Source organism: Dendrobates tinctorius, unplaced genomic scaffold (genome assembly GCF_039654945.1).
Source record: "Dendrobates tinctorius isolate UK_male_01 unplaced genomic scaffold, ASM3965494v1 ptg000192l, whole genome shotgun sequence".
Classification (NCBI taxonomy): domain Eukaryota; kingdom Metazoa; phylum Chordata; class Amphibia; order Anura; family Dendrobatidae; genus Dendrobates; species Dendrobates tinctorius.
Window position 1 is genome coordinate 14,043,333 of NW_027361859.1, and position 121,896 is coordinate 14,165,228.

Genomic DNA, 121,896 nt, shown 5'->3' on the forward strand with positions numbered 1-121,896 from the left:
CCCCCTGCTCCTCGCTCCGGTCTCTCCTGTACAGTGAGGCCTCATTATACTCCTGTATAAGGATCTAGTGACTCAGTGTAGACTGTTATTCAGCATTGCTGTTTCCTCAGATTGTCAGCTCTTGTGATCAGGCCCCTGCTCCTCGCTCCGGTCTCTCCTGTACAGTGAGGCCTCATTATACTCCTGTATAAGGATCTAGTGACTCAGTGTAGACTGTTATTCAGCATTGCTGTGTCCTCAGATTGTCAACTCTTGTGATCAGCCCCCTGCTCCTCGCTCCGGTTTCTCTAGTACAGTGAGGCCTCATTATACTCCTGTATAAGGATCTAGTGACTCAGTGTAGACTGTTATTCAGCATTGCTGTTTCCTCAGATTGTCAGCTCTTGTGATCAGGCCCCTGCTCCTCGCTCTGGTCTCTCCTGTACAGTGAGGGCCTCATTCTCCACCTGTATAAGGATCTAGTGACGCAGTGTAGACTGTTGTTCAGCATTGCTGTCTCCTCAGATTGTCAGCTCTTGTGATCAGGCCCCTGCTCCTCGCTCCGGTCTCTCCTGTACAGTGAGGCCTCATTATACTCCTGTATAAGGATCTAGTGACGCAGTGTAGACTGTTATTCAGCATTGCTGTCTCCTCAGATTGTCAGCTCTTGTGATCAGGCCCCTGCTCCTCACTCCTGTCTCTTCTGTACAGTGAGGCCTCGTTATACCCCTGTATAAGGATCTAGTGACGCAGTGTAGACTGTTATTCAGCATTGCTGTGTCCTCAGATTGTCAGCTCTTGTGATCAGGCCCCTGCTCCTCGCTCCAATCTCTCCTGTACAGTGCGGCCTCGTTATACCCCTGTATAAGGATCAAGTGACGCAGTGTAGACTGTTATTCAGCATTGCTGTGTCCTCAGATTGTCAGCTCTTGTGATCAGGCCCCTGCTCCTCACTCCGGTCTCTCCTGTACAGTGAGGCCTCATTATACTTCTGTATAAGGCTCTAGTGACGCAGTGTAGACTGTTATTCAGCATTGCTGTCTCCTCAGATTGTCAGCTCTTGTGATCAGGCCCCTGCTCCTCGCTCCGCTCTCTCCTGTACAGTGAGGCCTCATTATACCCCTGTATACGGATCTAGTGACGCAGTGTAGACTGTTATTCAGCATTGCTGTTTCCTCAGATTGTCAGCTCTTGTGATCAGGCCCCTGCTCCTCGCTCCGGTCTCTCCTGTACAGTGAGGCCTCATTATACTCCTGTATAAGGATCTAGTGACGCAGTGTAGACTTTTACTCAGCATTGCTGTTTCCTCAGATTGTCAGCTTCTGTGATCAGGCCCCTGCTCCTCGCTCCGGTCTCTCCTGTACAGTGAGGCCTCATTATACACCTGTATAAGGATCTAGTGACGCAGTGTAGACTGTTATTCAGCATTGCTGTGTCCTCAGATTGTCAGCTCTTGTGATCAGGCCCCTGCTCCTCGCTCCGGTCTCTCCTGTACAGTGAGGCCTCGTTATACCCCTGTATAAGGATCTAGTGACGCAGTGTAGACTGTTATTCAGCATTGCTGTCTCCTCAGATTGTCAGCTCTTGTGATCAGGCCCCTGCTCCTCGCTCCGATCTCTCCTGTACAGTGAGGCCTCATTATACCCCTGTATAAGGATCTAGTGACGCAGTGTAGACTGTTATTCAGCATTGCTGTTTCCTCAGATTGTCAGCTCTTGTGATCAGGCCCCTGCTCCTCGCTCCGGTCTCTCCAGTACAGTGAGGCCTCATTATACTCCTGTATAAGGATCTAGTGACGCAGTGTAGACTGTTATTCAGCATTGCTGTCTCCTCAGATTGTCAGCTCTTGTGATCAGGCCCCTGCTCCTCGCTCCGGTCTCTCCTGTACAGTGAGGCCTCATTATACTCCTGTATAAGGCTCTAGTGACGCAGTGTAGACTGTTATTCAGCATTGCTGTGTCCTCAGATTGTCATCTCTTGTGATCAGGCCCCTGCTCCTCGCTCCGGTCTCTCCTGTACATTGAGGCCTCATTATACACCTGTATAAGGATCTAGTGACGCAGTGTAGACTGTTATTCAGCATTGCTGTCTCCTCAGATTGTCAGCTCTTGTGATCAGGCCCCTGCTCCTCGCTCCGCTCTCTCCTGTACAGTGAGGCCTCATTATACACCTGTATAAGGATCTAGTGACGCAGTGTAGACTGTTAGTCAGCATTGCTGTTTCCTCAGATTGTCAGCTCTTGTGATCAGGCCCCTGCTCCTCGCTCCGGTTTCTCTAGTACAGTGAGGCCTCATTATACTCCTGTATAAGGATCTAGTGACGCAGTGTAGACTGTTAGTCAGCATTGCTGTTTCCTCAGATTGTCAGCTCTTGTGATCAGGCCCCTGCTCCTCGCTCCGGTCTCTCCTGTACAGTGAGGCCTCATTATACTCCTGTATAAGGATCTAGTGACTCAGTGTAGACTGTTATTCAGCATTGCTGTGTCCTCAGATTGTCAGCTCTTGTGATCAGGCCCCTGCTCCTCGCTCTGGTCTCTCCTGTACAGTGAGGGCCTCATTCTCCACCTGTATAAGGATCTAGTGACGCAGTGTAGACTGTTGTTCAGCATTGCTGTCTCCTCAGATTGTCAGCTCTTGTGATCAGGCCCCTGCTCCTCGCTCCGGTCTCTCCTGTACAGTGAGGCCTCATTATACTCCTGTATAAGGATCTAGTGACGCAGTGTAGACTGTTATTCAGCATTGCTGTCTCCTCAGATTGTCAGCTCTTGTGATCAGGCCCCTGCTCCTCGCTCCAATCTCTCCTGTACAGTGCGGCCTCGTTATACCCCTGTATAAGGATCAAGTGACGCAGTGTAGACTGTTATTCAGCATTGCTGTGTCCTCAGATTGTCAGCTCTTGTGATCAGGCCCCTGCTCCTCGCTCCAATCTCTCCTATACAGTGCGGCCTCGTTATATCCCTGTATAAGGATCAAGTGACGCAGTGTAGACTGTTATTCAGCATTGCTGTGTCCTCAGATTGTCAGCTCTTGTGATCAGGCCCCTGCTCCTCGCTCCAATCTCTCCTGTACAGTGCGGCCTCGTTATACCCCTGTATAAGGATCAAGTGACGCAGTGTAGACTGTTATTCAGCATTGCTGTTTCCTCAGATTGTCAGCTCTTGTGATCAGGCCCCTGCTCCTCGCTCCAATCTCTCCTGTACAGTGCGGCCTCGTTATATCCCTGTATAAGGGTCAAGTGACGCAGTGTAGACTGTTATTCAGCATTGCTGTGTCCTCAGATTGTCAGCTCTTGTGATCAGGCCCCTGCTCCTCGCTCTGGTCTCTCCTGTACAGTGAGGCCTCATTATACACCTGTATAAGGCTCTCGTGACGCAGTGTAGACTGTTATTCAGCATTGCTGTTTCCTCAGATTGTCAGCTCCTGTGATCAGGCCCCTGCTCCTCGCTCCGGTCTCTCCTGTACAGTGAGGCCTCATTATACCCCTGTATAAGGATCTAGTGACGCAGTGTAGACTGTTATTCAGCATTGCTGTTTCCTCAGATTGTCAGCTCCTGTGATCAGGCCCCTGCTCCTCGCTCCGGTCTCTCCTGTACAGTGAGGCCTCATTATACCCCTGTATAAGGATCTAGTGATTCAGTGTACACTGTTATTCAGCATTGCTGTTTCCTCAGATTGTCAGCTCTTGTGATCAGGCCCCGGCTCCTCACTCCCGTCTCTCCTGTACAGTGAGGCCTCATTATACCCCTGTATAAGGATCTAGTGACGCAGTGTAGACTGTTATTCAGCATTGCTGTTTCCTCAGATTGTCAGCTCTTGTGATCAGGCCCCTGCTCCTCGCTCCGGTCTCTCCTGTACAGTGAGGCCTCATTATACCCCTGTATAAGGATCTAGTGACGCAGTGTAGACTGTTATTCAGCATTGCTGTGTCCTCAGATTGTCAGCTCTTGTGATCAGGCCCCTGCTCCTCGCTCCGCTCTCTCCTGTACAGTGAGGCCTCATTATACCCCTGTATAAGGATCTAGTGACGCAGTGTAGACTGTTATTCAGCATTACTGTTTCCTCAGATTGTCAGCTCTTCTGATCAGGCCCCGGCTCCTCGCTCCGGTCTCTCCTGTACAGTGAGGCCTCATTATACACCTGTATAAGGATCTAGTGACGCAGTGTAGACTGTTATTCAGTATTGCTGTTTCCTCAGATTGTCAGCTCCTGTGATCAGGCCCCTGCTCCTCGCTCCGGTCTCTCCTGTACAGTGAGGCCTCATTATACTCCTGTATAAGGATCTAGTGACGCAGTGTAGACTTTTACTCAGCATTGCTGTTTCCTCAGATTGTCAGCTCCTGTGATCAGGCCCCTGCTCCTCGCTCCGGTCTCTCCTGTACAGTGAGGCCTCATTATACACCTGTATAAGGATCTAGTGACGCAGTGTAGACTGTTAGTCAGCATTGCTGTGTCCTCAGATTGTCAGCTCTTGTGATCAGGCCCCTGCTCCTCGCTCCGGTGTCTCCTGTACAGTGAGGCCTCGTTATACCCCTGTATAAGGATCTAGTGACGCAGTGTAGACTGTTATTCAGCATTGCTGTCTCCTCAGATTGTCAGCTCTTGTGATCAGGCCCCTGCTCCTCGCTCCGGTTTCTCTAGTACAGTGAGGCCTCATTATACTCCTGTATAAGGATCTAGTGACTCAGTGTAGACTGTTATTCAGCATTGCTGTGTCCTCAGATTGTCAGCTCTTGTGATCAGGCCCCTGCTCCTCGCTCCGGTTTCTCTAGTACAGTGAGGCCTCATTATACTCCTGTATAAGGATCTAGTGACTCAGTGTAGACTGTTATTCAGCATTGCTGTTTCCTCAGATTGTCAGCTCTTGTGATCAGGCCCCTGCTCCTCGCTCCGGTCTCTCCTGTACAGTGAGGCCTCATTATACTCCTGTATAAGGATCTAGTGACTCAGTGTAGACTGTTATTCAGCATTGCTGTGTCCTCAGATTGTCAGCTCTTGTGATCAGGCCCCTGCTCCTCGCTCCGTTCTCTCCTGTACAGTGAGGCCTCATTATACCCCTGTATAAGGATTTAGTGACGCAGTGTAGACTGTTATTCAGCATTGCTGTCTCCTCAGATTGTCAGTTCTTGTGATCAGGCCCCTGCTCCTCGCTCTGGTCTCTCCTGTACAGTGAGGCCTCATTATACCCCTGTATAAGGATCTAGTGACGCAGTGTAGACTGTTATTCAGCATTGCTGTTTCCTCAGATTGTCAGCTCTTGTGATCAGGCTCCGGCTCCTCGCTCCGATCTCTCCTGTACAGTGAGGCCTCATTATACACCTGTATAAGGATCTAGTGACGCAGTGTAGACTGTTATTCAGCATTGCTGTTTCCTCAGATTGTCAGCTCTTGTGATCAGTCCCCTGCTCCTCTCTCTGGTCTCTCCTGTACAGTGAGGCCTCATTATACCCCTGTATAAGGATCTAGTGACGCAGTGTAGACTGTTATTCAGCATTGCTGTTTCCTCAGATTGTCAGTTCTTGTGATCAGTCCCCTGCTCCTCTCTCCGGTCTCTCCTGTACAGTGAGGCCTCATTATACTCCTGCATAAGGATCTAGTGACGCAGTGTAGACTGTTATTCAGCATTGCTGTTTCCTCAGATTGTCAGCTCTTGTGATCAGGCCCCTGCTCCTCGCTCCGGTCTCTCCTGTACAGTGAGGCCTCATTATACCCCTGTATAAGGATTTAGTGACGCAGTGTAGACTGTTATTCAGCATTGCTGTCTCCTCAGATTGTCAGTTCTTGTGATCAGGCCCCTGCTCCTCGCTCTGGTCTCTCCTGTACAGTGAGGCCTCATTATACTCCTGTATAAGGATCTAGTGACGCAGTGTAGACTGTTATTCAGCATTGCTGTTTCCTCAGATTGTCAGCTCTTGTGATCAGGCTCCGGCTCCTCGCTCCGGTCTCTCCTGTACCGTGAGGCCTCATTATACACCTGTATAAGGATCTAGTGACGCAGTGTAGACTGTTATTCAGCATTGCTGTCTCCTCAGATTGTCAGCTCTTGTGATCAGGCCCCTGCTCCTCGCTCTGGTCTCTCCTGTACAGTGAGGCCTCATTATACCCCTGTATAAGGATCTAGTGACGCAGTGTAGACTGTTATTCAGCATTGCTGTTTCCTCAGATTGTCAGCTCTTGTGATCAGGCCGCTGCTCCTCGCTCTGGTCTCTCCTGTACAGTGAGGCCTCATTATACCCCTGTATAAGGATCTAGTGACGCAGTGTAGACTGTTATTCAGCATTGCTGTCTCCTCAGATTGTCAGCTCTTGTGATCAGGCCCCTGCTCCTCGCTCTGGTCTCTCCTGTACAGTGAGGCCTCATTATACCCCTGTATAAGGATCTAGTGACGCAGTGTAGACTTTTATTCAGCATTGCTGTTTCCTCAGATTGTCAGCTCTTGTGATCAGGCCCTTGCTCCTCGCTCTGGTCTCTCCTGTACAGTGAGGCCTCATTATACTCCTGTATAAGGATCTAGTGACTCAGTGTAGACTGTTATTCAGCATTGCTGTTTCCTCAGATTGTCAGCTCTTGTGATCAGGCCCCGGCTCCTCGCTCTGGTCTCTCCTGTACAATGAGGACTCATTATACCCCTGTATAAGGATCTAGTGACGCAGTGTAGACTGTTATTCAGCATTGCTGTCTCCTCAGATTGTCAGCTCTTGTGATCAGGCCCCTGCTCCTCGCTCCGATCTCTCCTGTACAGTGAGGCCTCATTATACCCCTGTATAAGGATCTAGTGACGCAGTGTAGACTGTTATTCAGCATTGCTGTTTCCTCAGATTGTCAGCTCTTGTGATCAGGCCGCTGCTCCTCGCTCCGGTCTCTCCTGTACAGTGAGGCCTCATTATACCCCTGTATAAGGATCTAGTGACGCAGTGTAGACTGTTATTCAGCATTGCTGTGTCCTCAGATTGTCAGCTCTTGTGATCAGGCCTCTGCTCCTCGCTCCGGTCTCTCCTGTACAGTGAGGCCTCATTATACCCCTGCATAAGGATCTAGTGACGCAGTGTAGACTGTTATTCAGCATTGCTGTTTCCTCAGATTGTCAGCTCTTGTGATCAGGCTCCGGCTCCTCGCTCCGGTCTCTCCTGTACAGTGAGGCCCCATTATACACCTGTATAAGGATCTAGTGACGCAGTGTAGACTGTTATTCAGCATTGCTGTTTCCTCAGATTGTCAGCTCTTGTGATCAGTCCCCTGCTCCTCTCTCCGGTCTCTCCTGTACAGTGAGGCCTCATTATACCCCTGTATAAGGATCTAGTGACGCAGTGTAGACTGTTATTCAGCATTGCTGTTTCCTCAGATTGTCAGCTCTTGTGATCAGTCCCCTGCTCCTCTCTCCGGTCTCTCCTGTACAGTGAGGCCTCATTATACTCCTGTATAAGGATCTAGTGACGCAGTGTAGACTGTTATTCAGCATTGCTGTTTCCTCAGATTGTCAGCTCTTGTGATCAGGCCCCTGCTCCTCGCTCCGGTCTCTCCTGTACAGTGAGGCCTCATTATACCCCTGTATAAGGATTTAGTGACGCAGTGTAGACTGTTATTCAGCATTGCTGTCTCCTCAGATTGTCAGTTCTTGTGATCAGGCCCCTGCTCCTCGCTCTGGTCTCTCCTGTACAGTGAGGCCTCATTATACTCCTGTATAAGGATCTAGTGACGCAGTGTAGACTGTTATTCAGCATTGCTGTTTCCTCAGATTGTCAGCTCTTGTGATCAGGCTCCGGCTCCTCGCTCCGGTCTCTCCTGTACAGTGAGGCCTCATTATACACCTGTATAAGGATCTAGTGACGCAGTGTAGACTGTTATTCAGCATTGCTGTTTCCTCAGATTGTCAGCTCTTGTGATCAGTCCCCTGCTCCTCTCTCCGGTCTCTCCTGTACAGTGAGGCCTCATTATACTCCTGTATAAGGATCTAGTGACTCAGTGTAGACTGTTATTCAGCATTGCTGTCTCCTCAGATTGTCAGCTCTTGTGATCAGGCCCCTGCTCCTCGCTCCGGTCTCTCCTGTACAGTGAGGCCTCGTTATACCCCTGTATAAGGATCTAGTGACGCAGTGTAGACTGTTATTCAGCATTGCTGTCTCCTCAGATTGTCAGCTCTTGTGATCAGGCCCCTGCTCCTCGCTCCGATCTCTCCTGTACAGTGAGGCCTCATTATACCCCTGTATAAGGATCTAGTGACGCAGTGTAGACTGTTATTTAGCATTGCTGTTTCCTCAGATTGTCAGCTCTTGTGATCAGGCCCCTGCTCCTCGCTCCGGTCTCTCCAGTACAGTGAGGACTCATTATACTCCTGTATAAGGATCTAGTGACGCAGTGTAGACTGTTATTCAGCATTGCTGTCTCCTCAGATTGTCAGCTCTTGTGATCAGGCCCCTGCTCCTCACTCCGGTCTCTCCTGTACAGTGAGGCCTCATTATACTTCTGTATAAGGCTCTAGTGACGCAGTGTAGACTGTTATTCAGCATTGCTGTCTCCTCAGATTGTCAGCTCTTGTGATCAGGCCCCTGCTCCTCGCTCCGCTCTCTCCTGTACAGTGAGGCCTCATTATACACCTGTATAAGGATCTAGTGACGCAGTGTAGACTGTTAGTCAGCATTGCTGTTTCCTCAGATTGTCAGCTCTTGTGATCAGGCCCCTACTCCTCGCTCCGGTCTCTCCTGTACAGTGAGGCCTCATTATACTCCTGTATAAGGATCTAGTGACGCAGTGTAGACTGTTACTCAGCATTGCTGTTTCCTCAGATTGTCAGCTCCTGTGATCAGGCCCCTGCTCCTCTCTCCGGTCTCTCCTGTACAGTGAGGCCTCATTATACACCTGTATAAGGATCTAGTGACGCAGTGTAGACTGTTATTCAGCATTGCTGTGTCCTCAGATTGTCAGCTCTTGTGATCAGCCCCCTGCTCCTCGCTCCGGTCTCTCCTGTACAGTGAGGCCTCGTTATACCCCTGTATAAGGATCTAGTGACGCAGTGTAGACTGTTATTCAGCATTGCTGTCTCCTCAGATTGTCAGCTCTTGTGATCAGGCCCCTGCTCCTCGCTCCGATCTCTCCTGTACAGTGAGGCCTCATTATACCCCTGTATAAGGATCTAGTGACGCAGTGTAGACTGTTATTCAGCATTGCTGTTTCCTCAGATTGTCAGCTCTTGTGATCAGGCCCCTGCTCCTCGCTCCGGTCTCTCCAGTACAGTGAGGCCTCATTATACTCCTGTATAAGGATCTAGTGACGCAGTGTAGACTGTTATTCAGCATTGCTGTCTCCTCAGATTGTCAGCTCTTGTGATCAGGCCCCTGCTCCTCGCTCCGGTCTCTCCTGTACAGTGAGGCCTCATTATACTCCTTTATAAGGCTCTAGTGACGCAGTGTAGACTGTTATTCAGCATTGCTGTGTCCTCAGATTGTCATCTCTTGTGATCAGGCCCCTGCTCCTCGCTCCGGTCTCTCCTGTACATTGAGGCCTCATTATACACCTGTATAAGGATCTAGTGACGCAGTGTAGACTGTTATTCAGCATTGCTGTTTCCTCAGATTGTCAGCTCTTGTGATCAGGCCCCTGCTCCTCGCTCCGCTCTCTCCTGTACAGTGAGGCCTCATTATACACCTGTATAAGGATCTAGTGACGCAGTGTAGACTGTTATTCAGCATTGCTGTTTCCTCAGATTGTCAGCTCTTGTGATCAGGCCCCTGCTCCTCGCTCCGGTCTCTCCAGTACAGTGAGGCCTCATTATACTCCTGTATAAGGATCTAGTGACGCAGTGTAGACTGTTATTCAGCATTGCTGTCTCCTCAGATTGTCAGCTCTTGTGATCAGGCCCCTGCTCCTCGCTCCGCTCTCTCCTGTACAGTGAGGCCTCATTATACACCTGTATAAGGATCTAGTGACGCAGTGTAGACTGTTAGTCAGCATTGCTGTTTCCTCAGATTGTCAGCTCTTGTGATCAGCCCCCTGCTCCTCGCTCCGGTTTCTCTAGTACAGTGAGGCCTCATTATACTCCTGTATAAGGATCTAGTGACTCAGTGTAGACTGTTATTCAGCATTGCTGTTTCCTCAGATTGTCAGCTCTTGTGATCAGGCCCCTGCTCCTCGCTCCGGTCTCTCCTGTACAGTGAGGCCTCATTATACTCCTGTATAAGGATCTAGTGACTCAGTGTAGACTGTTATTCAGCATTGCTGTGTCCTCAGATTGTCAGCTCTTGTGATCAGGCCCCTGCTCCTCGCTCTGGTCTCTCCTGTACAGTGAGGGCCTCATTCTCCACCTGTATAAGGATCTAGTGACGCAGTGTAGACTGTTGTTCAGCATTGCTGTCTCCTCAGATTGTCAGCTCTTGTGATCAGGCCCCTGCTCCTCGCTCCGGTCTCTCCTGTACAGTGAGGCCTCATTATACTCCTGTATAAGGATCTAGTGACGCAGTGTAGACTGTTATTCAGCATTGCTGTCTCCTCAGATTGTCAGCTCTTGTGATCAGGCCCCTGCTCCTCACTCCTGTCTCTTCTGTACAGTGAGGCCTCGTTATACCCCTGTATAAGGATCTAGTGACGCAGTGTAGACTGTTATTCAGCATTGCTGTGTCCTCAGATTGTCAGCTCTTGTGATCAGGCCCCTGCTCCTCGCTCCAATCTCTCCTGTACAGTGCGGCCTCGTTATACCCCTGTATAAGGATCAAGTGACGCAGTGTAGACTGTTATTCAGCATTGCTGTGTCCTCAGATTGTCAGCTCTTGTGATCAGGCCCCTGCTCCTCACTCCGGTCTCTCCTGTACAGTGAGGCCTCATTATACTTCTGTATAAGGCTCTAGTGATGCAGTGTAGACTGTTATTCAGCATTGCTGTCTCCTCAGATTGTCAGCTCTTGTGATCAGGCCCCTGCTCCTCGCTCCGCTCTCTCCTGTACAGTGAGGCCTCATTATACCCCTGTATACGGATCTAGTGACGCAGTGTAGACTGTTATTCAGCATTGCTGTTTCCTCAGATTGTCAGCTCTTGTGATCAGGCCCCTGCTCCTCGCTCCGGTCTCTCCTGTACAGTGAGGCCTCATTATACTCCTGTATAAGGATCTAGTGACGCAGTGTAGACTTTTACTCAGCATTGCTGTTTCCTCAGATTGTCAGCTTCTGTGATCAGGCCCCTGCTCCTCGCTCCGGTCTCTCCTGTACAGTGAGGCCTCATTATACACCTGTATAAGGATCTAGTGACGCAGTGTAGACTGTTATTCAGCATTGCTGTGTCCTCAGATTGTCAGCTCTTGTGATCAGGCCCCTGCTCCTCGCTCCGGTCTCTCCTGTACAGTGAGGCCTCGTTATACCCCTGTATAAGGATCTAGTGACGCAGTGTAGACTGTTATTCAGCATTGCTGTCTCCTCAGATTGTCAGCTCTTGTGATCAGGCCCCTGCTCCTCGCTCCGATCTCTCCTGTACAGTGAGGCCTCATTATACCCCTGTATAAGGATCTAGTGACGCAGTGTAGACTGTTATTCAGCATTGCTGTTTTCTCAGATTGTCAGCTCTTGTGATCAGGCCCCTGCTCCTCGCTCCGGTCTCTCCAGTACAGTGAGGCCTCATTATACTCCTGTATAAGGATCTAGTGACGCAGTGTAGACTGTTATTCAGCATTGCTGTCTCCTCAGATTGTCAGCTCTTGTGATCAGGCCCCTGCTCCTCGCTCCGGTCTCTCCTGTACAGTGAGGCCTCATTATACTCCTGTATAAGGCTCTAGTGACGCAGTGTAGACTGTTATTCAGCATTGCTGTGTCCTCAGATTGTCATCTCTTGTGATCAGGCCCCTGCTCCTCGCTCCGGTCTCTCCTGTACATTGAGGCCTCATTATACACCTGTATAAGGATCTAGTGACGCAGTGTAGACTGTTATTCAGCATTGCTGTCTCCTCAGATTGTCAGCTCTTGTGATCAGGCCCCTGCTCCTCGCTCCGCTCTCTCCTGTACAGTGAGGCCTCATTATACACCTGTATAAGGATCTAGTGACGCAGTGTAGACTGTTAGTCAGCATTGCTGTTTCCTCAGATTGTCAGCTCTTGTGATCAGGCCCCTGCTCCTCGCTCCGGTTTCTCTAGTACAGTGAGGCCTCATTATACTCCTGTATAAGGATCTAGTGACGCAGTGTAGACTGTTAGTCAGCATTGCTGTTTCCTCAGATTGTCAGCTCTTGTGATCAGGCCCCTGCTCCTCGCTCCGGTCTCTCCTGTACAGTGAGGCCTCATTATACTCCTGTATAAGGATCTAGTGACTCAGTGTAGACTGTTATTCAGCATTGCTGTGTCCTCAGATTGTCAGCTCTTGTGATCAGGCCCCTGCTCCTCGCTCTGGTCTCTCCTGTACAGTGAGGGCCTCATTCTCCACCTGTATAAGGATCTAGTGACGCAGTGTAGACTGTTGTTCAGCATTGCTGTCTCCTCAGATTGTCAGCTCTTGTGATCAGGCCCCTGCTCCTCGCTCCGGTCTCTCCTGTACAGTGAGGCCTCATTATACTCCTGTATAAGGATCTAGTGACGCAGTGTAGACTGTTATTCAGCATTGCTGTCTCCTCAGATTGTCAGCTCTTGTGATCAGGCCCCTGCTCCTCGCTCCAATCTCTCCTGTACAGTGCGGCCTCGTTATACCCCTGTATAAGGATCAAGTGACGCAGTGTAGACTGTTATTCAGCATTGCTGTTTCCTCAGATTGTCAGCTCTTGTGATCAGGCCCCTGCTCCTCGCTCCAATCTCTCCTGTACAGTGCGGCCTCGTTATATCCCTGTATAAGGATCAAGTGACGCAGTGTAGACTGTTATTCAGCATTGCTGTGTCCTCAGATTGTCAGCTCTTGTGATCAGGCCCCTGCTCCTCGCTCCTATCTCTCCTGTACAGTGCGGCCTCGTTATACCCCTGTATAAGGATCAAGTGACGCAGTGTAGACTGTTATTCAGCATTGCTGTTTCCTCAGATTGTCAGCTCTTGTGATCAGGCCCCTGCTCCTCGCTCCAATCTCTCCTGTACAGTGCGGCCTCGTTAGATCCCTGTATAAGGATCAAGTGACGCAGTGTAGACTGTTATTCAGCATTGCTGTGTCCTCAGATTGTCAGCTCTTGTGATCAGGCCCCTGCTCCTCGCTCCAATCTCTCCTGTACAGTGCGGCCTCGTTATACCCCTGTATAAGGATCAAGTGACGCAGTGTAGACTGTTATTCAGCGTTGCTGTTTCCTCAGATTGTCAGCTCTTGTGATCAGGCCCCTGCTCCTCGCTCCAATCTCTCCTGTACAGTGCGGCCTCGTTATATCCCTGTATAAGGATCAAGTGACGCAGTGTAGACTGTTATTCAGCATTGCTGTGTCCTCAGATTGTCAGCTCTTGTGATCAGGCCCCTGCTCCTCGCTCTGGTCTCTCCTGTACAGTGAGGCCTCATTATACACCTGTATAAGGCTCTCGTGACGCAGTGTAGACTGTTATTCAGCATTGCTGTTTCCTCAGATTGTCAGCTCCTGTGATCAGGCCCCTGCTCCTCGCTCCGGTCTCTCCTGTACAGTGAGGCCTCATTATACCCCTGTATAAGGATCTAGTGACGCAGTGTAGACTGTTATTCAGCATTGCTGTTTCCTCAGATTGTCAGCTCCTGTGATCAGGCCCCTGCTCCTCGCTCCGGTCTCTCCTGTACAGTGAGGCCTCATTATACCCCTGTATAAGGATCTAGTGATTCAGTGTACACTGTTATTCAGCATTGCTGTTTCCTCAGATTGTCAGCTCTTGTGATCAGGCCCCGGCTCCTCACTCCCGTCTCTCCTGTACAGTGAGGCCTCATTATACCCCTGTATAAGGATCTAGTGACGCAGTGTAGACTGTTATTCAGCATTGCTGTTTCCTCAGATTGTCAGCTCTTGTGATCAGGCCCCTGCTCATCGCTCCGGTCTCTCCTGTACAGTGAGGCCTCATTATACCCCTGTATAAGGATCTAGTGACGCAGTGTAGACTGTTATTCAGCATTGCTGTGTCCTCAGATTGTCAGCTCTTGTGATCAGGCCCCTGCTCCTCGCTCCGCTCTCTCCTGTACAGTGAGGCCTCATTATACCCCTGTATAAGGATCTAGTGACGCAGTGTAGACTGTTATTCAGCATTACTGTTTCCTCAGATTGTCAGCTCTTCTGATCAGGCCCCGGCTCCTCGCTCCGGTCTCTCCTGTACAGTGAGGCCTCATTATACACCTGTATAAGGATCTAGTGACGCAGTGTAGACTGTTATTCAGTATTGCTGTTTCCTCAGATTGTCAGCTCCTGTGATCAGGCCCCTGCTCCTCGCTCCGGTCTCTCCTGTACAGTGAGGCCTCATTATACTCCTGTATAAGGATCTAGTGACGCAGTGTAGACTTTTACTCAGCATTGCTGTTTCCTCAGATTGTCAGCTCCTGTGATCAGGCCCCTGCTCCTCGCTCCGGTCTCTCCTGTACAGTGAGGCCTCATTATACACCTGTATAAGGATCTAGTGACGCAGTGTAGACTGTTAGTCAGCATTGCTGTGTCCTCAGATTGTCAGCTCTTGTGATCAGTCCCCTGCTCCTCGCTCCGGTGTCTCCTGTACAGTTAGGCCTCGTTATACCCCTGTATAAGGATCTAGTGACGCAGTGTAGACTGTTATTCAGCATTGCTGTCTCCTCAGATTGTCAGCTCTTGTGATCAGGCCCCTGCTCCTCGCTCCGGTTTCTCTAGTACAGTGAGGCCTCATTATACTCCTGTATAAGGATCTAGTGACTCAGTGTAGACTGTTATTCAGCATTGCTGTGTCCTCAGATTGTCAGCTCTTGTGATCAGGCCCCTGCTCCTCGCTCCGGTTTCTCTAGTACAGTGAGGCCTCATTATACTCCTGTATAAGGATCTAGTGACTCAGTGTAGACTGTTATTCAGCATTGCTGTTTCCTCAGATTGTCAGCTCTTGTGATCAGGCCCCTGCTCCTCGCTCCGGTCTCTCCTGTACAGTGAGGCCTCATTATACTCCTGTATAAGGATCTAGTGACTCAGTGTAGACTGTTATTCAGCATTGCTGTGTCCTCAGATTGTCAGCTCTTGTGATCAGGCCCCTGCTCCTCGCTCCATTCTCTCCTGTACAGTGAGGCCTCATTATACCCCTGTATAAGGATTTAGTGACGCAGTGTAGACTGTTATTCAGCATTGCTGTCTCCTCAGATTGTCAGTTCTTGTGATCAGGCCCCTGCTCCTCGCTCTGGTCTCTCCTGTACAGTGAGGCCTCATTATACCCCTGTATAAGGATCTAGTGACGCAGTGTAGACTGTTATTCAGCATTGCTGTTTCCTCAGATTGTCAGCTCTTGTGATCAGGCTCCGGCTCCTCGCTCCGATCTCTCCTGTACAGTGAGGCCTCATTATACACCTGTATAAGGATCTAGTGACGCAGTGTAGACTGTTATTCAGCATTGCTGTTTCCTCAGATTGTCAGCTCTTGTGATCAGTCCCCTGCTCCTCTCTCTGGTCTCTCCTGTACAGTGAGGCCTCATTATACCCCTGTATAAGGATCTAGTGACGCAGTGTAGACTGTTATTCAGCATTGCTGTTTCCTCAGATTGTCAGTTCTTGTGATCAGTCCCCTGCTCCTCTCTCCGGTCTCTCCTGTACAGTGAGGCCTCATTATACTCCTGTATAAGGATCTAGTGACGCAGTGTAGACTGTTATTCAGCATTGCTGTCTCCTCAGATTGTCAGTTCTTGTGATCAGGCCCCTGCTCCTCGCTCTGGTCTCTCCTGTACAGTGAGGCCTCATTATACTCCTGTATAAGGATCTAGTGACGCAGTGTAGACTGTTATTCAGCATTGCTGTTTCCTCAGATTGTCAGCTCTTGTGATCAGGCTCCGGCTCCTCGCTCCGGTCTCTCCTGTACCGTGAGGCCTCATTATACACCTGTATAAGGATCTAGTGACGCAGTGTAGACTGTTATTCAGCATTGCTGTCTCCTCAGATTGTCAGCTCTTGTGATCAGGCCCCTGCTCCTCGCTCTGGTCTCTCCTGTACAGTGAGGCCTCATTATACCCCTGTATAAGGATCTAGTGACGCAGTGTAGACTGTTATTCAGCATTGCTGTTTCCTCAGATTGTCAGCTCTTGTGATCAGGCCGCTGCTCCTCGCTCTGGTCTCTCCTGTACAGTGAGGCCTCATTATACCCCTGTATAAGGATCTAGTGACGCAGTGTAGACTGTTATTCAGCATTGCTGTCTCCTCAGATTGTCAGCTCTTGTGATCAGGCCCCTGCTCCTCGCTCTGGTCTCTCCTGTACAGTGAGGCCTCATTATACCCCTGTATAAGGATCTAGTGACGCAGTGTAGACTTTTATTCAGCATTGCTGTTTCCTCAGATTGTCAGCTCTTGTGATCAGGCCCCTGCTCCTCGCTCTGGTCTCTCCTGTACAGTGAGGCCTCATTATACTCCTGTATAAGGATCTAGTGACTCAGTGTAGACTGTTATTCAGCATTGCTGTTTCCTCAGATTGTCAGCTCTTGTGATCAGGCCCCGGCTCCTCGCTCTGGTCTCTCCTGTACAATGAGGACTCATTATACCCCTGTATAAGGATCTAGTGACGCAGTGTAGACTGTTATTCAGCATTGCTGTCTCCTCAGATTGTCAGCTCTTGTGATCAGGCCCCTGCTCCTCTCTCCGATCTCTCCTGTACAGTGAGGCCTCATTATACCCCTGTATAAGGATCTAGTGACGCAGTGTAGACTGTTATTCAGCATTGCTGTTTCCTCAGATTGTCAGCTCTTGTGAGCAGGCCGCTGCTCCTCGCTCCGGTCTCTCCTGTACAGTGAGGCCTCATTATACCCCTGTATAAGGATCTAGTGACGCAGTGTAGACTGTTATTCAGCATTGCTGTGTCCTCAGATTGTCAGCTCTTGTGATCAGGCCTCTGCTCCTCGCTCCGGTCTCTCCTGTACAGTGAGGCCTCATTATACCCCTGCATAAGGATCTAGTGACGCAGTGTAGACTGTTATTCAGCATTGCTGTTTTCTCAGATTGTCAGCTCTTGTGATCAGGCTCCGGCTCCTCGCTCCGGTCTCTCCTGTACAGTGAGGCCTCATTATACACCTGTATAAGGATCTAGTGACGCAGTGTAGACTGTTATTCAGCATTGCTGTTTCCTCAGATTGTCAGCTCTTGTGATCAGTCCCCTGCTCCTCTCTCCGGTCTCTCCTGTACAGTGAGGCCTCATTATACCCCTGTATAAGGATCTAGTGACGCAGTGTAGACTGTTATTCAGCATTGCTGTTTCCTCAGATTGTCAGCTCTTGTGATCAGTCCCCTGCTCCTCTCTCCGGTCTCTCCTGTACAGTGAGGCCTCATTATACTCCTGTATAAGGATCTAGTGACGCAGTGTAGACTGTTATTCAGCATTGCTGTTTCCTCAGATTGTCAGCTCTTGTGATCAGGCCCCTGCTCCTCGCTCCGGTCTCTCCTGTACAGTGAGGCCTCATTATACCCCTGTATAAGGATTTAGTGACGCAGTGTAGACTGTTATTCAGCATTGCTGTCTCCTCAGATTGTCAGTTCTTGTGATCAGGCCCCTGCTCCTCGCTCTGGTCTCTCCTGTACAGTGAGGCCTCATTATACTCCTGTATAAGGATCTAGTGACGCAGTGTAGACTGTTATTCAGCATTGCTGTTTCCTCAGATTGTCAGCTCTTGTGATCAGGCTCCGGCTCCTCGCTCCGGTCTCTCCTGTACAGTGAGGCCTCATTATACACCTGTATAAGGATCTAGTGACGCAGTGTAGACTGTTATTCAGCATTGCTGTTTCCTCAGATTGTCAGCTCTTGTGATCAGTCCCCTGCTCCTCTCTCCGGTCTCTCCTGTACAGTGAGGCCTCATTATACTCCTGTATAAGGATCTAGTGACTCAGTGTAGACTGTTATTCAGCATTGCTGTCTCCTCAGATTGTCAGCTCTTGTGATCAGGCCCCTGCTCCTCGCTCCGGTCTCTCCTGTACAGTGAGGCGTCATTATACCCCTGCATAAGGATCTAGTGACACAGTGTAGACTGTTATTCAGCATTGCTGTCTCCTCAGATTGTCAGCTCTTGTGATCAGGCCCCTGCTCCTCGCTCTGGTCTCTCCTGTACAGTGAGGCCTCATTATACCCCTGTATAAGGATCTAGTGACGCAGTGTAGACTGTTATTCAGCATTGCTGTTTCCTCAGATTGTCAGCTCTTGTGATCAGGCCGCTGCTCCTCGCTCTGGTCTCTCCTGTACAGTGAGGCCTCATTATACCCCTGTATAAGGATCTAGTGACGCAGTGTAGACTGTTATTCAGCATTGCTGTCTCCTCAGATTGTCAGCTCTTGTGATCAGGCCCCTGCTCCTCGCTCTGGTCTCTCCTGTACAGTGAGGCCTCATTATACCCCTGTATAAGGATCTAGTGACGCAGTGTAGACTGTTATTCAGCATTGCTGTTTCCTCAGATTGTCAGCTCTTGTGATCAGGCCCCTGCTCCTCGCTCTGGTCTCTCCTGTACAGTGAGGCCTCATTATACTCCTGTATAAGGATCTAGTGACTCAGTGTAGACTGTTATTCAGCATTGCTGTTTCCTCAGATTGTCAGCTCTTGTGATCAGGCCGCTGCTCCTCGCTCCGGTCTCTCCTGTACAGTGAGGCCTCATTATACCCCTGTATAAGGATCTAGTGACGCAGTGTAGACTGTTATTCAGCATTGCTGTGTCCTCAGATTGTCAGCTCTTGTGATCAGGCCTCTGCTCCTCGCTCCGGTCTCTCCTGTACAGTGAGGCCTCATTATACCCCTGCATAAGGATCTAGTGACACAGTGTAGACTGTTATTCAGCATTGCTGCTTCCTCAGATTGTCAGCTCTTGTGATCAGGCCCCTGCTCCTCGCTCCGGTCTCTCCTGTACAGTGAGGCCTCATTATACCCCTGTATAAGGATCTAGTGACGCAGTGTAGACTGTTATTCAGCATTGCTGTTTCCTCAGATTGTCAGCTCTTGTGATCAGGCCGCTGCTCCTCGCTCCGGTCTCTCCTGTACAGTGAGGCCTCATTATACCCCTGTATAAGGATCTAGTGACGCAGTGTAGACTGTTATTCAGCATTGCTGTGTCCTCAGATTGTCAGCTCTTGTGATCAGGCCTCTGCTCCTCGCTCCGGTCTCTCCTGTACAGTGAGGCCTCATTCCCCACCTGTATAAGGATCTAGTGACGCAGTGTAGACTGTTATTCAGCATTGCTGTCTCCTCAGATTGTCAGCTCTTGTGGTCAGGCTCCGGCTCCTCGCTCCGGTCTCTCCTGTACAGTGAGGCCTCATTCCCCACCTGTATAAGGATCTAGTGACACAGTGTAGACTGTTATTCAGCATTGCTGCTTCCTCAGATTGTCAGCTCTTGTGATCAGGCCCCTGCTCCTCGCTCCGGTCTCTCCTGTACAGTGAGGCCTCATTATACCCCTGTATAAGGATCTAGTGACGCAGTGTAGACTGTTATTCAGCATTGCTGTTTCCTCAGATTGTCAGCTCTTGTGATCAGGCCGCTGCTCCTCGCTCCGGTCTCTCCTGTACAGTGAGGCCTCATTATACCCCTGTATAAGGATCTAGTGACGCAGTGTAGACTGTTATTCAGCATTGCTGTGTCCTCAGATTGTCAGCTCTTGTGATCAGGCCCCGGCTCCTCGCTCCGGTCTCTCCTGTACAGTGAGGCCTCATTATACCCCTGTATAAGGATCTAGTGACGCAGTGTAGACTGTTATTCAGCATTGCTGTGTCCTCAGATTGTCAGCTCTTGTGATCAGGCCCCGGCTCCTCGCTCCGCTCTCTCCTGTACAGTGAGGCCTCATTATACCCCTGTATAAGGATCTAGTGACGCAGTGTAGACTGTTATTCAGCATTGCTGTGTCCTCAGATTGTCAGCTCTTGTGATCAGGCCCCGGCTCCTCGCTCCGCTCTCTCCTGTACAGTGAGGCCTCATTATACCCCTGTATAAGGATCTAGTGACGCAGTGTAGACTGTTATTCAGCATTGCTGTGTCCTCAGATTGTCAGCTCTTGTGATCAGGCCTCTGCTCCTCGCTCCGGTCTCTCCTGTACAGTGAGGCCTCATTATACCCCTGTATAAGGATCTAGTGACGCAGTGTAGACTGTTATTCAGCATTGCTGTGTCCTCAGATTGTCAGCTCTTGTGATCAGGCCCCAGCTCCTCGCTCCGGTCTCTCCTGTACAGTGAGGCCTCATTCCCCACCTGTATAAGGATCTAGTGACGCAGTGTAGACTGTTATTCAGCATTGCTGTCTCCTCAGATTGTCAGCTCTTGTGGTCAGGCTCCGGCTCCTTGGTTGCAGTCTTACCGTGTATTCCTTTCTAATCTGTGGCGTTTTTTGTACATGTCCTGTCTGGATTAGTAAGTGCTGCAATCTGTGTTGGCGCTGTATAAGAGTATAATCCGTGAAAGGTATGTTGGAAGCACTGCACCAACACACACTCCAAAATATGTCAGCAAAGCATGCTGAATGGTAAAATCAGACACTAAGAGCAGCTGCCTGGCCGGGGTGCTCGGTGTCGCCCCCTCACTGATCAGACATTGCTGACCTATTCTAAGGTCAGCCAGCATTAAAGTCATGGACGACCTCCCAGGTGTACTTATTTGAAGCCTGCAAAATGATTTGGACTAGGCCCAGTTTTGTTTCCATATTACACTGAAAAGATCCTTTCTGTTCCCCACTGGCCCCTTCCTCCTGACTCCCCTATTCCTGCATTGTAATAACGTCATGTGCAGTGAGAATAGTTTCATATCGGCACTGGTGATCTGATAATGAACCAGCAGTAGCCCAGCGGGGCGTCTATTCCCCCAGACTAGTAGTCCGCACCTTCATTGCTGGAGTCATTCCCTCTTGGACCCGATTTATTCGCATCCGTGTTTTTTCTGCAAATGGATGAAAACGCATGGAACTGCAGCCTGATCAGGATTTGGTTGGAAATGTGAAATTCTGACTTCTGGGGCAGAGGATAGGGGGAGAGGGAGGAGAGAGAGAGAGAAAAAAAGAAAACGGGGCTCGGAGCCTGCGCGGTATGGAATCCACATGCAGATTGTGCGCAGGCATCCTGATTCAGGTGCGTCTACACTGACAATCATATGTTTTTGCTGACACATATCAGGATGTCTGCAGATTTTTTTTAACACCCAAAATTTGCAACAAGCTGCGTTTTGGGAGAACATGGAAAACCCTGATGCATCCTGATCCTGATGCAAACGCAGGTCCGTGCCTCCTTATATTAAGTATAGGGATGTAATCTGGATCAGGATTGCTACGCTTCACAACGCACCGTACCACAACACTAGTGTGAGCGCAGCCCCACTCGTGCAGCCCCTAACCAGGAGCCCCCATGTCATATACATGCTCCCAATACATGTTATTATCATTACCACACTATAACACAGGCCACCAGCCCTTCTAGTGAGGCGGGAAAGATCACTGTATGACAGAGCAGCATGCGGACATAGTCTATATTATGTCTGCAGACTGGTCCCATACAGCACATCCCTCGCTTCTGAGCATGCTCAGTGCCGCAACACGGATTCCTGCACACGGAAGCACATGGATCCATGTTGTCCTGGATCCGTGCTCCATAGAGCTCCATGTTAATTCCAGACGTGTAGCCGCGGATCCGTGCGTCTCCCTGCGCCTTGTGTTTTTCAGATGACACAAAACTGCAACAAGTTGCATTTTTGTGCATCTGATAAAATATGCAGACACAGCGATCCATGGAAAAACGGTGACACCTGGATGCACAGTGCCATCCGTCACCACTGAAAGTCAATGGAGACGAAAACGGATCCGTGTGCAGCCAAAATATGCAACTGTGACACCAGCTTAACCCCATAAGGCCATGTGCACACGGCGCGGATTCTGCTGCGGATCGGCAGCGTTTCAGGCTCTGCAGCAGATTTAGGTGCCTTGTACAGTATCATTGTTTTCAATGGTAAACTGAAAAACGCTGTGCACATGCTGCAGATTTTTCCACGCGGATTTGCTGCAGGTTCAAATCCACAGCATGTCAGTTCTTTGTGCGGAATCCGCTGCGGTTTCAAACCTCCACTGTAGAGGTGTGAAACCGCAGGCTAATCCGCAGGTCTTTTTTACCTGCGGATTTTTCCAAATCCGCAGCACCAAAAATTATGTGTGCACATGGCCTAATTATTGGGGCTGGACCTAGATCTCTGCACAGTCTTGCCTGAAATCACTTTATTATATTGCTTACCCTTAAGAGGGAGTCACACATAGCAATCTCGGTAGCGAGATCGCTGCTGTCACAACTTTTGTGACGTAACAGCGATCTCACCAGCGAGATCGCTGTGTGTGACCGATCAGCGAGCGGCCCCCCTGCCGGTATCGCTGATCGCTGGAAGAAATCTCTGGACATTTCTTTGGTCGCTGGTCTCCCGCTGGCCAGCACGCATCGCTGCGTGTGACAGGCGGGAGACCAGCGATCAGGTGTAAAAAATAATAAAAAAAATAAAAAATATAGTTATTCTCACCTTCCGACGTCCCGCGCAGCATTCCCGCCTCTCTCCACGCTTCGGTCCCAGTGATCCTTTGCGAGAATGACCGCGAGACTTTGTTATCCCTCGAGACCGTGACGTCTCGTGGTCATTCGTGCAAAGGATCACTGGGACCGAAGCGTGGAGAGAGGCGGGATGGCTGAACAGGACGTCGGAAGGTGAGAATAACTATATTTTTTATTTAAATTCTAATTTTTACAGCGATGGCAAGTGACGCCGGGCGCTCGGCATCGCTGTGCTGATCGCTGGTGAAGCTGTCTGTGTGACAGCTCACCAGCGATCCTGACACCTTGATATCGGTGTCGGTATCGCTAGTAAGTCGCTATGTGTGACTCCAGCTTTACCCTACCCTCCGCAAGAACTGTAGGGTTCCTGTCCTGAATCCTCCTCACTCACTCAGTGCTGCACTGCTGCTGATGCTGAGCTGAGTCGGCTGACTTTAACTAATAGTATGCTATACTATAGTATATGTGAGAGTCTACATGAGACCAATTTGCTGTCACTTGAGCTTAACCCCTCTACAGTCACATGCCATATACTGTATGCCATGCATGCATGTCTGAAGCTAGGAGGAGTATATCACTTTAAATATTTCCACTCACTCCAGCACAGACAGCTCCGCCTCCTCCCAGATAAATCACTGCCACTGCCTGGCGCCAGAAAAAGAAAAAAAGTAAAAAAGAAAAAAGAACCGGCTCGTTCACAGTGCAGAGCCGGCTCATTTCGTTCCCAGCGGGGAGCCGGCTCTTTGAATCGGTTCGTTCATGAACGACACATCACTAGTGTACGGAGCAGAGCCGCATGTGTACGAGGTGTATGGAGCAGAGCCGTGTGTGTACGAGGTGTACGGAGCAGAGCCGTGTGTGTACAAGGTGTACGGAGCAGAGCCGTGTGTGTATGAGGTGTACGGAGCAGAGCCGCGTGTGTACGAGGTGTATGGAGCAGAGCCGCGTGTGTACGAGGTGTACGGAGCGGAGCCGCGTGTGTACGAGGTGTACGGAGCGGAGCCGCGTGTTTACGAGGTGTACGGAGCGGAGCCGCGTGTGTACGAGGTGTACGGAGCCGCGCGTGTACGAGGTGTACGGAGCGGAGCCGTGTGTGTACGAGGTGTACGGAGCGGAGCCGCGTGTGTACGAGGTGTACGGAGCGGAGCCGCGTGTTTACGAGGTGTACGGAGCGGAGCCGCGTGTGTACGAGGTGTACGGAGCCGCGCGTGTACGAGGTGTACGGAGCGGAGCCGTGTGTGTACGAGGTGTGCGGAGAGGAGCCGCGTGTGTACGAGGTGTACGGAGCGGAGCCGCGTGTTTACGAGGTGTACGGAGCGGAGCCGCGTGTGTACGAGGTGTACGAAGCGGAGCCGCGTGTTTACGAAGTGTACGGAGCAGAGCCACGTGTGTACGAGGTGTACGGAGCGGAGCCGCGTGTGTACGAGGTGTACGGAGCAGAGCCGCGTGTGTACGAGGTGTACGGAGCAGAGCCGTGTGTGTACGAGCTGTATGGAGCGGAGCCGGATGTGTACGAGGTGTACGGAGCGGAGCCGCGTGTTTACGAAGTGTACGGAGCGGAGCCGCGTGTGTACGAGGTGTACGGAGCGGAGCCGCGTGTGTACGAGGTGTACGGAGCAGAGCCGTGTGTGTACGAGGTGTACGGAGCAGAGCCGTGTGTGTACGATGTGTACGGAGCGGAGCCGGATGTGTACGAGGTGTATGGAGCGGAGCCGTGTGTGTACGAGGTTTACGGAGCGGAGCCGTGTGTGTACGAGGTTTATGGAGCGGAGCCGTGTGTGTACAAGGTTTACGGAGCGGCGCCGTGTGTGTACGAGGTGTATGGAGCGGAGCCGTGTGTGTACGAGGTGTATGGAGCGGAGCCGTGTGTGTACGAGGTTTACGGAGCGGAGCCATGTGTGTACGAGGTGTACGGAGCTAAGCCATGCGTGTACGAGGTGTACGGAGCGGAGCCGCGTGTGTACGAGGTGTACGGAGCAGAGCCGCGTGTGTACGAGGTGTACGGAGCAGAGCCGTGTGTGTACGAGGTGTATGGAGCGGAGCCGTGTGTGTACAAGGTGCACGGAGCGGAGCCGTGTGTGTACGGAGTGGAGCCGTGTGTGTACGAGGTGTATGGAGCAGAGCCGTGTGTGTACGAGGTGTATGGAGCGGAGCTGTATGTGTACGAGGTATACAAAGCGGAGCTATGTGTGTACGAGGTGTAAAGAACGGAGCCGTGTGTGTATGAGGTGTGCGGCGCCGAGCCGTGTGTATATGACATATATACGTGTAACTATAATCAGCCTTTGGAGGTAAATGGTTTTCTGACCTTGCCCTTAGAGTGTCTTACAATTTGATATGCATCTAGAAAGGTGATAATGAGGGAAACAGCATTTTAACATCTGAGGATTATTTGGAAATCTTGTCCGGCCATTAGGATTCTCCAATGCATCAATAGGATCTCACAACTTTCTGAATGATATTTTCTCTGATTACATTGGGAGATTTCTTGTGATTTACCTTGATGATCTGTAATTTTCTCTCCTGATTTGGATTCTCACCAGGACTATGTCTGTGTCGTATTACAAAGATAAAGGGAAATTTGAGCATATTTAGCACATAAATTGGCCAAATCATGTGTCCCCAGCAACCATAATATTGTGACTCTCGTTGCTGGGAACCTGCCTAGTGTGAATCCTCTCCTAGGTTGAAGTCTACATTTATATGGGAAGGTAGGATCCTTCTCTAATTAGAAATGTAGGATTCTGCCTAAGAGAGCGTTCACATTAGGCAGCTTCCTAGCAATGAGAATCACCTTATCGTCTCTGCCAGGTACCCATGAATTGGCCAATTTATGCACTAAGTATTCTCAACTTTTCCAGTTTTCTAGAGCAGTATCCTTGTTCGGTGTTCCTCTTTTTTGGTTAGCGCAGTATTGCAGTTCAAATTTCCTATATTTCATGTATACATGCTATAGCGCTACCGAGTGTTACTGTATTTGTTGGTTATTTTTGGAAATGTCTACTCATAGTAAGCACCTGTATACACCTGTTTTCTGTTTACGAAGTGTCAGTCAGACTTTTTTTTCCCAACAATAGATTTTTATTAAAGAATTATTCAGATAACAAACAGATGCATTGCAGTGATCAAAAAGAAAATGAACATTTAGTTGGATGGAGTACAAGGGGTGGGGCTAACAAAACTGAAGGAAAGGAGTAGAGAGTAAAGAAGAGGGAAAAGGAGCCCGAGAGGGAATAGTCGAGTCTAAATTTAATATAAAGAGTTAGGATGAATCTGTGGAGTCAGGAGCATGTTAATGAAGTGAAGTTGTGGTGAAGGGAGTGTGGTTGGTGTATTCCACCCAGGGAAGCTAAATCTTCTCAAATTTTTGGACTTTATCCATAAGTATGGCAAATAATTTTTTTTTGATCACATACTAAGAAAGGCATCTCTTGACTTCTGATAGATCTAAAACTAACTTTTTCAAGGTCAATGTTATAGTTTGTTTGGCCGCTAGGAATATAACTGAGATGAGAATTTGGGTATGTTTAGGGATGGTAGGGCTACTTTTGTTAAGTAAGGCTTCCCAAAGTTTTTTTTAAGGTTAGTGTTTGTGACTGAGTGTGAGGGACGAAGTAAAAGTCTCACCCCTCCTGAAATGTGCCCCCACCCTTGAGATTCCACAGGATCAATGTTTTCTTTTAATTAAAAGAGGTAGGAAGAAACCCTTTGAATCTCTTAACACAAGGGTGTCAGCTTTTTTTGCAGCTGCAGCCAGCTGGCTCTTTTGTCTGACTGAAGCACATGGAGACCCCGTGGTACAACAAGTCACAGCAGGCTCTCAGGTATTGAATCTGGAAAATGACCTATAATAGCAGAATGCAATATCTTTAAGACTAGCCGAGCACATAATCGGAATCGACATTCCTTTCCCCACGCCCCCATATTATTTAGCCATCCCCAGAACCCTGCATTATAGAGTTATAAAGCATAGCTAACAGGAATTACATACGGTAGACATATTTGGTCTCTATGCACAGATAAAATCCAGCGGAACCCAGTGGGGGCACAACCAACCCATTCAGAGCTTTAGATGCAAAGTTATGGGCAATCCACAATTCTGGACAGAAAATCTTATTCTCAGACATGGGAGGAGGGAGGCAGCCCAGCCCATTGGTGGCAGCAGAGTGTGGGAAGGAACAGCCTAGGATGTATAAGGCAGTCCCTCATTTTGGAGTTAGTTTTCTAATGGCAGGATATTGTTCTTATAAATATATATCTGTATATTTCTAGTGCACCTTTTTGGCAATTAAATATAAAATTAATCTTGGGCTGCTCTTTTATCTCGATTCACATATCCCCACATCCGTATGCTCGGTTGGTCAATTGTACGCTACCCGAGTTGGTTTCTGACCCGATATAAGTCTGTTGTCAGACGGGGCTTATGTCGAACGAGGAACTGGTGGCAGAATACCGTATTGTTTTAGTGAGGAACTCTTACCTATGACAGCCGGGAGGCTTAAATATATATCCCCAGCCTGGACTAGTGACATATATCCCCCCTCACTGGGAGCACCTCAGTAACTCGTACCTATAATGGAAGCCTTTCCGGCAACTATTTGCCCTCGGTTTAGTTCCCTGAGTGACCTGGAGCAAGTGGTGGTGCCAGAGAGCCGATCCCTGCGGGTCCTTGTCTCCCCTCCCCTGAGGTGAGCGAAGTTGACACCCCCTTCCCATGTGAGATACCTCACACTGAGAGAATAATATGATATACTCTTGTCCAAAATCTGCGCCCCATGGGCACATCCACCAAATATGGTACAAATCCCGTTCAGAATCACAACCTCTAAAACAGTGATGGTCAGTCTTTAGATATCTGGGGCAAACAGCTTGGTTAAGTAGCTCTGTCATCACTAGGAACAGAGAACATCTGAAGGAAACGGCCAGTCCCAGATTGGATGGCCGAGCTGTCACTCAAAATGCTGACAGCTTAGCATGCTCCTTCATTAGATTGGACAATTCAGTTATCAGTCGCTGTGTCCAAGACACACTGAGAGGTGGAATTGTGACAAAAACAAGAGACGTTGAAGGCCTCACATTTAGATGATGTTATCGTTATAATCAGGAGCGACACCATTGATGCACAGAACAGTAATAAAAAAAACGAACTGCAGTCAACATGATGCCGTGTACAAGAGAGAATTCAGGGGGAACGTCTCATATGATTTCTGGACTTTATAAATATGAGCGGCATAAACATGTGGAAAACTATACTGTTATTATTATGGGAAATGGACATTGGGCTCATTACTGACGACCAAAGGACAAACATCCTTGAAGTGGTCAGATCTATATCCCTAGTGGAACATTATAAATACATAACTGAAGACATGGATTAGTTAAAATACCATAATTATGGTTTGAGAAACTCTTCATAAGATCTAAGTGACATCAAAGGAAAATTTTGGGAGCTTAAACATCTACAAATTAGTAGTTTTGTGGTAACAAAGTATGTAAGAGTCCAATTATAGTCAAAATACAAAAATCTTTATTAAATAGTAAACAGACAGGACATAATAAGGTAATTAGTACCACAAGTTACAAAAAAATAAATAACAACAGTATAAAACCTAGCAGGCAGTGATACAACCGTGTAGCAGCACAGTGGTCATATCATAACAAGAGCAGGAGACTTTCGTAAAGAAGAGAGCCAATCTGTGAATAACAGATTAGCAAAGATAAAGGGGTGAGTCCATAAAATACAAAAAGGTGCATGTGAAAACCACCAACGTAATGGTGATAATAATCTAATAATATATTTTAGCCACAATGCACAAAAGTCCCATATATAAATCACCCCTAGACCATAATAGTCCCTAAACGTATCCAAAGTCCAGACTGGCCAAAATAATCACAAGATCTCCTTACCAGGCCCGGATTGGTAATCTGCCCAACCGAGCATTTTCCCGGTGGGCCGCTATTTATTAGCCCGTTGTGAGCCGCAGGCTAATGCGGCAGCCACCGGCCTCTTTTACCCGCTGCCGGCCCTTTAAATTTGCGGGCACGGCGGCGGTGTCAAAGGTGCGCGGCTGGCGCTGCAGATTTTGGGGTGGCACTGGCACCTTAGGGGTTAAGAACGCGTGGCGACGTGAAATTGCACGTCGCAGCGCATTCTTTGAGGGCGGAGCCGGAGAGAGTGCGCTGTGCCATCAATGGTTGCCTGCAGGGCAGGCAGCGCCTACTCACGTCACACTGTCGTGTCCTATCATCGGCGACGGCGTCCAGGGCGGCAGCAGGAATCCAGGAGCGGCTGCTGCGGCGAGTCTCCTACCCCCGCGCGCTGGTTCAGGGCAGGCTTCAGGACAGGTCCAGACTCCAGTAAGTTGGCCGGGGCGGGGGTGAGTTTAGTTATAAAGAGGGCCTAGGGCTGGGGAGGTCGGGCGTTGGGCGCCATCTGCCTGAGGTTGAGCTGAGGCTGGCTGGGGGGGCCGCAATCTGCCTGAGGCCCTGAGCTGAGGCTGGCTGAGGGGCCGCAATCTGCCTGAGGCCCTGAGCTGAGGCTGGCTGGGGGGCCGCAATCTGCCTGAGGCCCTGAGCTGAGGCTGGCTGGGGGGCCACAATCTGCCTGGGGCCCTGAGCTGAGACTGGCTGGGGGGCCGCAATCTGCCTGAGGCCCTGAGCTGAGGCTGGCTGGGGGGCCACAATCTGCCTGAGGCCCTGAGCTGAGGCTGGCTGGGGGGCCGCAATCTGCCTGAGGCCCTGAGCTGAGGCTGGCTGGGGGGCCACAATCTGCCTGGGGCCCTGAGCTGAGACTGGCTGGGGGGCCGCAATCTGCCTGAGGCCCTGAGCTGAGGCTGGCTGGGGGGCCGCAATCTGCCTGAGGCCCTGAGCTGAGGCTGGCTGGGGGGGCCGCAATCTGCCTGAGGCCCTGAGCTGAGGCTGGCTGGGGGGCCGCAATGTGCCTGATATGTGTGGGGTCAGGAGGGGTTTGCAGGATAGATGTAGCAGAGCTGTGTGTGCATGAGGTGTACGGAGCGGAGCCACGTGTGTACGAGGTGTACGGAGCAGAGCCGTGTGTGTATGAGGTGTACGGAGAGGAGCCGTGTGTGTACGGAGTGGAGCCATATGTGTACGGGATGTACGGAGCGGAGCCAAGTGTGTACGAAGCATGGAAAGCAGGCTTTTCCCACGGACACAGGAGTACACGGCGGAGCCCCGAGGAGCATTTTAAAACTCACACATGATGTTCCACCAGAAGTGATATGCTGGAAGCTGACCGGAAATGAGATAATTTCATGAGGAGATTGTGACGGAACTAGGAATGCTTCAGTTCCATCACCATGTCCTCCTCCGACAGCGCAGACAGCAGGATCGCCTTGGAATCGGGGATGCCAGCCATGTGAGCGGATCATGATATGTCCTGCACCAGGAGGCTCAGGTGGGCACTACAATGGGAGCCGGGTTGTTATAGTATCTTTATAGAATCTTTCTTTATTTCTTTCTCTCTTTTTCTTTCTTTCTCTGTTATTTCTTTCTCATTCTCTGTTCTGTCTTTCCCTCATTTTCTTTCTCTCTCTGTTCTTTCTTTCTCTAATCTTTCCTTTTTCTCTCTCTCTCTGTTCTTTCTTTCCCCTCTTTCTTTTTCTTTCCTCTCTTTCTTTCTCTCTGTTCTTTCTTTTCTTTACTTCTTTCTCTCTCTCTGTTTTTTCTTTCTTTCTTTCCCCTCTTTCTTTTTCTCTCTCTTCTTTCTTTCTCTGTCTTCTTTTTTCTCTCTCTGTTTTCTCTCTTCCTTAGTGCCAGTCAGTGTGCCCATAATGCCAGCCACTGTGCCCTCAGTACCAGTCAGTGTGATCAGCAGTGCTAAATGGGTGCGGTTGGGCATGGACATGGGTGTGACTAGTTGCAAAATGGATGTGGCTGGAGAGTGGCCTAAAATTTGCAGCGGCGCGCTGCGCTCGCCGCTGTCTTTCTCCCCTTTTCCCTTCTTCAAAAGTTGGGAGGTATGATAGGGGCGGCTGTGACCAGGGGGTCTGGTTGCCCAATGGATAGCAGTTCTTCCAGGAATTCTGTCACCGTGCGTACAAAAGGGGACAGAGCTTTGGGAGGAGTACTGTACCTAAAAGCAATAAATAGGACTGAGCTGAAATACTAGGCACAGCTGTGACTACATGTTATATAGTCGTGTTAATCTCCACTCACTTCTTGTAACCTATAAGTGTACAAAGATATTATATAGTCACCATGTGACTAGTGGGCCTGTGTAACTTCAAATGCCAGGGCTGAATTTCAGTCCCAGTCTGGCCCTGCTCCTTACCCATAGTAGTCGTGCAAAGAAGTGGAATGTTCTGCAATGGCGGAGTCATCACCAGATCTCAACCACATCGAGCCGAATTTCACAGGCTGAAGACAAACCGTAAAGGAGAAAGACCCACAAACAAGGAACTGAAGTCAGCTGCAGTAAAGGCGGCAAGGCTTCGCAAAGGAGGAAACCCAGCGTTTGGTGATGTCAGATATCTATTAAATATTAATTATGGTTATTGATTTTTACTCTCAGCCTTGTACTGGGTATATTTGCTGACATGACGTTTAGGTTATTTCTGTACACTTAGCTCAGAGTAGATGGTAGCGCCATACATACAGTAGATACAGGTGCTATGTGAGACATATATATAACCATGTGACACGGGGTGGTGGCTCTTCTCTCACTTTTATTCATTAGAGGGTCTGTATGCGGAGCTGACATGTTCTTCTAAAGGCCCAATCAACGTACCCCCATTCCTGCTTGGTCATGATATTGGCACAGATAGATGCAGACTACCTTTCAGAGTCCAGGAAAAGGTGGCTAAAGGCTTGACACGTGTTAATGTCCATATGGCATTTTGGTCTTAAACACACACAGAGACATGTGCTCCTGAAGTTTACTATATCATGGGTAAAGCAGCTGAGACATGTTACTACAGCCTACTGCAACTTGAACAGACACTCATGGACTAGCAACGAATCTAATGAGCTAAATATGGACAAATACACAATCTCTTCCAATTTTCATATATTTAGTGTTTACATACTGTAGCTTTCAGAGTGCCACTTTAATTTGTTAGTTACATACAGAGTGGCACTCTTACGGTCCCATCACATTTAGCGATGCACCAGCAATCCCGACAACGATACGACCCGGTCAGGATCGCAGGTGCATCGCTAAATGGTCGCTAGTGAGCTGCCACACAGGCAGATCTCACCAGCGACATAGCAGCGGTCGGCGGTCGTTACTTACCTGTCAGACGTGGCGATGAAGACGTCCTCCTGCCCGCGTCCATGCGTCACTTGTCGGCACCAGCAGGAAGCCGCCGACGAGAAATGGCCCAGGACGTTCTCGCGCGATCAGCGATAGCCAGCGGGGGAGCCAGTCGGAGGTAAGTCACATATAGCGATATCGCTGGTGCGTAACAAAATCGGTGACTTTACAGCGATATTGCTAGCGATATCGCTATGTGTGAAGCCCCCTTTAGTTTGCACCTGTTTGCATTTGTCTTTCTGTTTGGAAGTGACGGTCAGTATTTTAACAATCTTCCGCACAAACACTCTTCAAATCCTGATGGTCCCATGGGCTCTTTTGATGAATTCTAAGCTTTAGATCCTTCCATATATTTTCTATTGAATTCAGGTCAGGTGATCGGCTGGGTCATTTTAGCAGCTTTATTTTTTTATCTGAAACCAACTGAGAATTTTCTTGACTGTGTGTTTGGAATCCTTGTTTTTTGAAATGTAAACTCTCATTTCATCTTCATCATCATTGTGTTATCTTTGGCGCAATGCATTCAAGATAGGTGTTCAAAGAGGCCATTGTGCCTTTACCCCATATGCCTGTATATGCATTACTTATTGTATTTCTAATGGTACCTTCCCTGCATCTGCACTTTATATACTGAGTGTTATGTTCTAGCCCTTTTCTTAACAGTGACACTTCACAAATACTGGTGTATCCTAATTATTGATTTGTAAACTGTTCTTGCATTTGCACTTTAATTATTGCATCAATATTTTTTGTGAATTGGTCTATTTACACCTGGTCATTGCTTTTTAGATATTCTAATTTAAATTTTTCAGCACTTTGGCACTTTATTAATATAGTTATATTTGCACATTTTTTCATTGATTGATCCTTTTTGATTGTAATCATTTATTACATTCAATTGCTATATTGTGGTGCTATACAGATTCCTAGTTTTTGCCCTTTCCATTTGGTATTTGTTCTCCCACCATTTTTTGTATGTTATTAAATTTTGTGAATAAAATATTTATTTTATTTTAATTATTGGACATTTGTTGTTCGGATTTTTTGCTGTTGTATGATTCAAATCTCCGATTTGTCCTTTCCCTGATTTTGTCCAATTGTGCACCAATCTGATATTGTGGATTATACAGTAGAATAAAACTATGTATACTTCAAATTGATATGCACGCGTGCCTTGGATTTTTGTTGAACTACCCCTCCTGCAGTGTGGACTATCAGCCCGTTGAGGGTCCGCAGGCATGTCCCGTAACAATGAATGGGTACTGGTGTCAGGACTCTTGGAATCGAGGAGTTTGATAACCCTGGTAAGGGCCACATTCCCCCACCATTTGATCCCCTAGAAACACATGGGCATCCGCTGTATTCACTGGGACGCCAAGGACTACCCAGTTGCCAGAGTATCTATAAAAACTAACTGTGGGACTGAGACCCATGAGGTCAGGGTGGTTAAGGACCTACTACACCCGGTGATAATAGGGTGGGACTTTATCTTGTTTTGAGACTTATCGTGGAAGGCATATGTATGTAAGTACCTGGATAAGAATACAGTAATTAGCTAGAGACAGCATGGGTTTGTAGCAAACAAGTCATGTCAGACTAATCTAATTTCCTTCTGTGATGGAATCACTGACTGGGTGGATCAGGGAAATGCGGTAGATATAGTATTTCACGACTTTATCAATGCATTTGATAAAGTATCTCATACTATCCTTATTAAAAAAAATGACCAAGTATGGGATTGACAAGGCTACGGTTACGTGGATTCATAACTGGGTCAGTGATTGTACTTAAAGAGTAGCAATAAATGATTGCACATCCAATTGGAAGTGTTTCAAGTGGGATATCACAAGGCTCTGTCACGGCCCAAATGATGTTCAACATTTTTATAAATGATCTAGATAAGGGAACTGAAGGTAAACTAATCAAATTAGCAGATGATGCAAAGCTAGATGGGAAAGCTAACACTAGCCAAGACAGAGAAAGGATTCAGAAGGATCTAGATAAGCTTGAACAATGGGCAGTGACTAATAGAATGGTATTTAACGGGGAGAAATGCAAGATTCTACATATGGGCAAGAAAACTGAAAATCTAAAAAATTGGAGGAATAGAACTAAGCAACAGCATGTGTGAAAAAGACTTGGGTATACCAATAGATCACAGACTGCACATGAGTGAACAGTGTGATGCAGCAGCAAAAAAGGCAAACACAGTTTTAGGATGTATTAAGAGAAGCATAGAGTCTAGATCACCTGAAGTAATTATCCCCCACTACTCCTCCTTGGTCAGACCTTATCTGGAATACTGTGTCCAGTTCTGAGCGTCACATTTTAAAAAAGATATTGAAAAATCGAAGCAAGTTAAGAGCAGAGATACCAGGATGATGAGCGGACGGCAAAGTATGTCCTATGAGGAACAGTTAAAGGATCTGGGAATGTTTAGCCTGCAAAAAAGAGGAGACTTAATAGCTGTCTAAAAATATCTGAAGAGATGTCAAAGTGTAGAGGGATCATCATTATTCTCATTTGCAATGGAAACACCACAAGAAGCAATGGAATGAAACTGAAAATGAGAAGATACAGATTAGATATTAGAAAAAAACTTTTTGACAGTGAGGGTGATCAGTGAGTGGAACAGGTTAGCACGAGAGGTGGTGAGTTCTCCTTCAATGGAAGTATTCAAACAGAACTGGACAGACATCTGTCTGAGATGGTTTAGTGAATCCTGCATTGAACAGGAGGGGTTGGACACGATGACCCTTGAGATCCCTTACAACGCTAACTTTCTATGATTCTATGAAGGCAGAAGTACCAGGTGACTCAGGTGCCGATCCCACCATGATGAATCCCTATTGCAATCAGAGGCGGATGAGTTCCCCTGTGTGTCCTTGCTGGTGAATAGGATGAGACGGCGACTAATGAGGCCGAGATTCCTGAACTGGTGTTTTCTAGGGAAAATTTTGGGACTTCTCAAATGTGGGATCTTACTTTAAAAGGGCTCTTGACAATGTAACTGTGATAATTGGGGTCACTCAAGGGCCAGAGGTTGACATCAGGTTTCCACATTTTGCTTTAAAATTAGGAGCTGCTATAATAGGTTACTAAACTAAGCGAGGAAGTGGTAGAGCAGTTGTTAGTACCGGGTACCTATAGGCGTAGGATACTAGATCTGGCCCATTCACGTATCTTGGATGTCACACAGAGATTGTTAACTACTACCAGTTCTGCCCTACTTGTCATTTAACTGTATCCCATTTCTGATGTCCTATAGTTGCCCATTATAGAAGTCCCATTTGACCGGATTGCCAAGGACCTTGTAGGGCACCTAGTTAAGTCCGCCAGTGGGCACCAATACATTCTAATAGTGAAGGACTATGTAACATGGTACCCGGAGGCGGTACCACTGAGAAACTCCTCCGCCAGGAGCACAGCTCGAGAGTTAGACCATATTTTCTCTCGGACAGGCCTGCTAAAGGAGATCCTAAAGGACCAAGGAACTCCGTTTATGTCCAAAGTGATGAGGGAGTTGTGTAAGGCTCTCCAGATTACACAACTCCAGACATTGGTCTACCATCCGCAGAGATACGGCCTGGTGGAGAGGTTCAAGAAGACCTTGAAATGCATGCTTAAGAAGGTCATGGAGGATGGCCGAGACTGGGATTGCCTACTGCTGTATCTGTTGTTCTCTGTCAGAGAAGTCCCACAGGCCTCTACAGGGTTCTGATCATTCAAGCTGCTATACGGACGGCATCCTCGGGGACTTCTAGATATTGCAAAGAAGACCTGGGAAGCAGAGGTTACACCACAAGAGCATCAACAAGCATGTGGCCGAGATGCAGGTCTGAAAAGGTGATGCCGATTGTGAAGGAGAGTCTCCTTCAAGCACAAGAGGCCCAGGCAAGGGTCCACAATCGGGTGGCAAGACTGAGACAGTTCAGCCCTGAAGAACGGGTGTTGGTGTTGATCCCCTTGGTGGAAAGTAAGTTCCTGGCCAAATGTAAAGGGCCATACGAGGTTGTCAAAAAGTTGAGTGATGTCAGCTACAAGTTCTACCAACGAGGGAGAAAAATGCCGTACCAGGTGTACCACTTTAACCTGCTGAAACCGTGGTAGGACAGGAAAGCGGTGCAAGCTACCTGCCTGGGGGCAAACCCTGGAGTCAGAGTCGAGGATGTCACAGTGGCAGAGACAATGTCACCAACCCAGAAGCAATAGTGCCGAGAGCTGCTTTAGTAGAACCAGGGTCTGTTTTTGAAATTGCCAGGTTGTACACAGGTCGTGGAGCATGAAATTGTGACGGAACCACATGTGAGGGTGAACAAAAAGTCGAATCGGATTCCTGAAGCCCGCTATGAGGTGATCTCCAAGGAGGTGTGGAGAATGTTGAGTCTGGGCTTCATCTAGGAGTCAAAGAGTGGCCCCATTGTCCTTCTGCCGAAGCCAGATGGAGAGTGGTGTTTCTGTAATGATTATAGAAAGCTGTATGAGGTGTTCAAGGGCAAATTCTCCTTTCACCAAGTGCCAAGGAGTAGACAACCTTCTATAAACCTGATGGGTGCTTTCAATACACCAGGATGTCATTTGGTCTGGTGTATTGAAATGGCCATGGACCAGATCCTAGCATCTCACAAAAAGCATGCCGTTTATCTGGACATCGTGATCTTCAGCCCAGATTGGGGAAGTCACCTGTAGAAGGTCGAGGCGGTACTGGATGCCCTGAAGAAGGCAGGGTTTACCATGAACCCAAAGAACTATGCCATGGTTAAGGAAGAGGCTAAATACATTGGCTATGTTGTCGGAAGGGGCTAAATAAAGCTGCAAGTAAATATGGTGTAGGCCGACCTGGGTAAAATGCAGCCAAGGGGCTGGAAAACGGAGACCAATGGGCCGCACCGTGCCTGCTTGCTGTCTCCATCTGGGCTCCTTCTACCACTTCCTCCACCAATTAGTGTGTCAAACAGCTGACATGATGACGTCATTTCATCGCATCAGCTGTGTACTGCAGAGAGTCAGCGCACCGGAGACAGGAATAGAAGCAGAGCGCCAGGGGACGGGACCGAGGTATGTGTTTTCCATGTGTATGGAATGTTTGGGTGGCTATAGGGGTTTCATGCTGCACATGGAGAGGCTGTGGGGGTGTCATGTTTCACATGGGGAGGCTATGGGAGTGTCCTACAGGACATGGGGAGGCTATGCGGGTGTCATGCAGGTCATGGCTAGGCTATGCTGGTGTCATGCAGGACATGGGGAGGCTATGAAGGTGTCGTGCTGCACATGGGGAGGCTATGGGGGTGTCATGCAGGACATGTGGAGGCTATGGGGGTGTCGTGCTGCACATGGGGAGGCTATGGGCACGGCTGTGTGGGGTTCATGCAGTATATGGGGAGGCTGTGTGGGGCTCATGCCGTATATGGGGGAAGCTGTGTGTGTGCTCATGCCGTATATGAGTAGGCTGTGTGGGTCTCATGCTGCATATGGGGGAGGCTGTGTGGGACTCATGCAGCATATGGGGGAGGATCTGTAGGGCTCTTGCCACATATGGGGGAGGCTGTGTGGGACTCATGCTGTGTATGGGGATTCTGTGTGTGGCTCATGCTGTGTATGGGGAGACTGTGTAGGGGTTAGCACACCAGAGACAGGAATAGCAGATCGCCGAGGGACAGGACTGAGGTGAGATATGTGGTGTTCTTTTTTATGTGTATGTGGTGTTTGAGTGGGCATGGAGAGACTATGGGGGTGTCATGCTGCACATGGGGAGGCTATGGGGGGTGTCATGCAGGACATGGGGAGGCTATGGGGGTGTCATGTAGGACATGACTAGGCTATGGGGGTGTCATGTAGGACATGGCTAGGCTATGGGGATGTCATGCAGGCACTGGGGAAGGTATGAGGGTGTTATGTTGCACATGTAGAGGTTATGGGGGTGTCATGCAGGACATGAGGAGGCAATGGGGGTGTCATGCAGGACATGAAGCTATGAAGGTATCGTGTTGCACATGGGGAGGCTACGGCGGTATCGTTCAAAACATGGGGAGGCTATGGGGGTGCTGTGCTGCACATAGCAAGGCTATGGGGGTGTTGTGCTGCACAATGGGAGGCTATGGTGGTGTTGTGCTGCATATAGGGAGGCTATGGGGGAGTAGTACTGCACATAGGGAGGCTATGGGGGTCATGCTGCATATGGGGGAGACTATGTAGGGCTCATGCTGTATATGGGGAGGCTGTGTTGGGCTCATGCTGTGTATGGAGAGGATGTGTGGGGCTCATGCTGCATATGTGGAGGCTTTGTAGGGGCTATGCTGTATATGGGAAGGCTGTGTATGGCTCATGCTGTATATAGGGAGGCTGTGTTGGTGCTCTTACAGTACATAAGGGGCTGTGGAGGGGCTTATATTATATACAGAAGGGGCTGTACTCGGGTTCAAACAATACAGAGGGTGGATGTCAGTATACTTAATACTGCTCATACAATTAATATTAATATAAGTATCAATAATATAATAATTACAATAAATTGCTATTAATATTTCAGCCTATTGGTTCAGCCCTCCACAAGTCATAGTCTCTCATGTGGCCCTTCAGGAAACTTAATTGTTTACCCCGGTGTAGGCAATCCATAATTGGCAGTAACCAATCTCCAAGAAGGAAGTTCAGACATTTCTGGGAATTGTAGGATACTATCGGCGATTTATCCCAAATTTTGCCATGATATCCACCTCTCTGACTGATCTTCTTAAGGGCACAAAGATGTCCATGGTCAAATGGTCCTTTGAAGCAGAGATGGCGTTCCAGGAGTTGAAGCTCGCCCTATGCAGACAATCTTGGTCGCACCTGACTTTACAAAGGAGTTTATGGCCCAGACGGACACCTCCGAGTTCTGTTTTGGAGCTGTGTTGTCAGGTAGTAGATGAGGACGAACATCCAGTCCTATACCTGAGTAGGAAAGTCTCCTCCTGTGAAAAGAACTATGCCATCGTAGAGAAAGATTGCTTGGCCATAAAATGGGCAATTGACACACTGAGGTACTGCCTGTTGGGCCGGAAATTCAGGTTAGTATCAGACCATACGTCACTGAGATGGATGAGGGAAATAAATGGGAAGAATGCTCAGGTAACTAGGTGATTTCTGGCGCTCCAAGACTTCAGTTTAAATGTCGAACATAGGCCAGTTACATGGTAACACAGATCCCCTTTCCAGACTTCCCTGCTTAGTGAGTACAGTTGCAGAATCCCCGACTGTGAGCAGAGGGGGGGGATTTGAGACAAAGTCCCTGGTAAAATGCTGGAGGGGGAGTTAGTTTCACTGAGGCTATTAGCTTCAGGGATTTGAAACCCAGAACTTTCCTCCAGCACCCTGTGTTGAGAGGGGTTAATCGGCCATTTTAAAGTGGGCAACCATGGAGCGGGTGGGAGGTTGTCCACTTTATGTCCACCCCAGGATGTGGTCTGGGGTTTAAATAGTCAGCCTCCAAAGGCCTTCAGTGTTCGGTAGGCCTAGAGAATGGAATTCCCGTGCTAGGTGTCCTGACAAGGAAGCTGATCCTATGAATGTTTTTTTTTTCCTAAGTGGGCGGATCCTTGCAACCAAACAGACTGTGCTGTATGTTTTGCTTTGTTTTCCTTAGGACAGGAAGGCCTTGTTTTATTTTGATAATTATGCACTGGCTTATGCAGCACTCCTAATACACCAGTGAGAGTCTTGAAGAGATAGCATTTTGTATGCAGTCGAGTGAGCCGATCTACCACAATGTGTAATTGCAATAGTTTTCTGGGAGAATTACTTCTTTTTCTGGAACAGTTTCAGGGGTGCAAACATTTTTGGCCTTTATTGTAATAATAGGGTCCTTATCATTGAGGATTTTACTTATCCAGACATTCAACGAGACAAGAATCTCCTGGCTGTGCTGAAAGCTGCAGTTCTTATCCGTAGCTCAAGACAATTACCTCTCAGTTGGTAGATGAATCAACCAGGGATCTGGTGATGTTAAACAGACCAGATACAATTTCAGAACTACAGGCTCGGGAGCATTTAGGAAGCAGCAATCATATATTGTAAGTTGCAATGTAAGGGGAAATGTAAAAGCCTGGAACTTTAGGAAATCTGATTTCAACAAATTAAGGGAAGAGCTTAATCGTGTAGACTGGGACCATCTCTTGGTAACTGGGGACACCGAACATAAATGGGGCATGTTTAAACCCTTTCTGACATTACACGTAATATCTGACCAGGAAAGGATTATTACGTCTGCGCAAACGCCCGTGCACATGGATGGTATGTGGCCAATCGCAGCCGAGTGTCATCTTTAGTGAACACATAAAAAAAGACAAAAAACAATGCTTTATCATCATACCGCCGAACAAAAAGTGGAATAAAACGTAATAAAAAAGACCTATATCAACATGGTACTGCTGAAAATGTCATCTTGTCCACAATAAACAAACTGCCATACAGCTCCATCAGCAAAAAAAATTAAAAAGTTATCACTCTCAGAATAAAGTGATGCAAAAATAATTATTTTGTCTATAAAAGTTTTTATTGTGTAAAAGCGCCAAAACATAAAAAAGATATGTGGGGTATCGCTGTATTCATACTGACCCAAAGAATAAAACCGCCTCATCAATTTTACCACACAAGGAACGATATAAACCTCCACCCCCTAAAAAAATCCTGCATTGCTGGTGTTTGTTCCTTCTGCCTCCCAAAAATCAGAATAGAAAGCAATCAAAAAATGTCATGCACCAAAACGGTACCAATGAAAACATCAACTCTTCCCGCAAAAAAACAAGACCTCAGATGACTCTGGGCCAAAATCTATTCTATTATTTCTAAATACTGTTTTTTGGTGATTACTTTGTATCTCCGTTCATACTGCACCCACACACAAATGATACACCATTTGAAAGGTAAACTTGCCCGCTTCAGCAAGAAAATAACCAAACAAACCACACATCCACGATTTGATCACAAAATACAGTTTAAACATTAATTTTCATAAGCCTGCAGTAAGGAAAAATGACCTGAAGGTGGCACCACAGTATCCCAAGGCACACTACCACAAAGCTGCTTACAGACATCACAAACAAATCCATACATTTGCCTTGGGGGCTTTCCAGCTTGCTGAACTGCTTGCCCAGCCTATTTTAGCCAAATTGGAGGATTGCACACTTCACTGCAGGTGAGGCACATATGCAAACACATTTGTAAACATGCACTACCTATCGGATTGCATACTTGCTACGTTCATACTCCACCCACACAAATGATACACCATTTCAAAGGTCAAATTACCTGCAGGTGGCAGCACACTACCCCAAAGCTGCTTACAGACATAAACAAATCCAACCATTTGCCTTGGGGTCTTTCCAGCTTGCTCAAGTGCTTGCCCAGCCTATTTCAGACACATTGGAGGATTTCACACTCCACTGCAGGTGAGTCACATATGGAAACACATTTGTATACATGCACTGCTTGTTCGGTGATTACTTGACCCACTCACACAAATGGTGAGTCACATATGTAAACACATTTGTAAACATGCACTGCTTTTTCGCTGATTATTTCGCCCCACACACACAAATAATACACCATTTGAAAGGTAAACTTGCTCCCTTCAGCAAGAAAACACCCAAACAAACCACACATTCACGATTTTATCACTAAATACACTTTAAACATTCATTTTCATAAACCTGCAGAAAGACATAATGATCTACAGGTGGCACCTCAACCGGAAGACATTTTTTGGCCTCTACTTATCAAACCAATTTATTATATTACCAATCTACATATATAAATACCTGTCTGTGTTCATCATCTCATGACATACATTTACATTTGACCAGCTTGTTTTTTCTGAAATTGCCTGCGCCCCCGACGACCAATGTGTGAAAATTTCGCACGGCCAAGCTAGTATGGAAAAAATATAGCTCTCAAAATACGGTGATGCAAAAACTATTTTTTGCAACAAAAAGCATCTTTTAGTGTGTGACAGCAGTCAAACATACAAACCTGATATAAATCTGGTATCGCTATAATTGCACAGACACAAAGAATAAAGTCTCCTATTCACTTATACCACACAAGGAACGGCATAAAAAATAAATAAAACCAATTCTTTATCTGCTGTTGATTTTTTCATTCTGCCTCCCAAAGATGTAAAGTAGACATGTGAGAAATGTTATTTATTAACTATTTTGTGTGACATATCTCTGTGATTTAAGGGCATGAAAATTCAAAGTTGAAAAATTCCCAAATATTGCCCATTTTTTTCACAAATAAATGCAAGTCATACTGAAGAAATTTGACCATCATCATGAAGTACAATATGTCATGAAAAAACAATCTCAGAATCACCGAGATCCGTTGAAGTGTTCCAGAGTTATTACCTCAAAGTGACAGTTGTCAGAATTGTAAAAATTGGCCCAGTCATTAAAGTGAAAACTACCCTGTGGTAAAAAGTTTAATAAGACAAAAGGCATTCAAAATATTAAAGGCTGAGAATACAGAAATAGCATTTCAGGAGTATGAAGATCTCAAGCAAACAAAGGTAGTTACTGAAACACAAATAGCCAGAGACATTAAAATAAATCCCATCATTTTATATAAAAACATCAATGCCAAAAAGAAAAAAAAATGGATGGTATCAGCCCCTTAAAACATATAATAACAAGATAATTATAGAGGACAAAGAAAAGACTGAGATAAACAGCCACTTTTAATCCGTGTTTACCAATTAAGTGACTGCTCCAAGGATCATTCAACAAGGCAAAAATCAAAATTCACAACTTGATAAAACTAGTTTAACTCAAGAAAAAGGTAACTAAAGTCTGCGCAAATTAAACATTGACAAATCCCCTGGGCCAGATGGCATTCATCTATGGATATTGAGGGAATGGAGTTCAGTAATTGAGAAATGTACTGTATCTCATCTTCTTAGACTCATTTGTATTTCTATTTTCAAGTTATTCTTATTTTTCATTCATTTTTATTGTAATTTTTAATAATTTTTTAAATTTTTTTATTTTATTTTTCACATTTCATTTTATTATTTTTCTACTTATTATTTCTCCTGACATACTTTCACACATTGTCAGTATTTGTTCATTTACATATTATCTGCAAATATTTGCACAAGTCCTTAACATAATCTATGTTCATGTCAGAGAAAATTTAAATACATGATAAAAGATGCAAGAAAAGAGCATGCACTCTGCAGACGGTCTTCAAATTTCACACTATGCGGCTGATCTCCTCCATTAGAACTATGTATCTAAGGAAACTTCTAATGGCTAAAAGATTTGAGGCCCTGCATCAGGAATGTGGAGCAGATTTACGAGTGAGATAAGACTTTGAAAAACGTAAAGATCTGGGATCTCTCTGTCTGCTTACTAGAAATTAAGAAGGAAAGTATGCATGAAGTGTGTCGATCCAACAGATAGGAAAATCATATTGTCGGAAACTGGATGAAGTGGCAAATGCAACGCATGGTTTCACGCCGCTGAGCGATAACCAGAATCCTTTCAACAGATAAAGGCCTGATAGGCAAGGCTACACCTGTTATATTTGGTCTCTATGTACAGATAAAATCATGATAAAAAATGTCGATATCGAGCACCTGCGACTCTCAGGAGCAAAGCTATTGTCAATGTAGGAAATCTCAATTTTCTGAAACTGAAGCCACATCCCATGTCCATCCCTGTAAGAAGTCATCAAGGGGTACTGTGTGGGTGTAACTTAGGAACTAATAAAAAGCAAATGTCAAATTTTGGGTGCTGTCAGTATTTGGAGGCGCAGTTCACTGTGGGTGCTGTCCATTTTCCTTGAGTGCTTCCCTCCATCATTAGACTGGATGACTGAGCAGTCAATTACTGCATCCTAAGACACACTGAAGGATGGAATCGTTACATAGAGTTAGTTCAAAGGCGGGCACCTAGATTAGTACAAGGGATGGAAGGCTTCCCATATGATGAGAAATTGAAAAAGTTGCGCACGATCAGTTTAGAAAAAGGGCGTCTCAGAGGAGATCTCATTTATATATATATATAAATACACTAGCTGTTGAACCCGTTCTACACCCGGATGGCAAGCATTTTTATTGGTTATATGGTCTGCCATCCTGGTATGTGCTGCCCCCCTCCTATCCTGGTATGCATGGCCCCCCTCGTCCCTATCCTGGTGTGCATGGTACCCCTCATCCCTATCCTGCTATGTATGGTACCCCTCATCCCTATCCTGCTATGCATGGCCCCCTCATCCCTATTCTGGTATGTATGGTCCCCTCACCCTCCCAATCCTGGTATGCATGGTCCCCTCATCCCCCAATCGTGGTATGCATGATAACCCCTCATCCCTATCCTGGTATCGTCCCCTCACACCCCAATCCTGGTATGCATGGTACCCCCCTCATCCATATCCTAGTATTCATGGTTCCCTCACCCCCCAATCCTGGTATGCATGGTTCCCCCTCATCACTATCATGGTATGCATGGTCCCCTCACCCCTCAATCCTGGTATGCATGGTCCCCTCACCCCCCAATCCTGGAATGCATGGTCCCTTCACCCCCCAATCCTGGAATGCATGGTCCTCTCATCCCCCAATCCTGGTATGCATGGTCCCCTTACCCCCCAATCCTGGTATGCATGGTCCCCTCTCCCCCAATCCTGGTATGCATGGTCCCCCCTCATCCCTATCATAGGATATATGGTACCCCCTCACCCCCCAATCCTGGTATGCATGATCCCCTCATCCCCAGTCCTGGTATACATGGCATCCCTTACCTCCCAATGCTATGCTGGTATGCATGGTACCCCTCATCCCCAATCCTGGTATGCATGGTACCCCTCTCGACCCTATCCTGGTATGCATGGTCCCCTCACCCCCAATCCTGATATGCATGGTCCCCTCACCCCCCTTATCCTGGTATGCATGGTCCTCTCACCACCCTATCCTGGTATGCATGGTCCTCTCACCCACCAATCCTGGTATGCATGGTCCTCTCACCCCCCTATCCTGATATGCATGGTCCCCTTACCCCCCAATCCTGATATGCATGGTCCCCTCACCCCCAATCCTGGTATGCATGGTCCCCTCATCCCAATCCTGGTATACATGGCACTCCTTACACACTCCTCTTACCTGTAACCGCTGGATGCCTTCTGTCTGGAGCCAGACTGCGCAGGCGCGTCGCGCTTCCGCAGCCTATAAAGGCTTTGGACAGTGTGACGCTCGTAGCGTTATATTATAGATGTGTGGTCAATACAAAGAACTGGCACATGACTTACTCCTTCCAAAGACCATACTAAGGACCAGCCCCACTCATTACGGGTGGAAGAAAGGCGATTCTGGCAGCTAAATAGGAAAGAGTTCTTTACAGTTAGAGCACTCAGACTGTGGAATGCCCCACCACAAGCAGTAGTAATGGCAGACACTATAACAGCTTTTAAAAAAGGGCTGGATGATTTCCTCAGTACACATAGCATTGTGGGTTATAGATAATGTAGTGACAAAACATTGTATTTCTGGTGGAGAAAGGTTGAACTTGATAGACCTATTTCTTTTTTCAACCTACGTAACTATAAATTCCTTCATGAGAAAGTTCCATCTGCGACATCAGGGGTTTCTCATGGTCCTTTTGCCTCTTGTAGAAGTGGGGGTAATGTCATAGCTCACTTTGTAGATTCAATCAGGTGACCTGTTGCTGCGTGGTCAGTTCTTCTGTTTGCTCAATGGGTGCCTCTTCTTCCCTGTCCAAATGATGATGGTTTCTATTGTCTTTGTTTTCCTTTCTTGATTAGCTCCTCTCAAAGTGTGTCTCATTTTTACATTTTGGCTTGCACCATCACATTCTGGGTGGGATTTTATACGTTCTCCATACCCTTCACTGCACTTCCTTCCTTGTGATACCTCTTGGTGGATGCGTGTTCAGGAGTGACAGCCCTTCATGTAAGTGGTTTACCTTGCTTGGTAAAATCCAGTTGTATTCTTGCAGTGCGTCTATTTCATTTCCCTCCTAGCATTCCCTCATAGCACCTTTTCCTTCTACCACTATTAGACTTCTGGGAGGATATACTTGTTCCTTTTAATTTATGGTTCTCCTTAGCATGCATTCTTTGCCCTATATAAATGTGTTTTAGCTTTTCACCCAGGATTTTCATATCTTACTTCACACTTTCCTTTCCCCTTTTTGACAGTGTATTGTAGCCTCTCTTCTGGTTCCTATGGAGATACGAGAAACCCCTCAACAACCTATTGAGGAGATAGGTCTGAGGTTGTGTTTTTAGATGTGCAACTAGGACCATTCTAGTCTGTAAAGACTAGTTGGGTGTAGTTGCGGTGTTCTCCCCTGTGTAGATACGCCGGTGGTTATCAAGATGTACTTTATGGTTAAAACATTTCCCACATTCTGAACATAAAAAAAGACTTTGCCCTTGTGTGACTGCTCTGGTGTCTAACAAGATGTGATTTTGAGTTAATAAATCTCCCACTCTCTAAATAAGTTTCTCCTTATTGCAGTAAGATTTGATTTCTGTATAAAACATTTCCCACATTCTGAATGAATTAGGTTTCTACCCTGTGTGGGTTCTCTGGTGCTTAACAGCAACTGCTTTCTGGTTAAAACATTTCCCACATTCTGAACATGAAAAAGGCTTCTCCCCGGTGTGAATTCTCAGATGTTTGGTAAGACTTGATTTCTCTGTAAAACATTTCCCACATTCTGGACATGGAAAAGGCTTCTCCCCTGTGTGAGTTCTCTGATGTTTGATAAGATTTGTTTTCTCTGTAAAACATTTTCCACATTCTGAACATAAAAAAGGTTTCTCCCCTCTGTGAGTTCTCTGGTGGCTATCAAGATGCATTTTCCGGTTAAAAGATTTCCCACATTCTGAACATGAAAAAGGCTTCTCCCGTCTGTGGGTTCTCTGGTGGCTATCAAGATTTGTTTTCAATTTAAAACATTTCCCACATTCTGAACATGAAAATGGCTTCTCCGGTCTGTGGGTTCTCAGGTGGCTATTAAGATTTGTTTTCCATTTAAAACATTTTCCACATTCTGAACATGAATATGGCTTCTCCCCTGTGTGCATTCTTTGGTGTATAACAACATCTGATTTCTGGTTAAAACATTTCCCACATTCAGTGCACGAAAAAGGCTTCTCTCCGGTGTGAGTTCTCTGATGTTTGATAAGACTTGATTTCTCTGTAAAACATTTCCCACATTCTGAACATGAAAATGGTTTTTTTCCTGTGTGAGTTCTCTGATGTTTGATAAGACCTGATTTCTCTGTAAAACATTTCCCACATTCTGGACATGTAAAAGGCTTCTCACCTCTGTGGGTTCTATGATGTCTATCAAGATGCGCTTTCCAGTTAAAACATTTCCCACATTCTGAACATGAAAAAGGCTTATCCTGTCTGTGGGTTTTCAGGTGGCTATCAAGATTTGTTTTCCATTTAAAACATTTCCCACATTCTGAACATGAAAAAGGCTTCTCCTCTGAGTGAGTTATTTGGTGTATAACAAGATTACCTTTCTGTCTAAAACATTTCCCACATTCTGAACATGAAAAAGGCTTCTCCCCTGTGTGGGTTCTTTGGTGTATAACAACATCTGATTTCTGGTTAAAACGTTTCCCACATTCTGAACATGAAAAAGGCTTTTCTCCTGTGTGAGTTCTTTGATGTCTGATAAAATTTGATTTCTCTGTAAAACATTTCCCACATTCCGAACAAGAAAATGGCTTCTCCCCTGTGTGGGTTCTTTGGTGTATAACAACATTTGATTTCTGGTTAAAACATCTCCCATAATTGGAGCAAGAAAATCTGTTCTCTGCTGTGTGAATTTTTTGATGTTTTAAAAAAGACTTTTCGAGGGGAAAACTATTTTCGCATTCCGAACCTGAAAATTGCTCCTTTGCTTTTGGAGCAATTGGTGTTTTACTGATTATTATGTGACTTTGACTTTCCTTAATAGTCATCAATGAATCAGAAGACAGGACCTGTTTTAACGAAACAGATGACAAATATTTGTTGTGAAGAGATGATGGTATATCTGGTGTAATGGCATTCACTTGAATTGTATCCTGTGGAATCTCAAGATCATCAAATTTAAAAACTGAAGATGTCAGTTCTCCCTCTGATCTCCAGGTACAGTCATCTGTCAAGAATAAAACCAATTATTTTTTAATAACATATCCTTGAATTTTACATCTTCAACGTTTATTCTTAAACTATCCATAAAAATAGCAAGTTATGTAAAAGTATTAAATTTTTCACCTAGGCAATGACCGTTCACAGTATAACAGGAAACCTCATAGAATTAACCAGTGGAGTGTAGTGTTCAACTGTTCATTCTGCCTCCCAAATATGGAATAAAAAGCCACCAAACAATGTTATGTAGGTGAAAATATAACCAATAAAAACTTCTACTCATCTCACAAAAAAGAAGTCCACTCAGGTCCATCATCCAAGAGTAAAAAACAGAGGTTTCCACATTATTAGTGGCTCAAGTGCTCCTGAAAAGCAACATGGCTTCCATAAACCAATCAAGCAAAATCTGCTCTCCCAAACTCAAATCTTCCCCTCACTTCTGAGCCTTGCAGTGTGCCCAAACCACATTTACTATCCATGTATTTGGCATTACTATAGAAAGAAGAACCCACTTAAGTTGCGGTGTGTGTTTTCTGGAGCACAATCTTGGAACTATGTGTTGGGTAATAAATGGCAAATGTGCAATTTTCACTCTCCAACATCCACTGAGTGCTAATTTTCGTTAAGCGTCTGTGGAGTCAAAATATTCCCTACTTCTAAAAATAATTTATTGAGGCTTATAATTTTCCAAAATGGAGTCACTTTATCAGGATTTCTACTGTTCTAGTTTCCTGCCTTTTTGTCACATTAGGGCTTCTACAAATAGTGTCCAATCTATTCTGGGATCTGCTTCTGCGATGTCATCTTTTGTCACCTGAAGTCGCCTTATTCATTCCGCAGGTGGCGCAAGTAATTGAGGAGACATGGGCACCAGAAGTTCTGGGTGGCACAGGCTCTGTCCAGCGAATAATAGAGTGCTTTGGAACTGTATTAGCGTTCAGTTTGGCAGTATGGGTGTGTGTGCTGTCCAGCTGAAGTAATCTGCTCCATGATTAAGCCAATTGGAGAGCATCATACCCTATTAAAGCTCAAAGCATATTGCCAGAAGCTGCCAGATACAGCCTTGTTCTCCTCTGGTTCAGTCCTCTGTGATCAGCTAAGGTCTTGTGTATTTGTTTTCTGTTGTAATGGTATTGTAACATAAGTTACCATCAGCTTTGTAACGTAAGTTACTACATTGTGTTGTAACATAAGTTACCAAGTAATAACACTGTATTTTGTATTTAATTTGTATTCTTGAAAAATCAAACTGTGTTGAAAACTATTAAGAATACTTTAATGTACAATATACATTCACTCATTTTTGTGCCTGCCTTCAAAGAACAGTCTGAAGCAATTATTAACTCAGTTTTTGGCTTGTGAATGTAACGTAAGTTACCATGGAATGACCCTGTTAGAGTCCCCCAAGGCTCTGTTCTAGGACCCCTATTCTTCTCGATCTGTACACTTGGCCTGGGACAACTCAACGTCTCATGGATTCCAGTACCACCTTTATGCTGATGACACTCAGATCTATCTCTCTGGCCCAGATGTCACCTCTCTGCTCTCCAGAATCCTGGAGTGTCTATCAGCCATATCCTCCTTCTTCTCATCTCACTTCCTCAAACTCAATGTGGACAATTCTAAACTCATCATCTTTCCTCCATCTCATAGATCTTCCTTACTTGACCTATCACAACTAACGACATCACGCTTTCCCCTGTACCGGAAATCCGCTGCCTCGGAGTAACCTTTGACTCTGCCCTGTCCTTCAAACCGCACATCCAAGCTCTTTCTACCTCCTGTCGCCTCCAGCTCAAAAGTATTTTCAGAATTCGTCCTTTCCTCAACCGTCAGTCTGCTAAAATGCTTGTGCATGCCCTCATCATCTTCCGCCTCGACTACTACAACATCCTTTTCTGTGGCCTCCCTGCTAACACCCTCGCACCTCTCCAGTCCATCCTTAACTCTGCTGCCCGACTAATTCATCTCTCTCCTCACTACTCCTCCGCTTCTCCCCTCTGCAAATCTCTTCACTGGCTCCCATTCCCTCAGCGTATCCAGTTCAAATTACTAATACTGACCTACAAAGCCATCTATAACCTGTCTCCTCCATAAGTCTCTGAACTAATCTCCCGATATCTTCCCTCACGTAATCTCCGGTCCTCCCAAAACCTCTTTCACTCCTCCACACTTATTCGCTCCTCAACCAACCGCCTCCAATACTTCTCCCGAATATCCCCCATCCACTGGAATTCTTTGACCCAACATGTCCGACTATCAACCACATTCGGATCCTTCAGACGGAACCTGAAAATCCACCTCTTCAGGAAAGCTTACAGCCTGCAATGACCCTGCTGCCTCCTCACCTCTACCGGAGCTACCATCTCAACCAATGCCAGAGCTGCTGTAACCCCCAACCTACTGTCTCCTTCCCCATCATCCTGTAGAATGTAAGCCCGAAAGGGCAGGGTCCTCTCCCCTCTGTATCAGTCTGTCATTGTTAGATTGCTAGTTTGTTTTTGTTTTTTTTTAATCAGATACATTTTTATTTATGATAACAATTACATCATATACATGACATCAAGCAATTGTTCACATATAACCATGTTTTTATAAACAAAAAACAAAACTCCTCCCTCCCTTTTCCCCCCCTATCCCCCCTCCGAGATCCCTTCAGTGCCTTCCCCGTTCCTCGTCCAGTACTCTTTCCAACATCCATATATAGTTATGTAATGTGAATATCTTCCATATCCCAATACGTCCCTCCCACCCCTCTAACTCCATTCTACCCATGGCTGCCATATCTTGTGAAACACCTCAAGTTTATTTCTCTTAGTGTAAATACTTTTTTCCAATGAAATTATATGCTCCGCCTGCGCAAGAAAGTCCCGTCTAGTCGGAGGCTCCTCTCTGATCCAAAACCGGGCAATCAATTTCCTTGCTATGAACAACAGTCTAGCAATCGCCAGTTTGACCATAGCCGCTGCTGCCAATTCTTCCACAAAGCCTAAAATACAGATCAAAGGGTCCCTGGGGATTACACATTTATATATCCATTCGATCCGATTCAGTACAACCGTCCAGTATGTAGACAATCTAGGGCAACACCACAACATGTGCATCATATCTGCCCGTTCCTGCGAACACCGTGGACAATCGGAATCAGACCTCAAACCCATCTTGAACAATCTATCAGGAGTTCTGTAAGCTCTATGAATTACGTACAGCTGAGACATCCTCCCAGGTTCGCTCATAGAAATCTTAGGCACATATTCTAAAATAGATTCCCATCTATCATCACTTATTTCTCCCAATTCAGCCTCCCATTTCACTCTAGCCTTGATGGGATGACTGACTAGAAATGTAAATAATAAATCTCTATACACTTCTGAGATTGCCCCCTTCGTCTCGCTGTTCCCCAAAATGGAGGCCAGCGTGACATCAATCTGGACTTCAACAGGCCTCCTCCGACATTGCGACCAATACGCATGCTGAATTCTTTTATAATGATACATATTTAAGTGTGGAAGCTGGAACTCTGATTGTAGCTCCATGAATGATTTAAGTCTCCCCTGACCCACAAGCTGACCCATCCGTCTGATTCCTGCCTCTCTCCAAAGCCCAAATCCCTCCATTCGCTGGAATTCTTGTAAATTTATGTTATCCCACACTGGAGAGTATTTAGTAAGGCCCGTGACACCCCTAGTCTGTTTAACTTTCTCCCATACCTTATGAATAAGGAGAACCGTAGGAAACCTAGAGCCAAATTTTAAAAACTGCCCCCCTTCCAGGCTCTCTCCCAAAGGCCATTTCCCAAACAGCTTTCTCAGACTACTGGGCGATTGTTCCTGTCCCGTCTCCTCCCCCCATCCTCCCATATGTTGACATTGTGCTGCTAAAAAATATACCCAGGGATTAGGAAGTGCCACCCCCCCGTCCTCTTTCGGCCTCTGCAACGTTTCTTGTTTAAACCGTGGGCTTTCCCCCCCCATATTAGGTCGCCGAACAGCGATTTAATTTTACAAAACCTACTCTGTGGGATCCAAACTGGAGAATTATGCAGTACATACAGCAGCTGCGGCATCACAACCATTTTTAAAAGATTTACCCTTCCAATCACCGAAAGATGTAATTTATTCTACGCCGAAATCTTGGAACGAACTTTTTGTAGCAGAGGGCTTAAATTAAGTTCTTCAAAACTACTCAAAGGGAGGGCGATCTGTATCTCCAGATATTTAAATCTCGAAACTACTCTCAATTTCGGTGATATTCCAACCTCCCCAATATCTCCATCTACTGTATCAATGGGCATGATGCACGATTTATCCCAGTTAATTTTGAGTCCAGAAAATTCTCCGAATTCCTCAATTAATGCCACTGCATTATCCAAGTTCTCCCCCCGAGTCCCCCAGGTATAGCAGAATATCATCAGCGTACAGAGACACCTTCTCCTCCTTCCTTCCATAAACAAATCCCTTTATCTCCTGTGTATCCCTTATTTTAATAGCTAGGGGTTCCACGGCGAGGGCAAACAGCAACGGAGATAATGGGCATCCCTGTCTCGTACCCCTATGTAGTGAGAAACTATCAGATAATTTATTGTTTACTCTGATTTTTGCCGTCGGAGAGGAATACAGCAACCCCACCCAAGACATAAACCTAGGCCCGAACCCAAAGCCCAACAGGACCGACCACAAGTACTTCCATTCTACACAGTCAAAAGCCTTATGGGCATCCAAAGACACTACCACTCTTTTTCCAGCATTATCGGCCGGAATTTGCATATTTAAATATAATCTTCTTAGATTGATTGCTGTAGATTTATTGGGCATAAAACCCGATTGATCTGGGTGAATTATTTTAGCCACCACACGGGTCAACCTGTTGGCCAAGGCCTTTGCCAATATCTTAATATCTGTCGTAAGAAGTGAAATCGGTCTGTAGGACTCCGGATCCAAAGGGTCTCTATCGGCTTTAGGAATGACCACAACAATGGCCTCTCATAGAAGTAGGCAGCTGTCCCCTCTCCAACGACTCATCAAATACCTTCACCAATTTAGTTATTACTTCTTCATTTAGTATTTTATAGACCTCCGTTGGAATACCATCTGCCCCCGGGGCCTTATTACCCGCCATGTCCGCCAATGCCACCCTCAACTCCGCTGCCGTAAGCGGCCTATCCACCCACTCTCTATCTTCATCCCACAATCTAGGAAGCTCAATCGTCCCCAAATAATTGTCCATCTCCTCTTGACCTTTATGTGTCTGTGAGGAGTATAACTCACTGTAAAACTGTTTAAATACTTCCAAAATTTGATCCCCCTGTGAAACCACGGTACCTTCCTTATTTTTAATTGCATATACATGGGAAGATTCCCGTTGTGCTGACGCCACCACTGAGAGCAGGTGCCCCACTTTTTCACCCTCCGCGTAGAATGCCTCATTCTGAAACGCCCGCCGTCTCTCCGCCTTACGGATATGAAGTTTATTAACTTCCAATTGGGCCACTTTCATGCGGGTCTGCGTATCTGTATTACACTGCGCACCCAATGCCTCCTCCGCTGCCCTTAGTTCCTCCATCACTGCTTTGTCTTGATTTTGAGACTTAGTCTTATATCGAGATACTTCTCTGAATAAAATCCCTCTCAAAAAGGCCTTCATACTATCCCAGACTATATGGACATCAGCACTGCCTTCATTTATCCTAAAAAATTCTCCCAATTCTTCTCCCACCTTTCCCATATCCAGCAACCGTAACCAAAAGGGGTGAATTTTCCATCCCATTCCTGTCAACCTCCCTTGCCCTCCCAATTGTAGAGACACCTCCAGTGGACAATGATCCGATAGGACCCTGGGCAGATATTCCACTTCCTGTACCAAGTCATCCATTCCCTCATTTCCTAAAGCCACATCAATACGAGATAAAGATCCGTATGTCGCCGAATAACATGAATAAGTATATTTCTCCATATTCCGAACTCTCCACAAATCTATCCAACCAATCTCCCTCATGTAGTTTCCAAAAGGTGTCACCTTCCCCCCCTTCCCACCCCCCGTATGTTTACCTTTATCCCAATGATCATTTGCAATATTATTTACATCACCGATTACAAGCAGCGGGACTCCCATCCATTTCCCAGATAAGTCCAGAATTTCCTGTATCTTTTTTCTAGAGAATAGTGGAGGGATATACAAGGACACAATACGTAATAATCTATTCAAAATTCTGCATACAATAAACACGTATTGCCCGTCCCTATCTATTATAGCCTCCACTTCTTCGTATGGAGTAGAATTGTGGATTAACACCGACACTCCCCTTGCATAGGCCGAATACGTCGAGTGATAAGCCTTCCTCACCCATCTTTTTTGTAGCATTGCGACTTTATCCTCTACCAGGTGTGTCTCTTGGAGGCAAATCACTGAGGGCCTCAGCTTCAGCAGATATTGTAAAATTGCAACCCGTTTTGAAGCGTTAGCGAGACCCCTAACGTTCCAGCTTAGAATCTTAATTCTATCCCCCATAATATGTTGCAATCCCAAACATTAGACACGTTATAGGTAGAATCTCGATCCTCCCCCCCATCCCTCCCCCCCACCTCCCCACCTCTACCCCCTTTCTCAACTTCCCAACTGGAATAAACTCCCCTCCCTCCCCCCCTCCCCCTCCCAAAAAATTAGTTGTCTCCCACAGCCTTTAAGCTGATAAGAATTCTCTCTCCCTCTCTATTTGAGAACCAGTAGGGCGTTTTAATAGCCTAACGATACAAGCTCTGTATTCCAACTACCCTCCCGTCCACATTAATCCAACTGCAATAAGCGTTGCGCCGCCGAACACAACCTTCTTAAACCAACATGGCATTGCTTCATCTCAAAGATAACCATTAACTTAGTAATTTCAAACTAAATCACAGTTAGTCACTGTTTCAACATCACTCAGAGTATGCTTCAACGGGTCCGTCCCGCTCTGATATTTTGTATATTAGAGTCAAGCCAGAGTGTCGCCTCCTCTGGGTTCTGAAAAAAGTGCACCCGGTCCAAAGCTGCGACTCTCAGTTTAGCTGGGTAGATCATCGAGTAGCGCACATCTATGTCTCGTAGTCTTCTTTTAACTTCTCCAAACGTCATCCGGAGCTTCTGGACTGCTGCAGAATAATCTGGGTAAATGGAGATGCGATTGCCATCTATGGTAAGTTCCGCATGGGTCCTGGCTTTCCTCAGCAGATTGTCTCTGTCTCTATAATTCAAAACTTTAGCCAAAATGACTCTTGGAGCTGATCCTGGGGGCAGGGGTCTGGTGGGCACCCGATGCACTCTTTCAACAGAAAACATTTTGGTAAGGCTATCCCCTCCCACAGTATTCTTCAACCATGACTAAATGTACTCAGTGGGATTATTGCCCTCTGCTTTTTCTGGCACCCCACAATCCTCAAGTTACTCCTGCGGGAGCGGTTCTCCAAATCATCAGTTTTAAATTCCAGCTCAGCTATACGTTGCATATACTTCTTTTCCCTTTTCAACAGTTCATTAACCTGGTCCTCCGCACTTCCCACACGTTCTTCCACCACCTCCACTCTCTGTTCAACTTTGCGCACTGCAGCGTTAATCGCAGCCATCTCCCCCTTTTAATCATCCACACGACTGTTCAGAGCCGCAAGGGCAGATCTGTTGTACATTACCACAGAGAATATGTCCTTGAGCGTCGGCTCTGCTACATCCAGTGTGTCCGGCTGCTCAAGCTGGCCAGTACATGCAGCCACCTCAGGGGATCTCCATTCCTCCCCACCACTCTGTGGCTGGCCCCATCCTTCCTGCTGTGTCCCAGGGACATGTTCTGGGTCAGGTCTCTCACCTTCTGCCTCTGACCGCTCATTAGCAGCCTCCTCTGACCTTGCAAAGCGTTCCAGCCGAGCGATCACCTCCATCTTCCTCTGATATGCCGCGCTCACCCTTGCCGCCTCCTCTGCAGCCTCGGCGCCATCTTGGGCCTGAGCATTTCCAGACGCTGCCAGCTCCTTCTGTCTCCTGCGTGTCATCCTGCTGCGGGGCTCTTCTCCACCCGACCGCACTCTACTCCCTGCTACTCCCCAGGTTTCTGCACACTCCGTGGGGGAATTTCAGCGTTCGGCGGCGCTGCAAATAGCTATAATCAGGGAGATTGTGGCAGGAGAGCTCCTCTGCACGTCCTCTCACATCGTGCGCTAGGCCACGCCCCAGATTGCTAGTTTGTTTACTGTAAGTGATATCTGTAATTTGTAAGTAACCCCTTCTCATGTACAGCACCACGGAATCAATGGTGCTATATAAATAATAATAATAATTCAATAAAGATTTGTCCATTATTGTTTCAATAGAGTTCCCCAGTTTCTTTTTTTAGGATGGTTTAATTATTGTTTGGGAGACTCAGTATTTTCTGCCCAAATATCGGATTATTATTCTTACCATCTCACGAAGGGTGATGAGCAAGGAAATAACGGGATCTGCAAAACCGAGTATATAGCACAAAGCCTGTTCTTGATTGCCATCTTTTGAGTTGCCAGGTAACCATGAACAGTGCTCCCAATACATTGTGTCTGCAAACTTATCCAGCAAGATCTGCATGCAAATAGCTAAATGGCGCTCCTTCCCTTCTTAACCCTGCCATGTGCCCAGACAGTTGTGTACAATCGTATCGTATATAGGGTATTGCTGGATTCAAGAGAATTTTGAAAATAATTTGTAAGGTCTATTTTATTCCTATCATCCTTTGTGAAGAATTCCAAAGTTATCACCACATAAAGCGACACACATCAGATTTAAAAAATGGGCCCTGGTTAGGAAGACAAAACTGGCTGTGGTAAGTGGTTAAATCAGAGTATTTTGGGCACCATCGACTAAGTACTAACTACTGCTCCCCATTTTAGGAGCAATTGTGCAGTAATCCGAATTCCTTAGGATTGAAAATATAATGTAATATATGACGCTGAGTGAATCTATGAAACCAGGATAAGGGAAACTCTGTTGTTATAGTACAGAAATTCACACTTGGCCTCACTGCACATTTAATGTTGTCAATCACAAAAGTGAAGTTTGGCCAGAAAGACTGGACCTGGTCTTGTAGGGACCATATGAGGACATTCAGCAGCACAGGAGGGAGAGAAGGGAGATTCATCCAATAAGATATCAGGGATCTAGGAAGCCAACAGCATCATTACCCTCCACTTTCTCTTACAGGACCATCATAATATTTTTCTGCAAGTGATTTTCTAACTTGTCAGCACATTCTATGTACACTGTCATTTCACTTTGTAGTTTACAGATCTGGGCAGGTAATGGTCAGCATCTAATTTTAGTTGGTAACTGGATCCTCCAAGTTGTAAGTTCTGTCAATTGAACAGTTTTGGGTGGAGGAAAATGTTATGGTCTAGAGGCAAAATGGTGATCACACGATTGGAATATAGCTGGACTACACCACCGATAAAGCAGCCACAGCCGGTGACTGAGAAGAATCTGTGACTTCTCTGCATTTAGTGGTTACTAGTCACCTGGGTAAACAAAATCTGCATTCAAATAGCTAAATGGTTCTCCTTCCCTTCTTAACCCTGCCATGTGTCCAGACAGTAGTGTACAACCATATATAGTGTATTGTCGGATTCAAGAGAAACTGGAAAATAATTTGTAAGGTCAATTTGTTTCCCATTACCCTTTGTAAAGAACTGCAAAGTTATCACCACATAAAGTGACACACATCAGATTTCAAGAATGGGGCGAGATTACGTACACAAAACTGACTGTGGAAAGTGGTTAAATCAGAGTAGTTTGGGAACTAACTACTGTAGTCAAAAACTGTAAGTAAAGACAATAACATCCACTGAAATGATCAAACTCAAAAGTCTTCATCAGTAAATTATGGAGAAATTATGCTCTAGCGACAAAATGGTGATCACACGATTGTGAAAAGGCCAGACTAGACGACAGGTAAGGCAGCCACAACTGGAGACTGAGAGGAGTCTGTGACTTCTCTGTATTTAGTGGTTACTACTCACCTGGGTAGTCATATGTAGGAATCTCCTCTTTACACCACTCATCACCCCTCACATATGTCTCTGTAGTATTAATATGGGTCAGATCTTCACCCTGAAACAAATATTGTAAACATCACAGACAGATGGAGAAGTCACATCTATGATCAGCTCTAATCCTGCCATCTCCACCGCTCTCATTACACAAGTATAAAACATATAATACTGGTGGATAAAACAAGACTGAGCACAAGACCTTCACAGCCGTCTACACATCATAGGGGAGATCTCATGACACCTTCTCTCCATCTACCTGATGATCCTGAGGAACATTGGGATCTTCTTGTTTACAGTCCTGTGGAAGAAGAGGACGGGGACATCTCTCTGGTGTTGTCCTCTTACTGGATAGAACTGGAGGAAACACATACAGGAACTGAATTAATTCTTTACATACAGATAATTATAGGCTGTGTGTATTTAGTCCTGTCTATTACCTGGTGATGTGAGGGGCTGGGGAACCTCCATCATGACGTCCTTGTACACATCTTTGTGTCCTTCTAAATACTCCCACTCCTCCATGGAGAAATAGACAGCAACGTCCTGACACCTTATAGGAACCTGACACATACAATGATACCGTCATCCCCCCGATCCCTTCATAGCGTTAGTGTATAATATCCCAGCATTCCCAGCAGTGTCACCTCTCCAGTCAGCAGCTCAGTCATCTTGTAGGTGAGTTCTAGGATCTTCTGGTCATTAAAGCCCTCATGTATCAGGGGGTGAAGTGGAGGCCTCATTTTTGGGCTCAGAGGTTTTTCCCCTCCCTCAGACACAGGGTCCTGACAGCGCTCACTAGAGGTCTTCTTCACTACTGTGTAATCCTGGTTATGGAGAGACACATTAATAAATCTCACTACAGACATCTCCAGAGTCCTCACCTCTCCAGTTCTGTCCATCTGTTATTCCCATAGATAAGAATGATGTAATGTGACGTCATCAGAATCTCTCACCTCTCCAGTAAGCCGGAAGAGGATCTCTAGGGTGAGATGTAATATCCTCTCCGCCATCTTGTCTCTGTCCATATTTATCTTTGATGGGTAAATCAGAAAAATTCTCTTATATAGAAGATCTTCACTGAGAGGATCCGATATTGTAGAGACCTGAATGAGAAGATGAGCCGATGTAACATCATAAAATCCCGTGTAATAATACAATTACTGGAGATAATAAGGGAAACATACGAGGAGATTTATTATTTTACAGTATTTAGTTTCCTTCTTTACATCTACTAATAAAACCTATATATTTAGGCCACAGACAACAAGCAGTTTCTCCCTCGGAGTCGGCAGCTGAATACGTTCCTCATAGACTCATCTTCCATAACGCTAATTCTCGTCTCATTTCCCGACACTGGAATCGGCATTAGCAATACTGCAGGAGATATTCATTACACGGGACAGGAGAAATAACTACTTCATGATGAGGACGACATCTTCATCTTCTACTACGGCTCTAGAAACATATTTGGCCAGAGTCCGTCACTGACTCCATCCCCACCGGCCGTCTATATGAAGGTTTCCCGTCTTCCCCGCACTGTAATCTTCTATCACGTTAGATCTCAGGTCTGATTCACACATAGAAGTTTGAGGCTTTTAGAAAAGATTTTTTGTTTCCACAAACACCGAGGACAGAAATCATCTGATCCCAAAGTCTCCATGTACAGTGTTTTATTACGTTTATTTCTGGCCTTACGCTTTCCTATATTACAAGGAAAACACCAAAAAAAAGCAAATATTATAATGTGTCAAAAAGAAAATTGTCTCCAACAATTCTTGTAAAATAAAAAAAAATAGCAAAAAACAGAAGACACATTTTTTTTTATTTTTTATTACTTTTTTTAAGTTAACTCTTTTGGGCACCAGAATATAGATGTACACTGCAGGGACGGCGCAGGTGCGGCTGCAACAAAACCCCTGGCAATTTAACCACTTGCTGCTGTCAAAAGCAAACATGGCATCTAAGAAGGGGTGACAGAGTTCAGCTGAATGCCCTCCGTCCCCAAGTACTCGATAGTATGGGGCGGCCTAGTTACTACGATCAGCATCGGACTGGAGCACCTTGGGCCCACCAAAGAAAATCATTCTTGGTGCCCACTATGTAGCTACATAATAAATACAAGACCACTAGTTGTGCTGTAAAACACGATAATATCAGGGTATAACATAAGGTAGTACACGTCTTAATGATATAGCAGGGGTTGGGGTAGCCTCCCTCATGGAATATAATGTAGCCCCCTCATAGGATATAATGCAGCCCTCATATAGTACAATGCAACCCCCCACATAGAATATAATGGACCCCCTATAGAATATAATGCATCCCCTCCATAAAATATAATGCAATCCTACAGTAATTATGGCCACCACGTACTCACTTGCTCACTGGATGTATACCGTATTTTTCTGACCATAAGTCACACCTAGGCTTTAGAGGAGGAAATAAAAAATTGAAGTAAAAAATGTGGTCAGTTCTGTACTAATATCCTCCATCCTGGCAATATATATGTCCCCAATTCAGATATACATAGCCCCCTCATCCCTATCCTGGTATGCATGGCCCCCTCATCCCTATCCTGGTATGCATTGCACTCTCATCCCTATCTTGGTATGCATGGCCCCCTCTTCTCTATACTGGTAAGCATGGCCTTCTCATCCCTATCCTGGTATGCATGGTACCCCTCATCCCTATCCTGGTATGCATGGCACCCTCCTCTCTATACTGGTAAGTATGGCCACCTCCTCTCTATACTGGTAAGCATGGCCTTCTCATCCCTATCCTGGTATGCATGGCCCCCTCATCCCTATCCTGGTATACATGGCCCCCTCATCATCGTCCTGCTATGCATGGCCCCATCTCCACCCTGGTATATATTGTCCTCTCATCCATATCCTGCATGCATGGCGCCCTCATCCCTATCCTGGTATGCATGTCCCTCTCATCCATATCCTGGTATGCATGGCCTCCTCATCCCTATCTTGGTACGCATGGCCCCCTCATCCCTATCCTGCTATGCATGGCACCCTTATCCACAGGGTCGGCTCCAGGTTTTCATGGGTCCCAGCAAAAGAGCCTCATGATGTGCAGATACGGAAGAGAAATATAGGTACAGTGGGGGAAATAAGTATTTAATCCCTTGCTGATTTTGTAAGTTTGCTCACTGACAAAGACATGAAGAATCTATAATTTTAAGGGTAGGTTAATTTTAACATTGAGAGATAGAATATCAAAAATAAAATCCAGAAAATCAAATTGTACAAATTATATAAATTTATTTACATTTTGCAAAATATTCAGAATTGAGAGTCCTCAGTGGTTGATACCTTTTTATGGCTAACTGAAAAGATGGTAACACATTGCAAGCTTTCGAGACTACTCAGGTCTCTTCTTCAGGCTAGACTAATACAAAATCTGAAGAGTCACATATTTATGCACAATACAACACAGAAAAAATGCAATGGATAAGACAAGTGACGTGAGGCAGAACTATCAATATGGGAGAGGGAGAAACAAATATTGGACCAGTACATAGATAAGGAGTCCGGATGTTTTATAGTCCTCTGATTGGGGTCTCCTAATGTGTTGTGATGCCCCCACCAGGTCTTGAAAGCAAATTCCTTAATTGATGTAAAAAGACATAAATCCATGCGACACATTCATTCCAGCACGGAGAGTGTCAAAGGTCGTCATAAATTTATACTCCCAAACACGGCTCTCTCTCTGAGATGTGAAGTTACCTTTCAATACCAGTAATTTCATATCCATGTTGCTGTGATCAGGGATGCAAAAATGTTTTGCCACAGGTAGATCCATTCTTTTTTCTCTTATTGTGTGACGATGAGCATTCATCCTTGTTCTAAGCTTTTGCCCTGTCTCCCCCACATACAGACCCCCAGTTGGACATTTAGTACAAATAATTAAGTACACCACATTAGATGTATTGCAGCTGAAAGTACCTGGGATCTTGTAGTCCTGATGGGAGTTGGGGATTTTTATCTTGTCCGTGGTCATTATAAATGGACAAGTTTTACATTTTTTCTGGTTGCAAGGAAAGGTTCCTGCAGCTGTTGGAGAGGACAGGGAGCTTCTGACAATGATGCTTCTTAAATTTGGGGGCTGCCTAAAACACAGCCGTGGGGGGTCTGGAAAAATGGATTGTAATCGGGCATCTTTTTGTAGTAAAGGTTGTAATTTCCGTGCAGCTCCCCTTAGCACTTCCAGATTTGGGTTGTAGGTGATGACTAGAGGCACCCGGTTATTTTCTTCTTTAGCTTTGTAATGTAGCAGGTGATTATTTTGTGTGTGGGCACCCTTACTGAGCAGGTATCTGGATGGGTAGAGGGTATTCTTAAACCACTGGTGAAGGATACAACTAGCTACATTCAGGACACAACTGACCTATTGAATAAACTAGCAGCAATAGGTCCTCTACCAGAAGGAACCATCCTGGCCACCATGGATGTGGAATCTTTGTACTCTAATACCCCCACCAAGATGGATTAAATGCCTGCAAATTCTTCATAGAAAACACAGGGACTGATGCTGATGCTGTGGTGAAACTTATAAAATTCATCCTCACCCACAATTACTTTGAATTTGACAACAAGATCTATCTACAAGAGACTGGCACAGCTATGGGAAGTAAAGTGGCTCCACAGTATGCAAATCTTTTCATGGCCAAACTTGAAAGCGACTTTGTCCTCATGCCCCATCAGGCCCCTGGCCTACTACTGCTTCATTGATGATATTTTAATCATCTGGACAGAGTCTGAGCAAAAGCTAAAGACCTTCCACGAACAGTTTAATCAATTTCATCCCACCATCAATTTAACACTCAACTACTCCAGCACTGAGATTAACTTTTTGGACACCATCATTAAGCTAAAAAAACAATGAAATAGAGACATCCCTGTATCAAAAGCCAATCGACCATCCAACATACCTTAAATGGGACAGTTTCCATCCAAAACACATAAAGAACTCTATTATCTATAGCCAAGCCATCAGATACAATCGTATATGTTCCAACCCCATGGATAGAGACAAACACCTTGGTCACCTCAAAAAGACCTTTTTGAATCAGGGCTACCATCCAAGAACAATTGAAAACCAAGTTACAAGAGCCACCAGAATATCAAGGAATCACCTTCTACATTACAAAGCTAAAGAAGAAAATAACCGGGTGCCTCTAGTAGTCACCTACAACCCAAATCTGGAAGTGCTAAGGGGAGCTGCACGGAAATTACAACCTTTACTACAAAAAGATGCCCGATTACAATCCATTTTTCCAGACCCCCCACTGCTGTGTTTTAGGCAGCCCCCAAATTTAAGAAGCATCATTGTCAGAAGCACCCTGTCCTCTCCAACAGCTGCAGGAACCTTTCCTTGCAACCAGAAAAAATGTAAAACTTGTCCATTTATACTGACCACGGAAAAGATAAAGATCCCCAACTCACATCAGGACTACAAGATCCCAGGTACTTTCAGCTGCATTACATCTAATGTGCTGTACTTAATTATTTGTACTAAATGTCCAACTGGGGGTCTGTATGTGGGGGAGACAGGGCAAAAGCTTAGAACAAGGATGAATGCTCATCGTCACACAATAAGAGAAAAAAGAATGGATCTACCTGTGGCAAAACATTTTTGTATCCCTGATCACAGCAACATGGATATGTAATTACTGGTATTGAAAGGTAACTTCACATCTCAGAGAGAGAGCCGTGTTTGGGAGTATAAATTTATGACGACCTTTGACACTCTCAGTGCTGGAATGAATGTGTCGCATGGATTTATGTCTTTTTACATCAATTAAGGAATTTGCTTTCAAGACCTGGTGGGGGCATCACAACACATTAGGAGACCCCAATCAGAGGACTGTTGTGAGTTCATTTTCCCCTTCACCGTTGATGTCTGATGAACTCCCTCTGCTGGTGATGAGAGGTAGTGAAATTGATTGGGTTGGGAAGAACCTGTCATCTGAACAGGTGGAGCCTGATTGGACAACCGGAATCACTGAGTGGATATAAGGCAGCCGACGCTCTACTGGGGTGCTGGTGATCCTTTCTGCTCTGAGCTCTTGCAAACCAGTTCAGTACCTGTCTTCTGAAAGCTAAGTATTTGCTCTCTTATTTTTACATGAGTTATTGTCTGTTTTCTTAGTGTTTGTGTTCTGCCTGCCCTTGTTGGTACAGGCTGAGCTCCATTTTTGTCTCTGGTCAAGTTGATCTTTTGCTCAGTCTTCAGAATATACCTGTGTGCTGATATAGTGTTTTTGAAGTCTAGTGACTTCAGGGCCTTTTTTTTATCAGACGTGTTGGACATTATTTTGGCAGTATTTTTGCGGATTGCAGCCAGCATCTTTTCTGTCCTTTCCTATTTAGTTAGTTGGGCCCCATCGTTTGCTCAACCTGTCTTTCTGTCTGTGTTTGTGTTTTCATCTGCTTTTCACCGACAATACATGTTGGGGGCTGTCTATTGCTTTGGGGTCTGCTCTGGGGCAGTTTAGATTTCCCCTTTCTTTCTTTAGGCTTATTTAGTTCTCCGGCTGTGAACGAGGGGTCTAGGGCACCGTAGGAACCCCCCACGGCTACTGTTAGTTGTGTGAATAGGATCAGGGGTCTGCAATCCGATAGCTACCAACCTCTCCAGTTTTCTGGACTTAGCTTGTATTTTTGTTTTTTCCTCCTTCGGTGATTCATTCATAACAGAGGACTATAAAACATCCGGACTCCTTATCTATGTACTGGTCCAATATTTGTTTCTCCCTCTCCCATATTGATAGTTCTGCTTCACGTCACTTGTCTTATCTATTGCATTTTTTCTGTGTTGTATTGTGCATAAATATGTGACTCTTCAGATTTTGTATTAGTCTAGCCTGAAGAAGAGACCTGAGTAGTCTCGAAAGCTTGCAATGTGCTACCATCTTTTCAGTTAGCCATTAAAAGGTATCAAACACTGAGGACTCTCAATTCTGAATATTTTTCTATCTACTGGCTAACACGGTACAAAGATATACATCTTTCCTGTATTTACATTTTGCAGTGAGAAATAGGTATTTGATCCCCTACCAACCATAAAGAGTTTTGGATCCTACAGACCAGTTAGACGCTCCTAAACAACTCGTTACCTGCATTAAAGATAGCCGTCTTACATAGTCTCCTTTATAAAAGACTCCTGTCCACAGTCTCAATTAATCAGCCAGACTCTAAAATCTACAACATGGGCAAGACCAAAGAGCTACATAAGGATGAAAGGGACAAGATCATAGACCTGCACAAAGCTGGAATGGGCTACAAAACTATAAATAAGACGCTGGGTGAGAAGGAGACAACTGTTGGTGCAATAGTAAGAAAATGGAAGAAATACAAAATGACGGTCAATCAACATCGATCTGGGGCACCATGCAAAATCTCACCTTATCCTTAATCATGAAGAAGGTGAGAGATCAGCTGAATACCACACGGGGGGAACTTGTTAATGATCTCAAAGCAGCTGGGACTCTCTCATACAGACCACAGGAAAGCTGGAATATTTGTGTGTATGGGGGAGTCGGGAGAGATAGCCGTCTGCCAAATGACCGTTCAGCCAACACTTATCTCATGTGTATGGGGCCGTTAGTATTACACTGACAGGCAGTGATGATACACGGCACTACAGTAGTACAGGGCATCACTGGAGCCATTACAGGCTTGTATGCTTACACTAGTGAAAGGTGATTTAAAAAGATTTAAAAAAAGATTTAAAGTGAAAAAAAATCACAGGTTTAGCAACAAGAAATATCCTTCTCTATAGGGAAAACAGTCACTGCACAATGTCAGTTAAGTCTCGTCCGTAACAACTTTACTACACTTTATTATCCTATACACAATGGAGTAGATAGAAATGACAGGTCTGACAGCAATAGCTGGATTTGGGCCCCCCAGCCTCTGAAGGAAAATAATATATTTATATTTGACGGTCATATCTCCTGACTCTGAGGACTGCACACTGCTGTTCTACTCGTGCCTCCCCCCCTTGATTGCTGTATACATGTAATATGCAATGTTAGATATGTAATGTGTGTTGTATGCTGTGATGTCAAAGTGACATGATGGTAATGTGGCGTATTTGTGGGGCCTAGATTTAGCGATAGTATAGAGGTTTACATAGAATAATAGTGGGGGATATGTAGTGTTTGGGACACTAGAGGACACTATAGAATTAAAATAAGATGTTAGACTTAGATCGAGGGAGATGTAGATTGAGATAAGATAGTAATAGTTAAATGTTTAAACCAATAGAATGGTTGTGGTGCGAGGAGTTACTCAGAGGGGACAGGAGCTTGTCTGGGAAGTTCTAGAAGAGTGAGAGTTACAGTGGCAGAGACAGAAAGTGGACTAAGAGGGAAGGTCTGGTGCACTAGAGAAGAACGGCATCTTGGAAGAATCTCTGTCTAGTGTCTGTGGATCACCTTCCGTGACGTCCTGGGACCTACGGTGTGAACAGGGATTGCAAAAGGCAACCCGATATTTGTCCAGAATGGGAAATGTGGACGGAGAGCACTCAGTGACAGCTAGCTGGAAGATTTGGAAAATTTCGGGCTTGGAAACCATGGTGCAGGAAGAGAAGCAGAAGGGACAGACCAGGGAGAGTGCAGGAGATGGTATTCTCATGCATTGTGAAAATGGATGGACTGCAACTTTATTGAAGAAGCCTGAATTCAGTAAAGTTTATATGGAAAAGAACCAGGACTCTGATCATGTTTGTGGGTATCTAAAAAGGACTGGAGTTAAGCAGTCTGAGAAGATTCGTGACCTACAGGTGGATGAAGCACTTGACACACACAGACCACCACAAAATGGACACTCTTCTATTTCTGTTGTGGAGCATCAGGGAGAGGAAATGACACAAAAGCCACTCGCCACGACTGACACCCTGGCCCCCGTTACAAATGGCAGGCCCGGACCAGATGGTATGGAGACCTCATCCTGCTCTTGGTCTCCACTATGCTCCCTGCCTGGATTCCGGATTACATACACACATACAGAGTGTGCACCACAGCCACCAGCCAGGACCCAATTCTTAGGTCAGCACATTGGAACCAGTGGTCTGTATACATTGGTATAAATTCAAAAGTCCCAACATAGGTTTATGGGCGCACCAAGTATTATTCATTTGTTTTCCTTTTATACCAGATGTACATTTACTATGCTTTCCAAATAAAAAAAATCAGTTTCATGACTTGTACTGATGGTAAACCAGGAAATCATTAGATCAATCTACAGTGGATACAGTGACAGGTTTTTACAGTAGTGATGACGTGAAATGAATTATACCTGGCAGGAAAGAACTGTGAGTCTATAAACGTGAATGGTGAGAAAACTCCTGTCCATATGACGCTGCTTCTTGCCAGAGAAAAAGACCTATGAATTTTTTTTTTTTTTAATTTAACATCTGCCAAAATGTTAAATGACAAACGTAGGGGAGATATAAAGAAAAAAATTGGCCCAACGGGAGACAAAATGGATCTTTCAAATTGATTGTGTTCTTAGTTTTGTTCCTTTTCTGTGATTTTGTTGTGTTGTGTCTTTGTTTTTAGCTATGTGTATTTTAACTCTCACTTTCTCATTTCAGATTGTGCAGGTTTTCCTGTTTTTCCATATATGGACCGTTCGTTTTTGGTGTTCTTCATTTTTTATTTTCCACCTTTTCTTTATAATGGAGGAGAGAATAACCAGCTGATTATCCATGTTTTTTCAAGCACTTTTTATCACGATGATGAAGAATAATGTCATGTTTTTCATCGTTAATCACTATGTAGATTACCTGTGAAATCTTTATCTATATTGGTCTCTTTTAGTAGTCACCTTTAATTATGAGTTTTTTTTACATCCATTCATACATAATTTTTACATGAGCATATTTATATAATTATAGAACTATTTCTTTATTTTCACACATTTTTTCTTTATTCACTTTCCATTGTTTCCATTGCACTATTTCCTTTACATCCCTGGGTGTCACCACTTTACACTTTTTAAGGTTTGTGCACTTTCTTTTTTCCTTTATTCACTATTCTTTCAAACATGGTCTCATTTGTACAGTGCACATTTAAAGTTTATTTTCCCTCCTCTCTTTTTTTATAATATTTCAGTTATTATAGACTTTTAGTTATATATTTCAAAAGATTGCGGTGGCTTGTTGGTGGCTTATGGGTTGGGGGTGTGCCGCTCGCATTCCCCTGCTTTATTTCACATTTACTTCCCATTTACCCCGGAGCGGTGTGCGCTTCCTGTGATTTGGGTTGGTCCGCTGCCCTGGATATGCGTCCTTGTGATGTCGTGGGTTCCACGCCCACCCAGCTGACGCATCAGGGGTGAGCGTGGATTCGTGACGTCGGCTTCCGGTCCTCCGCTGCATTCCTGGAAGTGCCACTCATATACCGCTCTTATGGGATTTCCGGGATCACCAATATAAAAACCTGTCATCTACATTTAGACACCACGCCCCCCAAAGAAGCACAATTGAGAAACGTGCGTTGGGGTCCCTCCTGTCCACATTCCATCAAGGTTGGTTTCTGGCATTATTTGTACATTTTTGGTCGCCTGATCTTTGGATTCGTTCAGACTCTGTTATTGTTCTATATTAGGTAGTGGATTTATAAGTGCATATTTTTCATTTAGGAACCTCTCCTCCTTCGTTTTTTACATATTAAGGCTCTTTTAGTAGGTCTGGTTTTGACCACATTTATTGTATTTTGCACTTTATATAAATATCTTTTTAATCTTCCATGAGGAGAGACTGTTATGGTTCCTTATATGTACTTATAGGCTTCAATGATTTGGACTTGTCCTTTGCCCACCTGTTTTCCACTCTGCCTTCAGGATTTTATTTATGGGTATTTACACTGTGCTGTGTCCAAACTCATGATTAAGTATATCAGCCGGCTTGGATGTGGTATCTACTGTAGGTGTCATTAATTCCCTTGTTCTCATGGTTCATAACAACAAAATTGTTTTATCTACATGTTATTTTGTATCAATAAAATTTGATTATTTTTTCTATAATTGTTCTTTGGCCCATTTTTGTTTTGGGGTATTTATTATGGATGAGCATTTTTGATTTAGCCTCTTTTGGGATTTAAATAAAATATTCAGTAGTATGCTAATATACCCCTTCATAACACAAATGTGGGATAAAATAGTGGAAGCTACTGACTGCCTGGATGATCAGATTTTCCAGGTTCTTGAGGTTCTTAATGAAACTAATACAATACGGAGACAATTAAAGTTACTAACCAACATACTATAGTACTAGATTACCTGACAGCAAAAGAAGGAGGAATGTGTCAGATAATTGGTCCCACCTGTTGCAATTATATCGACCCCACTGGCAATCTCCAGATCAGGGCCAGAATAGACAAAATAGGTGAACTTAGAGACCAATGGTTGAAACAACACAGTGCAAACAGAGACTCCTGGTGGGGTAACACATTCTCTTTTCTAAATCCAGACAACTGGTTTAGTGACCTAGCGGGATGGATTTCTGGTATTATACAGACTTACATGCAAATTTTATTGTTTTGTTTATTGCTTTATGTAGCCGTAAATGCGCTGATATACCATATGTATTAACTAAGCTATTTAATAATCTATGTGTAAAAGAAGAAGCTAAAGCTGAACCTTCCGTAGTGTATCATAGACCCCAGATAACCACTGCTGACGAGGGAAGCAAGTGTCTACACTAAGGGTGGATGGGCAAAGCAAGTAAAAGCCCCCTTATGGGTACTAGACCCATGAGATAGTAGCTCCTTTGTGGACATCAGCTCACCCCATGGCAAAAGGTTATACCATTTACAAAAGGGGAAATTGATATAGAAGGGTTAATGTTTTTTTCTTTAATTGCTAGAATTTGTTCTTATAATGTAGGAGCCTTATAGGCTGGAGTCACAATGCCGTAATTCTTGTGCAATAATCGGACTGGCCAGCACCTCTCCTGACCTGAGCATGACAGTGTGATGGATTACTATGCAGCCGTCAAGCTCAGGTCAGGAAAGCCGACAGCCAGTGCAAGTTTTACGATGCGATTCTCGCACGATAAATACGGCCGTGTGTCTCTGCCCATGGTCTCCGATTCAAGTAAATTATACTTATCTTATATGAAATGTTTTCAATAGTCAGCAAGACTATGTTCTGGGTACATGGTAAATAAAGCATGACCCTGGGTAACGGGGGGCTACATGCATTACATTGAGTTACATTGCTGTAAATGATATAAAATACTGCCTGTTAGGAATGAGTCACCGTAGGAGGCAAAAACAGAAATACTAGCTAAGTCCAGAAAACCAGAGAAGTTGGCAGCTATCGGATTGCAGACCCCTGAACTTAACAACAACAACTAGCAGTAGCCGTGGGGGGTTCCTACGGTGCCCTACACCCCTCAATCACAGCCGGAGAACTACATAGCCTAAAGACAGAAAGGGAAATCTAAACTGCCCCAGAGCAGACCCCAAAGCAATAGGCAGCCCCCAACCTATAATGACGGTGAAGCAAGATGAAAAAACACACAGAAAGATAGGCTGAGCAAATGATGGGGCCAAAGCTAACTAAATAGTACAGAATAGAAAAGCTGCTGTCTGCAATCCGCCAAAACCCTCTCAAAAACAAGAGCCAACAGACTGATAGGGAAAAAAGCCCAGAAGACGCTAGGCTTCAAAAAGACTATATCAGTACTCAGGTATTTTCTGAAGACAGAGCAAAAAGGAATTCAGCTCACCCAGCAGGGAAAAGCAGAAATCCAGAAAAACAAGGCAAAACCAAACCAAAACACAAATGCAAAAAGTAGAGCAGAAAACTTAGCTTTTGAGGAGCAGGAATCAGACTGGTCTCCAAGAATCCCTCAGAGTAATCACCCGCAAGGCAGAAGGGCGTCGGCTGCCTTATATCCAGTCAGCAATTCTAGTCACCCAGTCATCATCATTCTGCTCAGGTGCTTTGTAATCAGCCTCACTACCTTCCTTCACCAGAAGAGGGAGTTCATCAGACCTCAATGGTGAAGGGGAAAATGAACTCACAACAACTGCCTCTTGTTTCAATAAACTAGAAAAGTTACTTGCTCACAACCTGTGTGCATTCTTTTCTCCAAGCGCTTGTCAATTTGAGGGCGTAACCTCTTAATTTGGCTCACTGGTGATCTGGCATATCTGACTTTGGGTCAGAACGAAAACAACTACAACATCAATATTGTAAAAACCTGTCACTGTATCTACTATAGATTTATCTAATGATTTCCTGGTTTATGATCAGTAAAAGTCATGAAACCGTTTGTTTTTTTTTTTTTATTTGAAAAACATAGACCCCCGCACCTTCAGATAACAGGCTGAGCAGATCTGAATTTGAGATTTTCAATTTGACACTGTTCATACAGATATTTATGAAGTATGATCCCTTTGAGATCTCAACTTGCATTTTGCTACAGGTGTGGCTAGGAGCGTAAGAAGCACATGGGAATTTTTGAAAACTTGTATATCCTTTTCATTTTTTGGAAATGCTTTTTAAAATTTTGCGTTTGAGTCCGCGTGGGGAAAATAATAACAAAGATGCTCCTGTGACACATCGGGTGGAAGATTGAACAGTTCTGAGTGGAATGGTGTTTTCGCGTTTGTCTTTCTTTGTTGTGGCCTCAGTTATTAGGAGAAATGGAAAGGCAGGAATCACAGAAATTCATAGTTTTTCAAAACTTTGAAAAATTAATAAAAAAGTATATAGAATTTTTTTCTTCACACTTTGCATTCTCTCACACACTATTACCAGAGAACAAAAACTCAAAAGAATAAAAATGGAAGAAAATTGCATTGTTTCACTTGAAATGGAATGACCCATATATGGGGGCACATACGTGACATTACTAATATTTACTAATATATGGTGGCACACAGGTGACATTACTAATGTATGGGGGCACATAGGTGACATTACTAATACACACGTGGTCAAAATTGTTGGTACCCCTCGTTTAATGACAGAAAAACCCACAATGGTCACAGAAATAACTTGAATCTGACAAAAGTAATAATAAAAAATCTATGAAAATGAACAAATGAAAGTCAGAGATTGCTTTTCAACCATGCTTCCACAGAATTAAAAATAAAATCTCCTCAAATAGGCCTGGACAGAAATGATGGTACCTCTGAAAATAATGTGACAAAAGGGACATGTTAAACAGGGCTGTGGAGTCGGAGTCGGAGTCGTGGAGTCGGTGCTCATTTTGGTGGAGTCGGAGTCGGAGTTGGAGTCGGTATAAAATGGACCGACTCCGACTCCTAAAATATATAATAAATTGGGTACAGTAATTCAATGCAGGATGTGCTGAATATTTTTTCATAGGAATTTGGGAAAGTTATGAAATGTCCTATAAATGGCTGTTCTATTCCTGATCTAAGGCTATATTCACACATAGCGTTTTTCCTGTGTTTTTTGAGGATACGTTTTTCAGCTGCAAAAGCTGATCATCTATTTAAAAAACCGCATCACCTGGAAGGTTTTTGAGCTCATAGATAATGTTTTCAATAGCAAAAGCAGATTAGAAATCTGCTCTATCTATCCATATCTGTCTATCCATATCGCATCTGTACCAAAAAGAATGAAAACCGGGTAGTACACCAATATATATTCTGTTCTATCTAAATATCTTGATTATGGGATCATAAAAATGATTAAATGTCTGAGGTTCACATTGTACTACAACAAATTTTTCACTTAAATATAAGCAATATGTGTGGGAGTCGGAGTCGGAGTCGTGGAGTCGGAGTCGGAGTTGGTGTAAGGGAAATTGAGGAGTCGGAGTCGGAGTCGCAGGTTTGGCTTACCGACTCCACAGCCCTGATGTTAAATCGCGGTGTGTCCACTAATTAGCATCACAGGTGTCTACAATCTAGGAATCATTGAGTGGGCCTGTATATATGGCTACAGATTCTCACTGTGCTGTTTGATGACATGGTGTGTATCACACTCAACATGGACCAGAGGAAGCCAAGGAAAGAGTTGTCTCAGGAGATTAGAAAGAAAATTATAGACAAGCATGTTAAAAGTAAAAGTTATAACACCATCTCCAAGCAGCTTGATGTTCCTGTGACCACAGTTGCACAAATTATTCAGAAATTTAAGCTCCATAGGACTGTAGCCAACCTCCCTGGACGTGGCCGCATGAGGAAAATTAATGACAAATAAAAAAGTCGGATAATACGAATGGTAACAAAAGAGTCCAGGAAAACTTCTATACAGATTAAAGGTGAACTTCAAACTCAAGAAACATCAGTGTCAGATCGCACCATCTGTCATTGTATGAGCCAAAGTGGACTTCATGGGAGACGACCAAGGAGAACACCATTGTTGAAGAAAAATCATAAAAAAGCCAGACTGGAATTTGCTAAACTACATGTTGACAAGCCACAAAGCTTCTGGGAGAATGTGCTATAGACAGATGAGACAAAAATGGAATTTTTTGGCAAAGCACATCAGCTCTATGTTAACAGATGGAAAAATAAAGCATATCAAGAAAAGAACACTGTCCCTACTGTGAAACATGGAGGAGGCTCTGTTATGTTCTGGGGCTGCTTTGCTGCATCTAGCACAGAGTGTCTAGAATCTGTGCAGGGTACAATGAAATTTCAAGATTATCAAGGGATTCTAGAGAGAAATGTGCTGCCTAGTGTCAGAAAGCTTGGTCTCAGTCGCAGGTCATGAGTCTTGTAACAGGATAATGACCCAAAGCACACTGCTAAAAACACCAAAGAATGGCTAAGAGCAAAACATTGGCCTATTCTGAAGTGGCCATCTATGAGCCCTGACCTAAATCCTATTGAGAATCTTTGGAAAGAGCTGAAACATGCCGTCTGGAAAAGGCAACCTTCTAACACGAGACAACTGGAGCAGTTTGCTCTTGAGGAGTGGGCCAAAATACCTGTCGAGAGGTGCAGAAGTCTCATTGACTGTTACAGGAATCGATTGATTGCAGTGATTGCCTCAAAAGGTTGTGCGACAAAATATTAAGTTAAGGGTACCATAATTTCTGTCCAGGCATATTTTATGAGTTTTGTTTTTTACAAATTCTGTGGAAGCATGGTTGAAAAGCAATGTCTGACTTTCATTTGTTTATTTTCATAGATTTTTGAGTTATTATTACTTTTTGTCAGATTCAAGTTATTTCTGTGACCATTGTGGGTTTTTCTGCCTGTAAACGAGGGGTACCAACAATTTTGACCGCGTGTGTAGATGGGGGCATGTAAGGGGCATTAATACTATTTAGGGGCTCAAAGAAGAAATTATGGCCGCATGCAGGTGAATAGGGGCAATATTATCATGTGGTGTCAAAGGGGGAAGAAGGGAGAATTATAAGGGTGTGTGCACACGTTGCGGATTCTGCTACAGATCCGTAGCAGATTTGGCCCTGCGGATCTGCAGCACATTCTCCTGCGGTGTACAGCACCATTACATTCAATGTAAAATAAAAAAACCACTGTGCACATGCTGCAGAAAAATCCGCGCTGAAGCACAGTGGTTTTGAATCCGCACCATGTCAATTCTTTGTGTGGATTCTGCAGCATTTTTACTCCATTTCCATTATAGGAATCCGCAGGTGCAAAAACGCAGTGGAAATCCGCACAAACTGCAGGAAATCCGCACTATATCCGCAGGCAAAACGCAGGTCATTTTACCTGCGAATTTAGCAAAATCCGCGTGGCAAAATCCGCAGCAGAATCCGCAACAGTGGCCTAGACAAAGGGGCGGACATTACTGTCTGAAGGCAAAGAGGAAAACAATCACTGCACAGACAGGAATCCCAGGTGAGAATAAGGACTATAGTGAGTGTGATAATAGTTGTACAGCGCTGCGGAGGAGGGATAAATAATCCACATACAGTATAATGGAGCCTCCAGCACCTACCTCCACCAACAGAGCCGCACTCCACGTATATGGCTGCTCTGTGCGCACAGGACCTGTGATGAGGTCACAGGAGGGGAGGAGTCAGGGGTCACATGATCACGGAGCAGAGTCGTGTGTGTGTGTGTGTGTGTGTGTGTGTGTGTGTGTGTGTGTGTGTGTGTGTGTAAGTGGTGTACGGAGCAGAGTCGTGTGTGTACGAGGTGTACGGAGCAGAGTCGTGTGTGTACGAGGTGTACGGAGCAGAGCCGTGTGTGTACGAGGTGTACGGAGCAGAGCCGTGTGTGTACGAGGTGTACGGAGCAGAGCCGTGTGTGTACGAGGTGTACAGAGCGGAGCCGCATGTGTACGAGGTGTACGGAGCAGAGCCGTGTGTGTACAAGGTGTACGGAGCAGAGCCGTGTGTGTATGAGGTGTATGGAGCGGAGCAAGTGTGTACGGAGCGGAGCCGCATGTGTACGAGGTGTACGGAGCGGAGCCGTGTGTGTACGAGGTGTACGGCGAGGAGTCGTGTGTGTACGAGGTGTACGGAGCGGAGTCGTGTGTCTACAAGGTGTACGGAGCAGAGTCGCGTGTGTACGAGGTGTACGGAGCAGAGCCACGTGTGTACAGAGCGGAGCCGCATGTGTACGAGGTGTACGGAGCAGAGCCGTGTGTGTACAAGGTGTACGGAGCAGAGCCGTGTGTGTACAAGGTGTACGGAGCAGAGCCGTGTGTGTACAAGGTGTACGGAGCAGAGCCGTGTGTGTAGCGGAGCCAAGTGTGTACGGAGCGGAGCCGCATGTGTACGAGGTGTACGGAGCAGAGCCGTGTGTGTACGAGGTGTACAGAGCAAAGGTGGTTTGCTTAGCGTCTGTTTCACACAAGTGTGCGGTTAGCATAGTGGACATACAGGGTAAGTTCCAACCATAGAGCTGTGCTCCCCTGTGAAGTCTACAGGGTTTGTAGTTAACATCAGTGTTGTATTTTTCTTGCGACTTAGCATCTGTTTCGGCCACGTGTGTGATTGGCTCGGGTCACTTACAGAGCGAGCGCAAGCCTTTAGTTCTACCTCTCTGTGAAGCTAACACAGTTGAGTGTGGTATGTTCTGTTCATACTGTGTGGCATTAATGCAGTCCTTTTTAGGAGTTCGCTCACTGTCTTTAGTTCGCCAATGTTCACAATAGCTGCAGTTTTACATCTCTGCATGGTGGACCTCGGGTTACAATAGCACTAGATAAAATAACTAATAAAGTGCGATCCGCCAACCTTAACAGTCTGGTTAGGAATGGTGGACGAGCAGCAGCTTCTGCAGAGTATCCAGCAACTGGAGAGCAGGTTGTCCACGTTAGAGCGAGCAACTTCAGCTATGGATTGATTGGCAGTAGCGGCGCAGGCAGCCAGTGAAGCTTCTACTTGGGTTTCTGCTACGACTCCTCTTCTGTTTTTCCCACACTCCCCAATTCGTTTTCTGGGGATAGCAAGACTTGCAGGGGATTCGTGAACCAGTGCTCGATTCAGCTGGAGCTACTGAGTCCACGCTTCTCATCTGAACGGGCCAAAGTGGGATTCGTAGTGTCCCTTTTGACAGACAGGGCGTTGGAGTGGGCTACGCCGTTATGAGAACGTAAGGACCTGGTGGTCCAGAGCGCCTCTCGTTTCCTGAGCACCATGAAACAGGTCTTCCTAGGACCTCAGGTTACCCATGACTCCGCACTCTAACTCCTGGCCCTTACGCAGGGTTCGTTTCTGACTAACCAGTTTGCTATTCTGTTTCAGACGTTAGCCTCCGAGCTGGAGTGGCCAAATAAGATCTTGGTCCCAGTGTTTTGGAGGGGCCTTGCAGACCACATTAAGGACGCCCTGGCCGCCAGGGAGACTCCAACTACACTGGAGGATTTAATAACCATATCTACTCGTATCGACCTTTGGTATGCGAACAAAGGTTGAAACGAGCCCAGTGTAGGCAAAGGATTCGGTTGGCACCCAACTTTACCAATTCTTTGGGGTCTTCAACTAGGACAAATTTACGAGGAGAGTCTCTGGTGGGTCACTGGGCAGAGGCTAAATCCTCTCCGGCATGTCCTCCTCCAACTGGTCTTGTCTGTGGGCAGGCTGGTCATGTCGCCAACAGGTGTCTTAGGCGTCAGGGACAACATCCGTCTCTAGTGGTTGTTGGAGGGGGCATCCCAGATTCGTTGGACGTGTCCTCCAAATTAATGTTTAAGGTGACACTGTCCTATGGGTCGACCTCACTCCCTTCAGAGGCTTGCGTGGATTCCGGGGCGGAAGGTAACTTTATGTCCTCCTGCTTCGCCCAATGGCATGCAATACCCCTGGTGATGCTTTTTAAGCCTTTCACCATCCGAATGGTTCTGCGCTACCCTATCAAATTACTCAACAGAACATTCCGCTTACCCTCAAGTTTTCTTCAAAACACCAGGAGATAATCGCTTTGCTGATCATCCCCGAGGGTATTGATGAGGTATTGCTAAGTATGCCTTGGTTGCGTCACCATTCACTCCATACTGATTGGGCTACTGGGAGTATACGGGGGTGGGGTAGGTCATGCGAGGGACTGTGCCTCAAGGCCCACATTCAGGTTGGGTCATCCGAGGTGTCTGCAAAGCTAACCTCGCTTCCCAAACACTACTGGCAGTATGTGAATGTGTTCTCCAAGAAGGCTGCGGAGACTCATCCTCCCCATCCTTGTATAGATTATAGGGGTCTGAATGCCATCACCGTTAAAAATAAATATCCTCTGCCACTTATCTCTGAGCTGTTTGGCAGATTGCAGGGTGCTAGGATATTTACTAAATTAGATCTGTGTGGCGCCTATAATTTAATACGCAATCAAGAGGGTGATGAATGGAAGACAGTGTTTAACACTCGGGACAGGCAATATATTTGGTAATGCCATTTCGTTTCTACAACGCCCCGCTGTCTTCCAGGATTTCGTCAATGACATCTTTCTGGAGATGTTATCCAATTCGGTAGTCGTCTGCTTGGATGACATTCTTATCTTCTCTCCCGATCTGAATGCTCATCATAGATATTGCCAGAGTTTTTGAACTCTTGCGTGCCAACTCTTTCTACACCAAACTTGAGAAGTGGGTTTTTGAGCAGGAGTCCTTACCATTCCTTGATAGTATCATCTCAGCCAAGGGTTTGAATATTGATCCTGCCAAGTTGGAATCGGTGTTGAACTGGCAGGATCCACATTCCCTTAAAGCGGTGCAGCGCTTTATGGAATTTAATAATTACTACGCCAGTTCATTCCCCACTTCTCTACCCTGGTGACTCCTTTGGTAGCTCTCACCAAGAAGGGAGCTAACCCTAAGTTTTGGTCTAAGGAGATCTCTGAGGCCTTTGTCTCCTTAAAGTCCCATTTCGCTTCTGGTCCTGTGTTACATCGGCCAGATGTGGATAAGCCCTTTATTCTGGAGGTGGATGCCAGTTCCGTCGGTGTGGGAGCTGTATTGTATCACAAGGATGTTCACGGTCGGAAACGGCCCTGCTTCTTCTTCTCTAAGTCTTTCTCGCCGGCGGAGAAGAATTACTCTATCGGGACAGGGAGTTACTGGCCATGAAGTTGGCTTTTTTCCGAATGGAGATACCTTCTGGAAGGAGCTTGGCATCCCTTCGAGATCATAAGAATCTTCTCGTATATTTGCATACGGCCCGACGGCTAAATTCTCACTAGGCAAGGTACTCTATTCTTCTCTCAATTTAAGTTCAACATACACTTCCTCTCAGGGGAGAAGAATTTAAGGGCTGATGCCTTGTCCCATTCTGTAGTCTCTTCCGAGGAGGGGGATGAGCCACGGCTAATAATCAGTTCGGAGAGTCTGCGAACTGTCGCTCTGGTTTTGCTAGAGCAGGTCCCTTCGGGCAAAACTCTTGTACCACCAAACCTGTGGCCGGAGGTTCTCTCTTGGCTCACACGTCCAAGTTGGGTTGGCACTTCGCAAATCCAGCCAACTGGTTTATTGGCCTAGCGGAATGGATTTCTGGTATTATACAGACTTGCATGCAAATTTTATTGTTTTGTTTATTGCTTTATGTAGCCGTAAAGGCGCTGATATGTGTTACCTAAGCTATTGAATAAAGTATGTGTAAAAAAAGAATCTAAGGCTGAACCTTCCATAGTGTATCATAGACCCCAGATAACCACTGCTGACAAGGGAAGCGAGTGTCCACACTGAGGGTGGTATGCAAAGCAAGTAGAAAGCCCCCTTATGAGTACTAGACCCATAAGATAGTAGCTCCTTTGTGGACATCAGCTGACCCCATGGCAAAAGGTTATACCATTTACAAAAGGGAGAAATTGATATAGAAGGGTTAATGTTTTTCCTTTAATTGCTAGAATTTGCTCTTATAATGTAGCATCCTTATAGTCTCCGATTCAAGGATTTTATACTTCTTATCTTATATGAAATGTTTTTAATAGTCAGCAAGATTATGGTCTGGGTACATGGTAAATAAAGCATGACCCTGGTTAACAGGGGGGGCTACTTGAGTTACATTGTTGTAAATTATATAAAATACCGCCTCTAGTTTCAATAAACTAGAAAAGTTACTTGCTCACAACCTGTGTGCATTCCTTTCTCCAATCGTTTGTGAATTTGAGGGCTTAACCTCTTAATTTGGCCTCACTGGTGATCTGGCATATCTGACTTGGGTCAGAACGAAAACAGCTACAACATCAATATTGTAAAAACCTGCCACTGTATCCACTATAGATTTATCTAATGATTTCATGGTTTACGATCAGTACAAGTCATGAAATTACTTTTTTTATTTGAAAAACAGACTCCTGCACCTTCAGATAACAGGCTGAGCAGATCTGAATTTGAGATTTTCAATTTGACACTGTTCATACAGACATTTTTGAAGTATTAGTCTGCAGTGTGTATCCTATAAGTGTGTATCTTACAAGTGTGAGATATTAATTAATCCAGAATTGAACCAAAAGGGAACTGAAGGTAACTGAATACAGTCACTGTAAGCAATGTTTGTTTGTTTTCACTCTGACCCCTATAATCCTTCAACCCCTAATTCCTACACCATGTAAGGAACTGTTCATCTGTTCTTCAATCCTCCCCATCCATTTCACCTCTTCCTCAGATCTGTTTCTCAATATAAAATCCTCTGTCTCCAAACACAAACTGCCCCTTCATGCCCTCTCCTACTGCCACCTGCTATCCCTCTCTCTGCTCCTCCTCACTGCCGGCGATATCTCTCCAAATCCTGGTCCTCACCACATTCCCACAGTCCTTTATACCTCCCATCCATGCTCAATCACAACTTTCCGTAACCTCTCCAACCTTATACCCATACGCCTGGCCCCAGCTTCCCCAGTCCCACGGCCCCAGCTTCCCCAGTCCCACTAACAGGAGCTCTATGGAATGCTCGCTCTGTCTGCAACAAACTTTCCTTCATCCATGATCTTTTTATTACTAATAAACTTTCCTTCCTTGCCATCACCGAAACCTGGCTCACCCCCTCTGACACAGCCTCTCCTGCTGCACTCTTGTATGGTGGATTCCACCTCTCCCACACACCCCGTCGCAGCAGCAAGCATGGTGGAGGAGTTGGTTTTCTCTTGTCAGATAACTGCTCCTTCACCCCAATCTCACTGCCACCCTGTTACCCTCCCTTCCTTTGAGGTGCACTCTGTGCGCATCTACTCCCCCTCCAACTCACTGTCATTTACCGCCCCCCAGGGCCAGCCACCACCTTCTTTGCCCACTTCACCACCTGGCTACTTAATTTCCTGTCCACTGACATCCCCACTATCATCTTGGGCGACTTCAACAACTACATTGATACTTCCCTCTCAGCTGCCTCTAAACTTCTATCCCTTACTTCCTCCTTCGGCCTCACTCAATGGTCTTCTGCAGCCACTCACAAAGATGGCCACACACTAGACCTCATCTTCACCTGCCTCTGCTCCCTATCTTGCCTCTCTAACTCACCTCTTCCTCTTTCTGACCACAACCTACTTACATTCTCTTCCCTCTCCTCTCCAGGTCCACAATCCCCAACCCACAAACTTACACACCCTCGCAGAAATCTTCAACACCTCGATCTACACTCACTGTCCGAATCCCTCCTCCCTCTTACAGACATAAGTTCCTGTTGTGAGCTCATTTTCGGGTTTGCCTCTGGCCTCTGGTGAGGGTTATGGAGCTGGCTGTGCTGACAGAGGAGTAGTGAGTTATCTATCTGTTGGTGAAGGGAGGTAATGAAGCTGATCTAAATGGCAGAGACCGGCCACCTGAGGAAGAGGACTGCGATTGGACATCAGGAGTTTCTGATTGGATTTAAGGCAGCAGACTGCCTAGTTTCTTGCTGGTGATTTTTCCTGACTGTGGCTCCTGGTTTCCAGTTTGGTTCCTGCCTTCCTAAAGCTAAGTTTTCTCTGCTATTGTTCATATGAGTTTTTGTCTGGTTTACTTAGTTTTTGTGTTCAGCCAGCCCTGGCTGGGACTGGGCTGAATCCCCATTTTGTCTCTGTTCAGTTGATCTCTTTTGCTCTGTCCTCAGAATATACCTGAGTGCTGATATAGTGATTTGAAGTCTAGCGACATCAGGGCCTTTTTCTATCAGACGTGTTGGACAATCTTTTTGGCAGGGTTTTTTGCGTGATTGCAGACAGCAGCTTTTCTTTCCTGTCCTTTCTAGTTAGCGAGGGCCCCATCGTTTGCTCAGCCTATCTTTCTACCTGTGTCTGTGTTTTCATCTTGTTTCACCGACAATACATGTTGGGGGCTGTCTATTGCTTTGGGGTCTGCTCTGGGGCAGTTTAGATTTTCCCTTTCTTTCTTTAGGCTTATTTAGATCTCTGGCCGTGACGAGGCGTCTAGGACCACCGTAGGCACGCTCCACGGCTACTGCTAGTTGTTGTGGATAGGATCAGGGGTCTGCAATCCGCTAGTTACCAACCTCTCCGGTTTTCTGGGCTTAGCTTGCTTTTTGTTTTTTCCTCATCGGTGACTTATTCATAGCAGAATCACCAGCCATACCGCAGATTCTAGGGTACTCAAAAGCAGGAGAGAATTGTAAAAACAAAAAAAAAGTGTCAGAAATTTTTTTTTATATATGTATATTTTCTTCTCTTTTTCTCTGGGGCCGTAGGAGGATTCTTTTTTTTTTTTTCTCCTTGATGGAGATTAAGCAATTGTCTGATCGTGTGGAGCAGCTCGCTGCTGAAGTGCGGGGAATTTCCGCCTATCTCACTCATTCACATGCTGTTGAACCAAGGATCCCTGCTCCTGATGTGCTTTCTGGGGATCGGTCTACATTTTTGAAATTTAAGAATAATTGTAAATTATTTCTTGCCTTGAAGCCTAACTCATCGGGGAGCTCTGCGCAGCAGGTTAAAATTGTCATCTCCTTGCTGCGCGGCGATCCCCAGGATTGGGCGTTTTCTTTGACACCTGAAGATCCTGTTTTGACTAATGTGGATGCATTTTTTCAAGCCTTGGGGTTGTTATATGACGAACCTAATGCTATTGATCAAGTTGAGAGAGCCCTATTGGCATTGAACCAGGGTCAGGATCCTGCAGAGTTATACTGTCAGAAATTCCGAAAGTGGGCGGTCCTTACTACATGGAACGATAGTGCATTGGCAGCTCTCTTTCGGAAGGGTTTGTCTGAGACTTTAAAAGACACTATGGTGGGATTTCCTGTTCCCTCTGGTCTTGACGATTCTATGTCATTAGCTATTCAAATTGATCGGAGTTTACGTGAACTCAAGACTACACGGGAGGCGCTGCCACATTTTGAACAAATGTCTGAACCTATGCAATGTGATGGAGTTTTGTCTAGGGCGCAACGTCAGGAGTTTAGAAGGCGTAATAAGCTGCGTTTTTTCTGTGGAGATGCCTCTCATGTTATTTCTGTCTGCCCTAAATGAGAGAAACGTTTTGCACACACATTTGCTGTGGGTGGTGTACAACCTAAGTTTCTTCTGGCAATTACTCTGATCTGCTCCTTATCCACATTTTCCGCGAAGGCTTTTGTGGATTCAGGAGCGGCCTTGAATCTAATGGACTTGGATTTTGCTAAACGTTGTGGCTTTCCTATGACACCTCTGCGGACGCCTATTCCTTTGAGGGGTATTGATGCTACTCCTTTGGCGAAGAATAAACCTCAGTTTTGGACCCAGGTGATAATGCGGGTCGCCCCAGACCACCAAGAAAATTGCAGATTTTTGGTGTTGCATAATTTACATGATACCATTGTTCTGGGTTTTCCCTGGTTGCAAACCCATAATCCGGTTTTGGATTGGAAGTCTGTGTCTGTGGTGAGTTGGGGTTGTCAGTGTGCTCTTGGTGTCACTCCTATTTTCTCCACCTCTCCCCAGTCACATGATGTTCCTGACTATTTGGCTGATTTTTATGATGTATTTAGTGAGAGCAAGTCTGCGTCTTTGCCTCCTCATAGGAGTTATGACTGTGCAATTGAGTTGAGACCTGGGTGTAAATTTCCCAAGGGTCGACTTTTCAAATTATCTGTACCCGAACACGAGGCTATGCGATCTTATATTAAGGAGTCGTTGGAGAAGGGTCATATTAGACCATCCTCTTCGCCCTTAGGTGCTGGGTTTTTTTTCATGGCCAAGAAGGATGGTTCATTAAGGCCTTGTATTGACTATCGTTCCCTCAACAAAATTACGGTTAAATTTCAGTATCCGTTACCCCTGATTTCTGATTTATTCTCCAGAGTTAAAGGTGCTAGCTGGTTTACTAAGCTTGACCTCAGGGGGCGTATAATCTTATTCGCATCAAGCATGGGGATGAATGGAAGATGGCGTTTAATACTCCAGAGGGACATTTTGAGTACCTGGTGATGCCTTTTGGGCTCACTAATGCCCCTTCTGTCTTCCAATCCTTCATGAATGATATTTTCTGGGACTTTGTGGATAAGTTTTTGATCATCTATCTGGATGATATTTTGATCTTTTCCAGGGATTGGGATTCTCATGTGGAACATGTTCGGACTGTGTTCCGGATTTTGAGGGAGAATTCCTTGTATGTTAAGGGATCGAAGTGCCTTTTTGGTGTACAGAGGATTTCATTTTTGGGATTTATTTTGTCTCCGTCAACTATTGAAATGGACCCGGCCAAGGTACAAGCCATTTATGATTGGGTTCAACCCACTTCTTTGAAGGCTCTCCAGAAGTTTTTGGGTTTTGCCAATTTTTATCGCAAATTTATAGCTAATTTTTCTGGTATTGCTAAACCACTGACTGATTTAACTAAGAAGGGTGCTGATGTGCTGAACTCGTCTTCAGAGGCTGTTTCAGCCTTTCAGGAGCTGAAGCGGAGGTTCACTTCTGCTCCGGTTTTGCGGCAACCTGATGTCTCACTTCCTTTTCAGGTGGAGGTAGACGTTTCAGAGATTGGTGCAGGAGCTGTTTTGACCCCAAAACATCCGGTGACGTCTAAAATGAATCCCTGTGCCTTCTTTTCCCGAAAGTTCTCCCCATCTGAACGCAACTATGATGTGGGGAATCGGGAATTGTTAGCCATGAAATGGGCATTTGAGGAGTGGAGACATTGGTTGGAGGGAGCTAGACATCAAGTTGTGGTCCTCACTGACCACAAGAATTCGATTCACCTTGAGTCGGCCAAACGTTTGAATCCTAGACAGGCTAGGTGGGCCTTGTTTTTTACGCGTTTTGATTTTGTGGTCTCCTGTTGTGAGTTCATTTTTCCCTTCACCATTGAGGTCTGATGAACTCCCTCCTCTAGTGAAGGAAGGTAGTGAGACTGATTACCAAACACCTGGGCAGCTAGATGATGACTGGGTGGCTGGAATTGAGGACTGGATATAAGGCTGCCGACGCCCTACATGCAGGGGGCATTTATGCACACTTTATCCAAGTACAGTTTATCAAAGTACTGGCAGTTATAACATGGATGAATGTGACACGCATCTCTATTCTCTTCATACAGGTAACCAGCTTTTCCAGTCTCTGCTCTGAATCCACTCCTGTGTCTCCATTCAATGTCAGCAAGCAGTTAATCCTGAATGCTATCTCTGTGTTTTCAACTCTGCAAGCTTATATATGGTAACCAGCTTTTCCAGTCTCTGCTCTGAATCCACTCCTGTGTCTCCATTCAATGTCAGCAAGCAGTTAATCCTGAATGTTATCTCTGTGTTTTCAACTCTGCAAGCTTATATATGGTAACCAGCTTTTCCAGTCTCTGCTCTGAATCCACTCCTGTGTCTCCATTCAATGTCAGCAAGCAGTTAATCCTGAATGCTATCTCTGTGTTTTCAACTCTGCAAGCTTATATATGGTAACCAGCTTTTCCAGTCTCTGCTCTGAATCCACTCCTGTGTCTCCATTCAATGTCAGCAAGCAGTTAATCCTGAATGCTATCTCTGTGTTTTCAACTCTGCAAGCTTATATATGGTAACCAGCTTTTCCAGTCTCTGCTCTGAATCCACTCCTGTGTCTCCATTCAATCTCAGCAAGCAGTTAATCCTGAATGCTATCTCTGTGTTTTCAACTCTGCAAGCTTATATATGGTATATAGTTTTTTTCAACTTACTCTGCTTGTCCCCTTATGTTGTGAGGTCAAGAAACTTTTCAAAGTGCTTTATGATCCATGTAGTGCTGGACATGTGTTTATTTGACCACAACATTTTATTGGGTCCTGGTGTCTCAATTTAGTGTGATTGATTAACGAGAAGAGAGAGAGGCCAAAAAAAAAAAAAAAAAGTTCTAAGTCTTATCCTCCTATATATTCAGACATAGCTTGGGGATAGCATTTATGCAGGGGGCATTTATGCACACTTTATCCAAGTACAGTTTATCAAAGTACTGGCAGTTATAACATGGCAGTTAGACAGGGCAGGAGACAGGTAAAACATTTATATACATCTACTCCCTGTACATTTGGAGTACAACAAATATATACCATATGCATTTGTGTAATGTATATCCTGGCCGCTGCATTCACACACATCCACCGCCCTGGCATTAACTCTCTACACTCCATCCACATTGGCCCCTCACTTCTTTCCTCTCCTATGTATAGCACTCATGCTCTTTTCACGTTGTTAAATTGCACAGATCCAGTCAGTCCCACCATTCAACATCAGAGACGCTCTCACAAATCACTTAACCATCTGCTCACTCTTTCTATCCTCCTTCTCCTAGTCGCAGGAGACATTGCTCCCAACCCTGGTCCCCCATGTTATAGAGAGTCAAACCCCCCGACTGCTACACTTAGAAACCCCTCTAATCTTATTAATATTCCCTGCATGCCATCTGTCTCTCTTAATTGTGCACTTTGGAATTCTCGCTCAGTGTGTAACAAACTCTCCTTCATTCATGACTTTTTCCTTTCTAATTCTCTTAACCTCCTGGCTCTTACTGAAACCTGGATCCAGCAGTCAGACACTACCGCTGCTGCTGCTCTTTCATACGGGGGGCTTCACTTCTCTCATACCCCAAGATCAGACAGTAGAGCTGGTGGAGGCTTTGGTCTGCTCCTATCACCAAAATGTACCTTTCAGGTTATCCCTCAAGTACCCTCACTTGTCTTCCCTTCTTTTGAGGTCCATGCCGTCAGACTCTACACCCCCTTCTCCATGCGAGTGGCGGTGGTGTATCGTCCTCCCGGCCCCTCCCATCAGTTCCTGGATCATTTTGCCACTTGGCTTCCACATTTTCTCTCCTGTGACATCCCTACCCTCATCATGGGATATTTCAACATCCCCATTGCTCTTCCCCTCTCACCATCTGCTACTCACCTTTTATCTCTAACCTCCTCGTTTGGCCTTTCGCAGCTTACTAATTCTCCAACGCATGAAGACGGAAACTCCCTCGACTTGGTCTTCTCTCGGCTTTGTGCAGTGGATGATTTTGCAAACTCCCCTCTCCCACTCTCTGACCACAATCTTCTTTCATTCTCTATCAAGAACTGCCAGGCTGCTCAGGTCACCCCCACTGTCCAGACTTATAGAAACATACAGGCCATTAACACCCAGAAACTTATGAAGAACTTGCAGTCTTCATTGGCCCCTATCTCCTCCCTCTCATGTCCTGATTCTGCATTGAAGCATTACAATGAAACACTTCAAACTGCCCTGGATGAATTTGCACCCCCTATAAATAGAACACCACAACGCAGACGGCGACAACCCTGGCACACGGTGCAAACACGTTTCCTGCAGCGGTGCTCCAGGTGCGCCGAACGTCTGTGGAGAAAATCCAATCTACCCGAAGATTTCATCCATTTTAAGTTTATGCTTAGAACATACAACACTGCCCTTCACCTCTCAAAACAAACCTATTTCAACACCCTCATCACCTCACTGTCCAATAACCCGAAACGTCTCTTTGACACTTTTCATTCTCTACTCAATCCAAGAGTACAGGCCCCAACCACGGAGCTCCGAGCTGACGATCTGGCCAATTACTTCAAAGAAAAAAATTGACCAGATCCGACAGGAAATTATCTCCAAATCCCCTCCTACCATGCACTGTCCTCCCTCCCCCACTGCATCTAACTCACTCTCTGATTTTGAACCAGTCACAGAAGAAGAAGTAAGCAGGCTCCTTGCATCTTCTCGCCCAACTACTTGCACCAGTGACCCATTTCCGTCACAGCTCCTCCAGTCCCTTTCCCCTGCTGTCACCCCTCACCTAACTAAAATATTTAACCTCTCTCTCTCTTGTGGTATTTTTCCCTCCTCATTTAAGCATGCCATCATACATCCACTACTTAAAAAAACATCCCTCGACCAAAACTGTGCCGCTAACTATAGACCTGTCTCTAATCTTCCCTTCATCTCTAAACTCCTGGAACACCTGGTCCACTCCCGTCTTATCCGCTATCTCTCAGAAAACTCTCTTCTCGACCCTCTCCAATCCGGTTTCCGCTCTTTACACTCCACTGAAACTGCCCTCACTAAAGTCTCCAATGATCTGCTAACAGCTAAATCAAATGGTCACTACTCCATGCTAATTCTCTTGGATCTCTCTGCAGCATTCGACACTGTGGATCATCAGCTCCTCCTCACTATGCTCCGTTCCATTGGCCTCAAGGATACCGTTCTCTCCTGGTTCTCCTCCTATCTCTCCGACCGCTCCTTTACTGTATCTTTTGCCAGTTCCTCCTCCTCTCATCTTCCCCTTACTGTTGGGGTCCCCCAAGGATCGGTTCTAGGCCCCCTCCTCTTCTCCTTGTACACTGCCCCTATTGGTCAAACAATCAGTAGATTTGGTTTCCAGTACCATCTCTATGCTGATGACACCCAATTATACGCTTCTTCTCCTGACATCACGCCAGCCTTTCTAGAAAACACCGGCGATTGTCTAAACGCTGTGTCTAATATCATGTCCTCACTATATCTGAAACTGAACCTGTCAAAGACTGAACTCCTGGTGTTTCCTCCCTCTACTAATGTACCTATACCCGACATTGCCATTTCTGTGTGTGGTTCCACTATTACTCCCCAGCAACAGGCCCGCTGTCTTGGGGTCATACTTGATTCCGAGCTTTCCTTTGCCCCCCACATTCGATCACTGGCTCGCTCTTGTCATCTGCACCTCAAAAACATTTCTAGAATTCGACCTTTTCTTACCTTTGACTCTGCAAAAACTCTTACTGTTTCTCTTATTCATTCTCGTCTCGACTATTGTAACTCTCTTCTAATCGGTCTCCCTCTTACCAAACTCTCCCCTCTCCAATCTGTCTTGAATGCTGCAGCCAGGATCATATTCCTCACCAATCGTTACACCGATGCCTCTACCTTGTGCCAGTCATTACACTGGCTACCCATCCACTCCAGAATTCAGTATAAACTTATTACCCTCACTCACAAAGCCCTCCATGGCTCAGCACCACCCTACATCTCCTCCCTTGTTTCAGTATACCACCCTACCCGCGCCCTCCGTTCTGCTGATGACCTGAGGTTAGCATCCTCAATAGTCAGAACCTCCCACTCCCGTCTCCAAGACTTTACACGTGCCGCGCCAATTCTTTGGAATGCACTTCCCAGGTCAATACGATTAGTCCCCAATCCCCACAATTTTAAGCGTGTCCTGAAAACGCATTTATTCAGACTGGCCTATCGCCTCAACACATTAACCTAATCTATCCCTGTGTGGCAGAGCCAAAAGTTTTACCATAACCAGGTTCCCCGCATCATTCTCCCACATGCTTTATGCATCCATTAGCCCTCTGTGTCCGTACTGTCACACACCTAACATTATGTCTGGTCCATACAATCAGGGCAACTGTTACCACCCACCTTTCGTGTCTACCTCTTTCCTCATAGACTGTAAGCTTGCGAGCAGGGCCCTCTTTCCTCTTGGTATTTGCTATAATCTACTGTATGTGATTATTGTTATGCTGTAATGTCTATTGTCTGTACAAATCCCCTCTGAAATGTAAAGTGCTGCGGAATATGTCGGCGCTATAAAAATAAAATGTATTATATTATTATTATTCCTGGCTGGTGATTTTCCTGCTGGATTCTTGGAGACCAGTCTGATTCCTGCATCTCAAAGCTAAGTTTTTCTGCCCTGCTTTGTACTCTTCAGTTTTGTTTTTGTTTTGCCTTGTTTTTTGGGAGTTCTGCCATCCCCGGCCGGGGGTGAGCTGAATTCCATTTTTGTCTCTGATCTGTTGATATTTTGCTCTGTCTTCAGAATATACCTGAGTGCTGATATAGTTTTTTGAAGCCTAGCGACTTCAGGGCCTGTTTTTCCTATCAGTCGGTTGGCTCATTTTGATAGGGTTTTTGCGGATGGCAGACAGCAGCTTTCCTATCCTGTCCTATGTAGTTAGCTTGGGCCCCATCATTTGCTCAACCTATCTTTCTATCTGTGTTAGTGTTTTCATCTTGCTTCACCGTCATTATATGTTGGGGGCTGCCTATTGCTTTGGGGTCTGCTCTGGGGCAGTTTAGTTTTTCCCCTGTCTTTAGGCTATATAGTTCTCCGGCTGTGATCGAGGGGTCTAGGGCACCGTAGGAACCCCCCACGGCTACTGATAGTTGTTGTGGATAGGTTCAGGGGTCTGCAATCCGATAGCTGCCAACCTCTCTGGTTTTTCTGGACTTAGCTGGTATTTTGTTTTTCCCTCCTTCGGTGACTAATCATAACAGAATCACCAGCCAGGAAGAAGGGCGTCGGCAGCCTTATATCCAGTCCTCAATTCCAGCCACCCAGTCATCATCTAGCTGCCCAGGTGTTTGGTAATCAGTCTCACTACCTTCCTTCACTAGAGGAGGGAGTTCATCAGACCTCAATGGTGAAGGGAAAAATGAACTCACAACAGTAGAGTTTTGTCTAGGGCGCAACGTCAGGAGTTCAGAAGGCGTAATAAGCTGTGTTTTTTCGTGGATTCAGGAGCAGTTCTGAACCTGATGGACTTGGATTTTGCTAAACGTTGTGGATTTCCTATGACACCTCTGTGGGCGCCTATCCTTTTGAGGGGTATTGATGCTACTCCTTTGGCGAAGAATAAATCTCAGTTTTGGACCCAGGTGGTAATGCGGGTCGCCCCAGACCATCAAGAAAATTGCAGATTTTTGGTGTTGCATAATTTGCATGATACCATTGTTCTGGGGTTTCCCTGGTTGCAAATCCATAATCCAGTTCTGGATTGGAAATCTTTGTCTGTGGTGAGTTGGGGTTGTCGGTGTGCCCTTAGTGATGCTCCTGTTTTCTCCACCTCTCCCCAGTCACATGATGTTCCTGACTATTTGGCTGACTTTTATGATGTATTTAGTGAGAATGAGTCTGCGCCTTTGCCTCCTCATAGGAGTTATGGCTGTGCTATTGAACTGAACCCGGGGTGTAAATTCCCCAAGGGTCGGCTTTTCAATTTATCTGTACCCGAGCACGAGGCTATGCGATCCTATATTAAGGAGGCATTGGAGAAGGGTCATATTAGACCATCCTCTTCACCCTTAGGTGCTGGGTTTTTTTTTCGTGGCTAAAAAGGATGGTTCATTAAGGCCTTGTATTGACTATCGTGCCCTCAACAAAATTACTGTTAAATATCAGTATCCGTTACCCCTGATTTCTGATCTATTCTCCAGAGTTAAAGGTGCTTGCTGGTTTACCAAGCTTCACCTCAGGGGGGTGAATAATCTTATTCGCATTAAGCATGGGGATGAATGGAAGATGGCGTTTAATACTCCGGAGGGACATTTTGAGTACCTGGTGATGCCTTTTGGGCTCACTAATGCCCCTTCTGTCTTCCAGTGCTTCATGAACGATATATTCCGAGACTTTGTGGATACATTTTTGATTATCTATCTGGATGATATTTTGATCTTCTCCAAGAATTGGGACTCTCATGTGGAACATGTTCGGACTGTGTTTCGGATTTTGAGGGAGAATTCCCTGTATGTCAAGGGATCGAAATGCCTTTTTGGGGTACAGAGGATTTCATTTTTGGGATTTATTTTGTCTCCGTCAACTATTGAAATGGACCCGGCCAAGGTACAGGCCATTTATGATTGGGTTCAGCCCACTTCTTTGAAGGCCCTCCAGAAGTTTTTGGGTTTTGCTAATTTTTATCGGAAATTTATAGCTAATTTTTCTGGTATTGCCAAGCCATTGACGGATTTGACTAGGAAGGGTGCTGATGTGCTGAATTGGTCTCCGGAGGCTGTTTCTTCCTTTCAGGAGCTGAAGCAAAGATTCACTTCTGCTCCGGTTTTGCGGCAACCTGATGTCTCACTCCCGTTTCAGGTGGAGGTGGACGCTTCTGAGATTGGTGCAGGAGCGGTGTTGTCCCAAAAAGATCCTGTGACATCTAAAATGAATCCTTGTGCTTTCTTTTCCCGAAAGTTCTCCCCATCCGAACGTAACTATGATGTGGGGAATCGGGAACTGTTGGCCATGAAATGGGCATTTGAGGAGTGGAGACATTGGTTGGAGGGAGCCAAACACCAAGTCGTGGTCCTTACTGACCACAAGAATTTGATTTACCTGGAGTCAGCCAAGCGCTTGAATCCTAGACAGGCTAGGTTGTCCTTGTTTTTCACACGTTTTGATTTTGTGGTCTCTTTTCTTCCGGGCACTAAGAATGTTAAGGCAGACGCCCTTTCTAGGAGTTTCCTTGCGGATTCTCCTGTTGTGACTAAGCCTGCTACCATCTTAGGCGAGGGGGTAGTTCTTTCTGCCATCTCGCCCGATTTGAGACGTGCTCTGGAAGAATTCCAGGAGGACAAACCTGCGCGTTGTCCTATGGGAAAATTGTATGTGCCAGACCAGTGGAGGAAGAGAGTGATGTCTGAAGTTCATTGTCCGCATTGGCTGGTCATCCGGGTATTTTTGGTACCAGAGATTTGGTGAGTCGGTCTTTTTGGTGGCCCGCCTTATCTCATAATGTCAGGAATTTTGTGCAGTCTTGTGGGACTTGTTCCCGATCTAAACCCTGTTCTCGTTCTAGTGGGTTGTTGATGCCCTTGCTGGTGCCTAAGAGGCCATGGACCCATATTTCAATGGATTTTATTTCTGATCTTCCTGTCTCTCAGAGAATGACTGTTTTCTGGGTGATTTGTGATAGATTCTCTAAGATGGTCCATCTTGTACCACTCCCAAAGTTGCCATCTTCCTCAGAGTTGGTACCCTTGTTTTTACAACAGGTGGTTCGGTTGCATGGGATTCCTGAGAACATTGTATCGGACAGAGGAGTTCAGTTTGTTTCCAGATTCTGGAAAGCCTTTTGTTCCAAGCTGGGAATTCAGTTGTCCTTCTCCTCTGCGTTTCACCCTCAGACCAATGGGCAGACGGAAAGAACAAACCAGACTTTGGAGTTCTATTTGAGATGTTTTATATCTGCTGATCAGGAGGATTGGGTTTAATTTTTGTCCTTGGCTGAATTCGCTTTAAATAATAGAGCTAGTTCTGCCACCTTGATGTCGCCCTTTTTCTGCAACTTTGGGTTTCATCCTCGATTTTCTTCAGGGCAAGTGGAATCTTCAGCCTGCCCAGGTGTTGACACTGTGGTAGAGAGAATGCATCAGATTTGGGACCAAGTAGTGGATAAGTTGTCTCTCTCCCAGGAAAAGGCCCAGCGGTTTTCTAACCGGCATAGGACCATTGGTCCCCGGTTTAAAGTGGGTGATATGGTTTGGTTGTCATCAAAGAATATCTCTATGAAGGTGACTTCTCCAAAGTTCAAGCCAAGATTTATTGGACCTTACAAGATTTTGGAGATTCTTAATCCGGTTTCTTTTCGATTGGCTCTTCCTGTTACGCTTAAGATCCATAACGTGTTTCATAAGTCGCTGTTGAAGAGATATGTTGAGCCAGTAGTTCCTATGGCTGCACCTCCTGACCCTGTATTGGTTGAAGGTAATGTGGAATATGAGGTAGAGAAAATACTGGATTCTCGTTTGGCTAGACGGAGACTCCAGTATTTGGTCAAGTGGAAGGGTTATGGCCAGGAGGACAATTTTTGGGTCTCTGCCTCTGATATTCATGCCGATAGATTGGTTCGTGCTTTTCATCCGGCCCATCCTGATCGGCCCGGTGGTGTGGATGAGGGTTCGGTGACCCCTCCTCAAGGGGGGGTACTGTTGTGAGCTCATTTTCGGGTTTGCCTCTGGCTTCTGGTGAGGGTTATGGAGCTGGCTGTGCTGACAGAGGAGTAGTGAGTTCTCTATCTGGACTCCCTCTGTTGGTGAAGGGAGGTAATGAAGCTGATCTAAATGGCAGAGACCAGCCACCTGAGGAAGAGGACTGCGATTGGACTTCAGGAGTTTCTGATTGGATTTAAGGCAGCCGACTGCCTAGTTTCTTGCTGGTGATTTTTCCTGACTGTGGCTCCTGGTTTCCAGTTTGGTTCCTGCCTTCCTAAAGCTAAGTTTTATCTGCTATTGTTCATATGAGTTTTTGTCTGGTTTACTTAGTTTTTGTGTTCAGCCAGCCCTGGCTGGGACTGGGCTGAATCCCCATTTTGTCTCTGTTCAGTTGATCTCTTTTGCTCTGTCTTCAGAATATACCTGAGTGCTGATATAGTGATTTGAAGTCTAGCAACTTCAGGGCCTTTTTCTATCAGACGTGTTGGACATTCTTTTTGGCAGGGTTTTTTGCGTGATTGCAGACAGCAGCTTTTCTTTCCTGTCCTTTCTAGTTAGTGAGGGCCCCATCGTTTGCTCAGCCTATCTTTCTACCTGTGTCTGTGTTTTCATCTTGTTTCACCGACAATACATGTTGGGGGCTGTCTATTGCTTTGGGGTCTGCTCTGGGGCAGTTTAGATTTTCCCTTTCTTTCTTTAGGCTTATTTAGTTCTCCGGCCGTGACGAGGCGTCTAGGATCACCGTAGGCACGCTCCACGGCTACTGCTAGTTGTTGTGGATAGGATCAGGGGTCTGCAATCCGCTAGTTACCAACCTCTCCGGTTTTCTGGGCTTAGCTTGCTTTTTGTTTTTTCCTCCTCGGTGACTCATTCATAACAAGTTCCCTACACAATGCAGATGCCGCTCTATATAACACCACAATAGCTGTAAGATTTTGAATCATTTGCCCCTCTCACACATACCAAAGCTCGCAAAATCAACAGACAGCACTGGCACACCAGCCTGACCAAAGAACTGAGGTGAGCTTCCAGGGCTGCTGAGCGGAGATGGAAAAGATCCCACTCCAATGAGAACTTCATCGCATTCATACATTCCCTCACTACTTTCAAGGCCACACTCGCTGCAGCAAAACAAACCTACTTATCTCTCATATTCTCCCTGTCTCACAACCCTAAACAGTTATTCAACATCTTCAATTCTCTCCTCCGCCCCTCAGCACCTCCTCCCTCCCCACTCGTTTCAGCTGAAGACTTTGCCTCATTTTTCAAGGATAAGACTGATAACATCAGACACAGTTTTGGTCAACAACCCCCAGAGCCCTTCCTCCTAACTGCCCTGATCGACTCTCCACTCTACTCTCAAGATCACATCTCACTACCTGTGCACTTGACCTGAACCCATCCCACTTCATCCCAATCCTCACCACAGTCCTCATCCCAAACCTAACCCATCTCTTCAACCTATCACTAACAACTGGTGTTTTCCCCTCAAGCTTTAAACATGCCTCAATCACACATATCCTCAAAAAGCCTTTTCTTAACCCATCCTCTGTATCTAGCTATCGCCCTATATCACTTCTCCCCTATGCCTCAAAACTACTGGAACAACACGTCCATCTTGAACTGTCCTCCCACCTCTCTTCTTGCTCCCTCCTTGACCACTTACAATCTGGCTTTCGGCCACACCACTCCACTGAAACTGCCCTAACTAAGGTCAGCGAATATAGCCTAGAGGGGTCCCCAAATATTAAAACAACCTTTAATAAATTATTAAATAGACAAATATCACAAACAAACCAAATAAAGTGCTCGTGCAAACCAGTGCTCATAAAAAATGGTTTCGTCTCACCACTGTTGACGGACAAAAGATCCCGGCCTCCTTCCGGAAATACCTTGCCAGGAGATGGATCCAAACAAGGGAAAGAGATAAATATATGGGGAGAGAGATGTAAACGGTATGTAATAATTTCCTAGACTCCCTGTCGTGCCCCAGTATTGCTCCTGTCCTAACAAGGACAGGCCCCAAGTGGACCCTATAGTGATACCTCCAATGATATGATTGAGTCTCACTCTGACAGTGACATGGGCAGTCACTTTCTTTGACCTGGCACCTTGCCACTGCAGGGCCTGCTTTAACTTACGGACAGGCTTAGTTTTTTCTTACTTCCCAAATCTTTATATAAACTCCCCTGATGAATCCCCACCATTGGAGAAGAAACTCATAGGGAGTATTCAGCCCCATATCATTGGAGGTATCACTATAGGGTCCACTTGGGGCCTGTCCTTGTTAGGACAGGAGCAATACTGGGGCACGATAGGGAGTCTAGGAAATTATTACATACCGCTTACATCTCTCTCCCCATATATATTCCCCTTTCCCTTGTTTGGATCCATCTCCCGGCAAGGTACTTCCAGAAGGAGGCCGGGATCTTTTGTCCGACAACAGTGGTGAGACCAAACCATTTTTTAATAAGCACTGGTTTGCACAAGCACTTTATTTGGTTTGTTTGTGATAATTGTCTTTTTAATAATTGATTAAAGGTTATGTTTTAATATTTGGGGACCCCTCTAGGCTATATTCGCTAGTTAACCCCTGACGGTACTTTGAATGGTAGTGAGAACCTCACACCTTAGCTGACATCCTAACTAAAGTCACCAATGACCTATTAACCGCCAAGGCCAAGCGACACTACTCTGTCCTCCTCCTCCTGGACCTGTCCTCTGCTTTTGACACAGTGGACCATTCCCCATTACTACAGACCCTCTCATCACAGACTTGGCCCTATCTTGGATGGCGTCATACCTAACAGACCGGACATTCAGTGTCTCCCACTCGCATACCACCTCCTCACCGCGCCCCCTATCCATCGGAGTCCCACAAGGTTTAGTCCTAGGGCCCCTGCTCTTCTCCATTTACACCTTCTGCCTCGGACAGGTCATAGAATCTCACGGCTTTCAGTATCACCTCTATGCTGATGACATATAGATCTACATCTCTGGACCAGATATCACCTCCCTACTAAACAGAATCCCTCAATATCTGTCTATTTCATCCTTCTCCGATAGATTTCTAAAACTTAATATGGACAAAACCGAATTCATCATCTTTCCCCCATCTCACGCGACCCCCCCATAGACCTATCCATTAAAATAAACTGCTGCCCACTCTCTCCAGTCCCACAAGCTCGCTGCCTCGGGGTTATCCTTGACACTGATCTCTCTTTCAAGCCACATATCCAAGTCATTTCCACTTCCTGCCGACTTCAACTCAAAAAAATTTCCCGGATCTGTACATTCCTCCACCAAGAATCTGCAAAAACCCTAGTCCATGCCCTCATCATCTCCTGCCTTGACTACTGCAACCTCCTGCTCTGTGGCCTCCACTCTAAGGCCTCTTTCACACATCAGGTTTTCGCCGTCAGGCGCGATCCGGCGCTTTTGACAAAAACCGGATCCGGCTAAATGCAATGCCGGATCCGGTTTCCCCCCATTGACTTGCATTAGAGCCGGATCGAGCCGGATGGCCATGCGTTTCATCAGATTTTCGCCGGATCCGGCAATGTGACGCGATCCGGCGTCTGGAAAAAACGGCTACTGTAACGTTTTTTGTCTCCGGCGAAAAAGCCGGACACGCCGGATCCGGCGTGTCCGGCTTTTTCATACAATGAAAGCCTATGAGCGCCGCAATGCGCCTGATCCGGCGACAGCCGGATCCGGCGGCCGGATCCGTTTTTTTTGGTCTGAGCATGCTCAGTAGCTCTGCCCACAAGACATATATAAAAGCAAGACAGTGGGACCCTCAGCCACACCCAACATGACACCCAAGCCAAGAACCAGGAGCAGGAGAAGGCAGCAGACATCTGCAGCAGCACCATCAGCACCACCCCAAATGGAGCAGCATGCTGAACAACGGGAGGGGAGTCCAGCAGCAGATGAGACGGTAATTATCAAATCCCCCATTCCTCCAAACTAGGGCTATGGAATATCAAGGTATTCATTGGCCCTTTGTTTCTCTTTATTCAACAGCCGCCCAATAGATGCAGCAGCAGCAGCAATGGCGGCAGCAGCAGGAACACCACCCACAGCCATGGAGTCTGGACATGAGGAAGACAGCACATCTTCTTCTGGGAGCCCTCCCTCACATCGTCAGCGTTTGACGGTAAGTTTTTATTTCCAAAATCCATCATCTCTGTAATATATGTCTATTCATTGCCTTTTATTTCAAAACAGGAATCACAAGATGAAGAGGAGCTCCCAGAAGAAGAAGGAAGGGGTGGACAGACGCTTGGAGTGGGCTCACAATTGGTAAGTTTTTTGCATCAAACGCAGAAACACAACATCACACTACACATAGAAAACAATGTTCTGCAGACCACACACAGCAAACAAATGCCTACATCCAAAGACATAACATTTTTTGTTTTCTTCTCTAGTCTTCCCAATCTGGTGCTCGGCCAAGAGGTCCTCGCAGTGCCTCCCGGGGTCGTCGGCGACAGCAACGCGGCGGTCACCAGCGTGTAAGTATAAATATTTTTGCTTTGTTTTTTTGCACTTTTTATTTCATTTCTTTTGTGGAGGCTAATTATGTTATTTTTGTCTTTTTCTTTAACAGCCTTCACAGCGTGCTCCCGACTCTGACGGTGAGGATGGAGGGATTGATGTGGACCGCCTCATCGATCTCGTCAGAGAAAGGGAGCCGCTCTGGAATATGGCTGACCGCCGCCACGCTGACCTTATCGTTACCCGATGACTCTGGGAGGAAATCTGTTCGCTCCTTGTGGACCGCTGGGAGGACCTCGAAGCTCGGGCCCAGATTAAAGAGCGTAAGTATATACAGTACCGGTTGCTTGATTTAAACCAGTGTTTCCCGAACTCCAGTCCTCGTGGTCCCCACGGATCATGTGTTCAGAATTTCTATTTACTTTGGAAATCCTGAAAACATGAACCCTGGGGACCATGAGGACTGGAGTTTGGGAAACACTGATGTTGTATACTAACCACTTTGTCCTTTCTCGTTTCAGGGGAGAGAATTGTGAAGCGGTGGCGGTCTGTGAGGGATCGTTTCAAGAAGGAGTTCAATAAAGAGATGCGGGCCCCGAGTGGATCTGGAGGACGCAGGAGCAAGTACAAGTACGCACGAGCCCTGTCGTTCCTCCGGGAGACAATGCTCACCAGAAGGTAAATATTACACACCACATGTGACAAAAAAATGTTTAGATGTAACTTTTTTTTCAGCCAGGGCCATACCATGTCACTATTTTAATTGTTTTTTTTTCTCTTTATTCCACAGCACGGTGAGCAGCACTCGGGAGCCTGCACGATTGGACCCTTCTGAGGCGATCCCTGAGGAGACCGGCACCGAGGGACACTTCGACCGCCCCGGTACATCTGCACCTTCCCAGCCTTCCCACACATTCGACCCATCTGTCCCATCCACCAGCACAGGAGCATCGTGGCCGCCTACATTACATGAAGCTGCTGGTGAGGAGATCGCTTTCCCTTTACCCCACCCTTCTGCCCCTGCCACCTCTAGTACACCTGCGGGTACTGGGCGGCAGCGGCAGAGGGGTCAGGAAAAGAGTTATGCGCCAGAGTTCTTGCATCTGAATGCATCTTTCCAGAACTGTCTAAAAGTCTTGTCAGAGCAAATCTCCGCAGGCTTTCAGCAGATCAACTCCAGCATTCTGGACGTCAAGACACTTCTGCAAACCATGCATTCAGAAGCAAGATCTTCGCCAAACCACACCTTTTTCAGGTCTGTTGTGGAGCGCATGGCAACACTATCTCCTACCCAGCAGATGCATGTAATGCATTCGTGCCACGGTGCTCTACAGCAGGTTACCTCCCAACCTCCACCTCCCACCACTGTAGTTCCTCCACCTGCACCCCCTCCAGCCACTTTCCATCCTCCCCCTCCTATTACATCTGCACCCCCTCCAGCCACTTTCCATCCTCCCCCTCCTATTACATCTGCACCCCCTCCAGCCACTTTCCATCCTCCCCCTCCTATTACATACCAGCAACCTGCCCAGTACCAGCAACCTCCCCAGTACCAGCAACCTCCCCAGTACCAGACATCTCCCCACTTCCAGCAACCTGCCCCGTATCAAACTCCTTCCCCGTACCAAACTCCTTCCCCGTACCAAACTCCTTCCCCATACAACTTTCCATCAACATCATCTGCTCCTACAGTCCCTGCCCAACCCTCCACTCCACCGCCCACCACCTCTTCTGCCTCCCACATGTCCACCCATTCTGTAGCTTTTTCCACACCATCACCTCTAACTGTTCCTTCCCCACCACGATCCCAGTCCTCTCTCCACACTCCCATTGTTGAAGTGTCCCGCAGCCCCTCCAGCAGTATTTCCACCCCACACTACACAGATTTGTAATGTGTGTTTTGTAATAAAAATGCCCAGTTTTTTTTCAAACCTTTATTAAAAAAGTTTTTTTAACTTTAAAAACAGTTTACAAACAAAAAAATATTTTAAATAAAAGTTAAATTATTGTTTACACTGGTTGTCTGTCATTTCTTTCTGCGGCGAAATATGTTTAAAAAAAGGTTAAATAAAGGGTATTTAAAAGGTAAAAAGGTATTCAAAACCAGGTATATAACTGTGGGTAAATTTTAGCTTTTTGCCACAGTTGTGTTCCTGGTTGTGTTTATTGTTGGTGATTTCCTAACAATGTACACAACTTTTGTTAAAAGGTGAAATACTTTGCATAAAACACAACCAGGTACACACCTGTGGCCTAAAGCTAAAAGTAGAGACCATGACAAGATAGCCAACTTTGGTTGGCAAAGGTATATACTGTTGGTACAGAAGGTACACAAGTTTGGTTAGGGCACAAATCTTTCACACTCTGTCATCCTGCCAGTGTACTCTGCCTTGAGGTGACATAAAGTATAGTGCAAAATTGTCCCTCATTACTGAAACCGTCACAGAACTTCTAGTGGTAATGTCATGGTAATCTTGCAAGGTGGTTTCTTCAGAGGTGTCCTCAATGGAAATGGGTTCCTTGCAGATAACAAAATTGTGGAGTACCACGCAAGCTTTGATCACCTCGTCAACAGTTTCTGTCTTGAGGTTGATCGCAGTCAATAGGACCCGCCATTTGGCTGTCAGAATACCAAAGGTACATTCAACCATTCTTCTTGCTCTTGTAAAACCTGATGTGCCGGATCAGGTTTTCTGCCGGATCCGTCTTGTTCTTGACAGACAAAACCGGATCCGTCTCATCCGGTTCATCCGTTTTTCTATCCGTTTTTCGACGGATTACGCCGGATCCGGTTTTTTAAATTGACCCTTGTGGCCTTCCGAACGGGATTGGCTACTGGAAAACTGGAAATCATGTGTAGACTATATACTGTATCTGTCTTGTTAGATGTTACTTGTTGTATCTGTTGTTATATATTATGTTGCCTCTTTGCCACAAAGAATTCCTTGTATATATGTAATATGTACTTCGCGATAATAAATTTGATTGATTGATTGATTGATTGTGAGGCGGTAATTAAAAATGCGTTTTGGTCTTGTCAATCCTCTGCTAGAGTACAGTTTCAAAAGGTGTTCTGACAGCTGGAAGGCTTCATCCTCTACACAGACAAATGGCATAGGTGGACCAGATGTTTGCGGCAGCGGTCTAGGTGGTGGGAACTGGAAGGTGTTTCCATACAGTTTACGCCCCATGGCAGACAGTTTGAAAACTTGAGAGTCATTGGAGCGGCCATAGGCCCCAATATCCACAGCAATAAACTTGTATTCCGCGTCAGCGATGGCCATGAGGACAATTGAAAAATATTTCTTGTAATTGAAATATTCCGATCCCGATCCGGCTGGCTTTACAATGTGGATATGTTTCCCGTCCACAGCGCCCAAGCAGTTGGGAAACTGACATATCTGTTGAAACTTGTCAGCAATTTCAATCCACCTCTCTGTTGTGGGCTCTGGTAAAAACTCTTCAGCTAAGGAGTCCCACAGTGCACGGCATGTGTACTTCACTATTCCAGATATGGTGGAAATCCCGAGTCTGTACTGGAAATGCAGTGACGAAAGGGATTCTCCAGTTGCAAGAAATCTGTGGGGAATTAAAAAACAATCAATTAGTTTTAAATCACAGCATTACATACCAAAACTCAGCTATAACACTTGGAGATACAAACTACCACCAACAAGATTGCAGTGAAAGTGTGCTCTGATGCGATCACATCCAATAAATGTGGCTTACCTTAAAGTCACCATCAGACGCTCTGCGGGTGAAACAGAGAAGCGGCAATAGGTGTCCGCTTTTCTTATGAGGTGTGCAATGCGCTCCACCAAGTAATCAAAATTCTCCATTTTCATCCGAACATATCCAAAAAATTTATCCGGGTTTCGTCGAAGGTCCATGCAGAGTGTAGAATAGACCCCACGCGTCATTCTCTTGGCTGTGATGGGGTGGATCCACAAACGTCGTCTACGATGCCTGATGCGCTGCTGTCTCGCTCTCTCCTTCTCCAGAACAATCACCCTCAAACGATTCGCCTCCGCTATAAAATCCGCCAAATTCTTCAAAATATTTCCAATCACAACATCCATCTTCGCCAGTAACTTGCTCTTCTCTCCAACCTGCACTTTCTCCTCGACAACCTGTCAAAGAAGGGCTGTAGGAACATGCTATATATAGTTTTCCAGTAGCCAATCCCGTTCGGAAGGCCACAAGGGTCAATTTAAAAAACCGGATCCGGCGTAATCCGTCGAAAAACGGATAGAAAAACGGATGAACCGGATGAGACGGATCCGGTTTTGTCTGTCAAGAACAAGACGGATCCGGCAGAAAACCTGATCCGGCACATCAGGTTTTACAAAACATTTGCCGGATCCGGCGTTCCGGCACGACGCCGGATCACGCCTGACGCCGAAAACCTGATGTGTGAAAGTAGCCTAACACTCTCGCACCACTCCAATCTATTCTAAACTCTGCTGCCCGACTAATCCACCTGTCCCCCTGCTATTCCCGGCATCTCCTCTCTGTCAATCCCTGCACTGGCTCCCCATTACCCAAAGACTCCAATTCAAAACCCTAACCATGACATACAAAGCCATCCACAACCTGTCTCCTCCATACATCTGTGATCTCGTCTCCCGGTACTTACCTGCACGCAACCTCTGATCCTCACAAGATCTCCTTTTCTACACCCCTCTTATCTCCTCTTCCCACAATCGCATACAAGATTTCTCCCGCGCATCCCCCCTACTCTGGAACTCTCTACCACAATATATCAGACTCTCGCCTACCACGGAAACCTTCAAAAAGAACCTGAAGGCCTACCCCTTCTGACAAGCCTATAACCTGCAGTAACCACCGATGCACCAAACTGCTGCACGACCAGCTCTACCCTCGCCTACTGTATCCTCACCCATCCTTTGCAGATTGTGAGCCCTCGCGGGCAGGGTCCTCTCTCATCCTGTACCAGTCGTGACTTGTATTGTTTAAGATTACTGTACTTGTATTTATTATGTATACCCCTTCTCACATGTAAAGCACCATGGAATAAATGGCGCTATAATAATAATAAATAATAATAATAAAAATATGATCCCTTTGAGATCTCAACTTGCATTTTGGTACAGGTGTGGCTAGGAGCATAGGAAGCACATGCCAATTTTTGAAAAATTGTATATCCTTTTCATTTTTTGGAAATGCTTTTTAAAATTTTGCATTTGAGTCCGCATGGGGAAAATAATAACAGATGCTCCTGTGACACATCGGGTGGAAGATTGAACAGTTCTGAGTGGAATGGTGTTTTCCCGTTTGTCTTTCTTTGTTGTGGCCTCAGTTATTAGGAGAAATGGAAAGGCAGGAATCACAGAAATTCATAGTTTTTCAAACTTTTGAAAAATTAATTAAAAAAATGTAAGTATTTTGAATTTTTTTCTTCACACTTTGCATTATCTCACACACTATTACCAGAGAACAAAAACTCAAAAGACTAAAAATGGAAGAAAATTGCATTGTTTCACTTGAAATGAAATGACCCATATATGGGGGCACATACGTGACTTTACTAATATTTACTAATATATGGTGGCACACAGGTGACATTACTAATATATGGAGGCACACAGGTGACATTACTAATATATGGAGGCACACAGGTGACATTACTAATATATGGTGGCACACAGGTGACATTACTAATATATGGAGGCACACAGGTGACATTACTAATATATGGAGGCACACAGGTGACATTACTAATATATGGTGGCACACAGGTGACATTACTAATATATGGTGGCACACAGGTGACATTACTAATATATGGTGGCACACAGGTGACATTACTAATATATGGAGGCACACAGGTGACATTACTAATATATGGTGGCACACAGGTGACATTACTAATACATGGGGGCACACAGGTGACATTACTAATACATGGAGGCACACAGGTGACATTACTAATATATGGGGGCACACAGGTGACATTACTAATATATGGAGGCACACAGGTGACATTACTAATATATGGTGGCACACAGGTGACATTACTAATATATGGTGGCACACAGGTGACATTACTAATATATGGGGGCACACAGGTGACATTACTAATATATGGAGGCACACAGGTGACATTACTAATATATGGTGGCACACAGGTGACATTACTAATATATGGTGGCACACAGGTGACATTACTAATATATGGGGGCACATAGGCGACATTACTAATATATGGAGGCACACAGGTGACATTACTAATATATGGTGGCACACAGGTGACATTACTAATACATGGGGGCACACAGGTGACATTACTAATACATGGAGGCACACAGGTGACATTACTAATATGTGTTGGCACACAGGTGACATTACTAATATATGGAGGCACACAGGTGACATTACTAATATATGGGGGCACATAGGCGACATTACTAATATATGGAGGCACACAGGTGACATTACTAATACATGGGGGCACACAGGTGACATTACTAATACATGGTAGCACACAGGTGACATTACTAATATATGGAGGCACACAGGTGACATTACTAATATATGGAGGCACACAGGTGACATTACTAATATATGGTGGCACACAGGTGACATTACTAATATATGGTGGCACACAGGTGACATTACTAATATATGGTGGCACACAGGTGACATTACTAATATATGGAGGCACACAGGTGACATTACTAATATATGGTGGCACACAGGTGACATTACTAATACATGGGGGCACACAGGTGACATTACTAATACATGGAGGCACACAGGTGACATTACTAATATATGGGGGCACACAGGTGACATTACTAATATATGGAGGCACACAGGTGACATTACTAATATATGGTGGCACACAGGTGACATTACTAATATATGGTGGCACACAGGTGACATTACTAATATATGGGGGCACACAGGTGACATTACTAATATATGGAGGCACACAGGTGACATTACTAATATATGGTGGCACACAGGTGACATTACTAATATATGGTGGCACACAGGTGACATTACTAATATATGGGGGCACATAGGCGACATTACTAATATATGGAGGCACACAGGTGACATTACTAATATATGGTGGCACACAGGTGACATTACTAATACATGGGGGCACACAGGTGACATTACTAATACATGGAGGCACACAGGTGACATTACTAATATGTGTTGGCACACAGGTGACATTACTAATATATGGAGGCACACAGGTGACATTACTAATATATGGGGGCACATAGGCGACATTACTAATATATGGAGGCACACAGGTGACATTACTAATATATGGTGGCACACAGGTGACATTACTAATACATGGTGGCACACAGGTGACATTACTAATACATGGGGGCACACAGGTGACATTACTAATATATGGAGGCACACAGGTGACATTACTAATATATGGTGGCACACAGGTGACATTACTAATATATGGGGGCACACAGGTGACATTACTAATATATGGTGGCAGACAGGTGACATTACTAATATATGGTGGCAGACAGGTGGCATTACTAATATATGGGGGCACACAAGTGGCATTACTAATATATGGTGGCGCACAGGTGACATTACTAATATATGGGGGCACACAGGTGACATTACTAATACATGGTGGCACACAGGTGACATTACTAATACATGGTGGCACACAGGTGGCATTACTAATATATGGTGGCACACAGGTGACATTACTAATATATGGGGGCACACAGGTGACATTACTAATATATGGTGGCACACAGCACAGGTGACATTACTAATATATGAGGGCACACAGGTGACATTACTAATATATGGGGGCACACAGGTGACATTACTAATATATGAGGGCACACAGGTGACATTACTAATATATGGAGGCACACAGGTGACATTACTAATATGTGTTGGCACACAGGTGACATTACTAATATATGGTGGCACACAGGTGACATTACTAATATATGGGGGCACACAGGTGACATTACTAATATATGGAGGCACACAAGTGACATTACTAATATGTGTTGGCACACAGGTGACATTACTAATATATGGGGGCACACAGGTGACATTACTAATATATGGGGGCACACAGGTGACATTACTAATATATGGGGGCACACAGGTGACATTACTAATACATGGGGGCACACAGGTGACATTACTAATACATGGGGGCACACAGGTGACATTACTAATACATGGGGGCACACAGGTGACATTACTAATACATGGGGGCACACAGGTGACATTACTAATACATGGGGGCACACAGGTGACATTACTAATATATGGGGGCACACAGGTGACATTACTAATACATGGGGGCACACAGGTGACATTACTAATACATGGGGGCACACAGGTGACATTACTAATACATGGGGGCACACAGGTGACATTACTAATACATGGGGGCACACAGGTGACATTACTAATACATGGGGGCACACAGGTGACATTACTAATACATGGAGGCACACAGGTGACATTACTAATATATGGGGGCACACAGGTGACATTATTAATATATGGGGGCACACAGGTGACATTACTAATATATGGGGGCACACAGGTGACATTACTAATATATGTTGGCACACAGGTGACATTACTAATATATGGGGGCACACAGGTGACATTACTAATATATGGTGGCACACAGGTGACATTACTAATATATGGAGGCACACAGGTGACATTACTAATATATGAGGCACATAGGAGACATTACTAATATATGGTGGCACACAGGTGACATTACTAATATATGGGGGCACACAGGTGACATTACTAATATATGTTGGCACACAGGTGACATTACTAATATATGGAGGCACACAGGTGACATTACTAATATATGGGGGCACACAGGTGACATTACTAATATATGGAGGCACACAGGTGACATTACTAATATATGAGGCACATAGGAGACATTACTAATATATGGTGGCACACAGGTGACATTACTAATATATGGTGGCACACAGGTGACATTACTAATATATGGGGGCACACAGGTGACATTACTAATATATGGTGGCACACAGGTGACATTACTAATATATGGAGGCACACAGGTGACATTACTAATATATGGGGGCACACAGGTGACATTACTAATATATGGTGGCACACAGGTGACATTACTAATATATGGGGGCACACAGGTGACATTACTAATATATGGAGGCACACAGGTGACATTACTAATATATGGTGGCACACAGGTGACATTACTAATATATGGAGGCACACAGGTGACATTACTAATATATGGAGGCACACAGGTGACATTACTAATATATGGGGGCACACAGGTGACATTACTAATATATGGGGGCACACAGGTGACATTACTAATATATGGGGGCAAACAGGTGACATTACTAATATATGTTGGCACACAGGTGACATTACTAATATATGGGGGCAGACAGGTGACATTACTAATATATGGGGGCACACAGGTGACATTACTAATATATGGAGGCACACAGGTGACATTACTAATACATGGGGGCACAGAGGTGACATTACTAATACATGGGGGCACACAGGTGACATTACTAATACATGGGGGCACACAGGTGACATTACTAATATATGGTGGCACACAGGTGACATTACTAATATATGGGGGCACACAGGTGACATTACTAATATATGGGGGCACACAGGTGACATTACTAATACATGGGGGCACAGAGGTGACATTACTAATACATGGGGGCACACAGGTGACATTACTAATACATGGGGGCACACAGGTGACATTACTAATATATGGTGGCACACAGGTGACATTACTAATATATGGGGGCAAACAGGTGACATTACTAATATATGTTGGCACACAGGTGACATTACTAATATATGGGGGCACACAGGTGACATTACTAATATATGGTGGCACACAGGTGACATTACTAATATATGGGGGCACACAGGTGACATTACTAATATATGGTGGCACAGAGGTGACATTACTAATATATGGTGGCACACAGGTGACATTACTAATATATGGTGGCACACAGGTGACATTACTAATATATGGTGGCACACAGGTGACATTACTAATATATGGAGGCACACAGGTGACATTACTAATATATGGGGGCACACAGGTGACATTACTAATATATGGTGGCACACAGGTGACATTACTAATATATGGGGGCACACAGGTGACATTACTAATATATGGGGGCACACAGGTGACATTACTAATATATGGAGGCACACAGGTGACATTACTAATATGTGTTGGCACACAGGTGACATTACTAATATATGGTGGCACACAGGTGACATTACTAATATATGGGGGCACACAGGTGACATTACTAATATATGGGGGCACACAGGTGACATTACTAATATATGGAGGCACACAGGTGACATTACTAATATATGGGGGCACACAGGTGACATTACTAATATATGGTGGCACACAGGTGACATTACTAATATATGGGGGCACACAGGTGACATTACTAATATATGGTGGCACACAGGTGACATTACTAATATATGGGGGCACACAGGTGACATTACTAATATATGGGGGCACACAGGTGACATTACTAATATATGGAGGCACACAGGTGACATTACTAATATGTGTTGGCACACAGGTGACATTACTAATATATGGTGGCACACAGGTGACATTACTAATATATGGGGGCACACAGGTGACATTACTAATATATGGGGGCACACAGGTGACATTACTAATATATGGAGGCACACAGGTGACATTACTAATATATGGGGGCACACAGGTGACATTACTAATATATGGGGGCACACAGGTGACATTACTAATATATGGGGGCAAACAGGTGACATTACTAATATATGTTGGCACACAGGTGACATTACTAATATATGGGGGCACACAGGTGACATTACTAATACATGGGGGCACACAGGTGACATTACTAATACATGGGGGCACACAGGTGACATTACTAATACATGGGGGCACACAGGTGACATTACTAATACATGGGGGCACACAGGTGACATTACTAATATATGGGGGCACACAGGTGACATTAATACATGGGGGCACACAGGTGACATTACTAATACATGGGGGCACACAGGTGACATTACTAATATATGGAGGCACACAGGTGACATTACTAATATATGGGGGCACACAGGTGACATTATTAATATATGGGGCACACAGGTGACATTACTAATATATGGGGGCACACAGGTGACATTACTAATATATGTTGGCACACAGGTGACATTACTAATATATGTTGGCACACAGGTGACATTACTAATATATGGGGGCACACAGGTGACATTACTAATATATGGTGGCACACAGGTGACATTACTAATATATGGTGGCACACAGGTGACATTACTAATATATGGTGGCACACAGGTGACATTACTAATATATGGAGGCACACAGGTGACATTACTAATATATGAGGCACATAGGAGACATTACTAATATATGGTGGCACACAGGTGACATTACTAATATATGGAGGCACACAGGTGACATTACTAATATATGGGGGCACACAGGTGACATTACCAATATATGGGGGCACACAGGTGACATTAGTAATATATGGGGGCACACAGGTGACATTACTAATATATGGTGGCACACAGGTGACATTACTAATATATGGAGGCACACAGGTGACATTACTAATATATGGGGGCACACAGGTGACATTACTAATATATGGGGGCACACAGGTGACATTAGTAATATATGGTGGCACACAGGTGACATTACTAATATATGGGGGCACACAGGTGACATTACTAATATATGGGGGCACACAGGTGACATTAGTAATATATGGGGGCACACAGGTGACATTACTAATACACATGTGGTCAAAATTGTTGACACCCCTCGTTTAATGACAGATTGTAGACACCTGTGATACTAATTAGTGGACACACCGCGATTTAACATGTCCCTTTTGTCACATTATTTTCAGGGGAACCATCATTTCTGTCCAGGCCTTTCATGAGTTTTATTTTTTTATTCTGTGGAAGCATGGCGAAAAGCAATGTCTGACTTTCATTTGTTCATTTTCATAGAGTATTTATTTTTTATTTTGTCAGATTCAAGTTATTTCTGTCGCCATTGTGGGTCTGTCTTTAAACGAGGGGTACCAACAATTTTGACCACATGTGTATGTGGGGGCACACAAGGGGCATTAATGCTATTTAGGGGTTCATAGAAGGAATTTTGGCCACATGCAGGTGAATAAGAGCAATATTATCATGTGGTGTCAAAGGGGGAAGAAGGGAGAATCATTACACTGGCCGAGACAAAGGGGAGGACATTACTGTCTGGAGGAAAACAATCACTGCACAGACACAAACAGGAATCCCAGGTGTGAATAAGGACTATAGTGAGTGTGATAATGTGTGTACAGCGCTGCGGAGTATGGAGGAGGGATAAATAATCCACATACAGTATAATGGAGCCTCCAGCACCTACCTCCACCTGCAGAGCCGCACTCCACGTATATGGCTGCTCTGTGCGCACAGGACCTGGGATGAGGTCACAGGAGGGGAGGAGTCAGGAGTCACATGATCAGGGGCCTCAGTGTATGCAGGACTCTGCTGTGCTGGTTGTCATGGTGCTGGATGAGGGGAAGTTTATTTGTGGGGTCAGGAGGGGTTTACAGGGTGGATGTAGCAGAGCCGCGTGTGTACGAGGTGTACGGAGCGGAGCCGTGTGTGTACAAGGTGTACGGAGCGGAGCCGTGTGTGTACGAGGTGTACGGAGCGGAGCCGTGTGTGTACGAGGTGTACGGAGCGGAGCCGTGTGTGTACGAGGTGTACGGAGCGGAGCCGTGTGTGTACGAGGTGTACGGAGCGGAGCCGTGTGTGTACGAGGTGTACGGAGCGGAGCCGTGTGTGTACGAGGTGTACGGAGCGGAGCCGTGTGTGTACGAGGTGTACGGAGCGGAGCCGTGTGTGTACGAGGTGTACGGAGCGGAGCCGTGTGTGTACGAGGTGTACGGAGCGGAGCCGTGTGTGTACGAGGTGTACGGAGCGGAGCCGCGTGTGTACGAGGTGTACGGAGCTGAGCCGCGAGTGTAGGAGGTGTACGGAGCGGAGCCGTGTGTGTACGAGGTGTACGGAGCGGAGCCGTGTGTGTACGAGGTGTACGGAGCGGAGCCGTGTGTGTACGAGGTGTACGGAGCAGAGCCGTGTGTGTACGAGGTGTACGGAGCGGAGCCGTGTGTGTAGGAGGTGTACGGAGCAGAGCCGTGTGTGTACAAGGTGTGCGGAGCGGAGCCGTGTGTGTACGACGTGTACGGAGCGGAGCCGTGTGTGTACGAGGTGTACGGAGCGGAGCCGTGTGTGTGAGCCGTGTGTGTACGGAGCGGAGCCGTGTGTGTACGGAGCGGAGCCGTGTGTGTACGAGGTGTACGGAGCAGAGCCGCGTGTGTCTGATGTGTACGGAGCGGAGCCGCGTGTGTCTGATGTGTACAGAGTGGAGCCGTGTGTGTAAGAGGTGTACGGAGCAGAGACGTGTGTGTACGAGGTGTGGAGCGGAGCCGTGTGTGTACGACGTGTACGGAGCAGAGCCGTGTGTGTACGAGGTGTACGGAGAGGAGCCGTGTGTGTACGAGGTGTACGGAGCGGAGCCGTATGTGTACGAGGTGTACGGAGAGGAGCCGTGTGTGTACGAGGTGTACGGAGCAGAGCCGCGTGTGTCTGATGTGTATGGAGCGGAGCCGCGTGTGTCTGATGTGTACAGAGCGGAGCCGTGTGTGTAGGAGGTGTACGGAGCAGAGCCGTGTGTGTACGAGGTGTGCGGAGTGGAGCCGTGTGTGTACGACGTGTACGGAGCGGAGCCGTGTGTGTACGAGGTGTACGGAGAGGAGCCGTGTGTGTACGAGGTGTACGGAGCAGAGCCGTGTGTACGAGGTGTACGGAGCTGAGCCATGAGTACAAAGTGTACGGAGCGGAGCTGCGTGTGTACGGAGTGCAGCCGGGTGTAAGACTATAGATGAGCAAACCTGTTTGGAAATCTCAAATTTGGCACGAACATAGCACATTTGGATTCGTGTTCGCTTTCATGATCATTTTTACTCAGTCAGCAAAAGTTGATTCTGTAAATCTTCTCTTTTCCACTAATGCTTTTGTTATGACTTTGACTAGGATAGTGCTGCTGTATGATGACCGGGAGACGCGTTTGATGAGGTGTGGTGTGGAGAGGTTAGAGGAGCGGTGCACGCAGCCGGTCAAGGCGCATAAACCATCCACAACGTCCAGACTCAAGGACTTGTGTCATTGGCTGCCGAAATCACATGTCCATCTCCATATAAAGAGCGGACATGTTGTTTTGGCGCCATTTTATCAGTGTAGCAGAGCAGAGAGGCCGCTTCTGCTGCTGATACAGGAGAGTCAGAACGTTATCTAGGCGGTTGATAGCTAGTTCAGATACATAGGATCCCGTGTGGCTGTGAACCGACCTTCCAGCAGATCAATCGCTTTTGCTCAGTGTGAGACACCAGGGCACATTTCAGCATATAACTCTTGTGCTGCTAATATTGTCCTTGAGCCAGGAGTCCACATCAGAGAATCTAGTTTGTTTGTTGTAATACCGTCTTCCAGAAATCAGCCACATTTCAGTATCTAATCACTTTTTTGTCCATATTTTGCTCTGTCCAAGAGCCCACATTTGAAAATACAAATTGTTAGTGCTAATAGCATGTTCCTGAAACCAGGCCACATTAATGGAGAAAAATATTTGGCACTGTTAAAGGGAATCTGTCACCTCATTTTTCCGATATGAGGCCACCGCCATCAGCGCGGCTCCTGCGCAGGTGTACTTACTCTGCCCTGTTGAGTGCAGAGGAGAGTACTGCAGTGCTTTGGCATCGGGAAAGGTCAGAGAGGTCCGACGCCTGCGCACTGCAGTACTTTACTCTGCCCTCAACAGGGCAGAAAAGTACGCCTGTGCAGGAGCCGCGGCAGAAGTAAGGAGGAGGACGTCATCTCTAGAAGATGGGAGGCGCCGGACCGGACCCCCGAGTGAGTATAATCTAACTTGTATTTCTTATCTTTCCGGTTACATCGTGGGCTTAACTACAGCATTACAGAATGCTGTAGATAAGCCCCTGATGGCGATGTCCACATCTTATAGGGCAAAAAATGAGGTGACAGATTCTCTTTAATATTATGACCTAGGCAGATGTCCATATTTGAAAATATAAATTCTTTGTGCTAATATCGTTGTCCTGAAACAATTCCACATATTGGCAGAATAATGTTGTGCTGGTAATGTTTTGGCCTAGGCAGGAGTCCACCTGTGAAAATATAAATTATTTGTGGTAATATTGTGGTCCAGAAGTAAGGCCACATTTCTTGAGAAAGATATTTTGTGCTGGCAATATTTTCGTCCATGCATGAGTCCACATTTGAAAATACAAATCGTTAGTGCTAATATCAAGTGGCTGAAACAAGGCCACATTTAAGTGTATAAATGTTTAGTATTACTAGTTTTTCTCCAGCCAGGAGTCCACATTTCTCAATCTAAATTGTTTGGACTTATAGCGTGCTCCAGAAAGCAGGCTATAGTATATCAATCGTCTGTGATAATTGTGTAGTCCAGCCAGCAGGCCACATTTTTGTTTCAATAGATTTTTATTTTTCCAAAAAGAAAAAAAACAAAAATATTTTAACAATAACAAGCTGTGCATATGGAATATCACTTCCATCTTTTAAGTATATCTTCTCTCAATATTTTAATAAATAATAATTTTATTTCTATAGCGCCAACATATTCCGCAGCACTTTAGATCATAGAGGGGACTTGTACAGACAATAGACATTACAGCACAGCATAGCATAGCAATAAACACAGAGATCAAAACAGATACCAAGAGGAATGAGGGCCCGGCTTGCAAGCTTACATTCTATAAGGGAAAAGGGGAGACATGAAAGGTGGATGGTAACAATTGCTTTAATTATTTTTATTGTTTGGACCATCCCTAGTGTAAGAATCGGGTGTTCCTGTGATGCTGCATGAACCAGTTAACAGTCTAAATATGTAACAGTACAGACACAGAGGGCTATTAAATGCAAAAAGCATGTGAGAACATGATGGGAGGAACCTGGTTATGGCAAAAAATTTTGAAATGAGCCACACAGGGATATTTAGGTTAGTGCAATATTTTACTAAATATACTATATTTTACTATACTTAATACATATATTATTTATTGTAATGGGAGAGATAGGCAGGGGAAGGGCAAGGAGGGGGGTTAGAAGGGTAAAGGAATGGGTATATCCAAATCTAGGATAAAAACAGGAGTAAATGTAGTATATCAATTTTCTAAAAAAGACAAAACAGAACAAAAAAACAATAAAAATCTGTTTAAACAAGTCTTAGGCCCCAGATTGTTCCTCTGCACAGGGTAGATCTCAAGCCTTGTCTCCCTCTGCAGTCCCCCATTCAGCTTCGACCATAGTGGGTGTTCTTCAGCAGAGACGTCAGTCTCAGCGTCTTGCTCAGACTCGTGCTGTGCACTTCGTAACGGCTGGCTCACCAGCTTCAGCTATAGTAACTAGCAATAGGCAGCGGTGAACAGACGTTCCTGATGCTAAGTCCAGGAATCACCCTACTGGGCATGCTCGTGAGGTGGCGACCTCATTGGTGGTCTGTCGTCAGTTGTGGCAGTCCCGGATTGGTCCACGAGCAAGGTCCTCTCCGAAAGGACTTAAGCGTAGTCTATAAAAGGGTTTTTGGCGCACCCGTCGGTGCGCTATCATTTATTTTGGAGTGTTAGTGGATACGGTACCACTCTGTATGCACGTGTGTGGTTGGTTTCCTCCTGAGTTTTAGCCAGTTAGGGCTTCTTGTACCCGCTTGGCTTAGCGTCTGTTTCCCACATGTGTGCGGTTAGCACAGTGGACGTAAAGGGCAAGTTCCAAGCATAGAACTGTGCTCTCCTGTGAAGCCTACAGGGTTTGTAGTTAGCGTCAGTTTTGTATTTTTCTTGCGACTCAGCATCTGTTTCAGCCACGTATGATTAGCACAGGTCACTTACAGAACGAGCGCAAGCCTTTAGTTCTACCTCTTTGTGAAGCTAACAGAGTTGAGTGTGGTGTATTTTGTTCATACTGCGTGGAGTTAACGCAGTCCTATTTAGGAGTTAGCTCACTGTCTTTAGTTCGCCATTGTTCACATTAGCTGCAGTTTTACATCTCTGCACTGTGGACCCCGGGATGCGATCGCACTATAAATAAAAGAGCTAATAAAGTGCGATCCGCCAACCCTAACAACAAGTATAAAAATGCTATTACCTATTATTAAAGAAAATACAATTATACCAACTTTATATCCACCAATAATACTCAATATATTTACTTCTAATGACTCTGGAGAGGTCGATTTCCCGTGACCTACCCCCAACCACACTCCCATCCCTCCCCGGAGGTTCCTCCCCACTCTTTTCCCCCCAGAAGGACAAGCAACAACCATTTTCTTTGGATAATAGCGGCCACAGCAGACAATTTATTTTAATTAAAAGACACTTGGTGGGGTCCTCAAAGCTACAAAAGTCTGGTGATTTCCCATGGCATTGCCTCTTACCTCCCAGCCTTACTCCTAGCCGCGTTTTACCAGCTCAGAAGCATCGGGAAACCAAGGAAAGAGGTTGCCTCCACACCGTTAACGTGAACCCGACGTTCCACTGCCAGGTATCAACCAAATCTCATGACAATGTGATCCTGACGTTCCATCGCCGGGTATCACCCAAATCCCGTGTTAATGTGATCCTGACGTTCCATCGCCGGGTATCACCCAAATCTCACCAGACCACCACCACATAACCATCCAGTGAAGGGGATACATGCATTTCAAGAATCCCCAATTCCAAATTTTTAACCAACTTCGAGGACCCACCACCGCCACACCGAGAGCACCTTGACCCCCTCAGGTGCTCGAGATCCCACCATCCAGCCCTGATGTGGCCCTCTGTATCCCTTTTTGTAACCCCAAAATCCACAAATCCGTCCCCACTGCGTTCAAGTGCACTCCATCCTCCAACCAAAAATCCTGTTATTAGATCTAGACCCCTATGGCGTACTGCCACTCCCCCATTCCGCACTATGAATTTGGATACTGCTTTGTTGACTTTAATGCGAGCTTTGTTAATTTTTGGAACTGACCATTCCCCCTGCCAAAATTTTCTGGGTACAATGTCAGACCACACCACTTTCATACCCAGAATGCCACTCCTAGCTGCATCAGATCTTTTTTAATGTTGCTAGCTAATCCCTTCCCAGAGCGGACTCCTAGGTCATTAACCCCTACATGCAAGACTAATATATCTGGGGCTCTATGGAAGTAAACTGCTCATTGAAACTCGTGAAGTACCCGACTCCATGCTAAACCCCTAAACCCAAGCCACCTAATTAACGCCACTTCCCTTGTGAAACCCAACTGTGAAACCCGTCAGTCCGTCTGTCTGCTCAAAGCGCTCCCCAGTGAACGTAAGAATAGCCTAGAATCCAGATTAGAAGTGGAACCTGTCCTGTAATGAAACAAACATAAATTAATGAATTTAAATAACCAGAAGGATTAGCTTCCTCGCATCCCTGAGGTCGTACGTAGAACCGGTACCACTGTGACGTCCTCCGGCCAATCCTACTTACAATCTCCGAGCTCAAAACTCCCATAGCTGCTTCTGTTGCAGCCCCAATATGAAATGAATGGCCTGCATAACAGTGCAGATTCACGCCAGCCCCCTCGAGGCACTTACGAAACACCATGATAAACTAATATTTCGATAAGAACGACCCTTCCTCGTGACATAATAACGGTCCCTCCTGACGGGGCCTAGAAGTAAAAAATATCCCAAAACATCGTAAAGGGCACATAGCAGAATCCTTCACCCTTCCCAACAGTACCCTCTTTCCTTTCCCCCTTTGGTCTGTCGGCGCTAAACATTCTGCGATAAGGATCCCATAATGGGGAATGTGAAAGTAAACTATAATAAAAAAGGGGGGTAACCACAGAATGAATAACTGTATAATGACATCTGTCATGCCTCAAAAACTATTATTCTGCCTGTATTGTAGCCAGCTCTATTCGTTCACCAATTTCTAGGTTTTGGTTCTAGAAAACCCCAATATGTACAGTAGCAGTGCTGTGCAGTGATAATTTCTTAAACCTACTTACTACTACTCCCAGAAAAGTGCTGAGTATATATAAAAGAGGAAGATCTTATAAATAGAGAGTAATATAACATCAACATTATAACCGACTATTAAATAACCTTCATAATATTTTGACTTGGTAATTGAAATAAACCTATATTACTTGTTTTTCATGCACTTAATGACATTTCGCTGTTAACCGTTCCCGCTGGGTCTAAGTCATCATGGATAGGCATATTGGCCTTCATGTTGATGTATCTAATTACCCTTAGCTGCTCCCCCTGGCTGAAGGGCACTTGGAATAGGCATATTGCCCTTTGTGTTAATGCACTTGATCACTTTATCCTTAGTTGCTCTCTCTGACCCAAGGCCACCCTGATTAGGTATAATGCTCTTCAGTTTACTGCACTGGATTACTGCTTTGTCCAGAAGACAACCTTAAAGGGAAGGTGCCACAATTTGTCTTTTGTATTAGAAATGATTATTTATATAAATAATTAATTTTAATACAAAACAAAAATGTTGAACTTTAATTTTTTTTTTATTAATTATTTTTACAGCCACTGGGCGCTGCCATTTTGCTTTGCAGGAGTGTAAGAGACACTTACACTCTGCAAATATGGCTGCCCTGGGCATAGGAGACAGCAGTCCGCTGCCGACTCAATAAGGGTGGTTTTACACTTACCGCATTTTTTTGCGGTCCGTTATTGCAGGCCGTATCGCTGCATTTTTTGTGGTGTATCGCAATAGCTGCTGGGGCTGGGCGATGGGCAGGGGCAGCTGTGGGTCCCAGTGGGTAGGCCGCAGAGCCCAACATGTGGGCCGCAGCCGGCTCCGGGGGCGAAGTAGATGCGGCCGCGGGGCAGGCCACAAACGGAGTCGCAGACGGGGCCGAGGCGACCGCCGTCACTGGTAAGGAGGCTGCAGGCGAGGCCGGAGCAGCCGCGGGTTCCGGCAGCCGAAGATGGAGCAGGAATGGCCGCAGATGCTGGTGGATAGGCCGTGGGGGCTGGCGGCCCGGCCACCGCGGAGACTTGGAGTGGGGTCACAATGGCGGCAGGCTTCGGTTGGTATGCCTCCGCCTCAAGGTGGAGCGTGGCAGGGACGGCCACGGGTGGGTTCCGCACCAGCGACACAGGACGTGGTGCCGCTGGGCGGGGTTGCTTGGGGATGCGGGCAGAGGCGTCGCTCGGCCCGGCAGAGGCCACAAAGCCCTCCGCAGCCGGGCAAATTGGAAAGCAGGAGGCCGCGCGGCAAGGCCACTTGGCGGGGACCGGTTGCGGAGCCGCCGGCTGGGCCGGGGGACCTCTCACCTTCCCCGGTGCTGCGGCCTCCAGGCCACCCCGCAGCTCCTCTCGCAGCCTCCAGTCTTCACCCTGCCATCTGGCAGGGCTAGCCTCCAGGCTCATTGGTCCTCGGGGAGGCTCCCAGGAGATTTATTAGGCAGCTGCTCCAGCAGGGCCCGCAGTCGCTCCTCTTCTCCGACCGATGTCTGGGGTGCTGTCAGTGGCTCCCAGGGGCAGGTCTCCCGACGAGATTCGACCTCCTGACGCCACCGCCATTCCAGGCGTCCGAGACCGTGGCAGCTGCAACGTCGCATCCCGTCCGGTGTACAGCAATCGAATGGCGCCAAGCAGCCGCAGCCGGTCTTCCTACCTCGGCCACTCCCGTTCTTGGGTGGGGCGGTGGTTGGCCTCCCCACCCATCTTCCAGGGTCCAGCATGAGGGGGCAGATTTGATTTAGCCCCAGATCGTCCAGTACAGCTGCAAACGCCTGTACCTCTTCCTGGCGTTGGAGTACCACAGCCATGTTGTCCGGCTTCTGTACCGCCCTGGATCCTCTGATGATAGCCAATGATCCGGAGCAAAGTCTCAAATTTGTAATCCACAGGTAAAGCAACTCGAGTCCTTTTAGTTCTCCTGATGCAGACTTGCCGCTGAAGTTGAAGTATTGGTGGCGGCGAACCTGCCGACTACGCGAAATGTAGTAGGGGCCCAGATTGGGGGGTGGTCCACAGCTTACCGCGACCAGACGACACAAACACCAGACGGAGGCGGATTTTGGTTGCAACAGGTCCGAGTTTATTGGTTGTCCTCCTGACGACCGTAGCCATTCACCGCAGCTCCTTTACAGTTCTCCGTATTCAGGCCCGGGTACCTTCACCTTCCTTCAGTCGTAGTGACGTTCCTCGCAGATCTTTCGCTGGGGCTGCCCTAGGCCTATCTACCGCCAGCGCTTCACCAGTTCGAGGTCGTCGTCCAATCGGTACCCCCGGGGCCTTGTCTGTCCTGCGCTTCTTTGTGTCAGGGCCACCCCCTGACTGTCTCTTCCTATCATTCCCCTGGTCGAGCTCTCCACCGTTGTCAGTTCTCCGTACTGATTCTTCTCCTCCTGAGCTCCTCCCGGGACTGGAACCCTCTCCTGTCCTATTTATCCCCTTCTTCGGGAATTTCCCTCCTGGGTTCCTATTTCCCCGCCCCCCATGATTAAGCGGTTTCTAAAGCCCTAAGCTGCTATCAAGTCCTGAACTACGCTCTCCCTGCCATCTTGTGGTCAAATCTAAGTACTGCACTCCTTTTCCATCTTCCCCAGCTGTTTCCCTTCTGTCATTGCCAATATCCGACTACAGTGCACAAACCATCCCTTCTCCCTACTGACACGTCCGTCTGTCAGGTCACCTTCCCTACACCTTAGCAAACACCCAGGAGGGGAGGAGAGGAGTGACATCACACCTATGTCAGCAGATTCCGCCCATATTTACTGCAGTGCAGTAATGTGAGCTAGTTGTACACTAGGTTTTTGTCTAATTTCAGTAGCTGCTCCCCTAGTGTTTAAAAGTGGAAATACCAAATCTTTTAAAATTATTTTTCATATTTTACTAAATTATAAACATAAGATATTTTTGTAAGAAAATGTAAACATTAATTCTTTACATTTTTACAATTGCCGAAAAAAAAAATTCGATGGCACTTTCCCTTTAAAAAAAACCATCCCTCGACCAAAACTGTGCTGCTAACTATAGACCTGTCTCTAATCTTCCCTTCATCGCTAAACTCCTGGAACGCCTGGTCGACTCCCGTTTCATCTATCTCTCAGATAACTCTCTTCTCGACCCTCTACAATCTCGTTTCCGTTCTTTACACTCTACTGAAACTGCCCTCACTAAAGTCTCTAATGATCTTCTAACAGCTAAATCTAATGGTCAATATTCCATGCTAATTCTCCTAGATCTCTCTGCAGCATTCGACAATGTGGATAATCAACTCCTCCTCACTATGCTCCGCTTCATTGGCCTCAAGGACACCGTTCTCTACTAGTTGTCCTCTTACCTCTCTGACAGCTCCTTCACTGTATCTTTTGCTGGTTCCTCCTCCTCATCTTCGCCTTATTGTTGGGGTTCCTCAAGGATCAATCCTAGGCCCCCTCCTCTTCTCTTTGTATACTGCCACCATTGGACAATCAGTAGATTTGGTTTCCAGTACCATCTCTATGCTGATGACACCCAATTATACACCTCCTCTCCTGACATCACGCTTGCCTTTTTAGAATACATCAGTGATTCTTACCACTATCTCTAACATCATGTGCTTGCTCTATCTGAAACTGAACCCGGCAAAAACTGAACTCCTTGTGTTTCCTTCCTCTACTAACCTACCTATGCCTGACATTGCCATTTCCAAGTGTGGTTCTACCATTACTCCACAGCAACATGCCCCCTGTCTTGGGGTCACACTTGATTCAGAGCTTTCATTCACTCCCCCACATCCAATCACTGGCTCGCTCTTGTTATCTGCACCTCAAAAACATTTCTAGAATTCGACCCTTTCTTACTTTTGACTCTCCAAAAACTGTTGTTTCTCTTATTCATTCTCATCTGGACTGTTGTAACTCTACTAATCGGTCTCCCTCTTACCAAACTCTCCCCTCTTCAATCTGCCTTGAATGCTGCAGCCAGGATTATATTACTCACCAACTGTTACACCAATGCCTCTGTCTTGTGCCAGTCATTGCACTGGCTACCCATCCACTACAGAATTCAATATAAACTGATCACTCTCACTCACAAAGCACTCCACGGCTCAGCACCACCCTACATCTCCTCCCTCATCTCAGTCTACCACCCTACCTGTGCCCTCCATTCTGCTAATGACCTGAGGTTAACATCCTCAACTATCTGAACCTCCCACTCCCGTCTTCAAAACTTTTCACATGCTGCGCCAATTTTTTGGAATGCACTACCCAGGTTAATTTGATTAATCCCCAATACCCACAGTTTTATGCATGCACTAAAAATGCATTTCTACAGACTGGCCTACCAACTCAACACAATAATCTAACTATCCCTGTGTTGCCCATTTCAAATTTTTTCCATAACCAGGTTCCTCTTATCTTGTCCTCATATGTCTTATGCATTTAATAGCCTTCTGTATCTGTACTTTTACATATTCTGACTGATAACCGATTCATGCAGCATTACATGAACACCCGATTTCTTACATTATGGCTGGTCCGAACAATGAAAGCAATTGTTACCTTCCACCTTTCGTTTCTCCCCTATTTCCTCATAGATTGTAAGCTTGCGAGCAGGGCCCTCATTCCTCTTGGTATCTGTTGTTTATGTGATTATTGATATGCTGTAATGTCTATTTTCTGTACAAGTCCCCTCTAAAATGTAAAGTGCTGCGGAATATGTTGGCGCTATAGAAAT

At 45.8% G+C, this 121,896-nt stretch overlaps 1 protein-coding gene across 1 annotated transcript; it reads right to left on the reverse strand.

Moving 5' to 3' along the window:
* Positions 1-42,253: 42,253 nt before the first annotated feature.
* Positions 42,254-110,629, reverse strand: LOC141055898 (uncharacterized). Its single transcript, XM_073552611.1, has 7 exons — positions 110,505-110,629; positions 58,966-59,115; positions 58,657-58,836; positions 58,450-58,573; positions 58,269-58,366; positions 57,980-58,070; positions 42,254-47,979 (listed from the first exon to the last, which is right to left on the reverse strand). Exons 2-7 carry the CDS (start codon positions 59,035-59,037, stop codon positions 46,391-46,393), a joined length of 2,154 nt encoding a protein of 717 aa, XP_073408712.1. The 5' UTR covers positions 59,038-59,115; positions 110,505-110,629; the 3' UTR covers positions 42,254-46,390.
* Between the last annotated feature and the right edge of the window lie 11,267 nt (positions 110,630-121,896).

Bases quoted from the DNA above. Each gene is read 5' to 3' on its own strand.
- LOC141055898 (XM_073552611.1), bottom strand. From the start codon at position 59,037: ATGGACAGAGACAAGATGGCGGAGAGGATATTACATCTCACCCTAGAG. The intron at 58,071-58,268 runs GTAGATGGAGAG...TATTTGTTTCAG, and splicing joins ATGTTCCTCAGGATCATCAG to GGTGAAGATCTGACCCATAT. The intron at 47,980-57,979 runs GTGAGTAGTAAC...TATTCTTGACAG, and splicing joins TCCTACATATGACTACCCAG to ATGACTGTACCTGGAGATCA.